We start from the raw sequence: 144,179 nt of genomic DNA, 5'->3' as shown, positions 1-144,179 counted from the left end.
TCTGCATTCCTTTAATGGCTAAGGCTATTGACTACTTCTTCAAGCATTTACAAGTCATTTGTATTCCTTCAAGAGCTGATTTTTAAGTTGAGTTGTTTATTTTGATGATTGTAGTTATTCTTTTTTGGGGGAGGTCAGGGTTTCTTTGTAGCTTTGGAGCCTGTCTTGGAACTAGCTCTTGTAGACCAGGCTGGCCTCGAACTCACAGATACCCACATGTCTCTGCCTCCTGAGTGCTGGGATTAAAGACATCTGCCTGGCGATTGTAGTTATTCCTAGCTCTGTGTATATTAGAGACAGAATTCCTCATGTAATATGACCAGTTCTCTGCCACTGTGACTTCCCTTACACCATAGACTGACAGCTCAGCTGTGAGACAGAATAAAACCTTTCTTTCTGTAAAAAAATAAAAAAAGTGCACACATGGGTGTGCATTGGACTGTCTGTTGTCTGTCTGTCTTTATGACTAGCAACTTCAAAAGATCTACTATCATTTCCTAAATATTTGTGTTTGTGTTGGGCATGGTAACACATGCCTTTAATTCCAGCACTTGAGAAGATAGACAGAGGCAGGCAAATTTCTGAGTTCAAGGCTAGACTGGTCTGCAGAGAGAGTTCCAGGACAGCCAAGGTTACACAGAGAAACCCTATCTTGGGGAAAAAAAGTGTATATATTTGTGTTTGTAGTAATTTCTGTTCCAAAACCACATACACTTAATAAAATCATGTCCCCTGATATGAAAAACTCTCTTATATTTGGTCTCCAGCACTGGAGCAACAACAAAAAATAAAAAGCAATGAAGATCATGGCACATTAGAGCCAGAGAGTCCGAGCCTGTCTTCCTATTTCTCAGATGGCCAAGCTGAAGTGAGATGTTTAAAATGCAATCATTAGGACCAATGTTCTGCTCACACAGTAAAAGTGCACACTGCAAAAGCTCGGCAACCTAAGTGTGATCCTGGAAACACACACAAGGGTAGAATGAGAGAACCAACCCCACAACGTTGTCTTCTGGCCTCCACACCTGTGGCATGCATGCCCACACAAATCATGCATGCCCACACACCTACAAAATAATAACAACAATAAATTAAAACTACGAAGTTCAGCTATAACTATTACAGCTGGAGCTAGAACCCTGAACTCAGTAATTGCTCTACGCATGAAAATCCCATCGGTACAATCATGTCTCTCTCCCTAACCTATGCTTGCCTCCATTTCTTATCAGTGATTTCTAAACATTCAGGCCAGTGATTTTCACTAAAATAAACAGTAATGTGTCTACAATTCCTTTAGCACTTGACCTATATTAAAACACAGAGCATAGCAAACCTTTCTCCCAGATGCCTCTTTTATTGGATGTAAGGTAGAGGGAGCTGGTGAAGCTCATCTACCTTAGGGCATTCACTTGAAATGTCCCAAATCCCAGAAAGCTACCGGGGATATTTCCTCTCCATTGTTGGGCAGCTAGGAAGGATACTGTGTTGACATGAAATTTCTATTCAGAATTTTAATTAAATTGTGGCCTGTGGCAAAATAGAAAGACATTAAAATCAAATGCTGGTGTCTCTTTGTTTATTTTATGGGTTCTCATCTCTGACTAGTTCTTGCTGAAATAATTAAATGTCTTTTCAGCAAATGGACTGTTCAGGCTGTTTAGTTTAATGTTTCCTATATCCTGGCAAGTATGAGCTTTATAATTCAGTTAATTTCTGCTTCCCTACCCCCACCCCCATCACACAATTTTCCCCTTTCCTGGCACACTCTGGCCTGAAGGATTCTTCAGATCAGAATCATATAAAGGCATCTGAAGGCCAAAGACTTTTTACAAAAACTAGTGGGGACTGTTGGAAGCTGAATATATTGCATGTGACGTTAATGGGTCAGACACTCATCTTAGTTGAAATTGGTGAAAGTGGAGTGGACTTACAATTTAGTCAATGAGCGCTCTTGGTCTCAGAATGAAGCATCAAATGTCTTCACTTGTTTACTGTAGTGTGTGTGTGTGTGTGTGTGTAAAATTCACATGGAGTAAAGTGCAGCAGAACATACCTAAAGGATATAAGAAATGTGCTACTTTTCTGTCTATTATAAGCATTATAGATCTCTTCATAAAAAACAAACAAAGGCCCAGAATAGAGTCGGCAATGGGGAGATTTAGTCAAAGGGATCCAATTTCCTGCAAAATAAAGCAAAGAAAAAAAAAGCACAGGTCTATCCAGGTATAAGTAGACTTTTGTTATGCAAAATTATTTCTACTTTCTCTAAACAGAGTTCAAACACAGGATTCAAGAAGAGATACTGAAGATGATGAAAGAAAATTGTAATTACAGTTACTAATTTGTATTGCATGTTTTATGTCATCTAGTCACGAGGCAAAGTATCAACTATGATTTTAGTGACCACTCCAAAATTCATGTTTTAAATGTGTCACCGTGGAGAAGACTAGGCTGCCTGCCCACAGACCTCCACTTTCTCTAATCCCCAAACCCTTCAGGCTCATCCCTAGGGCTGTAACAGAGCACCAGCTGCAGCCTCCCATTCCACAGTCCTCCTCTCCTGTGGATCCCACAGGTCATCCCCTCTTGTCCTCCCTCCACACACGTGTCCCTGTATTCCAACCTCCATCCAACACACACAGGTATTCCCTGTGAACACACCAGCCCAGCAGGCCAGTAAAACAGGCAACACACAATCATTACACTCTGAAAATCCAGAGAGGAAACAGAAAGGAACGAAACACAAACCCAATGAAAACAAACCAGGAAATCAGGGAAAGAACATAATCAATAACATTCAGGAAAATATACCTCCACTAGAGAACAGCTATTTTGCGCAGCAGCCCCTCAAATATTCCAAAGTAGCTGAAGCACAAGAAAAATACCTTAAAACCAACCATATAAAGATTATAGAAGTACTTAAAGTGGGAATGAATAAATTCCTTAATGAAATCTAGGAAAACTCAATTAGAAGACCTGAATAAATTCCTTAAAGAAAGCCAAGCGAAAACAAACAGTTGAAGAAAATGAGCAAAACTGTCTGATACCTGAAAATGGATATTAGAAGCAATAAAGAAAATAGGAACTAAAGAAATCTTAGAAATAAAAAATTTAGGAATTTGAACAGGAACTAGAGGCAACCTTCATCAACAGAATACAAGTGATGGAAGAAGAATCTCAGGCATTGAAGATATGACAGAAGATATTGATACAATGGTCAAAGAAAATGTAAAATCTAAAAAACCCTGGACACAAAACATCCAGAAAATATGGGACATTGTGAAAAGACAAAACTTAACAGTATTAGGAACAGAGAAAAAGGAAGAATCCTAACTCAAAGGCCCAGAAATTATTGTCAACAAAATCACAAGAAAAATTTTCTAATCTAAATTAAAGAAGGGCATGTTTATCAAGGTACAAGAGGCATAAAGAACACCAAATAGATTGAACCAAGAAAGAAAAGGATTAAAAATGAATATTGACAACAAGAAACACAATAGAAAGTGTAGTACACCACGCCCGTCTGTGCTCATGTGCTACCATACAGTTTGTGAACCAGGCAAGGGGCTGGAGATTGAAACACATAAAGACTCACAGACAGAGACACAGGTCATCCTTGATGCCAGAATGCCCCCTTTATTATATCCAGGGGCAGCTTATATAGGGATCCTTAACTGATAACCACATCCCAGCCAAACCCACCAGAAACCATCCCCTGCTATCAGGAACTCCTGAGGGTCTCGTGCTCAGAGCAGCTGCAAGCATTACAAGTTGTTTACCAGAAATTCGGGATCTGGGGGGTTCATAGCTCCCAACAGGAAAGCTGACAAATACATGAAAACTGAATAACTCTTTACTGAATAGAAAACATGTCAAGACAGAAATGAGAAATAAATTTAAAGACTTTCTAGAGTTCAATGAAAACAAATACATTGCATACCCAAACATATGGGATACAATGAAAGTGATGCTAAGAGGGAAGCTCATAGCAGTAAGTGATTACAAAAAAAAAAAAAATTCGAGAGTTCTCATACTAGCAACTTAGCAACATATCTGAAAGCTCTAAAACAAAAAGAAGTAAGCATATCCAAGAGGAGTTGAAAACAAGAAATAATCAAACTGAGGGCTGGCTGAAATCAATAAAATGGAGAAAATTAACATAATAGACAAACACTTATGCAAAGTAACTAGAAGATGAGAGATAATATCCAAATTAACAAAATCAGAAACAAAAAGGGGGACATAAAAGACACTGAGGAAATCCAGAGAATCATAAGGACATACTTTAAAAACCTGTACACCACCAAATTGCAAAATCTAAAAGAAATGGACAATTTTCCTGATAGGTACCAATTACAAAAGCTAAATCAAGACCAGATAAACAATTTAAACAGACCTATAACCTCTAGTGAAATAGAAGCAGCCATGAGAAGTCTCCCAACCAAATAATTCCAGGACCAGTCAGTTTTAGAGTAGAATTCTACCAGACTTTTAAGGAAGATGTAATGCTGAGACTCCTCAAATTATTCCACAAAATAAAAAAAGAAGGAACATTTCCCAATTCATTTTAGGAGGCAACAGATATCCTGATACCCAAACCACATAAATACTCAACAAAGAAAGAGAATTACAAACCAATTTCCTTTATGAACATAGATTAAAAATACTCAATAAACACTTTCAGTAATATAGCAGAATACAAGATTAACTCAAAAAAATCAGTAGCCATCCTATATATAACTGAGAAAGAAGTCAGGGAAACAATGTCTTTTACAAATAATATAAAAATATTCTTGGGGGTAAACCAAACAAGCAAGTGAAAGACTTGTACAACAAAAACTTCAAGTCTTTTTTTATTTTTTTATATATTTTTTTAAATTTTAATTTTTATTCTTTTTTAATTAAAATTTCCACCTGCTCCCCGTTTCCCATTTCCCTCCCCTCCTCCCAAATATTTCCCCCTCCCCCCACTCCCCTCCTCCTATCCCCACTCCTCTTCTCCTCCCCCCACACCATTCCCCCTCCCTCTTGATACTGAAGAGCAGTCCAAATTCCCTGCCCTGAGGGAAGACGAAGGTCTTCTATCTATGTCCAGGAAAGTGAGCGTCTAAACAGGCTAAGCTCCCACAAAGCCAGTTCATGTATTAGGATCAAAACCTAGTGCCACTGTCCTTGGCTTCTCATCAGCCTTCATTGTCCACCATGTTCAGAGAGTCCAGTTTCAACCCATGCTTATTCAGTCCCAGACCAGCTGGCCTTGGTGGGCTCCCAATAAATCAGTTCCACTGTCACAGTGGGTGGGTGCACCCCTCGTGGTCCTGATTTCCTTGCTCATGTTCTCCCTCCTTCTGCTCCTCATTTGGACCTTAAGAGCTCAGACCGTTGCTCCAAATTGAGTCTCTGTCTCTACCTCGATCCATCGCCAGATGAAGGTTCTAAGGTGATATGTAAGATATTCATCAGTATAGGATAGGGTCATTTCAGGTTCCCTCTCCTCAGTTGCCCAAGGTGCCAGCTGGGGACATCTCCCTGGACACCTGCGAACCCCTCTAGAGTCAAGTCTCTTGCCAACCCTAAGATGGTTCCCTTAGTTAGGATATATACTTCGCTGCTCCCGTATCCACCCTTCCTATATCCCAACCATCCCAATCCCCCAAACTCCTCCCATCCTCCCCTTCTCACGTTTCTCATCCCATTTCCCCTTTGCCCCATGCCACCTCACCCGCAAGTTCCCAGTTTTTGCCCTACAATCTTGTCTACTTCCCCTATCCAAGCGGCTGACTATATGATTTTCTTTGGGTTCACTTTCTTATTTAGCTTCTCTAGGATCACAAATTATATGGTCAATGTCCTTTATTTAAAAGCTTCAAGTCTTTGAAGAAAGAAATTGAAGAAGATACCAGAAGTTGGAAAGATCTCCCACGCTTTGGTAGTATTAACATGGTAAAAGTGGCCATCTTAACAAAAGCAATCTACAGATTCAATGCAATCCCCATCAAAATTCCAACACAACGATTTACAGATCTTGAAAGGATAATTCGCAATGTCATATGGAAAAACAAAAATCCAGGACAGCTAAAACAATCCTGAACCATAAGAGAATGACTGGAGGTATCACCAGCTGTGATTTCAAGTTGTACAAGAGAGCTGTAGTAATAAAAATAGCATGATATTCTCATTAAAAACAAACTCATTAATAAGTAGAATAAAAAGAGAACATAGAATAAATACACAAAAATAAAACTAAATACAGAATAAAAATAGATTAGCATTAAATTGAAGATCCATACGTAAATTCACATAAGTATGAGAACCTGAGTCTTTTATAATGAAGCCAGAAATACACACTGGGAAAAAGACAGCATCTTCAACAAATGGTGCTGGTCAAACTGGCTTCAAACTATCTGTATGAAGAAGAATGGAAATAGATCCATATTTATCACCCTGCCAAAAATTCAAATCCAAGTGGATCAAAGATTTCAGCATAAACAGATACATAGAACCTGATAAAAGAGAAAGTGGGGAGTAGCCTCCAATGCATGGGCACAGGAGACCACTTCCTGAATAGAACACCAGCAACACAGACATTTAGACCAACAATTAATAAATGGGACCTCATGAAACTAAAAGCAAAGGGCACTGTCAATAGGACAAAGTGGCAGCATACAGAATGGAAAAAGACATTCACCAACCTCATATCTGACAGAGGGCTGATCTCCAAAATATATAAAGAACTCAAGAAACTAGATATCAAAAAACAAATAATACAATTTTAAAAATGGGGTATAGACCTAAACAGAGAATTCTCATTAGAAGAATCTCAAGTGGCAGAGAAAGACTTAAAGAAATGTTCAACGTCCTTAGCTATCAGGGAAATGCAAATCAAAATGACGCTGAGACTCCATCTTACTCCTGTCAGAATGACTCAGCCCAATAATAAAAGTGACAGCTCATGCTGGCAAGGATGTGGAGCAAGGGGAACACTCCTCCATTTCTGGGGGGAGTACAAACTTGTACAGTTACTACAGAAATCAATATGGAGGTTTCTCAGAAATATACCACTCTTGGGCATATACCCAAAGGATGCTGAACCATATAATGAGAACACTTGCTCAACTATGTTCATAGCATGTTTACTCATAATAGGCAGAAACTGAAAACAACCTAGATGTCCCTCAACTAAAAAATGGATACAGGGATACAGAAAATGTGGTACATTTACAAAATGGAGATTACTCAGCTGTTAAAAATAAAAATGTCATCATGACATTTTCAGGCAAATGGATGGAACTAGGAAAAATACTGGGTAAGGTAACCCAGACCCAGAAAGACAAATATGGTATGTACTTGTAGGAGGCTGCTTGTTTCCCGGCTGCCCAGACTCCCGAAATAATCACACAGAAACTATATTTTTTAAATCACTGCTTGGCCAATAGCTTAAGTGTATTGCCAGCTAGCTCTTATATCTAGAGTTGACCCATTTCCATTACTTTCTATTTTACCACAAGGCTTGTGGCCTACCAGCAAAGTTCCAACTGACACCTAGCGTCTTTCCCCTCTGGTGGCTACATCTTGCTGACTCCACCTACTCTCTCTCTTACTCTCTCTCTCTCTCTCTCTCTCTCTCTCTATATATATATATATATATATATATATATATATATATATTCTAACCTGGCTATATGTGTTAAACTATTGGCCGAAAGCAGCGTCTTTATTAACCAATAAAAGCAACACATATACAGAAGGATTTCCCACATCATGTACTCATTCATAAATGGCTATTAGTCATTAAGTAAATGATAACCAAGCTACAATCTATAGGCCTAGAGAGATTAGATAAAGAGGAGGGCTCTTGGGTGAGGTGGGGGGTGTTGAATCTCCCTGGTAAGGGAAAATAGAATAGATTTTGTGGGTGGACTGGGAGCAGATGGGGACAGGTGTGGGAGGGGTCAGGTGGGAGGTAGATGGGATGGGGGCCAAGAGTGCTGGGATCCATGGCTGCAAGTGGGGGACACTGGGAGTGGTGTGGAAACCTAGTGCAGTGGAAATCTCCTGTAATCTCTAAGGATTAACCTAGTGAAGACTACCAGCAGTGGGGAATACAGAGTCTGAACTGGCCATGACCTGCGGACAGGCAGAATTGGATTGTATTTAGTTGAGTTGTTGGTTAAGGGAGTCCTGTGGAGATCCTTAAACAGCCCAGAGGGCAGAGGGTTGCTCTCTGCAAACTGACAGCAGGCACCCACTGTTGAGGACAACATCCTCACAGCTCATTGAAGGCGGACAGGTTGAACTGGTGCTTACAAGAAGCCTTTTACACCTACACTGTAGACTCTTTGGTGCAGGAAGCTACTCTGTAGGCTACAGAAAGAGAAACCTTGACACCAACCCAAGCCACGAAACCTTTGACCTACAATCTGTCCATCCTGCAAGATATGTTGGGTCAATGGTGGTGCCAAATGTGTGGGAATAGCTAGCCAATGTCTGATTTAACTTTAGGCCCACTCCACAAGAGGGAACCTATGCCCGACACTGTTTGAATGGCCAAGAACCAGAGACTGGATAGCCCAGAGACATGGGGAACCAAACAGGACTGGCAAAACCCAAAATCAATGAAATGATTCCTAATGATATTCCGCTATACGCACAGATCAGTCCAGAGAGGCTTCCTCAGACAGCAGATGGGTACTGATGCAGAGATCCACACCCAGACATGGGAATCTTGTATATGAGGAGGTGGAAAAAGTGTAAGAACCAAAAGGATGGAGGACACTAGGAGAATAAGGCCCTCGGAATCAACTAAGCAAGGCACATATGAGCTCACAGAGACTGAAGCAGCAAGCACAGGGCCTACATGGGTCAGCACCAGGTCGACCCTCTGTGTATATGTTATCGTCGTTAGCCTGGTGTTCCTGTGGGACTTCTAGTAGGGAGAACAGTGGGTTTCTGACTCTTGCCTGCGCTTGGAACCCTTTTCCTCCTGTTGGGTTGCCTCGCCCAGTCTTGATATGAGGGCTTTTACTTTGTCTTATTGTATCTTGTTTTGTCCTGTTTGGTTGTTGTCTCTTGGAAGCTTGCTCTTTTCTGAAGGTATATTGAGAGGGAGTGAATCTTGGGGAGAGGAGAAGTGATGGTCGCACTTGGAAGATTGGAAGGAAGGGAAACTGTGGTCAAGGCATATAAGAGGAAAATCAATTTTCAATAAAAAGAAATAATGTCACTGTGATCGTATTAAGAGGTAGGAAATTTTTAGGTATGGTACCTTGCATGTGTACTTCTAACTAGTCAGGGTACCAGGACGGTAAGACCTCTTGAGCCCAGGAATTCAAGGACAGTTTGAAAAATATAGAAACACCCTATACCCATGAAAAATTAGGAGAAAACACTTATTTTGGCTTACTATTAATAAAGTCAGTGATCTCTTGGCTCCATATTTCTGGGCCCACTGCATGGCAGAACAATAGGGCACTGAGAGCATGTGGTGAAGGAGATCTCCTCTTCACTTCTCAGTGGAAAAGAAGCAGAGAAATGGGCACACACACAATAGTTAGGGCTAGGGTCTGGTACAACCCTCAGGACACATCCTCCAGTGACCTCCTGCTCTAACTAGACTACACCTCTTACCTTCACAATCTCCTAATAAGACCATCATAAGAATCCATCAGTGGATTAATCTATTTATTACACCAGAGGCCCCTGGAAATGCCACCATAGATACACCCAAAGACGTAGCTCACTAATCACCCAGACAATTTTAATACACTCAAGTTGACAATCAAAATTAACTCACCAAGACATCGAATGCCATACTTAAGTTCTCATGTCTTCCAAAGAGCAAGATTGGCATTCATGTTTGTCTTCTTTAATCCCTGTTACATGAAAGGAGAAACTAATACAAATGTTTGAAATCTCGGCACAGGAACTCTTCGTCTCTCTTTCTCTAAATAGAAATGATGGTTGTAAAACTGGAAATAAATTCACAGGTACTCAGTGCTCATTATGTGCCTGAAACTGTGTCAACGACTTTCTGGAAGCTAATTCACTTTCATTCTCATAAAATTTTGAGGAAAATCCTTCCATTTATTCTATTTTACAAGTGACAAAAAGGGATCTTTAAGGTCAAACAACTTGTCCAGGTTACATGACTAGAAAATGTTGGGGGCTGGTGAAGTGAAGAGCAGTCCCCTCCAACAAGGTGGAACGTTATGGAATATTATTTTAAGATGTGCTACATTTGTTTATGCTGTGGAGCATTTGTTTAATGATGCAAAGATGTGGTGCATTCTTTTATGCTGCATTTGTTTAACTCTGTGAAGCTGTGTTTTGTTGCCTGTCTAAAACACCTAATGGTCTAATGAATGGTCAATAGTAAGGCAGGAGAAAGGATTGGAGGGGCTGGCAGGCAGAGAGGATAAATAGAAGGAGAAAAAGAGGAATGGGGAAGCAAAAGAGATCAAGAAGAATGAGAAAAGGAGGAGAGGAGAACTCCAGAGGCCAGCCACGCAGCCAGACAGGGAGTAAAAAGAAAAGAAAAGATACACAGAATTAGGGAAAAGTAAAAGCCCAGAGACAAAAGATAGAATGGATAATTCAAAGTTAAGAAAACCTGTCAAGAAACAAGCCAAGCTAAGACCTGGCATTTATAAGAAAGAGTAAGCCTCCATGTGTGATTTATTTGGGAGCTGGGTGGCAGAATCCCCAAAAGAGCCAAAGAGTAAAGGAGGTAAAAACAACCAATAACAGTGGAACACCAAGCTAACAAAGATGGCAAGATCTACTTCTTAGTGGGCTATGGCCCAGAATCTTCTGAAACTCTGATAACCTAAATCAAAATGTATGTTATCCTATTTCCAACAATGATCTATTCTTAAAAAATTAAGACCTAAGGCATTTATGTCTTAAATGGTGGAAACAATAATAGGCAAGAACTATTTGGTGACTATATGAATTGATGAGATTTTCCATTTATTCCTTCTGTAGCCTTAGAAGTTCTATGTCTCTCTATGAGTTGAACCCTTACATATAAATCTTTGAATGCACCAATTTTTTGAATAATGAAAGGTAAAGAATATGAGAAAAGACTTGTTTCGCTTATCCTTAGAAAACTAGGGTGTGAATAAATAGACAAAAGGAAATGGCTCTCCTAGGGTTCACATCTTTTAAAAGGAAAACTGCTGTGTGGGAACCAGGCATCCAAGAAGGAGAGAAAATTCAAATTCAATATAGAGATACAAGAGATAAATGGAAACTAACATTTACTGAGTGCCACTGCCAGTCCCTTTTATGTACCCTTTGCTGTAATCCTTGCACCAATTTCAGGAGACGGGTTATCATATTTGTTTTATAAATAAGAAAAAATTAATGCTTGAGAACTAAATAGCTGAATCAAAGGTTTCTCATGTGGGAAGTTTGTGTGGGAGGTCCTTCTGTCTATGTGTTGCTTTTATTGTTTAATAAAGGAACTACTTTGGGCCTATAGCAGAGCTATAGGGGAACAGAGCTAGGCCTGGAAAATTAAATAAAATGCTGGGAAGAAGAAGGCAGAGTCAGAGAGATGCCATGGAGCCACAGCAGGAGAAACTTTGCTGGTAGGCCACTACCTTGTGGTGATACACAGATTAAGAGAAATGGGTTAAATTAATAGGTAAGAGTTAGCCAATAAGAAGCTAGAGCTAATGGGCCAAGCAGTGATTTAATTAATATGGTTTCTGTGTGGTTATTTTGGTTCTGGGTGGCCAGAACGAACAAGTAGCCCCCTTCCCTGACAGGAAGAGGTTTCCTCTCTGGACCTACTCTGAGTCTGAACACTTTCTCAAAAATTCATTATCGTTTCAAGTAAACTTGAAAACAAATGGACAGTTCAATGAATTAGGGAAAGAATTCCGGCTTAGAAAGGAATTGTATGGCAAAAAACTGTTAGAAAGTTGCAGACCAAGGACAATGGGACCTCAGAAAGCTGGAAGACAGGCCCTAACTATATGAGCTAATCTTGAGGAAAGGCATGAAGTGACTTCTGGTGCCAGTCTTGCCTCACTTGCTAATTGTAACAACTTAATCTGGAGCAGAAGAGAGAAAACCATAGCCAGGAAAACATTAGAGCAGGCAATGATGGGTGATAAAGATAACATTGTCCCCCAAACCATCCTCAATTACACACACGCACACACACACACACACACACACACAGCTTCAGACAGTAGAAGGGAAAGCCAGGGCTTGTTGCCAGCCCACAATATCTACCATGTCCATCTTGACATCATTCCCAGCAACCTGGTCTTGTTAATTATTGTGTCAACTTTGTCTGGAGAAACAAGAAGAAGAAAGGTCTGCTCTTCCCAGATAGGGCATTAAACACTGAAACAAAGAAACGTTCAACCAAAGTGTAGCTTATTAAACCAAAGAGTACAATTGGGATTACTTACAGGCGCATAGGCCATTTATGACTGGCTATAACACTGAAGAAACAAAGAATGCCCCTTCTAGTAGAACCTCCTGAGCCCCTCCTCCTAGCAACCATTAACTGCCTATAAATCCTGGGGGAGGCTCATGAGTCCCTCCTCACTAGCAATGGTTAGCTAAGTAGAAATCCTTGGAGAGGACAGGGCCTTAACTTCAACACTGCCCCACCCCCAACAACCTTTAACAATCTTCAAATCCTAAGGGTAGGGGCGACTCATGAGCCCATTCTCCCTAGCAACCATTAACTGTTTATAAATCCTAGGCAAGACGAAGAGCCTTTCACAAGCCCCCCACCACCTCCCCACCATACAACTACCAGCACCAGCCACAGCACCACCACAACACCAGCACCAGCCCCACCAGCACCAGCACTAGAAGCACCACCAGCAGCAGTACCAGGACCAGCACCACCAGCACCACCAGCACCAGCACACCAGCACACCAGCACCAGTACCAGCACCAGCACCACCAGCACCACCAGTACCAGCACCACCAGCACCAGCAGCACCAGCACCACCAGCACCACCAGCACCACCAGCACCAGCACTAGTACCAGCACCACCAGCACCACCAGCACCAGCAGCACCAGCAGCAGCAACTCTTAACTTCCTGTCTATCTTCGAAGAAGGGAGGGACTTCCTGAACCTCTCCTCCCCATTCCTGTGCAAATCTCCTGTGGATATTCACAGCCGCTTGCCCTTAAAGAGGGCAAAGGCACACGCCATTACAGAAGATAGCATTCCATATCATAAATACAGTTCCTAATAATTAGGGATATTCTGGAGCTTCACAATCTTCTTTATACAAAAGGACATACATTTCCTCACAGTTCTAGAGCCTAAAACTCAAAATCTAAACATGGGCAGATTGCCTTTTCCGGCTGGCTTCCCTCTTTAGCTCGGAGAGGAAGGTCTAGGTCCTGTATCTTTATGTGGTCCACCACTCTATGTCTCCTTCAGTCTTCTTGTCAGTAATACATTAGGTCCTGGAAGCAAGACCTGAACCTAGAAAGGAAATGTTGCTCCTTCCACAGCAAATAGCCACTTCATCTGTGTTCTTAATGAGTAGAACCCAGGTGAAATACTGAAAACTATTAGAGTGGAATATGGCCACATGAAAGACAATGCGGATGGCACTCTGATGGAAGACTGGTCTTGAGACGGGGAGACAAGTTTAAATGGAGGCACCCTGGGCTATCTCACCTTGCAGATCAGAAAGGTTCTGCAAAACTTCCAAAAGTTGAGCCAATTGTATGTTCACAGGATACCCAAGAATGTCTTACTTGACATCCTCAAAATATGCAGTGATGGTAGGGGGCTTCCCATGAGCAATGCTAGAACTCATCAAGTAAGGTTCTCAATAACACTGCTCAGTTAACGGGGGTCTTCCTGGCATTCTAATGGGCCTGACATGACCACTGCCTCCTCAGTCATTCCCTACCTCAACTCTCAGCTCAAGCTCTACTTTCTAAAGGAAATCTTCCCTGATCCCAGCCTTATTATACCTACAGACAGGTAAACTGCATTTTTTTCATACAATCTCATCAAACCCAATTCCTTTTCTTACAGAACTTGCTAGAAGTTATGCCTCTATCTTTAGTGTGATTATTAATGATTATTGTCCCCATTACTAATTTTTCTTTCTTTCTTTTTATCACTGCTAAGTTTTAAACTCCATGAGAATAGGCACCATGGCTGTGTTGATCACTGGTTCTTTTTAATAGCCTATCAAAGTGACTAGCAATAAACACTTAATATTAAATGAATGAATGGTTATAAATAAGTGATTTGTCTTAGCAGCCTATCAAAGTGACTAGGTGTAAGCACCAAATCAATATTAATTTAATAAATGCATATAAATAAATGCCAATGAATGGGAATGAGATAAATAATCCATTATAATTAACCTGGTGGGGGATTATATAAAGCTCAAGACTAGGAGAAAAGATGTAGCTTTAAGAGGTAGAACCACTACCTAGTCTGGCTTCATGTACTTGTTACAAGAAAAGGGGCCAGGGCCCAAAGAACTGGGGGCAAATTGTTGAAGCTTGTGAAAAGATATATTTGATAAAGCAGCAAAACCAATATGGTAGACTAGTATCCTATCCTGAAAAGACCATCTCAAATCATCATAAGAATCAGGCTCCTTTTGTCCTTAGTTTGGCGGTGTGGGGTTTATTTTGGAACCTGATTGATGAGTGAACTCACAAAGACATAAAAAACCAATTTATTAAAAAGTGCAATAAAGGACAAACTCACAGATAGGCTCAGCCTGAAGCTGCCACCAATCCCGTTCCAACTCTGCACACCACACCACCCCCGCTGGGTCTCTGACCATGCCAAAGCCAAGCTAGAGCAAGAGCATTAGTGAGACCCCTCCTCTTCCTTATAAGAGACAGCATTCACAGACAGAAGCCACACCCTAAGGCAGGTAACCCACAACACCTGATAGCTGGGACTTTCTAGCTGCTACTCTGGAACAGGATACTGTCAAACGCGTGATTACAAGGTGATCATGCCACTGTACATTTTGAAAACATCTCTGATGTCCTTATCTTGGGATCTTGAAGGGGAAAAGGAGAGTTTGGGGGAGTTTGAAATACATCAGTCTTAAATTGCCAACTCCAGATAAACATTCCTTAAGCGACTAGCAGCGTATCTACGTGCAGAAGAGAGCACAAACAGTTATCACCTTGTGTTAGATACCCATGGACATCTGGATAGGCCCAGGTAAAAGTCAATGCTTTGGACAGAAGCAACCTTCAAGCCTATGAAAAAAAAAAAAACATAGACAACCCTTATCATTATAACCTACACACCAGAGGTGTTACCTACAGCAAAGCTAGGAGACACTAACGGCATGTTGCTCAGCTGTGTGACCTTAAAAATCAGTTACTTTTAATGTCAACTAAAAGCAAGTGACTAAAAGTCAGTGAAGCTAAAAAGATTTCTTTATGTTTTCCCTGGGTTTCTGTTTCAGGGTAAAAGGGAGACAGAAGATACTGAAACTGACATGGTAAATACAAGCTGTGGCTGGCATCTGCTGGGCCAAAAGGACTGGGAATGATGCCAGAGAAATTAAAGTGAACTAGAAAAAGAGTGGATATGCTTGAAGAGAGACAGATTACAAGATAAACGAAACGAGCAGCCCTTTAGTAGATCATGCAGACTACTCAAGGGAACTTGGGGGTCAGTGCTGCAGCATACACAAAAGGAATCCCACAGCAAGGCAGTCAGCCACTGACATACAGGAACCCAGAGGTATTCTGCCAAGAGAAAGAGGTTGTGCCAACAAGGTCTACAGATCTTGGCGTGATTTTCAGCTTAAGTCTTCTCAGGTAGTCCCCATGCTAGTCTTAAAGGAACCACATTCTCTGCGGATGAGAATTTAGGTTATAGGGTGTAGTAGTTAGCATCTAAGATCAGCAAAGGGCAGCCCCAGGAGTTCCAGGCCGCTTGCAATTGTAATGTTTTCATCTTCAACCTTCTCTCCAAATGGGCCATAAAATATATGAGATTATATTTTATCGTAATCTCATAGGACTAGATATTACAGTGTGATAATCTATAATCACATTATAAAGATTATGATCTTTATAATCTAATATGGCTCCTTGCAAATTCCCCAGATTTTTAAGGTAGAGAAAAGCCTGAACAAAATTATAATAAAACGAAGTGATCCCACTAATCCTGCTTATGAACAAAATGCTTTCAACACCCAATATAACTACAGTTTTACACTGTGCACAGCACTTCTGGGAGAACTTGTTAGCTTCACAGTGCCCTGCATTGATTTACTATTGGCCTGTAGGTCAGAAGACACAGAAAGTCAGGTAGTTCTAACCAGGAGTGGTGATAGATGCCTTTAATTCTAATACAAGAGAGGTTGGAAGCAGGAAGCAAGAGTTCAAGGCCAGCCTGGTCTCTCAAAATAGAAGACAAAATACATAAAGCAATTAAATAAAAAAATCTTAGAAAGGAAGAGAGAAAGTGGGCAGAAGATGCACAAAATAAATTATGTATGAAATACCATGATGAAACCTATTGTTTTGTGCACTAATTAAAAAATAAAAAAGAATTTTGGGTCTCACAGCAAAAGTAACTAACCCAGTTTGAATTAGTAAATTTAGGGGAGAAATCGCTCGTTTTCAAGACCCCAAGTATTTGTGTATCTTGCATTTCTATTAAGTGTGACTTTGGAAGAACATTGCTAGAATTCATTTTCTTCATGAAGCAAAATGTGGGCTTAGTCTACAAACAAATAGAAAGTGGAGAGGGAGACAGAAAGATAACTCAGTGAGTAAAACCATGTACCCTGCAAGCCTGACAACCTGAGTTGGAGGCTTAGAACTCAAGCCCAAGACTGATGTGGAGGTGCACATCTGTAATAGCAGCACTCCTGTGGGAAGAGATGGCAGTCAGTGACTAAAGACTTCCCGGGAGCTAGCCAGCTAGCCACAAGGAGAAGGCACAACGGCGAACAAGAGACCCTGTCTCAAACGAGGTGGAAGGCAAGGACCAAATACTCCAGGCTGCCTTCAGTTCTCTGCATGTATGCCCCCCATAATCATTTACACACACACACACACACACACACACTTTTAAATGTAACAAGAATAAAGTTCATTTCCATCTGGGACTAGAGTATAAACTCATGCATAATTGTGTGGAAAGTTGCACTGCAACAGTAATTAACCAAAGCTGTTGGAAAAACAATAAACAGTTCATCTGCCCCAATTTCTAATTGTAATTGAGTTCTAAACGTCAAGGGTCATGTTCTAGTCTTGTCTGTTTTACTGACTCCTGAGGACATCAACTTATATAACTTTTCTTTCATCATGTATAAATCTGGGCTAGAAATATTTCCCTACATAAAAGTCATTTTCACTTCACCAATATCATTCGGAGTGCAGCACACGATCTCATCAGTTGGAGCAACTCTTTCGCTAAAACACATTAACTCCAAGGATGAACTTTCACAGGCATTGATATTCCTTGGAGCTGGTCCTTGTGGCCTTGCACAGTGGGCACACAAATCAGGATAAAATGCAGCGTTTGTATGAAACGGTGATAGTCACACATTAGCCCACACCTGGGACTGCACCATAAGAATGTTTTCCCAGCACAGAAAATGTTTTACAAAGCACACAAAAAGAGTTTAATGAAAAAATATTTTATGAGTATAAAGATCTGTTTACTATGAATGCATTTCTTTTATTAAATGTTTATTAAGGATACTTCCTCCTTACTTTCCAGGGTACTGAAAGTTCTTCATTTTATTGTGGCCATTGTCTCTTTTTAAACATCTACACATACAAAACATGCAACTCCGCGTGTCTCCCCTTTTCTACTATTTTGTTGGACTCCTAACTCAAAATGTATGAACTCTGCTATAATAGAACTACCTACTTAGGGAATATGATTAATTCAGCTTATAGTTTAGACAATTAAATGGCATTCATTTGTTAATTACAAGTTTCTATTGTGAGAAATGTTTGCATTTATAAACAGAAACTTTTCTCATCTCAAAAAAAGATTTTAAGCTCAAACAAAGCTAAGAAACTAAAAAAAAAACTAACAGAAGTAAGAAAGTCAGCAAGTGACTAGTGCCTGGTACTTATTATGACTCAATAAATACTTGTTGCACAAGAGAACAAATGTACTCAGAATGTAAGCCAAGAGAGACAGATCAACTGTTAAGAATATCTAGAGCTACAGAGATGGCTCTGTGGTTAAGAGCACGTGCTGTTCCTGTAGACCTGGGTTCAATTCACAGCACACACATGCTGGTTCACAACCACTTGCAACTCCAGTTCTAGGGGATCTAACACCCTCTTCTGACCTGAGCAGTACCAGAAATACATATGGTACACATGCACACAAAATAAATTAATAATAATAATAATAAAGAATTGTATCGCTGAGTGTAGCTCCCAGCACTCACATCACAAGGCTCACAGCAACCTCCAACTCCAGCTGCACTGGGACTATCACTCCATAGTAGGCTGTCTTCATTACACAAACACCAGAGTCACACAAGTGTACCGCCATACCCTAGCCTCATTTCAGAGAGATTATGACTTCTTTCATCTTACATGATTATATAGTTTGAATTTGGAACAAAATTCACCAAAAACAGAACAATCCAAAGCAAGGCAGAGCAAAATGAAACAAACAAGACTAAGTTTATATCAAGTTGATGGCAAACCCACATAGGAAAAAAAAAAGCACTATTTCAACTTAGCTTTAACTTTATATGTAAAACTTTGACTTTATATCACTTACTGAATGTGCAGTAAGAATATAGAACATGACCAAAACAATTTACCTGTGTTCAGTAACTTTATTAATGGTAATATTGCTGTGTGTAATCCTGAAGAAATTGCATGTTAATGTTATTAGAGCCAAGATGTTCAAAACAAGCAACAGGAGTTACAAATACAAACTCAAACACATAAACGCCTGGACTGGAAGATGGTTCCAGTAGTTAAGAGCATGTAGTAATCTTACACAGGACCTGACTTTGTTTCTCAAGACCCATGTTAGGTGGCTTACAAACACCTGGAAGTTCAGCTCCAAGCAATGTGCTGCCCCTCTACTTGGTTACACACTTACCTCTACTGACATGCACGTACCACACACATACATATGCATAGTTAAAAATGATACTTTAAAAAAATTAATAGTCCTGTAATCAAATTTGAATCAGAAATATCAATAGAAACTTTCCCTTTTAAAGGAAAAAGAGTGATTACTAACTCTGATCCTTGACAATACTTAGAAGTGATGAGTACTTATTTAATAATAAGCACCTCTGGCACACAAAATTGTAACCTTCAAATAAAACCGAGTTACTGGAACAAATTATTGGCTGGTGTGGGACTATATTAGATGAGCCTATGATCCCTTCTTTTCTAGAAATCAAACAAGCTACCAACGGCTATCATGGTCCTATCAAATGGCTTGGGAACCAATTTGGAAAAGTTTCCCTTGGCCTGACATGGAACAATTTGAATATCAAAATGAAAACTGACTATGATGCACTGAAATATCAAATACATACAGATTCATTCTTTTATAATGAGATGATGCAAAGACATGAGTCACAATTAGGGATTTTTAGTTGTAGAGAAAAATGTTAAATGAAAGGCAGCAACCAAGCATTTTACTCTGCCTCTCCAATAAAAACAACGCTATTTCACAGTAGTCATGGAGCTCATTAACAAACGCTTTTCTTAACAAAAGAATACTAGATAATAAATTCCATAGAAATGACAATACTGGAAAAGCACAAATCTCCAAGCTAAATGAAATCATGAGTGAGGCTAGGTGATAATCGTCAGTGGATACCAAAGTCATTAGGCTAAAGGGGGAAGAGATTTTTTTTTCTTTTATTGAAAATGGTTTTTTTCTCATGTAGTATACATATTGATTATGGTTCTCCTCTCTTTACTAACCCCAGTTCCCCCCCACCTCCCCTTCTATCTGGATTCACTACCCCCTGTCTCTCATTAGAAAACAAAACAAAATAAGGGAATATAATATGAAATAAAAACTAGCTCATTGGATTCAGGAAAAAGAAATAAATAGAAAGAAAAGAGCCCCAAAGGCAGAAGAAATGGAGACCAGCTCATCCACACACTCAGAAATCCCATTAAAACACTAAAATGGAAGCCGTAATATATGAAGTGGACTTGATACAGACCCATGAAGGCCCTGTGCATGCTGCTTCAGTCTCTGTGAGCTCATATGAGCTTTACCCATGTTAATTTAGAGGATCTTGTTCTCCCCATGTCCTCCATGACCTCTGACTCTTACATTCTTTTTGCCTCCTCTTCCACAGGGTCCCCCGAGCCCTGGGTGGAGGGATTTGATGCAGACATCTCAAACAGAGCTGGGTGTTCTAAGGTCTCTTACTCTCTCTGCAGTGTCCGGTTTGGGGTCTCTCTATTTGTTCTCATCTGCTGTGGGAGGAAGTTTCTCTGATGATGCGCGAGCAAGGCACTGATCTATGACTACTAGTCTATGTCATTAGGTGATATAGGAGGGTCTTCTATCTATCTGTTGCTCTCATTGGTTAATTAATAAAGAAAACTGCTTGGCCTGATAGGTCAGAACATAGGTAGGCGGGGAAGACAGAACAGAATTGTAGGAGGAAGAAAGCAGAGTCAGGCAGATGCCATGAAGCTCCAGCCCAAGATGAATGTAGGTTAGAATCTTCCCAGTAAGCCACCACCTCGTGGTGCTACACAGATTATTAGAAATGGGTTAACCAAGATGTGAGAATTAGCCAGTAAAAGGCTAGAGCTAATGGGCCAGGCAGTGTTTAAATGAATACAATTTGTGTGTTGTTATTTTGGGTGTAAAGCAAGTCGTGCGGGAGCCGGGCGGAACGAAAAGCAGGCCTGCTCGCCTCCTCACTACAAGTAGGGGTCATTTTATTCATAACTTTTTGTTTGAACAATAGTATTGGGTGTTACCCTATGTCTCCAGATTATTTAGTCTCAGGTTCATGGTCACCCAAGCAGTGATAGATATGATTTCCATTTCCTGGAGTGGGCCTTAGGACAAATCAGGTATTGGCTGGTCACTCTCACAAGCTTTGTGGTCACAACTGCACTAGCATATTTTGCAGACAGGACATACTGAGGATGAAAGGGTTTGTGGCTATGTTAGTGTTTATGTTTCTCCTTTGGTAGCATGCAGAACACCTTTCTGTACCAAAGATGCTAGAACATAGGTGTGAAGAGTCTATGCAGGCACCAGCTCAATTTCTCCACGTTCAATATATTGTGTGGGTGGTATCTTAAGAAATGGGATCTTGCCATCAATTTGTGGATAGCAATCTACAGCCTTGGCAACAGCCTGGGTTCTTTGAGGATTCCCATGAGTCCCATTTGGCCAAACACTCAATTAGATTTATCCCATTCCCAAGACTGGAAACTTCATTTGGCAAAAAGATGGCCAGTTGGAGCTCTGTCTCCTCCATTATTTGGTAATTTCACTTAGATTGCCTTCATATATATATATATATATATATATATATATATATATATATATATGAAGCTTCTGCCATATTAGGTTTCCACACTACCCCTCAAATGTCCATTCATTTTAGCTGTCTCTCTCTTCCCTCTATTTGATGATCATGTTCCAGACCCCCGCCATTCATCCATAACTATTGATTCTATTTCCCTTTCCTAACTAGATCTAACTGTGCTTCCTAGTCTTGAAGGGGCACTTTTAAATGCAGGTATTGGGTTAATACAAATTGAAACCTCCTCATCAATCTTAGTATTATATAAAAAAAAAAGTGAGGTACTCAGACATTCCAGGCCTCCTGATGAAAGGCAGTCAAAAGAGGTTTCTGACTTTAAAACATGAGTTTGATTATAAAAGCTAGAAAAAAAGATAATCGTAACACAATTACTTGCATTGTTTTATTAGAACTGGGAGTATTTAACTAGCACATCCTGCTCCTAGAGAGACTAGGAACCCAAAACTCTGAGTCCAGAACAAAGTTTGTCACTTCATTAAAGAGAAATGAAGGAGTCTGCTTTCTGTGACTCAGGGGGCTACATGGAATGAACTTGGCTGGTGACCCTGTGATAATACTGTGCCTTTCCCCATATCAAATTACTGGTTGCCTACTTTGGCAACTCTGTTCTGAGTTCCCATTTGATTAATCTGCCTGCTACCTCAGTTGCTCTGAAATCAGTGATTTGTTTTGTTCTGTCCCAAGGACGGCCTTGACCTTGAATCCAACCCTACAGTTAAGTCCCTATTGCTGACTGCCTACTTGTACCTTAATATCCTACTGACTCTCAGGCTGCCTATTTTAACCTCTTGTCATTTTATTGGGTGTTTCTTGACTTGAAATCCTGTGTTGATTTGATTCATAATGTTAAGATTTGGGTTAAACAGCAGACTGCATCTTGCTAATTCATATTTTTTGTTGTTTTTTTTTCAAGACAGGATTTCCCTGTGTAGCTCTGGAGCCTGTCCTGGAACTCACTCTGTAGTGCAGGCTGGCCTCAAAACTCACAGAGTTCCAGTTACCTCTGCCTCCTGAGCGCTGGGATTAAAGGCATGCATCACCCACCACGGCCCGGCAAGTCATAATATTTTAAGGAAGGTTGGTAATATTATTCTTCTTTGGAAAAGGAGCAAAGCATCCCATGAAACACTTGTTTCTAGCACTATAATAACTTCTGGAGCTGTCCCTCCATAAGCATACTCCACACATGCTCCTTTAGCAAGCGATGAGGTTTTCAGCCCTGAATTGTGCTGCAAGATGCTTGGCAAACAACCTTATTCTTTTCAAGCTTTGAATCCCTCCCTGTACTCTTCTGCCATTGCTGTACCTTCCCAGCCATCTGTTCTGATGCCAGTGCTTTTTCCTCTCCGTTCCTTTATCAGTAACCATGTCAGCAGTTGCTTTGTCTCCATGGTTTAACACTTCTTATTATAAAGAAAAACATATAAGGAAAAAAACACACAAATGACTTAATAAATTTTCCTATAAAGCAATGACCATGTAACTATTATCAAGTCAAAAACAGAAATATATTAGGGGCTTTTGATCATCTTAGAAGCTCCATCTACATGTACTTGCCAGTTCAAAACCTCCGCCCTTATCCATACACGATCATTGCCTCAACTACAGTAACTAATTCTTTGCTTTGAAAAATAGTTTAGATTTGTGTGTTTAATTTGGTGTTCTTATAGAATCAAGGAAACCAGAAAGAGACCATTGGTGGAGGAGGGAGGAGGGTAGAACACAGGTGATAAGAAGAGGGAAGGAGGAATAATAGGGAGAGAGGTTTAGGTCGGAACAGAGATGAGGGAAGTCTGGAGCAGAAGAGGTTACGGCAGCGGGGGGGGGGGGGTGGTAACACTAAGGATATGTGAAAAAGTCATAGTATTTAGTATTTCATAAGCGTCATATATGCATATACATTCATTTAAAATGGTTTAATTGGAGTTATCTACCCCACACAGAGCATTGTGCTCATTCCAGAATCCATAGGTCTCCAAATAAAAAGTTTGGATCAGGTGTGGGATACCTCCCCTAGATTTGTTGGCCAGAGGCAACTAGGGACCTCCCCCAAAGAATACAGTCTATTGCCATTGTTACTTTCTAGGGGTCTGATTGGGTTTCTTTTCTTTTTCCAGTTAAAGAATGAAAAGGCAGGAAAGCCTCAAGTGTAACAGGTAGCAAGGAGGAAATATCTCAACCACAGCAAACAGCAAACAAGAGAATCATCAGGTAAAGGCTTTTATTAGGGGCAAGGAAACACATATACAACAAGTACACAGAATAGAACTTCTGCAAAGCAGAGGCAAAACTCAAGGAAGCCAAATCCCAGCCTCTCCTGGACAGCTGGGAATCTTAGGGGCTCTTTGAAGGGAACACCACCCATAATTTAGAGTTGGTCAGTTTGAACCTTATAGACCTTATAACCCCATAAACTATAAGAGTGACCAATCTGAAAAGATAAGTTCATGGATCCAATAGTGACAGAATGCTTGGGGGGTAATCAACCTCTTTCTGACTGAATATAAGACCCACTCCACAGGAGGAAACACATGCTTTGTACTCTAAACTTAACCAAGAACCCATGGCTGAGGTGCTTATAAGTCCCAAGAACAAACCTACTACAATTATTCTGCTAAACGGGCATAGGTCTCAGACCTCATCAGGGAAATTTCTTTGTGCAATGGACAGTCAGTTGTTAATGCAGAAACTCCCAACTAGTCAGAGTGGAGAGAATAAATGTCAGTGAAGTAAATGATGCTCATCACAAATGACACATTAACACACACACACACACACACACACACACACACCACAGCTCAGGGACAATTGGAGAAGAGGAGGCAGAAAGACTGTAAGAATCAGATGTCAGAGAGTACCAGAGTGAAAATGTCCTATGGCCATGATAAGACCACCGTACTCATGATACCCCGACAGCTGTGGTGGCCTGCATAAGACCTGCACAAGGTCAAACCAGTCAAGATTCCAGCACGGAAGAGGAAGAGGTTAATTCGCCTCCAGCAGCAGAGAAGGTCAAGAAAGTTGATGGCTTTCTGGGAGGAGAAGAGTCAGTTTTTCAAGGGTGTGGATCCTGCTAAGTTGACCATGGTTCAGGTGATGGCCCCATACCCAGTAGAATATGGGTAGTAAAAACTGAACTTGTGGCCGGGCGATGGTGGCGCACGCCTTTAATCCCAGCACTCGGGAGGCAGAGACAGGTGGATCTCTGTGAGTTCGAGACCAGCCTGGTCTACAGAGCTAGTTCCAGGACAGGCTCCAAAGCCACAGAGAAACCCTGTCTCGAAAAACCAAAAAAAAAAAAAAAAAAAAAAACTGGACTTGTGGTTATGAGAGAGAGAGAGAGAGAGATAGAGAGAGAGAGAGAGAGCACACAAAGTTGGGGGGACACAGGGAAGTGGGTATGGATCTGGGAGGCATCACAGGGAGTAGTATGATCGTATTACAGTGTATGAAAACTTGAAAGACTCTAAAATGGTTAGAAAAACTTTGTGTGCCTATGTGTATTAACACATCTCTAGAGAATTTTTAAATTTTGTTTTCATTTTCCCACTGTCAAAAATTAGATGTCTTTATATTTTGTGTTGCAAAGTCCAAATCTGTAGGGATAAGTCCCACCCCTTAGGGGGCGTGTTCACCTCAGGCTAATGTTTACCTATAAATCTGGCAAGCCTGCTCACAGCATTTGCTTCTGCTTTCCTGGTCTCCGTGGGAATGGTGGTTCTGTAAGTCTATTTCCCCATTAAAGCTGTATATATTTTTACAATCTGTCTGCATTCATTTACATCGTTACATTTTGGCGCCCACCATGGGGCTCGAACCCACGACCCTGAGATTAAGAGTCTCATGCTCTACCGACTGAGCTAGCCGGGTGACCAGGAGCCAGGGCGGCAGGAACGCAGCCTGCAACTCCCCACAACACAAATCAAGAGCAGAAGGAGAGAGAGCATGAGCAAGGAACCCAGGACCGCGAGGGGTGCACCCACACACTGAGACCAATGGGGATGTTCTATCAGGAACTCACCAAGGCCAGCTGGCCTGGGTCTGAAAAAGCATGGGATAAAACCGGACTCACTGAACATAGCGGACAATGAGGACTACTGAGAACTCAAGAACAATGGCAATGGGTTTTTGATCCTACTGCACGTACTGGCTTTGTGGGAGCCTAGGCAGTTTGGATGCTCACCTTACTAGACCTGGATGGAGGTGGGTGGTCCTTGGACTTCCCACAGGGCAGGGAAGCCTGATTACTCTTTGGGCTGACGAGGGAGGGGGACTTGATCAGGGGAGGGGGAGGGAAATGGGAGGCGGTGGCGGGGAAGCGGCAGAAATCTTTAATAAATAAATAAATAAATATAAAAAAATAGATGTCTTTTAAACCTCTTCCAATCTTTGGATTCCATTTTCCTTCTAATTTTTTTTCTTTTTAAAAACACAAATATCTGCCTAACAGTTCCCCAGCCTGTATTTTGTTGTCTAGTACGCAGATCAATTGGTCTTTGACTGCAGTGGATTTAGCCTTCCCCCTTCCCACTCATCTTGCCAGGGCAATCGCTACAGGAGCTCTGTGGGAGCCCTCACTCCAGTCTTCAGCATGACTGATGAAAAGAGGCCAGTTCCCCTGCTCCCAGCTGCTGCCAGCGAGGTTCCATCTGGTGTTTGAGTGGATCACTGACATCAGGAGCTGATCCATGGGCCTCCAATGTCTGCTCCATTCTCTCTCCTCCTCTTGATGAGAAGTGCATTTTTAACTCATGAGAGTGGAAGAAGGAGAAACTGAAGCCTCCAGAGTGTCGGTGTGACTTGGGATTCAGGGAACTTCCTTCCCTCCCATTGCCAGCCAATTTCAAGGGTAACCTTTGGGAATTAAGCAGTGTACAAAGCCTCAGATGCTTGCTTATATATGAGTCAGGTTGTTTGGGATTCTGAGGGTATGATATATTTTAAAGATGTTCATATGCTTAAATAAACTTTATAAAGAGAAAAAAGGGTTAACATAAAACTGCAACAATATTTCAGTCACATCTGAATTAAACTGGAACTTTTTCAGGTTTACCTCAAGCACTAATCAAATATAATTGTTTCTATGAGAAACCAAATCTCAAAATACAAATATACAATGTACAAAATATGGAAATATACCAAATAAAAAAAAGCTCGAGGGTTGTCCACGAGGAAAGCTCTAGCACTTTAGATTCTTAGGCAAGCTGGAACTTGGTATCATCTTCTGGAGATCTTTTCCTAAAGACTTAATATTTCTTGTTGCCAAGCATCTTCACATGAGTTAAAATATGAATTCATTATTATATGCAGATAACAGAAAGTACTGTCTTTCTGTAACATAAAAAGTTTAAGAGGACTGTTGCTTCTGGAAGCTAAATATCCAAAATCTGATCACCATAAAATAAATCACAATTACTCCCCACACACATCAAAACAACCTCACTAATAGCCAGTGCAGTTAATTTACTGGACAAACTGAGCATTTCTCTAGGAAAAGTAACTGCTCTCTCAAGTCTTCTAAATTTTTATGCTATATATGGAATTATTTAGGACTTAAATATGACTCCGTGGCAGCTGGAAGTTTTTTAGATTTTGAAATGTGATCATCTCCATTTGCTTGCATCCAATGAATAGTTTCTGTTTCACATTAAAAGCATCAAAGATAGGAGCAAAATGCAAAAACTCCGCTGCTTTAAATTGAAACTCTCTTGCACACATCTCAATTTAAAGCAGCGGAGTCTTGGACCACTTTAGCAATAGCACCTGCTACCTTTTTTTAATAAGACCCAGGAGAGAGTCTAGAGGTTTCTATTTTACTAAATTTTCACTTCAGGTTCTAGTCCTGTTTAATATTCTTATAATGTGAGAAGGGAACGAGAGACTTTAGCAAAGGGAGGAAGGAAGATTGAAAATTTGCTATGGGAATACTAGACAGTAAGGAGAATATAAACTTTTCATCTATCTAAGTTGTTATAAAAAACAAAAAAGATGCGAAACTGTGGTACCAGAAAGGCTGTGCATTATGTATATAGTTAGTAATCTAAGGATCGCGTCTGTGCGCTAAAAGGAAGTTACATTGTAACTTCCATGTATTATATACTCTATGACCAACAGAAATGAGACATTTACTATCAAAATATAAGGAAGGTTTCAAAGCTATATTTTTTTTATTTATTAAAAATTTCTGCCTCCTCCCCTCCTCCCATTTGCCTCCCACTTCCCCCAACCCCCTCCCCCTCCCCCTCCCCCTCCAGTCCTAAGAGCAGTCAGGGTTCCCTGCCCTGTGGGAAGTCCAAGGTCCTCCTCCCACCATCCAGGTCTAGGAAGGTGAGCATCCAAACAGACTAGGCTCCCACAAGGCCAGTTCTCAAAGCTACATTTTTGAAAGCTTTAATATATTGATGATTTGAACAAAAAAAAATCACATTTTCTAACTGACTCGCTGGCTAAAAATAGGAAATTAGTCATTGCACAGAATGAAAGTGGAAACCATGTATCAAAACCTGAGGCTAAAGACAGAACTCACTGTCAGAGCATTTGCAGGGCCCCTGTCCCTAGCACCACGACAGCAAAAGGAAAATGGAGGGATTCAGTTGCTTCACCATTTTAAGTAAATTCATTCCACACACAAATCAGAGAAGAATTTAAAGGTGGTAAATAATATGATACAGCTCAGGAAGTTAGAAAAACTAGTAAGACAAAGATTGCGAGAGTAAATGCAGTATATTTTAAAACATAGTAAAGAGGTATAGCAAAACTTAACCTAGACAGATTAATAAATGGAAGAGTCTCAGCAGGAACTTTGGACAGCTCCAGCATGCAGGTGATTTTGCCCTCGGGATGGTTTATGATATCTGTCAAGCCTGTGAAAAGAGGTATAAAGTTCCAGTATATTGAAATTTCCCTGACAGGAATGAGAATATTCGAAAAGAGACATTTGGCTATCAGACTACTGAAACGGTGGTCCCCGCACTTCCCCCAAACACACACACACACACACACAATTGGAATTTCTCCCAGGAATCTCATGCAAGCTGGGAGAAGAAAAAGGCTAAAGACTAGTGCCAGCTAGAAGAGGAACTAGTCTTCAGAAAGAGATTTCCCAGGTCCAAAAGAAACTCAGGGCATGTGGTTATTAGCATGCCAGAATATTTGCTGGCTTGCAGGCTCACTCAGTGCCTGCGGCTCTTCTCAGCATTTTTTCACCCTGTCCCCTACCCTAAACTTCTCCAGCTTATGGGCTTCCCTCTCCCCTGCTTCTCATATAACCTATATAACCTCGGTATTTCTGCCATGTGCTCTCTTGGTTCCCCTCTGGTGCCCCTCCCCCATCTCTCTCATTTTCCTCTCTTCTCTTACTCCAGCCTACTCTCAAGGCCTAGTTTAGTCTGCTGGCCTGTTGAGTCTACGACTTTCCCTGCTCTGTGCTCTTCCAGATGCCTCTGGCTGTACTAGTGCTCATATCTACAGAAGAAACCTTCCCCTCCACCATACCTTGGAGTGCCCGTGTCCTCGCTTTTTTACATTGGCAACTTGCCAGACCAACCATGCAGGAGAGATGGAAGCTCAGACCATAATGGGTCAATGGGGGACAGAACTACACCATGACTGCGACTGTCTAGCTCTGCATACTTCCATCCTTGTACTTAGCATAAATTTCATGTCGAGACCCCAAAGATGCAGCAGGAGGTAGGAAACTACTGGATCTCTTTATTCCTCTTCCCAATGTGGCCACATTGAATAGATAATAATCTCCTCATTCTGCTTTTTCCTATTACCTATTAAATTGACTTGTTGAGGACCACTGGTCTAATCTGGCTTATCAGGACTACTAGGTCTCAGGCTCAGGCTGTAATAACTCTGGAAAGAATAATGAAGATTAGAGTCTGAGACCTGGACAAGAGAGAGAACCCCAGGAATAGCTGTGGTATTTAACAAACTAGAAGGGGAAATGGAGAGAGGTGAGAGCATAAAGAATTTTGCTAGAGAACTGAAACATATATTCACACTTCTAAATAAACACTCTGAAATTGAAAGACATAATCTCTAAAGTTAAACTACATAAGAGTTTGAAAAATAAGCAGTCACATTCAACTCTTATGAATGGATCCATAAAATGAACTAGTAAGTAACTAGTAATGACTACGAGCTAATAGTAACTAGAACTGGCCTGATAGAAATGAGGGGAATCTAAAGAAATAATTGTATCTCTCAATCTAATTAGCAGACTATTGAAAAACTGACCCCATGAGCTAGACTGATGACTCAGCATTTAAGTGCACTGCCTGCTCTTCCAGAGGTTCTGAGTTCAATTCCCAGCACCTACATGGAGGCTCAAAATCATCTACAATGGGATCTGATGCCCTCTTTGTCTGCCACCCTCTTCTGTCATGCAGATATACAAGCAAATAAAGCACTCATATACATAAATAAATAAATCAATTTTTTAAAAAAAAAAACTTTAACCCTAAAGAAATAGGAATTTTCCCTGGAATTTCATGCTGAGAGGAGGACAGGACACCAGCCAGAGAGGGAACTCATTTCCTGGAAAGAGATTGCAAATAGTTCAATTAACCAGGTACCTACTTCAAAGGAGGAGACCGAAACCCAGACAGTGGTAGATCCATAGTTGGCAGGACCCCATCTTGAACAAGACGGCTTAGGTATGCAAAGCATTGGCCCTCTATTTAAACTTTAATCTTGACCAGGAACCTCAAAAATATGGGGTAGGGATTCACTGAATCTCTCTGTCCTCATGCCAATGAGGCCACATTGAATAGCACCACCCTTTTCTGCTTTCTACTACTATGTAACGGGAATCATAAAAACCCAGAGACAGATATTGGGGTTCAAGCTGAAGATAGAAACTCAAAGCAACCAGTCACTGGCTCTTACTTCTACCTCAGACCAAAAATGGGCAAGATTCTGTTTCCACGAATCCTTAGACTTAGACTGAGAGCTGTCTCCTCTTGTCTTATATTCCTCTCTAGTACTGGGATTAAAGGCATGCACCACCACTGCTTGGTCTCCATGGCAAAGTGGTATGGCTGTTGGGATTAAAGGTGTGTGTTACCACCGTCTGGCCTGTATGGCTGACTAGTGTGGCTGCTTTGCATTCTGATCTTCAGACGACCTTTATTTGTTAAAATACAAATAATATACCACTATACTACTAGACTCTTCTAATCGCTTTATTGAAGAAAGATGGCCAAACCTGGTTTGGGGCATAGGGTGTGACCTCCTAGTTTCAATGACATTACTGTAGTGTTGCTTAAAATACCAATAGGGAAATATTGTTGTATTCATTTACATAATCAACAAATTACAATACATGAATGATGGAGGAGGGTCATCTTTCTATCTGTTGCTTTCATTGGTTAATTAATAAAGAAACTGCTTGGCCTCTGATAGGGTAGAATTTAGATAGGCGGAGTAAACAGAACAGAATTCTGGGAGAAAGAAAGCCGAGTCAGTCAGTCGCCATGATTCTCCCACTCCAGACAGATGCAGGTTAAGATCCTCCCTGGTAAGCCACCAGCTCATGGTGCTACACAGAATATTAGAAATGGGTTGGATCAATATGTAAGAGCTAGCCAATAAGAGGCCGGAACTAATGGGCCAGGCAGTGTTTAAAAGAATACAGTTTCCGTGTAATTATTTCGGGTAAAGCTAGCTGGGTGGCTGGAAGCTGAGCGGTGGGATGCAGCCCCGCCACTGCTCTTATTTCAACACATGAATGAAGGAATCTAACAAAATATATACAATCCTGTGGGGGGAAAAATAAAACTTTACTAGAAACAAGGAGAACTTGTACCATATCCTTGAATGAAAAGGATCAGTGTCACAAAGATGACAATACTGCTAATTTAATCCTTAAAATCCTTAAAGGCCATTCAGTGTGGGGGCAGGTGCTACCGATTGAACTCAGTCCTTATAGGCCTTAATCACTTAAATGCTCTATGACTAAAATACACCCCAGCCCTCACTAGTAAATCATAATTACCTAATAAAGATTTTGTGTGTGAGAGAAACTTTATAAATTGATTTTAAAATTTACATGAAATATCAAAGAGTCGGGAAGAGGGACAACAGTGTAAGTATAGGGCATAAAAACGAATGAGAGGAGTTGGTTTTACAGAACTCAGGTATCAATGTACGATAGTGCTGTAGGAATAGAACATGCCCAGGTAACTGTATGTGAGGAGACTCAGTAAGGAAACTGCCGACATCACCACTCCAGAATATGGTTAAGGTTTTTCCTGTAGAAGAGAGAGAGAGAGAGAGAGAGAGAGAGAGAGAGAGAGAGAGAGAGAGAGAGAGAGAGAGAGAGAGAGAGAACAGTCAGAGGCGTCTGGAAGAGTTCAGAGCAGAGACGAAAGAAATAGACTGACATGGTCAGCAAACTGGACATGAGCTATCTCTCTTCCTCTCCACGTGTGAGTGAGAGGGGGTGGGAATAGCGGGGACAGAGAACAGAAAAAGCATAGCAAGAATAGCAAGTGCAAGGCGAGGGAAACCTTACCATGTGTCTCAGCTAGGGTTTCTATTGCTGTGAAGAAACACCATGATCATGGCAACTCTTATAAAGGAAAACATTTAACAGGGGTGGCTCGCTTACAGTTCAGAGGTTCAGTCAATTATCATCATGGTGGGGAGCATGGTCGTGTGCAGGCAGACATGGTGCTGGAGAAGGATCTGCTATGTATTGACATGTAGGCAACAGAAAGTAGACTAAGTATCACACTGAGCAAAGCTCGAGCATATGAGACCTCAATACCCATGTCCACAGTGACACACTTCCTCCAACAAGACCACACCTGCTTCAACAAAGCCACACCTCCTAGTAGTGTCACTCCCTTTGGGCTATTTTCTTTCAAAATACCACACCATTATGAAGAAAACAAAAAGGTATCAACCAGCAGGAAGTCTGGAAAGGTGAGAACAGACAGATTCCTAGCCTGGACTTTGAGATGTATAACAAATACTTGTGATACTGAGGGATCCTGGGGGCCAGAACTGGCTTTGGTATGTTGATAGGTACCACAGGAAGCCATTACTTCTGCCAGAGGTTAAAAAAAAAAGGATTCATTTTAACAAATAGGAACTGGTGTCACACATTTCTGAGGAATGCTGGCTTTTATCTAGCTGCCAAAATCCTCCTATAGGCCAGAAATAGTTATTTCTAGATATATGGACTGCCTTGTGAACTGCCCGAAACCAACCAGGGAAATGCAAAACAGACCTCAAAAGCTGATACACAATATAAGTAGCATTACATATCTGTCGGGACAGAATGAACTACACAGCAATGGTGCCAGTCCATTGTGTGAGGAAAACCCACAAATTCAGCCTAACTGGAAGACTAAAGCCTAAAAGTTTTTGTGAACCTGTCTTTGTGATTTCAGAATAATGATTTATCATGATGCAAACTATGCAAATACATAGAGAAAAAGAACAATACAGTTTATTCCCTAAGATCTAAAATGAAAGTGTAATATAACATTTTAAAAACACTACACATCAGGAGAAAATATTCAAAGCATACGTAGCAAAAGATTTATATAAAATGTGTAATAAGCTCTATAAATCAATAGCTATCCAAGATACAAAAGGGAAACCATAATAGCGAACAAGCACCATGTGCTTATGTCATTGCACAACTAAAATCCCAGCACCAAGGGGGGTTGAGCTAGGAGAATTGCTGTGCACTCAAGGCTCCCCTGGGGTACATACTGAATTCCAGGCCAGTCTGGGATACATACAGATGAGGGACCAGAAGGTAGAGAGATCATTGATAGGAGAGAGACCATAGCTAGGTAGTAAAAGTGGTAAACTTCCAACATGGCAAACTTGAGGCTTCTCCCATACTCTCCTGAGCTGAGACAAAAGCTGAGGGCTTAAACTAAAGACCTGGTGCTAGTGGAAACCCCCTGGACCAGTCTGAGAAACTCAAATCAGACCAGGGCATGTTTACCTCAAAGTTGAGGTCCTATCAACCTTCCTTCCTTTATTCAAACTTAATGAATCCCAAATTTGGAATGTAGGTCCTCAAAGACCCTTGAAAGCCTCAGTCTTAAAGAGCCCAGGCTTTAGGCTCCCACATTTCCCTTACTGTTTGCTGCCAGGCTTCCTCTGTGTGCCTTGCTCTGTGTATATGTTTCTTCGCCTCTCATAAAAGCGTTTCTGATTCTGTCTACTCTATTTGAGATTTTGCCCCCTGCTACCTGTTGCACTTGAGATTTTTTTCCTAACTTTTACCTCTTTAACTGTCTAAGAAAATAAACCCAAAAAATGGACAGTAACAGAGAGGCCCTGTCTCAAGCAAGCAAGTAAGTTAATTAGAATAGAGACAGAATTTCTCTAGGGAATATAGCAGGGTGGCATTGTGCATCATAAATTGAATCAAACATTAATAAATTATACTCCAGAGTAGTTGTAATAATTCAAATTAGCTGCATTAGTGTCTAAACCCACTAGCGAAGCTCCTTTTCATAGCCTTACAAATAATCAATAATTTGAAATTTCAAGCTACTTACCTATGTAGTATAGAGGAAAAATCTTTTAATTTTCATATGTCTAATAAATCCTGTTATTTTAATAACCACTGGCAAATTTGAATATGCTTCCATAAATTAATGACCATTTGATTTTCAGTCTCCCCAGTGCAGGGCTTACAATTGTGTGCAGCAAGGCCTGTGTTCCCTAGAGAAATGCAAAGCACAACATACAACATGCAAGATGCACAATGCAGCAGTAATGAAAAGGGAAGAATAAAGAATCTCAATGCCCATCAAGAGCAAAAAAAAAAAATGATAAACTGTAGCATATCCATATAGTGAAACTCACATTTTACAAAATAATGAATAAAGATTCATGTATGCAGATGAATACATGCAATAAAGCAGTGGTTGATCAGATACAATAAAATAAATTGAACACTAAAATATACAACGCAATGGTAGACACTGAAATCAGAATCCTGCACTGTCCTTGCAAATCCTCAGAGAGTGTAAGTCACACCGTGTCAACAGTCACTCCTTTTGATAGTTTTAATGACAAGTTGTTTGACTTATTCATTCATTCGTTTAATTATGATTGTGCATGCGCACATATGTGCGAGAATACCACTACTCCTGTGCTACAGCGCACATGTGAAGACAACTCTCTGGAGTCGGCTCTCTTTGACCCATAGAATCTGAAGACCTAACTCGACTCTGCCAAAGCTTTTGACCTTTGAGTCACCTCCCACAAAACAGGTTTTCTTGGAAATGTTATTCACAGACCGGAAGGGAGGAAGAAGGATGGGATCTGTAAGAAGTACTCAAGGAAGTACACTGTATCTGCCATATTAATTACTATAAACAACAGTGAGAAAGACAAAGCAAAAATGTTAGTAATGGATAACAGTGTTGCGCTGCTGTGTTCCTGCTGTTTTCTTCTCTGCTCTCCTGAATATTTGCAATATGTCATAATAAAAGATAACAAAAGAAATAGAACCACAACAATTTCCAGTCCTTAATGGCTTTTAATTCGCTACTTTTCATCTTCTTTTTATTAGGGCTTTTATTATTTTAGGAAGAAAAATGCTAAATATAATTACAAACTCTACCTTAAGCTACAGAAATATATGCATTGTATTAAATGATGACCTTTTGGTTGAAAACTAATACCAATAACAGCTTCTTTGTTTTGGGAAGGATTTGTACAGAGTAAGTGTGATGCACAATTTTTTTTTTAAAAAAAAAAAGAAGATAAATGGGTGTGGAGGGGGGCATTAATCCAGCAGCAAAACTAAACTGAGGGCAAACAGAGCCAAAATGAGAGAAAAGAAAGGAAAGAGCAACAAGGAGAGTGGACCACTCCTTGATTGAATTAGTTACTTAAAAGAGACCTTTTCCTTGATTTTTCTTCTTGCTAGCTTCAGTCTTCCTGTACAGATCTCCCCTTATCCCCAACACAACGCAGATGTTTCCATCCTGGGTGTTCCCAAGACCTCCCTCCTTCTGTGCACACCCTTCCCTTCAGTCACTGTGGGGACAGGACCGAGAGACTCCTGTTCCAAGCACTGTAAGTTTCTCGCTCCTTCTCACAGCTAATATTTACGTGCACTTAATTGTGTGTTTGGCATTGTTTCAAACATTTTACAACCATCACCTCATTTAATCCTTGCTGTGGCCTTATAGATAGGTTCCATTTTCCTCCACTTTCAAAATGAGTAATTGAGGCTCAAAAGGTTAATTGGCTTCTACAAAGCTATTCTGCTAGGAAGTAGTGGTTCCCACTTTGCCTAATTCCAGAGTTCTGGGGCTACAAATTTTTGTCTCCACTAAGCAGTTGATCTCAGTCAAATCTTGCCTGATGCGGTTGTCCTTTTCTGTGCCACATACAGATAAAAACATAGAAAGAAGTTCTTTTACAATAAATTGTCCTAAACTTCACTATGAAATGATATCACATGAGGCTTCTGAAAAGAGGTGATTACAATAGCCACATTATTGCAAACAACTTATAATGAAATATTGTGTACTCTACCTGCTTCCCTAGAATCAAAAGTCTAATTGTTCATCGCTGTTTCCAAGTTTCTTATTTTTCCTTTCACTTCTTATGTCACCCCTTCCCCTTTTCTCCCATTTCCCGTCCCTCACTTATACCTTATATCACCATCTTGTAAAGCCATTCTTTAATAGAAAGAGGAATTTTTAATTATTTTGTTTACTCTTTTCAGACCATGCCCAGGGTCATAGTAAGAGATGTGGGATTCGCTATTTCAACTAAGATATTCCAATAAAGACGGTTTCTTAAACACATTGGCCTTTCTCTGCACATGTATGGTGTCTCTTTTCTGGATGTGAGAATATGTGCAATGATTTTAAAATGAAAGGTCATCTTTCTCATCTCACCACACTGATGCCTATGAGATTTATTATCCTTTTTATTTCATATGATTTGCATCACTTGATATTATGAATCTAATCTGAAAGTTTGACATTAAAAAACAGCTTTCTCTAAATAAACTAGACTCCATAAAAACACTTGAACCATCTATTTAACATCTTACAATCTTATATGTACCCCTTAAAATTCGTGTTATCAAATTCCTAACCCTTACCATATGAAAATGTGATCTTATATTCAGAGACAGAATTTTTGACAAAGGTAACTGAGTTAAAATGAGTTCACTAGGTCCAGTAAGACGTCCTAACAGGTAAAAGCACTTGCTGAACAAGCCTGCTGACCTGAATCCAATCCTAGAACCCACATAGTAGGAAAAAATCAACTCTGTAAAGTTGTCCTCTGTTCTCCACAAGCACACCCACCATGACACACACATGTACATGTCTGCACACACACACACACAAGCAAACAAAGCAAAATGTTAATAAATTCATTAGGGCAGACACCACTCAAATATTACCAATGTTCTCTTCTAGAAGAAAAAACATGGACAAAGACATGAACAAAAGGAAGACTATGTGAAATCTCAAAGAGGAAATCACTACCTGCAAAGCAAGGATAAAGCCTAGACTGGTGCTGGTAAGATGGGTAAGGGTGCTTATCACCAGTCTCAAGCACCCGAGTTTGATCTCGAGGATCCACATGGTAAAAGGAAAGAACTGACTCTCAAGTTTTACTCAGATCTACGCGCGGCACGCGCGCATGAACACGCACATGCACACGCACACATTCTGTTTTTTTAAGAAGCCTAGATAAGGGCATTTTTTTTCTCAGACCAAAATCTTAATTTCTAACTGCTAACCTCTACAACTATGAGACAATTCTCTATAAGCTACCCCCAAAACAATACAGCTACAGAAGTCAAATCCTTCAGCTTGGAACTCAGCTAACTCTACTATGCCATCTGTGGTGGTTTAAATAAAAATGGCCTCCATAGATCCATAGGGAGTGGAAAGATTAGGAGGTATGACTTTGTTGGAGTAGATGTGCCCTTGTTAGATGAAGTGTCACTGGGGGTGAGCTTTGAGGTCTCAGATGCTTCTCCCTGCTACCTGTGGGCCCATATGTAGACTCCTCCTCCAGCACCATATCTGCCCACACTGCCATGCTTCCTGCCATGATGATAATGCTCTAAACCTGTGAAACTATAAGCCAGTCCCAATAAAATGTTTCCCTTTATAAGAGTTGCTGTGCTCATGTTGTCTCTTCACAGCAATAAAAGCCTAACTAAGACACCATCTTTCTGGCACAAATTCAGATTAAAAAAAAAAATGAAAATAGAAGGAGAATTTTCTGGGAAGGCAATAGTGACAAGAGAGGGTACTGGAAGAGAGGTGGGTACACTTAAAACACATATTCATGCATTAGCATCTTTTAAATTTTTAATTATTTTTATAATTTATTTTTTAATTTCATTTTGCATTACAATCACGGTTGTCAGTCCCACCCCTCCTAATAATGAACACTAATAATTTTTTTTTTTGGATTTTTCTAGACAAGGTTCTCCGTAGCCTTTGGTTCCTGTCCTGGAACTAGCTCTTGTAGACCAGGATGGCCTCGAACTCACAGAGATCCGCCTGCCTCTGCCTCCTGAGTGCTGGGATTAAAGGCGTGTGCCACCACCGCCCGGCTTTGAACACTAATAATTTATTCAATAAATACACACTATAAATTATTTACTGAATTAAACTCTTGAGTTTTGACATAAACGAACTTAAAAAGCTTATATCCACAATATTCAATATGAAAAGAAGATGCTTGCATCTCTGTGAAGTTCAGAGAAATACTTGCCTGATGGTATTTAGTCTTGTTTCATTTCTGTTGCTCTGATAAATCAATAGCCTGACAAAAAGAAACGTGTGGGAAGAAAGGGTGTGTTCAGTTTACAATCCCACATCTAGCATTTCAGGGACTTCAAGGCAAGAACTCAAGCAGTTAGTCACACCACATCCACAATCAAGAGCAGAGGCAGACAAACGCACCCATGCTTCCTGTTTGCTTGCGTGTGCCTTCAGCTTTCTCCTGTCTCATATCGTTCAGGAACCCCTGCCTAGGAAATAGTCCCTCCCACAATAGGCTGGATCTTTCAGCATGAATTAACAATTAAGATCACCCCCCACAGACCAGCCTGGTCATAGCAATTCCTCAACTAACAATCTCTTCTCAGGCGATTCTAGGTTGTGGCAAGTTGACATTTAAAACTAACCACCATAATATTCATGGGAGATTCGTTGTGGAATTCACTCCCTTGAATATAAAAATTCACAGATGCTCAAGTCCCTTACAGAAACTGCTCAGATGACAAAATCCATGGCTGACGTAATGTATGACTACCTTATATAAAATGATGTATGCTTACATTTGTACATTCTTCTAATACTTTAGTTCAGATCCAGAATATATATAAATGAACTTCAACACACATATGTTTATAATATATGTGTATTGTTTGGGTAACGACATGTTTAATGATATGGATAATATTGTTTGGATAATAACAAGGAAAAACTGTGTGCCCACTCAGTATAGGTGTTGAGAGCAGTGAGACCCCAGATCCTGAATTTCTTGTAAACACCTTGTTTTCCCCTGATCTGAGTGCCTACAGCTGCTCTGAGCACGAGGCCTTCAGGAGTTTCCAATGGCAGGAGAGTGGTTTCTGGTGGGTTTGACTGGGGCGTGGCTATCTCTATATAATCTGCCCCTGAACACAATAAAGGGGGCATTCTTGGAGCTTTTGGTATCAGTGTATAAAGGTCTGCGTGTCGGTCTGTCTCTGTGTCTGTATTCTCAACCTCCAGCCCCCTTTCCCGAAGCTCACGAACTGGGTTCTAGCGCACAGAGTGCAGACACGGGGGCACTGTGTGTGGCATATAGGTACATTATTTCAATAATTTCAAGCTATAGTTGATTAACTCCATGGACATTGAACCCATACATACAAAGCACTGACTGAATGTTTTGCTTGTAGCAAGTTAGCTCCATATGGTAAATAATCAGGCCAGCTTAAGAATAACAATTATATTTTTAATGGTTGTAATGGGAAACTCACACCACAAGAATGGGGAGTCCAACTTTCTCTGTGTCAGGCGGGAATCGTGCAGAAAGAGCACATACCTGGGTCCTCCCAGTTTTTCTGTTTTTGGGCCCCAGGTATCCACGCCTTAACTAGATGTGATTGGTTGACAGAGTTTTCCCATCATTCCCCCCCCCTTTTTCTAAACAAGATCAATTCAAACCCAATACTACTATATACAATAGGAACAGATACCAAATATAAAATTAAAAACAATAAACAATATTAAGCAAGGAACGCATGACAAAAGTTTTACTAAACATTTTATTTTAAGGAGTCTAACTATTGTATTGAAATTAAGCTTGGCTAAGTCATGAGGAAGATAACTACAATTATCTAATCTTTAACTCCATCAAAGATCTGAGAAGGGAAATAATATTACTTGAGTAAATAGAAAGCACAATCAAGAAACTTTAAAAATGTGCAACAAACAATAGAGAAAACTGGCTACCTGGGCAGTCACCCAAAGTCTCATTGCAATGTTGAAGCAACCAACTTTGACTAAGGCCTTACATAATTGACAGACCATTTTTAAAGGCAAGAAACTTTTTTAAACTATCTTACCCTGTCTTGGCAGGATTTGACAGTCCTGTTTTATCCATTTACGGATACAGTGTATCTCTGTCAGAGGTTGAGGCATGGGCATTTCTTTACCCAAAGGCCAGTTCTGCCAAGAAGACAAGCTCCAGGTGGAGTGTCTTTGGTGCTCAACATTCTCTTGGGAATAGATCCGTGTTGCCAGGAGCGATTGTGTCTCACTACCATGGAACTCTTAAGTTAGATTAAATGCCATTTTCTACAGCTCTTTGAAGAGGTTGAAGATTATCTATACTGAATACAATCTCTATGTATCTAAAGAACCTGATTAGTCTAAATATAAATATGACAAACATAGATGACTATTGATCTATAATTCTCAACCTATCTAACTTAAAGACTAAGACAATAAACAACTGTGCAATAAATGAGGACAATGACCTCCAAATGTAAACAATGTATAAATATCTTGATCAGAGGTAGTAATGTACACTGTAATATGGTAAATATATGTATATATATATATATCAATACATAAACTATGTTTTAAACAGAGGTAGAAGAACACATGTTTAAAGTTTAATAGAAGTTACAGTTATCAAGGTTATTTTTACTATTTAAAAACTGTAACAAACCTGGGAAGCATAGACCTTTAATCCCAGCACTCGGGAGGCAGAAGCAGGCAGATCTCTGTGAGTTTGAGTCCAGTCTGCTCTACAAGAGCTAGTTCCAGGACAGGCTCCAAAGCTACAGAGAAACCCTGTCTTGAAAAACAAACAATACAAAACAAATTGCAACAAAGTGTAGGAAAACTGTTTCATTTTCACAAGAATAAAAGGAAAAAATTAAATCTGATATTTTAATAGCTTTTTTCAATGACAATGGTCAGGTCTAGTAACATGAATTAGCCTTCCTTTTTAACACTCCTTTAATTGGTATTATTTTCAAAGCACCTCCTCTTTGATAGAAATTGAAAACAAAAATAATCAGTTTCGGGACTGGAGAGATGGCTCAGTGGTTAAGAGCATTGCCTGCTCTTCCAAAGGTCTTAGTTCAATTCCCGGCAACCACATGGTGGCTCACAACCATCTGTAATGAGGTCTGGTGCCTTCTTCTGGCCTGCAGACATACACACAGACAGAATATTGTATACATAACAAATAAATAAAAGAATTTTTAAAAAAACAATAATCAGTTTCGGGGGGAGGGAGTGTTTGATTGGTTGGTTAGGTATTTTTTCTGTTTGTTTGTTTAAGACACAGAGAAGGAAAGGGTGGGTGAAGAGAATCTGGAAGGAGCTGAGAGAGGGGGAAAGTATGATCAGAATATACTGCATGAAACAATTCTCAATCAAAAATATTGACTGGATTGCTCAGTAGTTAAGAGCATACAAATTAATGAAGTCATTTATAGCTAAATAATCAGGTAATTGATGTTTTCAATGCTTTATTTTACGCTGAAGTTCTTGGTGGATGGTTCCATGGAGGTGTAAAATGTGGTGGAGGGCTGGAGAAATGACTCAGGGTTTAAAAGCACTGTCTGCTCTTCCAAAGGACATGGGCTTCATTCCCAGAACCCACATGGCAGCTCGCGACTGTGTGGAACTCCAGTTCCAAGGTGCATATTGCTCTCTTCTGGTTTCAGTGGACACCAGGCATGCATATGGTACACAAATATACATGCAGGCAACATACCCATACACATCAGGTATTTTTTAATCCATATTATTTTTTAATTTGCATGTCCCTGATACCTAAAGATGTTGATCATTTTTTAAAAATCTCAGCCACTTGTGTTTCTTCTTTCGGGAATTCCTTGTTTTGTTCCACGCCCTAATCTTTAATCATGTGATTTGTTTCCTTGATGTTTGGTTTCTTTCAGTTCTTTGAATATTATACACACAAGTTGATATCAGATGTATGAATAAAAAATTCCCCCATTCGTAGGCTGTCTCTTCCTTGACTTATGGTGCCCTTAGCTCTACAGAAGCTCTTTGGTTGCATGTGGTCCCATTCGTTGTTGTTGGTCTTTATGTCTGTGCCACCAAGTTCCTGTTCAAAAAGTCCTTTCCCATGCCAGTGAGTTCAAACATGTTCCCAACTTTGAGATTTCATCTTATCCCAATGAGAATGTCTAAAATCAAGAAAAACACATGACAGCAAATGCTGGTGTGAATGCAAGGAAAGGGGAAGACTTATACAGTTGGTAGGGGTCAGCTACTGTGGAAGTCACTGTGGAGGTTCCTCAAAAAGCTAGAAATCGGTCTACCATATGACCCAGCTGTATCCCTCTTGGACCCAAAGGACTGTATATTCGCTTCTGAGATACTTGCTCTTCCATGTTCACCGATACTTTATTGACGATAGACAGACAATGGAAACAACCTAGATGTCCATCAAATAACAAGTAGATACTGAAATTTAGCATTGCTCTTGGTTACTCTTAAGAACTTGATGGTAAGACCCTTTCGCTGAAGAAACAACATACTTGAGTTACAGAACATAGCGAACTTAAGCTGGTTCAACCTTGAGACTCCATGCCTACTGGCTAGCTTTTATGATGCCATAAAGTTCTTTCTCTTTATGCTACCAGGGAAGACAAATAGTCACAGTCTAACCCAGATGTGAACCCTGTGAGCTATAATAATGACTGGTCTGAAAAGATATGGCTTCTGGTATAATCATGATATAAATGTTATGGGAGTAACCAGACACTTTCTGATTGAATTTAAAGGGCACTCCATTAGCATGAACTACAGTCTAGTACTACTAACAATGACAAAAGCCCATGACTGGCTAGGTCATAGAACCTTGAGGAGAACCTAATACCATCATTTTGCTAAGTAGAAACAGTATTAAACTTGCCCTTTGATGGCTATCCTTGGTTGCAACTAACTAAAACCCAACTGGCTAAGAGATTTTCTTGACTGAATCATTTAAAGTGAGAAGACCCAGCCTAAATCTAGATCTATTGAGGTAGGAAGCCCCACCTTAAATCTGGGCCATACCTTCTGGTCATAGCCTATATAAAGGACATGGAAGAAGAAATCACTTGCTCTTTGCCCACTTCCTCACTCTCGCTGGCATGTGCACTCCTTACTAGTATTAGAGCCTCCTTCTTTGGGATTCTGGTATGGACTGCAGTTCAACTGAAACATCCAGCCTCATGAACTAAATAATGATTAGATTCTTGGACTTTCCATCAGCAGATAGCCATTGTGGGAATAGTTGGACCATAACCTGTAGGCCACTCTAAATCACACACATACACACACACACACACACACACACAATCAGTTCATTCTGTTTCTCTAGAGAACATTGGCTAACACACCCCTTAAGTTCTTATTTCTATAACAATAGATTAGTGCATCCCCTATTCTATTCCTCATGAGAGATGCTTCATTTTTCTTTCTTTTTAAAGATCTCTTTTTATTTGCTGTGTCTTTCATATCATGCGTCTCGAGCCCATTCATTTCCCATCCCTTCATATACACCCTTTGTCCTTGTAACTCTCCCCCAGTAAAAATAAATAAATAAATTTAATAGGAAAAAAAGAAGAAGAAAAAGACAGGGGGAAAAGGCAAAATATTGCCATGGAAGTTGTAGTGTGATACAGTGAGCCATGATGCCCTCTAACTTTATCCATATAACTTTCTGTACAACTGTTTATTGCAAAGAGTCATGGGTCTAGTTTGAGGCCTCTAGTTTCTGCTACATTGTCGATGGTAGGCCCTCAATGGGACTCCTCTTGGATACCCTGTTGTTACCCTGTGTCATGGAGATCCTGCAGCTTTGGGTTGGAAGGACTGGCTTCTTCACATGCTCCAGCAGAGTCTAGATTCTAGATTCTAGGTGGATGTTGGGACCCTGGTTATGGGACCAGGGTTGGTCAGCCCCCTAGCTCTCCCATATCCCATACCTGCACATTCAGGGTCAGCTCTACTCTGTTGCCCAGATGAGGTCTGGTGGTCACTCTTCTGAGTGTTGCAACTGGTGAGGGGCAAGCACGGGCAGCAAAAGGCAGGGGGGACATCTCTTCCCTAACTACCCCACCATATGGCAGATGAGGGATGGGGCCAGAATTCTCATGCTCACATTCTTGGGGCAGGTTCACCTACACCCCTTCAATAGGATCACCTCTACTGTGCTACCCAGGTGAGGCACAGGGTCTACATTTTGAGTGTAGCAGCTGGTAAAGGTAAGGGTCAGCTCTATCACCAGCTAGAGGCAATAGGGACAAAGGGGGGGCCATCTTTCCCTCACTCTCACTACATCTAGACGAGGGAGGTAGGGAGGCGGTACCCTCTCACACCCTCAGGGCTAGTTCCCCTGCACCTCTGTTGACAGAGTCAGCTGCACTGTGCTGCCCAGGACAAGGGTATGGGCTACAATGTGTCAATGAGGTCCACTGGAATTCCAAATCCCTATGACTTTTTAAAAAGTTGTACTGACTAGAAGTTGATGAAATGAAGAAAGAAGCAACCTTTTCAAAAGACCAGCAGTCTTCCTAGCAAGGCAGAGCTGACACTGCTTTCATTGTCCTGGGGAAAACAGCCCAATGGACCCTTTTCTTATTTGTTAGCGAAGGATTTTTCCTTCTGGAACTCTAGTTCCTCTTTTAGAGGTAATCATCTTAAAGGCAAACCTTTTGGGAGCAGCGTCCAGCTTCTTTTGGGCAATGTATTTTGTGAGAGAATGTGACTCTGGTAGACGAAAAGCATGTTGGTAGAAATCTGCTCTCCAGACACCCACTCTTATCAAGCCTGTAATTGGGAGAGTAGATCTACAGTAAATTGCTACTCTTTCCAGAAGTGAGATCCTGAAATTGTGTCCCAAAGATGAGTTGTTTGATGGAAGAGATGGCAAAATGTGGCCAAGTTGTAGAAAAGACAATTCCTGGATTTTAAAAAAAAAATTTAAGAGATTTTTTTCATTTTACATACCAACCACGGTTCCCCCTCCCTCCACTCCTCTTGCTCCCCTGCCCCACTTTCTCCAGACCCAACCCCCATCCACTCCTCAGAAAGGGTAATGCCTGGCTAAAGCCTCCCATGACGAGTCAACAAAGTTTGGCATACCAGGTTGAGGTAGAACCAATCCCCTTCCCCCAGTATTGAGGCTGAACCAGGGATCCTTCCATAAAAGCCATTTCATGCACTAGAGTAAAACCTGGTCCCACTTCCAGTGGGCCCACAGACTGCCAAAGCCACAGAACTGTTAGCCAGCCACATTCAGGGGGCCTAGTCCGGTCCTATGAAGGTTCCCTCTCTGTCAGTCCAGAGTCAGTGAGCTCTCACTAGCTTGACTCAGCTGTCTCTCTGGGTTTCCCCAACATGAACTTGACCTCACACTTGCTCATATAATTCCTCTTCCCTCTCTTCCACTGGACTCCAGGAGCTCAGCTCAGTGCTTAGCTGTGGGTCTCTGTATCTGTTTCCATCAGTTACTGGATGAAGGTTCTATGACGAGAATTAGAGTGGACACCAATGTGATTACAAGGGAAGGCCGGTTCAGGCACTCTCTCTACTACTGATTATGGTCTTATCTGGGGTCATTCTTGTGGATTCCTGGGAGTTTCCCTAGCCCCAGGTTTCTCCCTAACCCCATAATGGCTCCCTCTATCAAGATATCTCTTTCGTTCAGGCTGTTCTTTAACAAATCTCTTATCCTGTCTCTACCTTCCTATCTTATCCTTGACTTTATCAGTAGACAGCTACTCATCACACAGAACAGAGCTAGGCCTCTAAAGAAGTATCAAAATGAGGTATGTTCTCCCTTTTATGGAGGTTAATAGCCAATGAGAATAATAGGCACCAAATAACTACACCAATGAACAGTTGTAAAAGGTATACTCCTGGAGTTGCCATTATGAATACTTTCCTTTTTATGGAATTAAAATATTGAAAGTTATATTTTGCCCGTATAACCTATGAAGTTACATGCTATTTATATAACCTAGTATTCTGACAGACTACCTGTGTAGTACCTTATGGACCATGCCCATGATATTTGGTGGCAGTGGCTCTCTCACTTTAACTTATTTTTTCAGGGTCTATGGATTGTAGCCTAAATATCCTTTTCTTTGTGTCTACTAACCACTTATGAGTGAGTTCATACCATGTTTGTCTTTCTGGGTCTGTGTTACCTCACTCACCAATCCTGGCTTTTCATCTAATTGCCATTCATTTGCTAATCCATTCAATAAATACTTAACAAAATCCTACTCTGCACAATTTACTATCTTAAATGCTAGAGAGTGTGTTAAACCACCTATTCTAGGTGGTTCTTTTATATACCTTACAATCTAATAGTATATTAAGTATCAATAAATAACAAAGTACTCTAGAATTTAGTGGCTTAAAGAAACAAATATTCATCATCTCCCACCTTCAATGGGTAGGGAATCTGGCTGTGGCTTAGCTGGATATGTCTGGCATCGGTCTCTCCTAAGGCTATAATCAGCTCAGGTCCTCACAGGGAGATATCCCTCCATTCTTATCCATGTGGCTACTGTCAAGACCTCAAACTCCCTGTTGACTGTTAGATGTAGACATTATTTCCCTGCAATTAATCTCTCTACAGGAATACACAAAAGGTTGATTCTCCCAGGGTGAAGACTCCCAGAGGGAAAGAGGCAAGAATCGAAATACAGATACTCTTTTTTTTTTTTTTTGAAACAGCATTTAAAATCTTTAATTGGGACATAGTCATATATATTTTTGAGATACAGGGTGACATTTAGATACATGTATGTAATATGGAATGGTCAGATCAGAGTAACTGACTTATCTATAACCACAAGCATTTATTGTGTTTATTTCTTTTGTTGTTTAGAATCTTCTCTATTAGCTATTTGACAGGTTCCCTTGTAGCCCATGCTGTCCTGAAATGCTTGGATAGCCAAGGATGGCCTTGAATTTTTTATCATTCCGTCTCAACTTCTCAAACATTAGAATTGCAGGAGTGTACTAACTTGCTTGACTGTACCTAGGCTTTTGAGAAACTTCTGTACTGGTTTCCATAGTGACTGTACAAATCTTCATTCCTATCAGTGATGTGTGTGAGTTTTTTTTTTTTATTCTTTTTTAATAAAATTTCCAACTGCTCCCCGTTTCCCATTTCCCTCCCCCTCCTCCCACACAATAAGCATGGGTTGAAACTGGACTCTCTGAACATGGCGGACAATGAAGGCTGATGAGAAGCCAAAGGCAATGGCACTAGGTTTCGATCCTAATACATGAACTTGCTTTGTGGGAGCTTAGCCTGTTTGGATGCTCACCTTCCTGGGCCTGGATGGAAGTGGGAGGACCTTGGTCTTCCCTCAGGGCAGGGAATTTGGACTGCTCTTCAGTATCGAGAGGGAGGGGGAATGGACTGGGGGGAGGAGAAGAGGAGTGGGGATGGGGGAGGGGAGTGGGGGGAGGGGGCAATGTGTACAGATACTCTTTTGTATTCTTTTTTATTTTATTTTATTTTTTTTAAAAAAGAAAGCAAACTATTTTTTTTTCATTTTACATGTCAAATCCAGTTTCCACTCCCTCCCCTCCTCCCATTCCCTCCACTTATCCTCGATCATACCCCTCATCCACTCCTCAGAGAGGGTAAGGCACATTGCTTTGGTGAAGGTCCAAGGCCCTCCCTACTATATCTAGGCTGAGCAAGGTATTTATCCAAAGAGAATAGGTTCCCAAAAAGCCAGTACAAGCAGTAAGGATAAATCCTGGTACCAGTGCCAGTAGCCCTGCAGTGTGCCCCAGCCATTCACATTCAGAATGTCTAGCTTGTCCTATGTTGCTTCATTCCCTGACCAGCTGGAGTGCATGAGCGCCTATTAGCTCAGGTAGACTGTTTTAGTGCGTGTACCCATCATGGTCTTGACCTCTTTGGTCATATTCTTATTCCTCCAACTCTTCAACTGGACTTTGGGAACTCAGTCCAGTGCTCTGATGCTGGTCTCTGCTTTTGCTTCCATCAGTTGCTGGATGAAGGTTCTATGGTGATATTTAAGATATTCATCAATCTGACTACAGGACTTGGCCAGTTCGGGCACCCTCTCCTCTATTGTTTAGGGTCTTAGCTGGGGTTATCCTTATGGATTGCTTGGAATGTCTCTAGTGCCAGGTTTCTTGCTAGCCCCATAATGATTCCCTCAATCAAAAGATCTCTTTCCTTGTTCTCATCTACTTCCCACCATGTTTGTGGTATTCAATTAATTGAAAGTAAGATAATAAGTTGAGCCCCATTATAAGAGTGCGTGATTATATAAGAACACAAATACTAGGAAGTTGAGGTCTTTGGAAGCAATTTTAGATGCTGCATACCACAGATATTAAAGTTAATCTATATTCTGGCATCCCCCCAAATTATTAGTCATTGTGAATGTATCTTTTACTATCATCTTCCAATCTAGTTTTTTGTAGTATATTAAATTAAATCTGCTGTTTGGGAGAAACATTCAGCACTCATATTTATTAAATAAATTTGTTAACAAAACTTTCAGAAACAGGAAGCTATAATCAACTGCTGTAGATTCAGGAAAAGTGTGACTAGCAATTCCAATAATGCTATTTTCTAAAATATCATGAAAACACTTCAATTTAATTTAATTTTATGTGCATGGGTATTCTACTTGCATCTATGTCTGTGTAGCACATGCCTACCTGATGTTTTTAGAGGCCAGAGAGTGTATTGGATACCCTAGAACTGGAGTTACCAGAGGTTATGGACTACTTTGTGGATGCTGAGAATCAAACCCTGCTCCTCTGGAACATCAGCTAGTGGTCTTAACTACTAAGTCATCTCTCCAACTCACCAATACATCTTTAGATCTTTATGTAACCACCAACCAAGAACCTCAACATATTATAAAGCATCTAAAATATCAATTACCTGATTATATTATATGCAAGCACACAAATCAGTGAAGAAATCACTGATTTATTCAAGTGGAATACCCATGCACATAAAATAAAATAAAGTAAAATCACTGATTTGTGTGCTTGCATATAATATAATCAGGTAATTGATATTAAGTAAGGGGCAGGATCAGATACAATTTTCTTCTAAAGTGAAACAAATACGTTCTTTCATTTAAAAAGCAATGAAAAATATGTCAAATATATAGGATATTTACAAACGACATCAAAATAAAATACACCTAGTGATAAAATTTCAATTCTATATGCATATCTGTCTATTTTAATGTCAAAATCAAAACACAACTCTCATCTCAAAGGGGTAAGAGAAAGTTTATCCTAGAGTCAAACATGAGTGGCCATGGCCAAGGAACACAGATTTATGTTACTTCAAATTTCATGTTCCAATATAGTAACAGTTTCATGATGTTTTCATAGTAACGACAAAGAAAGTCACAAATTAATGCACATTTCAAATATATTGGTGGAAATATTAAGTAGGCAGATTAAAGCAGAATGGGGTAATCTGTACTATATGCTCCAGATACTGTCTGACAACATCCTCAGGCTCTTGGTTGGTGGAAGCTAGTAGTCTATTAATACATTTTAAAAAGTTTTATCTCTTAGTCACAGGGATGTCAGGTCAGACACAGAAGTGAGCAAGCAAATTGTTATCAAGTTAAGTAACGGTAGCTCAAAATAAACTGATTACGTTCTAAACCTGCAATATTTCAAACTCTCCCCAATCACTGAAAATTTTTTTATCATTTAATAATCCTTGAAAAAATTTAGTAAAAGTTGCAGTTCTTTTTAGGAAATTTCCTTCCTAAAATTAATTTTCCACTGTGGTGAGGAGGGCTCAGTACTACGTGATGTAGATAAGGCTGAGTAGCATGCCAAAAAACAGTCTTCAAGAGAGAAGACAAAAGCTTCCTGGATTGTGTCATCAAAATCTACTGCCAATTACTATCTGAATCTGACTTTTTATTGAGTATATTGGATATAACTTGAGTCATATAGTGGGAACAATTGTCCTAAAATTAAAATAATCAAGAACATTGTCTAGCTTAAAAGAATCAAGGTAACAGATGAGGGAAGCAGGCATTTTAAACAACCAAAATTTAATTATAAAATTTAAATGGACCATATGTTTCCCCTATATTTACAGTTATTTGTATTCTATGAACTATTTTCATTATATTTGAGATATTCAAACAAATCTATTATCTTTTAATGTTATTTTTCTTTTGATCAGCTTGATCTCACAGCTATGACCAATATATTTTAAAGTCTTTTATAATAGTGAATATCTTTATTTAATAAAGTTGGGTCATACAGCTTTTCCTTAATTTTTTTGTAGGACATCTCAAGTACTTATTTTATGAGGAAATAATGGGTGTTTCCTAAAAGGGATAGATCTTAGAAGAAATTCAAAGCACTGGCAATTTTTTAGTGTCATTTATCTACTAGGCCAAATTTGATAAATTTAAATATTTGTTCATTAAGATAACTTCCATGATCACTGCGTAATTTAGCAGGAGTGCAACAAGCATTAAGGCAGTGGCTACCTCTAAGAAGAGAAGGCTTTGTTCAACAGGAAAACATATGAAACACAAAAGGTAAACCCTCATATATGATGCTGTATCACTCCACTCCCCTGAGGCTGAGGGAGGGCAGAAGACTGTAAAAGGCAGAGAGATAAGGGAGGGATGTTGCACAATGTGTCTTCTGAGAGGAGAGGACCAGAGCAGTCAGGAATACACAGTACATGTGATCGCCTGCCCAAGACCTACACAGATTTAGTTAACATTCTACCATGGAGGAGAAGGCTCATGAGCCCCAGTGCTAGATAAACAATTGACAAATGAAGGCCTCTGGGGGAGAAGAGAGTCAATTTACAAAATACATCGTATGCATGTATGAAATTATCAAAGCGTGAATAAGACAATTTTAAAATATTTTTTACATTTAAATTTAATAGCCCATGTTAATAACCTCAAAGTAGGATCTAGGACCATTAACTATGTTTGTTTCCCCAACATGATCACTTTAAATGTCTTCTCTTCATTCTTCTGTCTCTTTAATTGACATACCGGGTGAATGGTCAAGCTTGCTTAGCTGATTGGGTCAACTAAAGTTGGGGCTATTTTCCTTAAAAATCCAGTTTTACTGTGAACAAAAAGGAATTGGGGCCAATTTAAGAACTTTAAGTTAAAAGACTATAAGTCTATTTGGTACAAAATAATTGATATGAAAAAAAAACATAAACATACATAGTGTATACATCTATAATCTTACATAAAGATTCATTTTTAAATTCTTTTAAATATTTGCTTTTAGTATTTTTAGATGTGTATTTTGGTGGTGGGTGGGTATGTGCACATAGGAGTAGCGCCCTAGGAGGCCCAAGGCCTGAGGCCTAGGCTCCCCTCTAACTGGAATTACAGGCAACTGTGAACAGCTGTGTGGATACTGGGACTCAAACTCAGGTCCTCTGGAAGAGCAGCAAGTGCTCTTAACCATTAAGTCAACCTCCAGCCTGATACAGTTTTAAAACAAGAGTTTATAGCTCTCCTTTATATTTATCATTTTTATATTCATCACTTGTCAGTTTCAAGTTGGACTGGTGATGTGATTATTTCTATCATATCACCAAGCAATTAACAATCTCAAATCTGTACTTTTAAAGACTTAACTCTTAACATAAATGAAGTAGCAGATCCCTGATTATAAATACAGAGTTTAACCTAATTGCTGATAAAGCTTAGCTGAGCAGACACCAATAGCCTAGTTAAAGCTTTAGCAGTAAAACGCGGCTATAATTTTTCAAGGGTCTAAAAACTAGTGGGTGAGAGTAAAAACTCCCTGTATTTATTTAGGTTTTGAAACCACATTTATAAAATGTTCTCAGTACTAATTTACTCTCAGCTCCTTCTCTTATAGGCAAGCTTGACCGCACATGCCTTTACCCACTGAACTACTTCACCATCCAAACCTTTCATTCTAATTATCTGCATATGGGTGGGTAGAAATAGAAATAGAATAATGTAAATGATATTGTAGAGCTATAGGCGTGTTGCAGTGAAATGTTGGCCCAATCAACATACAGGAAGAGATAGATTTAAAATTATTTGAAAAAGAACTAAGGTGAATTGCCAATGTGGAGGCATAAGCATTCACACATACACAACACACATCTCTAAAACATTAAAGCAGAAGCATTCAGTGACCTTCTTCATTTGTGTCTATGATAGTATTACCTGTGGCACTGAGGTTTCTACCTCCGAATATTTGATAAGCAAGCTCCTACCAGCAAAACAAATAGTTACATCAGTTTTCTTTTCACTGAGAACCTCTCCAGTGCATAGTCAAATATTTTTCATTTGCTCCAAGGGGAAAAATTAACTGTGCAAATGGCTAATTTTTGTATTACTTTGAGAAATTGTTTTCACTTTGTGTGGATGAGTATTTGATTACAAGTATGTATTTGTACCATGTGTATGTGTGCTGCTCATGGAGGCAAGATGAGGATGTCAGGTCCCTTGAACTGGAGTTAGGATGTTGTGAGCCACCATGTGGGTGCTGAGAACAAACCCTGGGTCTTCTATAAGAGTAACAGATACTCTTAAACCCCCGAGTCGTCCCTTTAGGCCACATTTGAATTTATTTTGAAGATTTTCATACATGGGTACACTGTACTTGCATCATTCCCCCTTCCCCTCTCCCCACCAACTCTTCTCATGTCCTCCCTCCCACTCCCTCTAGAATGCATGACCTGTTTTTCTAGAATTATTATTGTTACTTACACACACACACAATACAACACACACAACCTACTGAGTCCAATTAGTGTCAGCCATATGGGCGTGTGTTTAGGGATAACCACTTAGGATGGGATTATCCGTTAAGGCAATACATAATTTCTAATTAGTGAACCACTCATGCATGCATCTATGAACATATAGAGGTTTAAACAGACGTTTCTCTTATAATAGCCTCTGTCTATATACATATCTATTTATTAAAACTGCATCTTGCTCAGTGTCTTGGTTACTGTTCTATTGCTGTGAAGGGACACCATGACCAAAGCAACTTATTTTTTAAAAGCATTTAATTGGGGACTTGCTTATAGTTTCAGAGAGTGAATCCATTATCGTCATGGGGGAAGATGGAAGCAGCTAGGCATGGCATTGGAGCAGTAGCTAGAAGCGTACATGCTGAGACAACCATGTGGGAGGGAGGGCAGGAGAAAGAGAGGGAGGGAGGGAGAGAGAGAGAGAGAGAGAGAGAGAGAGAGAGAGAGAGAGAGACTGGCCTTTGGCATGACCTTTATTTTTTATATGTTCTATTCATTTTATTGATTTTATTGAGCTCTACATTTTTCTCTGCTCCCCTACCTGCCTCCCCCCTCCCCTTCTACTCTCTCCCATGGTCCCCATGCTCCCAATTTACTCAGGAGATCTTGTCTTTTTCTACTTCCCATGTAGATTAGATCCATGTATGTCTCTCTTAGAGTCCTTTTTGTTTTCTAGGTTCTTTGGGATTGGGTTTATAGGCTGGTTTTCTTTGCTTTATGCTTAAAAAACACTTATGAGTGAGTCACATATGAAAACTGACTTTCTGGGTCTGGGTTACCTCACTCAATATGATGTTTTCTAGATCCATCCATTTTCCTGAAAATTTCAATGTCATTATTTTTTCTGCTGTGTAGTACTCCAGTGTGTAAATGTACCACATTTTCCTTATCCATTCTTCTGTCAAAAGGCATTTAGGCTGTTTCAAAGTTTTGGCTATGACAAACAAAGCTGCTATGAACATACTTGAGCACATGTCCTTGTGGCACAATTGAGCATCCTTTGGATATATACCCAAAAGTGTTATTACTGGGTCTTGAGGAAGGTTGTTTCCTAATTTTCTGAGAAATCATCATACTGACATCCAAAGGGGTTGTACCAGCTTGTACTCCCACCAGCAATGCAGAAGTGTTCCCTTTACCCCAATCCTCTCCAGCATAAGTTGTCATCAGTGTTTTTGATCTTGGCCATTCTTACAGGTGTAAGATGGAATCTCAGAGTTGTTTTGATTTGCATTTCTCTGATGACTCAGGATGTTGAGTATTTCCTTAAGTGTCTTTCAGTCATTTTAGATTCCTCTGTTGAGAGTTCTCTGTTTAGGTCTGTACTCTATTTTTTTATTGGATTATGTGATCTTTTGATGACCAATTTCTTGAGTTCTTTGTATATTTTGGAGATCAGCCCTCTGTCTGATGTGGGGTTGGTGAAAATCTTTTCCCATTCTGTAGGCTGTCATTTTGTCTTGTTGACTGTGTCCTTTGCTTTACAGAAGCTTTTCAGTCTCAGGAGATCCCATTTATTAATTGTTTCTCTCAGTGTCTGTGCTGCTTGTGTTATATTTAGGAAGTGGTCTCCTGTGCCAATGTGTTCAAGTGTACTTCCCACTTTCTCTTCTAAGAGGTTCAGTGTGGCTGGCTTTATGTTGAGGTCTTTAATCCATTTGGACTTGAGTTTTGTGCATGGTGATAGATATGAATCTATTTTCATTCTTCTACATATTGATATCCAGTTGGCATGAGCTTTTGAAACCTCAAAGTCATCTATCAGTGACATAACTCCTTCAACAAGGCCACACCTCCTAATTCCTTCCAAAAGCAATTCCACCAATTAGGGACCAAGAATTCAAATATCTGAGCCATTCTCATTCAAATCACCATGCTCAGGAAATGACTTAAGGTAGTTAATAAATACATAGCACTTCATACTTCCCAAGAAATTTGTCTCTTGAAAAGCAAGTTCTTTCAGCTTTTATTCCAGGACACATCCCTGTCTGCAAGTAGCAGGAAGGGCATCATCAAGCTGGAAACTTTAGCAGTTAACCTTGTAAAACATGTTCCAGTACATCACTGTACAAAGGATTTTAAAGATGGTCAAACAACCCAAATACTTTGTGCAGTAGCCAATTCATGTAATAAATGCTTGCTGAATTGAACATTACAGTCACTGTAAGCAGGAACTGAACAAATCCCAGTTTCCAAAGCAGGTCTACAATAGGAGTAATCATCCCTTTAAGTGCTTCTGAATTGGGCAAACACAGCCACAACTAAAATCAGAGCCTGCTGGCTCAAACCCGGTCAGACCCCAGCAAAACTTGGCTGCTGCTCAGATTGCCTCAACACATCTCCTCCCTCTCCTATCCCTCTGCTCCTTGCATCTTTTTTCTCCACGAATGCAGTGGAGCCAGAGTGGCCTGTGTCCAAAGGCTGACGCAGAAAGTGACTACTATGTGACCTTAGATGGCTTTCACTTCAACTTCTTCATCTGCAAAGTGGAAGCAATATTACCTGGATCACGGGTTTCCCTGAAGGTTAAGTGCAATGCTCACGGAGCTATTAATGTTAATCATTCTCTTCCTTGTCCTCTGCCTTGAGACATTTTACTTCATTTTTCAAGGCCACTAAAAATATAACTTCTTTGTAACAACTTCCTCCCACCTCTCTCAACACGTAGTTAATCATTCCCTCCTGTGCGCATTTATAACTCTGTGAACAGACTCCTGTTAGAATAGGCATCATATTAGATGCTTTTCCTACCTGTCTCCACAGAATCGAGACTCTGGGAGGCCATGACACACATCCTACAGAAAATTATAAGCCATAATATTTTATAACAGCACCAGTGCTTAAATAGATGCTCAGTACCTATTGATGGCTGTGTTTAGACATAAGAGAAATTAAACCAGTCCAATGTTTTAATTAATTCTGGTGCTCTGACCTATTAAAAATCATACTTTGAAGTTTTAGTTCACTTCCAATCAGCTATAGAATCTTTTAGGAAGGTAGAGACTTGTTGGCAAAGGAAAGGGTAGCATATTTATTTAGATTTACAAAAGGCCTTGAGCAGCTAAAATAGAATTCCGAGAAAACATTTGCATCCAGGCAGAGGACTCTGGAGATTCACCAACTCCGCATGCTAAAAGCCAGTCTCCCCACTTCCTCCAATCTTATGGGGCTTCTTTCTTTGAAGGGCAGGGGCACTTGGACTCTTGTTTCTTGTGGGCACATAGGATAATTGCTTTTCCATACACACAGCTTCTTGAATATGTGTCTAATCCCCCTATCAGGCAAAGAGCAAGAGACAGGAATTGGATCTTATCTCTGGTGTTCCCGTGGTGCCTGGAAGAGGACTGTATGTGTAAGTGGTACACACGCAATCGGTGCAGTGCACATATAAACACGTGCCTTGCTGAGTGCAGGAGGCAGCATGCAAAGAAATCCTCGGCTATTTTGGTCAAAGGTGATTCTCTCTGGAATGTAGACAGAAGAAAAGGGAAAGAAGGAAGGCAGCCATATTTTATCTACCATCTGCTGTTTAAGCCAGCTCATATTCAGGATGAAGAGAAAGGATTTGAGTGTCTACTATATGCCAGGCACAGCACTATGCTTTTTGATATATGCTCTCTCATTTGTTGCCAACAGCCCTGAGCAGAAGTCTTATTCCACCATTTTTTTCCTTTCAACAAATACACATATTCAGCACTTTCTATTATTATTTTCCACCTACAGCCAAGGAAAAGGCACAGCCCCAGACCACAAGAAGTTCACAAGTAGGAAGAAAGACTCATGCAAACCAATGATGAAAATATTGAACAACAAAGAATATTTTATAAAAGACCTTTGAGAGATTCTATACCTAAAAATGTTTTGAAGCTTATTGTGCTTGTTATAAAAATAATGTTTTAAAGTCTGGTCTCTGAAACCTAATCTGTCCTACATTTCCTTTATTCTCAGCTACTAACCCAGTTTCATCACTACAATGATGCAGACTATCCCACATAACAATGCAGATACCTATTGCCCCCTTTAAAAGCACACTCCTAAGCCCACACTGGCTAAGCAAAGGTGGTTACGGCTGGTTGTGAGTGCCTGCGCATCCATAGTATGAGGAATGGGTTTTGAGTGGATTGAAGCTTTGTGTATAAAGGGAGTGCTCAGCTGACTTATGTCAAATACAAAAGCAATTGCATTGCCAGAGCTTTTGAATTTCCAAGAGAAATCAGACATCTGGATATTTTGAGTAGTCGGAATTAAACTCAGGGCCTTACATATGATAAGTTCGACCACTAAGCAATACCCAAACCCTGTTCTAACTTTTATATTCCTGCCTCAGCCTCCCAAGTAACTGGAATTATAAACCTACACCATAAGGATTGTGATTTTTTTTTTAAAAAAAAATGCCAACAAACACTATTTTGTGCCCTTTAATATAAGCAAAGAAACTCAAAAAGCTAATTGTCATGGTTTGGATCTCAACATTCTGCACCTTACTGTAGCTCTCCTAGACTCAGAATAGGAAAGACCATCACTATCACTTTATCTGTAGTCCTGGCAACCAACAAGTCCTTTGAAACATCTCCTTTTTCCAGTTCTAATATCAATGCCTTGCTCTCTGTGACACTTGGCCAATGCTTCCCTGCTACCCACATTACTGTTTGGTCCAAGCAAGTGGAACCAGGTTGAACCTTTATTCTGCCTTGAAACTGACATCTATCCATTTACCTTGCTATCTCCTAAATGGAAGTTTTTGTCTGTTTCTTGATCATACTCGATAGATTTGCTTGAGTGTATGAAATCCTCTTAGAATACTTTTCTCTTTAAACAACAGATATGACCATGCCAGCTTCCTACTTAAAACTCTTCACTAGTTTGATCACTCTTTTTTAAAAAAATTGATTTATATATATTTTTAATGTATGTGGATGTTTTGCCTGAAAGCATATCTGTGTATCACATGCATGCCCCTTCCTGCAGAAGCTGGAAGAGGGCACTGGATTCTCTGGAACTGGAGCCACAGTTGCTAGCTGCCATGTGGGTGCTGGAAATTGAACCTGGGTCCTCTGGAAGAGTAGCCAGTGGTCTTAACCACTGAATTATCTCTCCAGGCCCAAATTTGCCCACTCCTGCAGTTTGATGGGTAAAATTCTTCTTGATAAAGCCCCCACTGATCTCTCTTGATTCGTCTCTCAACTCTTTTCCCTGAAATCTCTATCCTGAATCACCAAGTTAAAACAACTCCCTATGTGCAGAGGGCCGCGGCCCCAGTGCTAGAACCCAGTTCGTGAGCTTCAGGAAAGGGGCTGGAGGTTGAGAATACTCATGCAGAGACAGACTGACACACAGACCTTTAAACACTGATACCAAAGCCCCTCTTTATTAGCACCATGTAGGCTTAAATACACTGCAGTCAATGGCCAACAGGTGAAAATCTCATCCTCCAATCCTCTAAGCTAGGCACAGCTTCTAGTAACTTTAATTAGAAGGTTCTAGGAGGGGAAAGCAGCTGAAGACCAGGACTCATTAATCCCAACATCCAGCTGAAGGCCAGGACTCATTAGTCCCAACACCTATGGCTACTGTGTTTCCCAGTGCTGCAACACCTTGTCACACTTCTGCCTGGAAAATACTTCTCCCAGTTCCTTCCTAAATGGAAGTCCCAACTGTTCCTTTGGCTCCCAGTTTAGACAGCAACCTCCCTGGAACTAGCACCATCCATACCTCCAACCAAGCTGGGCTCTCTCTCTCTCTCTCTCTCTCTCTCTCTCTCTCTCTCTCTCTCTCTCTCTCTCTCTCTCTCTCTGTGTGTGTGTGTACATGTGTATGAAGATAACTGAGTACATATGTTCATGTGCATGAGTGTAGAGGTCAGATATCTTCAGATACCATACACCTTTTTTAAAGAGACAAGGTCTCTCACTGACCTAGAATTCACCAAGTTGGCTAAGATAACTAGCTGGGGCCAGGCAGTGGTGGCACACACCTTTAATCCCAGCACTCTGGGGGGCAGAGGCAGGCGGATCTCTGTGAGTTTGTGGCCAGCCTGGTCTATCTACAGAGTGAGTTCCAGGACAAGCAGAGCTGTTTCACAGAGAAATCCTGCCTTGAAAAAACAAACAAACAAACAAACAAACAGATAAAGATAACTAGCTGGATTTCCCTGGAGATCATCTTTCTTTCTCTGCCTCCCCAGTGATAGGATTGCAGGCCCCTGCCACAATAGCTGGCTTAAAAAAAATAGCTGGGTTGTAGGGAGTGCACTAAGGTCTCTGTGAGTGTGAGTACAAGGCAAATGCTTTACCAACTGAACCAACACCCGTGCCTCTCTTCTCTCCTGGCACTTCCTTTTTTTGTTCCTCTCTCATATATTACATCACAAGCACTTTTCCCCTCCTCTTCTCCCCCAAGATTCACCCCCCAGTCTCCCCTCAAAAAAGTACAGTCCTCCCAGGGACATTCACCAAACAGCTCTCTGATCTCTATGAGCCCCCATGAGATCCAGTCAGTTGATTCTGTGGGAGGTGCTCTTATGGTGTCCCTGACCCCTCTGATTCCTCCCATCTTTCTTCCCTACCCTTTTCCGCAGAACTCCCTAAGTTCCACCTAGTGGTTGTCTGCGGGAATCTGCATCTTCTCCATCAGCTGCGGGATGAAGTCTGATCTCTTTGATGAGGATTCTGCTAGACTCCAGTCCCAGAATACTGTAGGCAGGATGAAGTGTAGGTGAAGGTTTGGTGGCTTCCACTTGAGGCCTTGCCTGGTTTCAGGCTCCATGTCCTCCATTACTAGGAGACTTTTCTGGGGTTTCTCTCGTAGAGCCCATAGTTTTCATTGCACTAGGTTTCCACTTTGCTCCTCAAATACCCCCCAATTCCAATCATTTCTCCTAATATTTTCTCCCTCCTCCTCTACCACCTGATCCCTCCTTTTTCCCAACCCCACCCAATCCGCACCCAAAATCTATTCTATCTCTCCTTCCCAGGTAGACCCTTGCATTTCCCCTACTTAAGCCCTCCTTGTGATTTAGCCTCTCTGGGTCTGTGGACTGTAGCATGATTAATTTTTACTTTAGAGCTAACATCCACTTATAAATGAGTACATACTATACCTTTCTAGGTCTAGATTACCTCACTCAGGATCATATTTTCTAGTTCCATCCATTTCCCTACAAATTTCGTGATGTTTTTAACAGTTGTGTGATACTCTATTGTGTAAATGTACCACGATTTCTTTAGCCATTCTTCGATTGAGGGGCATCTAGGTCATTTCCAGTTTCTGGCTATTACGAATAAAGCTGCTCTGAACATAGTTGAGCAAGTGTCCTTGTAGGATGGAGCATCCTTTGGGTATACGCCTAGCTCCTGGAGCTTCCATGAGAAAATTAGAGCAGTTATGTCAGTGCTGTAACTGTCTGGTTTCTGTAACACTAAGTTACCACAGGATAGAAATACTACTTTAATGTCTATTTCTCTGACTCACTGCATGGTACAGATAAAACAGTGAGTGTTTGATGGGTGGCCATGAATTTCATGAATTTATTGACAAGCACCTTGAAAACCTTTTCTCCAGGCAGTGATGACACGCGCCTTTAATCCCAGCACTCGGGAGGCAGAGGCAGGCAGATTTCTGTGAGTTACAACTTTACATGAAATAGCAATGACTTGGGGCAAACAGAAAAGGATCGGTGGGATTTAGATAAGGAACAAAGGATAGAACTGAAGAATGCATGAGAACAGTTACAAGTTCTTAACCACCAAAGCTAAAGGTCTTCTCCAATTACATAATGAAGAAGAAGCTGAGAATTAACATTATAACCTGAAAAGAGATGGGGTTGGGGTTCAGTGGCGAGACACTTGCCTAACATTAGAACCTGAAGACCCAGGCTCTGTACTCTGTTATATTTCAGCTTAAATCACACCTTGGAGTCATTTTCACCCAAGTCTTCTTGTTTTATTCAAGTACAGAGGGTCCTTGACTTACAAAACCCAGGAGGTTAGATATCTCAAAAGTCTGTATTTCCATTTACATTTAAATAAATCCATGGGAAACTGAAATTATCATTGAGTTAAAAGTGCACTTACTGGCCTAGCTACAGAGTGTCATAGTTTAGTCAAGCAGGGCACTGTCAAATATCTATTGTTTACCCTTGGGCTGTATGTTTGACTGGGAGCTATGGCTCATTTCCAATTTTCTGCATTTCCAAAAAAAAAAAAAATATTGTGCTCCATAATTCTAACCCAGAAAAAAGATTAAAATTCACAATTCCAAGCACAACTCCTACAGAATGCGTCTCTGTATTGTAAAGAAAAGAATTACCACTGTAAGGCAGGCACAAGATCTGCTATTAGGCAGGCACCAGGGACCCCACCCAGAAAATGCAGGTAAGGGCTAACAGCGGAAAGATGAGGGAGAGGGATATTTTCCCAAATGCACCCTGGGGTTGATGGTTCTGCTTGGTAGGACCTTAAGTCCCTCATTCCCAGGCAATGTCCCATTTGTCCTTCAGAGCTGCCCTGGGCACTAAGTCATGGAAGGAGGTGTAATTCCCTGCTTCTAAAATGAGGAAACAAAATCTTCCAGATCAAATGACTTCGTTTTAGTTTTGCTGCTCGCCACCCTCTCCAAACATAGCAGCAGCTTCGGCAGTTCGCTCTGCACCTGCTGTGTCCTAGACCCTCTTGGTAATCCCCACATTTTGGAGTAAGCATTTGGCTCAAACTGCTTTGTTTCACACAGAACTCATATTTCCAATGCTCCCACCTGCCTGAGGGATGAAGACCAAAGGAACTGGCTACACACCAGCTCCTTCAAGCCCTCCATTTCCCCAGTGGGGACCCAGGGCCATCCGGTGCCCTCCGCAGTTGTTGGTACCTATCCGCTCCACTCCTGACCTCCCTTCATCTCTGTGCTTGCAGGCCCCTAGCCTCCAGTGTGTCTAGAGGACAGAAACTGAGCTCCAAAACTGGGATGTGACTAGATCTATGAGTTCATGAAGGGGAGGGGCAGACCTCGGAGTTGACACTGGCGTTTGGACTGCCAGTGCGAGTCTCTGTGTGCTACACACTGCTGTCCCCCACAAAAGAGAAGCGGCCGGGGCACAGTGGATAGTATCATATCACACTGAGAGCTTTGTTACAGCTGTGGCTGCTGCTTTAAATAGCAAATACTATGGGCATCTTTTATCAACGCTCTAATTAGAATCTCCATATCCTTAAGAGAATGGAGAAAAGTTTAAGTTTAAAAAAAGACTCGGGGAGTGCGGAGTAACAAAAAGACTGCTCAAAGAGAAAATTCAAAACATTCCAGTACCCCAAAAGGAAAATTAGAAGCAATCTGATACTATGGAAAGAAGGTGTTAGACAAACCACAAAAATGCATCCGCAAAACCACTTCTTTTAATTCAAGTTCCGCAGACTTTGTGACAGAAACAATATCCATGCTACTTGCCATAGCCAAGCCAAGGGTGCAGTCAAACCAGTTCACTGAAAGAGCAAGCTGAAAAGTCACAAGCTGTGAATTTGAAGAGAACTGAGAACTATAGTTGTAAGCAGGAAGTGACTAGGCCCTTAGTCAATCTGGAGAGATTAACTGTTCTCATGAATTTCTCTTTGCTATAGTCCAGTAAGCATGGTTAAGTGTTTGAGACCAAGAAAGTGGTTTTTGGGCCTGCAGTGCTGCTACACAGATAAGCTGTCTGGGCACTGTTTCAGTACAGAAGTGAGCTCCCAAACACTTCACGACTATGTGTATTGTGGTGTGTGTGTGTGTGTGTGTGTGTGTGTGTGTGTGTTCAATCATCTACAAGTCTTTCATCTATTTAAAAAAAAAGTCTAACAACTATCCCTGATCACCGGAACAAGCTCCCAAGGTCCCAATGAGGAGCAGAAGGAGGGAGAACATGAGCAAGGAAGTCAGGACCGTGAGGGGCGCACCCACCCACTGTGACAGTGGGGTTGATCTATTGGGAGCTCACCAAGGCCAGCTGGACTGTGACTGAAAAAGCATGTGATAAAACTGGACTCTCTGAACATGGCGGACAATGAGGGCTGATGAGAAGCCAAGGACAATGGCACTGGGTTTTGCTCCTACTTCATGTTCTGACTTTGTGGGAGCCTAGCCAGTTTAGATGCTCACCTTCCTAGACCTGGATGGAGGGGGGAGGACCTTGGACTTTCCACAGGGCAGGGAACCCTGATTGCTGTTTGGACTGGAGAGGGAGGGGGAGAGGAGTGGGGAGAGGGAGAGAGGAGGGGGAGGAGGGGGGAGGGAAATGGGAGGCTGGGAGGCGGCAGAAATTTTTTTTCAATAAAAAAGAAAAAAAAAAAACAACTATCCCTGAAAGGTCCAACTTACTGTATCCATTGAATTATACTGAAGGGTATTGAAGTAGCCAGTATTTCATGAGAATGCTCCATGTATCGTCTTCTTTAATCCTCCCATGTTCCAGAGAAGTATGTATGATCACTCTACCCTTTTACTACTTCCCCAAAAGAATGAAGTGACTTGTCTGATGTCATATAGCTAGCAAGTATCTGAGCTGAATAGTCACCAACTGGTTCCAAAGAAGATGTTAAACTATACAATAGGTGACCACAAGGCCTGCCTATATCTGAGTTCTCTCCCTGACTAAATGTGTACCTTTCTGTCATAAAGGAGGCCCAACAACAAATATAGTTTTCTCTACTTTTAATTATATTGCTTTTTGAAAGATATGCTATGTGTCATGCACTGATCTGAATACTGTGTTACTTCATTTGACACTTAGGACAACCCCCTAAAATATGTACCAAGTTAAAAGAGAGAAGACTGAGGCTTAGAGTAGCAAAAAAAAAAAACCCTAATTGTTAAAAGTCATGCAGTTAAGAAGTATTTGGTCTGTGGGGTTCACCAACTGAGATAATGTGCCTGAGCTAATGGGAGCTCACCAACTCAAGTGGACTGAGAATGAACAAGCATAGGATTAAACAATTCCCTCTGAATGTGGTTGACAGTTGGGGCAGACTGAAGGGCCAATGGCAATGGCTTTTGGGGATCCTATTCTCTTTGTATGTATACCTTGCTCAACCTGGATGTAGTGGGGAGGGCCTTAGACTTTCCACGGTGCAGGGTGCCTTGCCCTCTCTTAAGATTGTAGGGGCGTGGGGGGAGGGAGTGGGGAGAGTGGGAGGGAAGTGGGAGGAGGGGAGGAAGTGAGAATTTGGATTGGTATTTTTTAAAGTAATAAAATAAAATAAAATAAAAGCATTTGGTCTGTGTGAAATAATATCACATAAGGAGTCTCCTTGCTAACAGTTTCACTGGCTAAAATCAGCCAACAGTTCACTAGTAAATGTTTAACAACTGAATCTCTAGTGAAAAGAAAAGGTTGTCAACCCCAGGCAAGATGGAATAAGCCTACTCTACTGTTTTTCTTATTGGATGCAGTTATAAAAGCAGGAGTGAATTCATGGAGGAGCTAGTCAACGATGTAGAAAAGTAAACAGTAGCTGGTAGATTGAGAAATAAAACCAGAATTAAGTATTACCAAGTAAATGGCAAGTTTACCATTCATATTTCTCCTCCCTGAAATCCCTGAAAGTCACAGATTAAAACCCAAGAGTGCAAACATCAATGTGACCAGATAAACCTCCAGGAGAATCTCTGGTTCTAGCCTAAGGACTAGAAGAAATCCCTAAAGCATGCACATGTTCGAGAGGGTTTTATCATTGCTTAGTTTTGTTTCTTTGATTGCCTGCTTACTTGCTTAATTTGCTCTTTCCATTGTTTCATGGCTTAGAACTCTAGCAACTCAGTGACAACGGTACAAGAGGAGATCAAAATCTACTGTGCTGTTTGCTTGAGATGTGACACAAAGGGTGACAAACCCCAGTCTCAGACTAAGGGACTGCAAAGGAACTATAAACCATCGGAAGACTGCAGAGCAGTCAGAAGAGTTCAGTAAGTGATCCTATAAAATTGTACAGCAACTCTGGCGTCCATGGCCAAACATGGATTTGGTTGCAATCAGCCTGCTTCTAGTGACTCATGCCAAAACCTTCAAGAACTGAACTACCAGCTAGGTCCGGATGCAAAGACCAAGCTGATGACTGGATGGCACATGTTGGAGAGATCTCAAGAGCGATGCAAAGGTTTGTGAACTTGGACGAAAGGTAGAACTGAAGCCAGCCCACAAAAGGGGACTTGGAAACCGCAGCCAAATGCACCAGGTAGATTGCCTAATGAAATAGCCACATTTCCAAAGACTTCAAGGAAGGCCTAGAGCAGAGCTTCTCAACCTGGGCGTCACAGACCCTTTGGGGGATAGAACACCCCTTTCACAGGGGGCACCTAAGACCATCAGAAAGCACAGGTATTTACATTATGATTCATACCAGTAGAGAAACTACAGTTATGAAGTAAAAATGGAAATAATTGTGTGAATGTGGGGTCACCAAAGCATGAGGAACTGTATTAAAGGGTCGCAGAATTAGGAAGGTTGTGAAGCCACCATTGTACATACTAAAAAATGGGAACAAAGAAAATTAATAAGACAACAAAGGAAACATTCAATCTTAGTATTGCTAACCACCAAGTACTAAAGGTAGTGATGCCAAAGATATTTCTCTTTTTATTTTAAATTAGGGATACGTGGATACTATCTGCCTTATTCCCATGTGATCAATGGGCTTAAGCAACAGATTTTAATTAGCAGGAGGAAGTGTTTGTTAATTAAACTAGAGTATTTGCCTGCCGTTTTTCAGGTATTTTGCTAATGATATCCAGTGAGGAAAGTTGACTATGGAAGAAATTTGGTAGAAGTTAAACCTGGGAAAAGACTAGTCCAAAGGTCACCAGGTCACAACATGAGGAACTATACTGAAGGATCACAGCATTACAAAGGTTGAAGACCATTGCCCTGACATCTTATAACATTAAAAATGTCCAAGATATAATCCTTTAGCATCAAAATATGTAAGAAAACATCCATTTTCATGATAAGAGACTATCAAAAATGTCAGTGTCCAAATGTCACAGATATAATTACTTAATAATTAGTATCTTTTTAAAAGTTATTATGAAAATGATCCTGCAAGAAATCATGAACTTTCTTAAAACAATTAGAAAAAGAACAGATGTAAAGAACCAAATAGAAAGTTTTGAATTGATAAATATGATTAGCAGAATTAAAACTTCACTCTCAGGGGTCAAGAGAAGGTTGGAAATGGCAAAAGAAAGATCTAATGACCCTAAAGATCAATTAACAGAGATTATACACTCTGAACAAGACAAAGAAAAAAGATTTTTTAAAAGATCAATAATCCCTCATGTGTGATATATGTTGACTCCCAGAGTGAAATATTTCTACCATGGTAAATGTCAAGGTGCAAACAACGTCTTTGAATGCATAGCTGGGAATTGAGGCACACATCTGATAGCAGAGGTATTAGGCTCAGAACCTGAGTCCTGGCCCTAACAAGCCAGACCCATTCACCTAGCCTCGGTATGCTGATTATACAAATGAATACTAAATAGCAAAAGCAGAGAAAGGATATTATTCATTGCAGACACTCTGGGAAAAGGGCAGAGACTGGTGACAAGTCTGGACTGAGGTCCTAACATGAGGGCAAGGCTTAAATAGAAAGCAAGAGGTGTGTGTAACTAAGCAGTCCTTGTCTCCTGCCCGTCACCATGGTTTCAGCTCCACTCTCTCCTACAACATCATCTGGCAAATAGTAAACCTTTCTCCAGGAGACAAGTTCCTCTTCCAGCTACTCCCCGGGTCTAAATCTTTCCTTATTCCAGTATGAGATTCCAGGGAATTCACTTTTTCTATAGTCTGATATCCAAAGGGAGAGACACAAGTTGTCTGTTTAGCACATTTTCATGACTGATAAGATTTTTTTTTTTTTTGCTTCCAAATGTGTCTCACTCCCTCAGGTGAAATTAGCAGTATTGGGGTCTACTAAACCTTTTTGACAATATATACCTAGAACCTACTGGTTTCCTTTTCAATCACCCCAAATCTGAACTCTCTCTGGGGTTCCTCTCAACTTGTTTTCAAATGGATAAACATACTCAGACGGCAAAGGTGAGACAGACAAGGACCTGCCCTCCCTCCCTAACCTGGGGGAAGCCCATAGGTAGAGAATAGATATTTCTTCACAAAGGAAATGAGGTAATAAACCTGCATAAAGCCAGCAGTGTTTCTCAAAGTAGTAGTCTGATGGCTCACACAGATAAAATGTGAAAAACATACCCTAGCTAAGAAAGCCCAGCATGAGAGTATACCATAGGTGAAATAGCAAAGTTGGCCTTTAAGTTCATGCCTGGCTCCCAACTTATTAATGAACTTTTCACTAAAAACCACTTTAACCTTCTGAATACAATTCCCGTACAAGATTATACACAAGCCTCAAAAAAATCTGGTAAAGCACTGAAGACTGGAAATTTCAATAGCAGGTATCCTATTCTGCATGAGGTCTTTATTTGGCAAAGGCACAATGTCTCCAGGTAGGGACGGTTCAAACACCCTTACTCATGGCTCAACTGCATACAGCAGAAGCTAAGACAAAAGTCCCTGAGGATCAGATACTCAATGTTGAAGACTACCCCAAAAGTTCCTCTCTAACCTAACCATCTTGCTTATATATAAAATTCAAGGTTCCCAAAGAAGGAGCTCCCCTTATTCCTAGTCCAGTGCTTTACCCCTGACATCACATTTCCTCTGTGCATCCTTCTCTAAGATATGGCTGGCCAGTGCTAACAGAGATAAAGACAATCTATGTGTGGGTTTAGAGGAGAATTTTTTTAAATACCCTACTATCTGCTGGCACTGCCGTACAAGTTAGAAAACAAAAACACGTTACAAAATGAAAGAATTCTAGTAGTCCCCTCCAAGCAGCAAGCAGATCCACTAATCTGAGAAAGGCTCAGGGAACAGCTGCGGTGCTCTCAGGGTGCTGTTAGGAAAGCCCAAGGTGAGGAACGTATCCTGGATGCTGTCTGTTATCACCCTGCCTCTGTAGCATCCACTGCCAAGCCTGGCCAATTGTTTGACAAGGCAGCTGTGAGTGTGCCTGTTAATTACACCGCGGGGGCACCAAAGTGCAGTGTCCGGCAGCTGCCTAGAATATCAAATGGCTACTGGGTGGAACGGGCCAGCTATAAGGGCTCTCTTCGGAGAAGTCCATACAGCAGCTGACTGCTTCTATATTTTCAGCATAGTTAAGTTCAAATCCATAATGTAGTCTATACAGCTAATATGTCTGACATGTCAGAATGGGATGGATATGAACGCTCTTACATTTCTGTCTATCAAAACAGCAATGTTTCCTTGAAAACCCACATATTCTTTGACTTGATATATTTAGCTCATCTGATGAGAAACAGTGGGAACTATTAAGACCATTTCCAAAATAATCACAGCTAATGATTACAGGTTCCCATATGTGCCAGATACTTTATCAAAGGTAATTTGTTTACTCTTTGTGACAGTATAAGGCAGGTGCTATTATTATGTCCATTTTGTTGATAATGACGCTGATATTTAAAAGACAAATAATCTGTGTTATTAATACATAATCTCTAAACTGCCTTTCTATTGCAGTATCAGAACGCCTTAGCAATGCAACTTATAAAAAGAAGTGTTTGGTCGGTCCTACGGTTTGAGAAGGATGGGGTCTATAATGGCAGAGGAAAGGGATGATGGCAGGAAGAACTGAGAGTTCACATTTTTGACCCACAAGCAGGAGGCAGAGAGTGTATCATGGGGATGGAAGGAGACTTTTGAAACCTTAAGCACAGTGATACATCTCTTCCACCAACAGGACAGTACTTACTAATCCTTCCCAAACAGACATTAGCTGAACCCCAAATATTCAAATGCCCAAGATTTACAGGGGAAATTTTGTTCAAACCATCACATACAGCTAGTATGAAACAGAGGTAGTATTCAAACTAACAAAACACGGCACCTCCATGTTGTTAACCAGCAGATACTTTCTCAAACAAAGGAGGCATAGCATCCAATATATACTGAGCATCTGAAATGTATGTATATGTGTGTGTGTATATATATACTTGCTCGTCTGTCACTGCCTTTAAAAAACAAGTCAATTTTCTGCGTCTCTGCTCAGTTAAAGAAGGGAAATTTGCCAGGTAGTGGTGGCACACACCTTTAATCCCAGCACTTGAGAAGCAGAGGCAGGTGGATCTCTGTGGGTTTGAGGCCAGCCTGGTCTATAAGAGCTAGTTCCAAGACAGGCTCCAAAGCTACAGAGAAACACTGTCTCAAAAAAAAAAAAAAAAGAAAGAAAGAAAGAAATAAAATAGAGAAAATTCACTTTTGAATAGTGTACAAAGACCTCATGGAGGAGGCAGTTTTTGAGTTGAACCTGAAAAGTTTATGTTCAATTATGCCTATCAGAGCGTAGAAGATTCCAAACAGGTAGGGCATACAAAGCAAAGGACTCAAGGAGAGCACAGCCACACACGTTCCTACCTATTCACAGGAGATATGGATGAGGCCGGCGTGCTGCCAGTGTGCTTAGGTCACGGACGTGCTTTATTTCAATGTGAAGGGTCAGCTGAGATTGATGCTGAAGTGAGGAAATGGAAGAAGTAGAAGGGCCTCGTCTTGGAGAGAAACAGATGGATACAAAGACAGACAGAGACAGAGAGACACAGAGACAGCGAAGGAGCCGTCATCTGCTTTCTCCCTGCTCATCCTGATGCCAGTGGCTCTCTCTGTTCAGCTCAGGGGTGAACCACTGCCAAGCAAAGGCATAATAATGCAGCATTAACATTCTCTGCGAGTTCAAATGCAAGTCATTACAAGACTGTTTCTCCCTAAAACTTGAATAAGCTTCTGAAGGAGTTCTAATAACTCATCGAATGTTTTAGCTTACTAAAAGTCTCCTGCAATGCAGCCCCAGCGACACAGTCTCCTTGCGTTAACCCCAACCGTTCCCCTTTTTCTTCTGCAGAAAAACAGAGTTACAGTTTCTACACAGCAAGAATTCATCTTATGCCCTGTTAGTTTTGTAAGTATTGACAAGTTACCATCAAAATCAAGATACAGACAACTCCCTAACCCCATAAATTTCCTTCATGCTGGTTTTTTAGTCTTCCCCTGTCCCTACTCTGCAAGTCCTGGTAATATCTGAAATGCTTTTGCCTAAATTATACAATCATTTGGCATTTTTAATGCTGGCTTCCTTCACTTAGGTATAAAGAATTTGAGTTTCATCCATATTGTTAGGAACCAATATCTGTTCATGTACAAAATAAGGTCACTGACTGGAGTTGGGATCTGACCACCTCTCCTGATGTTTCTCCTACAGGATAAAGTCCGTGGTCTTTGGACATGTTATTTTGACCTCAAAAAGGCCTTCTATTTTTCCTCTCAGGTTCTGGTCATAGTTCAGAGATGCCAGTTAAGATTGCTGGAAATCTAAAGTCCAGATAAAAGGATGATACCACAGTTTACATCTCTCTAATCTGTGGAACTCTTTGCACTATCTCTGTGCTAAGTGGAACAAGTAATCCTTATAATCTAGGTGAAGTAAGAGGTAGGTTTACATAAACTTAGCACAGTCAGCGGCAGAACAATGGTGATTGAACCATTAACTCAAGGCGCAAAGGCAATGTCTGTGAGAACAAGAAAAAGAGTAGAAATAAGAATGCACTCCAAGTTTCGCCTCCTGCACTCGTCAAACTATGTCTCATCGGAATAACTGTATTTGGGGAGTGCTAAGTACATTTTTTTAAAAAGTGTGCATGTTCCATCTTTACCCATGCTAAATGGAAAGTCATTTGGCACAAGCACAGCCTCTTGCCACAGTGTGCACTTGACCTCCTAGATTTCAATGACCTCACAGGAGGGCTGCATTACCACTACAATTTAGCAGGAGAAAACAGCTCTTCTACTAGGTGCCTTTTTGCTCACCCATGGTGTTATAGAAAAGTAAGTCTTCAGGGAATAAATAAACCATTTACTTTCTAAATCTATGTTCTCCCAGAAACATTCAGACCTTTTACTATTTTTTTTTAATTCAGTATGTTTGGGACAAAGTAGTCTAGAAAAGGAAATCAAAATTGTTCTTTGCTTTGTACCAAATATACTTACTGTCTTAAATTTCCATTCCAAAGAAGGGTTTAGTCACTTGCTGAATAAAATAATTTTCCGCAGAACAGGAAATGAGGAGATTGTATATTCTATCAGATGGGCAACTGAACAAGCGGGGCTCCAGGTGGCTAATGTCACAGGAGCGAGGACACCCTGGAGAATAATGAGGCTCTGGCTTTCAATGTCCTTCTCTTCATCAATATCCAACACCGTATAACTGCATCTCTAGCAGGATAGCAGGACATTTCCAACAACGCCAGATAACAATCTATTCTAATATAATTCCGTTTCTTCAGAGGATGTAATTTATTGCAATGTCGAGCTGTTTATTTCCTTCCTCTCCTTTCATTAGCTCTCTTTAACCTCAGTCTTTTTATAAATCTCTTTCTTGGGCAGTTCCAGCAAAAGGTGCCAAAAACTGAAGGAAACAAATCCCTTATTATTTGTTTTGAAAGACTTTAAAAGGTTGAGAGATTTATTTTCTCTGTTTTTATTTTAATGAAAATTGACTATGCCACTTTTCCTTCTAAGAAACCTTTCCAAGCTCAGCTTCTGAGGTAAGAGCATGCATCAACATTTTAAAAATGACTGGAGCAGCCACACACACTACATGTGTCAGTAAAAAAAAATCGTTTATATACAGTGTTCATGTTTAGGTTGCTCTTTTATAGACAACATCAATATGACACGGGACCGAATGTAATTTGACAAGTAGAGACAGGGCTGGAAAGGGCAAGGCATTTCTGGGAGAGGGAAGTAGATGCGTTAAAATCCAGAAGTGCGGATATGCCAGGTACATTCAATGGATTATCAGTACTCCAGTTTGGTTAGTCTGTGGGTTGCATGAGTGGGCGAAGACATGGTCCATTAAATAGCGCAGTTTACAGGCACATATTGTGTCTATTAAATGTTGCTTGTGTGTACGTGTTTAGGACCGAGCACTTGGGATTGGATGACACATAGAAAGAACTTAGAGGGATCAAACTGGAATTGACTTCTTGGAACCTCCTCCCCGGCTTTCGTAGTCTCCGAAGGTGCTGTGCAAGCTGCCAAGGGGGAAAAGCAATCAATAGTCCTATTCATATTTTACATAAGTCTATGAAGCATAAGAATGACTGGCCTGAAATGATGTCCCCAATGGTACAACGGTGACACTAATTTTGAAGGTAACCAAAGACCATCTAAAAAATGTTTTATATTTAGAGGAATAAACATTCTTGGGGAGGGGGGGTGGCTAAGCACTATACTGGTCATGGCACCTCTTTAAAAACTTTGAAGTATATTAACAAAATAATGTCAGCTCTTTTGAGTATGATCATGATAGTGCGGTTGTGCTGTGTAAAAATTTTACAACGAAACATGCATGCTTCAGAGATGCATGTATAAAACAATACAATATTGAGTGTCTCCTTCAAATTAACACTGGGGACATGGGACAGGGTTGAGTAAAACCACAGTGACCCTAAGATAAAACTGCTGCATCAGGGCAATGGCTACGTGAGGAGTTGTCGCACTATTGTTTACTTTTGTGCAAGCTTAACATTTTCCATAGGGAAAAAGTTAACCTTTAGTCTCTCTAGGGCCTAGAGAAGGATCAACTCCCTAATCTGTTTTCCAAGGCCGTATTTAAGGTTTGTATTTGGAAAGCTAATTTTTAAACCTCATGCAACCCACAGAACAACCAAAGTAGCCGACCGACAACCCACGGAATGTACCTGGTAAATCCGCACTTTTGGACTTTCAAACATCTGCTTCCCTCGACCAGAAATCGCTTGCCCTTCCCAGCATAGTGCTTAACTCTATCTCTACTTGTCAAATTCCATCCAGTCCCAAATATCGAATGTGACTTGTTTCAGGGAAACTTAACATTGCACCCTCAACAGAAATCAAATATCTTTCCAGCATAACCCTGTTTATTGCCTGTTTGGATGGATATTAAGTATCTCATTAAGTGAAATATATAAAGTAATATATAATAGTAAAATATTCCCACAAAATAATGACTTTATGGGCCTCAGTGTCAAAATATTATTAGATAAAACTTTTATTGACTCTTTAACTGAGATATAATACTGTGATTAAATTTTACAACACTATATTAAAGTAGAATATGGTCCCAAATTATATAAATCTCTACCTTTCTGTATATTGTGTAGTGCATGTATGTGCATGTGTGTGTGGCACATGTGATCATATGCTTGTAGTATATGATCATATCTGTGTGCAAGTGTGTAATCCCATTCACAGAGACCAGAGGAGGATTCAGATTCCTGCTCTACCACTCTCTACCTTGTTTCTTTGAAACAAAAGTTCCAACTCACCCTAAAGCTAGGATGACAACCATTAAGCCCCTATTCTTGCTCTCCAGAGACAGGGGATGACAGGCACACATGAACCCGTGATTGGATTTTTATATGAGTGCTGGGGATTAGAACTCAGATCCTCATGCTTGTACACCAAGTACTTTTACTCACTGATCCATCACCTCAGTCTCCCTGCTTACCTTTTAATTAAGAATTTGAATGGTTCAAGGAAGATGACATCAACAAGCACTTCCTAGGTACCCAGCAAAAAGTGAGATTGCTCAAACATTAGTCGTGAACAATTTGCAAATAATTTTTGGATTTTAAGGATTTTAAGCTAAGACTCAGAATAGAGAAAAAACAGGACAGTCTCTAACAATAAAAATACTCATACTTCAATGTCAAGCCATTTGATATTAGAATTTTTCTTAAAATACAATATGTAGTTAAAAAAACAGAGCAAGATACTCAAATATATATATGATCCCAATTATGTGAGACAAAAAGGTCATTTGTATATGCATACTAAAATACTAAAGAAGGAAGGAGTTAAGAGCACTTGCTGCCCTTCCAGAGGACCCAAGAGTTTAGTTCCCAGCACCCATGGTGGGTCATTCACAACCATCTGTAACTCTAGTCCCAGTGAGCTGACATCTTCTGGACTCTGCAGGCACTGCACTCGTGCACACAAACCCACATTCAGAAACACACACAAAGATACTCATAATTAAAAACAATTGTTATTTATTTGTATAGTTTTGAGATTGTGTTTTAATTACAACATTTTTACCTTACTTCCTCCTTCTTTCAAGCCTTCCCATATACCCCTCCCTACTCTCCGTCAAACTAGTGGTCTCTTTTTTCATCAGTTGTTACAGGACACACACATGGATTTGTATATACATATATATTCTCTCTATATTTTTTCGAGACAGGGTTTCTCTGTGTATCTTTGGCTGTCCTGGAACTCACTCTGTAGACCTGGAACTCACAGAGATACACCTGCCTCTGCCTCCCAAGTGTTGGGATTAAAGGCGTGCACCACCACACCTGGCCATATATATTCTCAAATACAATCTGTTGAGTCTATATAATGTTACTTGTATGCATGTTTTGAGGGATGACTATTTGACACTGGACAACCAGTGGGTGTGTTATTCCCTGGGGATGCCATCTCTTCAGTTTCCAGCTTTACTAAGTTGCCTATGGTTCTTTATAGGCTTGAGGCCTCATGGGTTTTTCCTCATTCAGTTTGGCATCCTTATTAGTGTCACTGTTTAGTTCACTTTTGGATGGACATGTTGGTAAGACTTTATGGGCATCAATCTTTTAAAAAACAATAAAGGAAATACTTTAAAAGTTAACAGTGGTTTTCTGTATCTAATAAAATGAAAGGTAATTTTTCTTATTTCTTTTCAGTGTCTCAGACATTTCTAAAGTAGCAATATTTATATAATCAGTGGGAAATGATCTAAAAGTATATTTAGAAAATTAAATCAATACCTCATGCCTTATATCAAATAGATTGAACATTAAAACCTAAAATTACATAACAACAAATAGAATATGGACAAACTTTAAAATAATTTTGAAGTGGGAAAGACCTAAGATTCTGTATGATTCACAATCCAAAGATGCAAAGTTGGAGAAATGTGATTACATGGTTCAAAAACCTGAATCACAAAATATAGTTATCAAGAAATCGAAGCCACTATAAGATTCTGCCTTAGAATCTCAGAGCTTGAAGGCCAAGAAAGTAGGATCACCATAAATTCAAGGCTAGTCTGAACTACACAGTGAATTTCAAGCCAGCTTGGGCTATATAATGAGACCCTATCTCAAAAAATAATAAATAATACAAAAATATCTAGAAAGAAATTAAGACAAACTCAAAAAATGACAACATAGTTTATGTGTTATAAAAAGTGTTATATGCAGTGTTATCAACAGGGCTGAGGGCAACAATCCAATTAAACTCTGAGCAGTGACTTTTAGATAGTTGAAAATATGCATTTATTTATTTTAAATATATGAAAAATGCTCAGTTTCACTAATAAGAAAATGAAACCTGCATCTTGAATATGTAGATCTACATTACATATCAGAAAATCAAATAAAAAATTGGAAACTGGATATCCTCTGACCTTAATGAAGATAATGTAATTTCTTTCAAAGCCTAAAATGTATCTCCCCCTTGATTCAGAAACTTTCTTTAGGAATTTAACCTACAAAGACATTCCCACATGAACAAAATATTTTCACAAGCTCAGACATTATAGCCTTGTCTATAATAAGAAGGGATAGGGCTGGAGAGGTGGTTCAGAGGTTAAGAGCACTACCTGCTATTGCAGAGGTCCTGAGTTCAATTTCCAGCAACCACATGGTGGCTCAAAACCATCTGTAATGAGATCTGGTGCCTTCTTCTGGCCTGCAGGCATAAATGCAGGCAGAACACTGTATACATAATAATTAAATATATTTTTTTAAAAAGAAGGGATTAGAAACAATCTAGACATTCATCATGGAGTTATGTATGATTCATCTAGGCAATCAAGTACTTCCACATACACTAATATTAGCTAGCACCAAAATAATATTAAATTAAAAGGGAGTATTGAGGAATATAACAAGTGTATTATTGTCTATTATATAAATACTTAGATTATCTTTAGAGGTGTGTGAGAAATTGATATTTTTTGAGCCTAGCCTTTAATGGCTGAGTCACCTTTCCAGGCTGGAGAGGAGGCTCGCGGTTGGGAGCACTGCCTACTCTTCCAAAGGTCCTGAGTTCAATTCCCAGCAACCATGTGTTGGCTCAAGGCCATCTGTGGTGAGATCTGGTACCCTCTTGAGAAAGAGACCTGGTCAGTCATCCTCATCAACTTAGACTGTGAAACCCAATATGGACAAGTTCAACAGACCTGTCATATGCGGGCTGCCCGTGCATGCTTCAGGATTACCAGGGCATAAATTTCATTTCATTCAAGAAACTGATAATAAGTCATTGCTCTAAGGCGGGAACATTAAAAAGCTTGGTTTAGAAAGGAGGAGTTTTTCTGAAATTCATTTATTTTACAACACAAGGTTTGTATTAAGTGCATATATTTCTTTATGTGAAGATTAATTAGTATATGAAAGCGATCAAACTCACCTATCAGGAAAAATAAATAGAATAGAATAGAATACTCAAAATACCCATGCCCTAACAGCCTTTGTATCAGAGTGGGAAAACACAAGTCTGATCCAAAAAGATCTATAGATTGTGGACAGTAGAAAATCTAGATATCTTATGAGTACAAGGTAAGAAATAGGCTGGGCGTAGGATACACATCTGCAATCTCAGACTTCAGAGGCAGAAGCAGAAGGATCAAAATTTGAGGCCAGTTTAGGACACATAGCAAGGCTTTCACAAAAAAAAAAAAGAAAAAAAAAGAAAAATTGTTAAGACATGCAGCAAGATTCATGAACAGAAAAAGAAAACAAACCTCAAAAGAAAACAAACCTTGAAAGTTTTACTGCACCTTAAGGGACAAAAAATATAGATAATGTTAATGCAGTTCAAATGAAAATGAAGGAATTGAAGAGCAACATTATTACAGTAAGTGAAGCAACCCAGAAACACAAGGACTATATACTGATGCTAGATTTTAGTTATTACACAAGTGTATATGCTATAAAACTACAAAGATCACCATGGGAAGGGGACGTCAAGAATAGACGAGACAAGGAAGCATAATGGACATTATTGGTGGCAGGAAGGAGACCAGCAGGAGGTGAACAGGGGGCAAACAGGAAGTACATAGGGGATGAAAACTTACAGGAGCAATTATGAAAATGCCATAACGAATTCTACTACTTTGTATGTTTATTTTAAAACTGTTTTTTTAATTTAGCTGTCAGGGCTGGAGAGATGGTTCAGGGGTTTAAAAACACTTGCTGCTCTTGTAGAGGACCAGGGTCCATTTTCCAGGACCCACCCATCTGTAACCCAATTCTAGGGAATCTGATGTGCTCTTCTGACCTCTGGAGGCACCAGGCACGCACATGATACACATGCATACATACGTGCAAGCGAAACAGTCATACACACAAATGAAAATAACTAAATCTAGAAATGTTTTCAAAAGCATTGTTACTTATAAAAAATCTTATAAAGAATTTAGCTTTCAACTGTGTTAGACATAAGCATAATCTTATGAAAAACCCTGGTTCAATTTTTTTTTATCCTAGGCTCTTTGTCTGCAAATAATAGGCACTCTTTGGAACTGTATAGTCAGTCATCCCAGGAAGAATCTTTGACTACGTTCTCCTGAAACAGACGGGGACACACACACACACACACACGGTTCACAGCAAGGTTCAGCAAGGAGAGCTTTCCTTTTTGTTGTTTTTGTTTCTTGTTGCTTTTCTGCTCTTTTGACCCCAATGGCGTGAGGATGAATCATCTGGCAGCAATACTAACTTCCACCTTTGTTATTTATGATCTCTATTTCCCTACCAGACCCACCCATTCTGCTCCAGAAGCAAAGCAAAAGCAAACTGAAGTCAATCGGAACTATGTCTGTCAAGTCGAAAACAGAGCTCAGATAGGATCTAGAGGGAAATTACTTAAAACTTCTAAATAAGCAAACTGAACATTACTCAAGATACAATGGCTACTCTGACACGAACAGCAAGAAAGCAGCTAGAAATAAGTATTAAGAAGAGCGACCAAATAAATGACCAACTTACATAAAGCCAATAAAGCAAATACCCTTGTAGTAGGCTGCTGAAAGGCTTTCCAGGCAGAGGGTTGTCTGAAGGTACAAAAATGTACAAGTGAAGCCACAAGTCACAGGTCAACCCTCTGTGGACCATTCTAAACTATTTAAAAAGAGCTGGCACGATTTCACATGTACAAAGTTAGTGTATACATTGACATCCATACTCCAAAAGGAAATAATTTGGAATATTTATTGCACTCTGTCCCGTCTTACATACCAATTATTTTATGCTTTCCACAATTGTTTGCTTTTCCTGTCATTCACAAAAAGGTTGAAGTGGTCAGTTAGGAGCCTTGATATTGCCTCTCCTGACACCTAGTGGATGCATACCTGATATTACAATAGCTATACTATTTTCAAAGCATTGGTTCTCTCTCTCTCTCTTTCTCTCTCTCTCTCCCTCCCTCCCTCCCTGTCTCCCTCCCTCCCTCCCTGTCTCCCTCCCTCCCTCCCTGTCTCCCTCCCTCCCTCCCTGCCTCCCTCCCTTCCTTCCTCCCTCTTTTCCTTCCCTTATCTCTCCTCCTTTCATCCCCCCAATGTTTTTCAAAAATTAACAAATACCTTTATATTTCAAGACAGAAAGTAATACTGAATAGCCTCCACTACATTACACATGCCAAGCTTATCCCTAACCAACACACAGCTATCCTTTACTGTTTTGGATACCCCTACAATTCCATAAGATTTGGTGGTGGTGGTGGTGGTGGTGGTGGTGGTGGTGGTGGTGGTGGTGGTGGTGGTGCTGGTGCTGGTGGTGGTGGTGGTGGTGGTGGTGGTGGTGTAGTATAGGTATCCGTGACTCCAAGTCCTGGAATCAAAAGCACAGGTCCACTGCGTTATGCTGTAACAAACCAACACAAGCTCAGAAACTTAAAAACAACAACTTTTATACTATTTTCATTTTTGAGATAAGGTCCTATTCTATGGCTCAGGGTGGCCCAAAACACACTACCTACCCCAGGATAATTTCAAAATCCTGGTAATCTTCCTCACTTAACCTCTTAAGTGCTGGAATCACAGGCCTGGGTAACATAAAGTTTCCATCTTGAACTTCTGGGTGTCAAATAGTCTTTAAAATCAAGGTGTTAGCAGAAATGTATTTCTTTTAGTGTGGGAGCATATGCATGCAGTGTATATATATACATGCACTTATGCATGTGTGCATACTCACCAGTGTGCATGAGATGTGAAGGCCAGAGGTTGACCTCACTCTCCATCTTATATGTTTTTGATACACAGTGATTCCTCACTGAGACTGGAACTGACTGTTTCTGCTAAACAGACTGGCCACTCAGTTCTGAGGATCCTCCCATCTTTGCTCCCACTCACCCGCGGCCTCCACTGTGCTGAAGTTAGAGATGAGCAATGCTATGCCCAGATCTTCTGAAGGTGCTAGGATCCAAACTAAGGCTCTCATGCTTGTACAGCAAACACTTTAGACAGTAAGTATCATATAAAGCCTGGTGGTGAAGTCTACACTCCTATATACTCAGGAAACTCCACAGGAAGATTCTGAGTTCAAAGCCAACCTGGGATACAGAGTGAGTTCTAGGCCAAACTGAAAATCTTAGCAAGACCTTGACTGAAAACAAATCGTTTAAGGACTTCAACTGTAGCTTAGCGAATGAGCCTCTACTTTGCATACAAGAGACCCTAGGATGAATCTCTATGACAAGAAAAAAAAAATGTCACAATGGCTTCAAAAGCAATATTACCTCCTCAAAACCTAAGTAAGAGGTCACCATTTATAAAACATCAAGAGAACTTAACCAACTACAAGCGAGACGTTGTAATTGTGTGCACAGTCTGAAAGATTTTGAGATTCTATGCAGGGCTGAGTTCTAGAATAATTTAAATCAGAGAAATTATGGTTCGGCCCAATCGAATTTCTTTTTAGGCCAGCAGTCACATCCATTATTAGCATGAGAAGCCAATCAGCATCAAGCTAGCAGGACAGATTGCATTTCTGACATTCCCTATCATGACATTCATTATTGAATAAGCGTCACTAAATCCACACTCCAGAAATGGAAGCAAGTCTCTAGCTAGATAAAGGTAAACAAATTCCTGGGAGAGCAGATCCATGTTCACGGAAGAACAGGTAGCCACAGCTGTACTAAAAAGGAGTCAGGGCTACAGAAACCTTCTGAAGGAGGTTGCTATACAACATCAGATAAAGCGGATCCTGTTTCTGCCTCAGGTAGCTACTCTCCATGACCAGTGTTCATGCTCTTTCATTATTTCACTTACTACAGAGGCTGTGGCTCTGGCCCAGCCCCGCTGTCTAAACCACTCTGCCACAGACACCCACTTAAGAGTGTTCACTTCAGTACCCTTCAGTCTGACCCTCCCGCTGACTGTGAACCGTCAGTTTCTCTGGCTCTCAAGCTAGTCAGAACTCTCCAGTCTCTTTCCTGACACTTGAAATCAACGGTTGTAGCGATGACAATTTGGTATGTTAGTGTGGTGGAGGAACTCGCCACCTGACAGTCCCCTTTAACAGGAACTTGGTCTACATCACTCAAACTTTTTATAACTGAAAGTTGATAACGAAAGAGTTCAAATTTAAAGAAGAAATAGCAGCTGCTCCCTTAAAAAGATAGAGAGAGAAAGATAGGGAAATTCTTGCTCCACTCTAGACATAGAAGCCTTTTTAAAAAAATACTGAATAAAGATAAAAATACCCTTCTGCTATTTGGGATACCCAAGCTAAGAATAACAGTTGAAGCACAACATTGCTATAAAAATAGACACGCAGACCAATGGAACAGACCAGAAAGAAACAGAAATAAACCCACAGATCTATACGCGACCAATTTTTGGCATGGGCAAGAAAATCTACATTGGAAAAAGAGAGACTTCTTTAATAAATGATGCTAGAAAACTGAGATATGCGCATACATACACAAGACTGAAGCGAACCCAACTGTCTGTTTACAAAACTCAGCTCAAATTGGTTAAAGAGCTAAATGCAGAATCTGAAAATGAGAAACTACGAGAAGAAACAGAGGGATATTGAGGTGGCCAAAGATTTTACATTCAAGACACTGTTTAAGTCATTCAGTTTTTTCAGGGAAACTGCAAAAGCACAAGAAACAGAAGCAAAAGTGATTGGATTTCATCAAACTAAAAGTTCTCTGTTCGTCTGAGAAATGATCCATTCATCTGAGAGGCGGTCTCCAGAATAAGAAGAAATATTTGTCAACATTCACCTGACAAACAATTAATACTTAGAATTTGCTCAAAAACAAGTATCCCCAAATTTAAATGAGCAAATGGGGGCTGGGGATGTATTTCCACTGTAAAATATGTGACAGTATATGCAAAGCCCTGCCTGGCTTCAATCTCCAACACCAACAAGGGAGGTGGTTACCTGAATGGATACTTTCAAAAGAAATAATAAAAAGAGGCAATAAAAGCTCAAACTGTTCAACATCATAAGCTACGAGGGAAATGCAAATCAAAACTATGATATGATAGCCAAACATGGCAGTACACACCTGTAATTCTAGCACTCAGGAAGCTGAGGAAGGAAGATCAAGAGACGAAGGCCAGCCTGAACTACACAGTGAGACACTATAAAGAGGAGGGAGGGAGCAACCGAGGGAGGGGGAGAGAAGGGGAAACATTTCTGTCAAAATCAGGAAGAAGCCAAGAATATCCGTTTGTGCACTCCCTTCCTGTTCAACATAGTATTTGAAGTCGCAACTAGTGCAAAAAGAAAAGTGAAAGCGATAAAGGTGCATCTAGGAAAGAAAGAAGCCAAAGCGTCCCTTTGTAAATGGAGTTGTTCTGCACATAAAAGATGCTGAAGGCTTCACTAGAAAACTGCAGCTGTTAAAATTCAGCAAAGAAGTAGTATGCAAAATCAATATGCAAAAATCAATAACCTTCCTATATACAGATGATAAACCCATCAAGAAAGACCACAAGGAAATAATACCATTCAAACTACTCTCAAAAAATAGCATAGAATAAATCTAAATAAGAACATGAATGACGTATACAATGAAAACTTTAAGGCACTGAGAACAGAATTGAAGAAAATACCAGAAGATAGAAATACCTCCCATGCTCATAGATTGGTAGGATTAATATTGTGAAGATGGCTATCCCACCAAAAGCGATTGAGAGAGTCAGTGCAATCCCCAAAAATCCAATGCAGCTATTTGAAGAAATTGAAAATATATTCCTAAATTTCTTATAAAAATACCCAAGATCCAGGATAGCAAAAGAAGAAAAAAATAATAACAATAAAACAAAACAAAGCAAACAAAAAATAACAAGTTTTTGAAATAAAACTAACAAAAATATCCACTACTGGAGGTATTACCATCCCAGATTTCAAATTATACTACTGAGCTATAGTAATAAAAACAGCATGGTATTAAAATAAAAATAGACTCATTAACAAATGGAATAAAATTAAGGACCCACATATAAACCTACATTCCTACAGCCACCTGATTTCTAACAAAGAAGCCAACAATGAATACTTGTTTTACTTAAAATCTGTGGTGGTATTTTCTTAATTATTGATTGATGGGGGAAGGTCTTGCCCATTAGAAGCGGAACCTTCCTTGGGCTGGTGTTCCTGGGTGCTATAAGAAAACAGGTTAAGCAAGCCATGAGGACCAAGCCAGTGAGCAGCTCTCCCCTGCAGCATCTGCATTGGCTCCTGCCTCCAGGTTCCTGCCTTCACTTCCCTGGGTACTGGACTACAAGTTGTAAGACGAAATAAATCCTTTCAGACCCTAACTGCTTTTGGCTATGGTGTTTTATCACAGCAACAGAAAGTCTAAGCCAATATTGTAGAAAAGACAACATTTTCAACCAACAGATAGTTACATATAGTTGTCCGTCACCTGAAAAACAAATATGGGAAATGTGCATTTACACAATTAACTATTATTCAACTGTAAAGGAAAATGAAACTATGAAATATGCAGGTGAATGAGTGGAGCTGAAGACAGATGCCAATGACTCCTAATGACTTTTTGTTATACTTTTAGATTAATGCAGCACTCCGCTCTTATTGGAGAAGCTTCTATTTGTAGTGGGTGGTGATTAAGACAGAGACTTACAACTGTCCATGGTTCAGAGAATAAGAAATTGCAGAAAGCTCATCCCAAAACTGGGACATACAGCACACTGTCTTCCTCTGAATCTAGGCTTCATTGTAGAAGAGGGGGATGAAAGAGTGTGAAAGCCAGAGGTGTTCAACAACTACAAGAAACATAGTGTCTTCAGGACACAGAAGGCCAACTGCACATGTGAACTCACAAAGGCCGTGAGAGAATGCACAGACCTGTGCAAGACCAAGCCAGACCAAACCCCAGCATAAAGAGGAGATCTGGGCATGAAGTTCCATCGCTAGCCAAGAAGTCATTGGCAATTGTTTGCAACTGGGAGAAGGATGCTTGTTTGTTTGTTTCTTTGTTTTAAGGACATAAAGTTGGGTGGTTGGGGAAGGGGATGAACTGATATGAGCTGTGGGTGTGATGAATATGTTCAAAACATTTTGTATGGAAGTCTCAAAGAGCTAATTAAATATGGGGTTTTTTTTTGTTTTTTTTTTTTTTTTTTTTGGTTTTTTGAGACAGGGTTTCTCTGTAGCTTTTGGTGCCTGTGCCGGAACTAGCTCTTGTAGACCAGGCTGGCCTCGAACTCACAGAGATCAGCCTGCCTCTGCCTCCCGAGTGCTGGGATTAAAGGCGTGTGCCACCACCGCCTGGCTTTCAATGTGGGCAAGTGAGATAGCTCATTAGGTAAATGTCCTTGCCACCAAGTGCCTGATGATCTGAGTTTGATCCCTAGGACACACATGATGGAAGAAGAAAATTGACTCTGACTCACACCTAACCCCTCCCCCGACAGAGACGTAAATAAATGTGATGGTTTTAAACCTACAGTATATCATCTTATCCCACTTAGAATGAATGGGCTATAAATATACAAAAATAAATAAGTAAACAAAATGTTTCAAAAATGAAGAAGAAAAGAAACTCTCATACTGTGGTGATAGGACTGTAAACTATTACACAGCATCATGTGCTTCCTCGAGAAAGTTAAATACTATATAATTCAGTCACATGCTTATGGGTATATAGACAAAGGAAATAAAATCAATATACACCAAAGAAATACCTGGGTGTTCATGTTTTGAGGCACTATTCACAATAAATCAAAATAGCTTCCCATCAATAGATTAAAGAGAATGTGTCACATATGCCCTATGGAATTTCATTCAGCCATAAGGAATAATAAAACCCTGTCATTTGCAGCAATGTGAATGGAACTTAAGACATTGTGGTGATGTGGGATTCCTCTCTGTATGCTGTAAATACCATTGTTTAATAAAAACTGTCTTGTCTTGAGTCTGTGATAGAGTAGAATAGAGCTAGGTGGGGAAAACTAAACTGAATGCTGGGAGAAAGGAGGCAGAGTCAGGGAGAAGTCATCCTCTGGAGACAGACACGCTGAAACTTTGCTGGTAGGCCACGACCTCGTGATACACAGATTAAGGGAGATGGGTTAAATTAAGATGCAAGAGTTAGCCAATATAAGGGAGATGGGTTAAATTAAGATATAAGAGTTAGCAAATATAGTTTCCATGTGATTATTTTGGGAGTCTGAGCAGCTGGGAAACGAACAAGCAGCTTCCTACAACATTGTTTTAATCAAAATAATGCAAACATTAAAAAGACAAATGCCAATAAATCAGTTCCACTGTCACAGTGGGTGGGTGCATCCCTCGTGGTCCTGATTTTTTGCTCATGTTCTCCCTCCTTCTGCTCCTCATTTGGACCTTAAGAGCTCAGACCGTTGCTCCAAATTGAGACTCTGTCTCTACCTCGATCCATCGCCAGATGAAGGTTCTAAGGTGATATGCAAGATATTCATCAGTATAGGATAGGGTCATTTCAGGTTCCCTCTCCTTAGTTGCCCAAGGTACCAGCTGGGGACATATTCCTGGACACCTGCGAACCCCTCAAGAGTCAAGTCTCTTGCCAACCCTAAGATGGCTCCCTTAGATAGGATATATACTTCGCTGCTCCCGTATCCATCCTTCCTATATCCCAACCATCCCAATCCTCCGAGCTCCTCCCATCCTCCCCTTCTCATATTTCTCATCCCATTATTGGGAGCCCACCAAGGCCAGCTGGTCTGGGACTGAATAAGCATGGGTTGATTCCGGACTCTCTGAGCATGGCGGTCAATGAAGACTGATGAGAAGCCAAGGACAATGGCACTAGGTTTCGATCCTAATACATGAACTGGCTTTGTGGGAGCTTAGCCTGTTTGGACGCTCACCTTTCTGGACGTAGATAGAAGGACCTTGGTCTTCCCGCAGGGCAGGGAATTTGGACTGCTCTTCAGTAATGAGAGGGAGGGGGAATGGAGTGGGGGGAGGAGAAGAGGAGTGGGGATAGGGGGAGGGAAGTGGGGGGAGGGCAATATTTGGGAGGAGGGGAGGGAAATGGGAAATGGGGAGCAGGTGGAAATTTTAATTAAAAAAGAATAAAAATAAATAAATAAGTAAAAAATAAATAAATAAATAAATAAAAAGAAACAAAAAAAAAAAAAAAGACAAATGCCACATGTTTTCTCTCACTCCTATGTGGAACCTTAAAGAGTTGGTCCCATAAAAGTTTAAACGCAGTCTCTGTGAGCTGGGCTAATGTTGTTAGGGAGGTGGAAGGGTGAAACAGTTGGGTTAATGGGTATGAAGTTTCCTCTATACAAGAGAAATAAGTCCTGGTGTGATATTGCCTAGGGGAGTAAATAAAGGTAATAAACTCATATATTTCACTAAAGCTAGAAGAAAGGATTGTAGGATGTTTTCACCAAAGAAAAATGATAAATGTTGAAGAGATTAATCTCATTTAAAAATTACTAGAAGTTAAAAAGAGAAATAGAGAAAGCTTCATGGGAGGTTGGATTTGATCAGTCATATTGCATGTATAAATATGAAGAGAAGCAGTTAATATTGGGAAATAAAAATCATTGAGTCTCAGTTTTAGTCATAAATATTGGCTTCTGTGCTTAGTTTCTTATGTGCAGCCACACAAGTTTTAGGGGGCAGTGAACTCATCAATTTCTACTTTTAAAAAGACAGTTGGAAAGGAGTTTGTACTGAATCTGTATATCAGCTTGTGAGGTATTATAATATTAACAATATTAAATACTTTTATCCTTGCACATTTGATACATATCAATTTCTTCAGTCCATTTTTTCTTTTAGAGGCTTTTAAATCAGTGTAAGACCTTGTACTTCTTTTATTAAACTTAGTTTAAAATTTTACTTTTATTCCATTATTAATGAAATGGTTTTTCTTCCATTTGTGTTGTCAGTTTCTTTCATATATAGATATATATATGTTCAATTTAATTTTGTATGCCTATCTTTTATCTTGCGATGTTGATAAGCTTGTTTATTAGTTTTAGTGGTATCCTGTTGAATGTAATACATTTTTATATCAAAGTCTATGTCATCTGAACAAAAAGACAGCTCTCATTTGAAAGGAAAAGAGTAACAGCTTGGCCATGTGTCAAATATATGTGATATATGCTTAAGTGAGCATTGCTTAAGCCTACACAAGGTCTACTTTGTTTATCCATCTATTTAAATATGTACTTTAATATGTTTAGTTATTATTCATTCTCTACTTGCCTCCAAAAGGTTTTAGTAGAATTTATAGTTTACAAAAAGCATGGGTACAGGTAACGAGGGTGGTAAATATAAACACACAGAATGTTTCAAAAACTGAAATCGGGTCGTAGTGGCTCGTACCTGAAATCCCAAGATCGAGGATGTGAAAGCAGGAGGATTGCAAGTTCACAGCCAGCCTGGGATACATGGTGAGACCTTGTCTCAACATCACCCTTGCCCACTCACAAAGAAAACCACTGGAATGGATTTAGGAAAGAAAACACTAAAAAGAGCTACAAGTAAACATTCTTTTTCTTTCTGTGGTTTTTTTATGTTGTTTTGTTATTGTTTCTTTGTTTAGGAGAATCTGGGACTTCCCAAAGCAGGGTGTGTGCCCTTATGAGTGTCCTGGCCTTTTCTATCTGTCCTTCCTATCAGGTGTTGCCCATTCTCTCTGTCAGTGAAATTTTATTTATTAATTATTATCCTATAAAATAGGTTTGGATTCTAATAAGATTTAAATATACAGCTCTAAATCAGTATCCACATCAGAGTTTCCATTGTGTTGTAAAAGGTAAAGTTCAGCATGCAAGTATTTTATTGAGAATTTGTTTTGTCTATGTTTGTCAGGGAGACTGGCCTATGGTCTTCCTTTTAGTTGTTGTTGTTGTTAGGTCTTTGTCTTCCTTCAAAGAAAGAATTTGGATATGTTCTTTCACTTCCTGTTTACAGAATAGTTTGAGGAGTATGGTTTTAGTTCTTCTTTGAAGGTCTGACAGAGTTCTATGTTAAGTCCATCTGATCCTGGGCTTTTTTAAACTGCTTCAATTTCATTAGTTGTTTAAGGTTTGTTTAAATTATTTATTTCATCTTGATTTATCTTTAGTAGGGCATGTAACTTTTCAGTTTGGTAGAATATAGATTTTTAAAGTATGACCTTATGATTCTCTAATTTCCTCAGTATCTATTGCAATGTCTCCCTATTTGTCTCTAATTTTATTAAGTTGGATCCTCTCTTTCTTTTATTCAGTTTGGCTAATGGTTTGTCAATGTTGTTAATGTTTTCCATGAACCAACTTTTCAATTCAATGATTCTTTGTATTGGTTTTGTTGTTGTTTATACTTCATTAATTTCAACCCTTATATTTTAAGCTCAAAGACAATTAGAGTTTAAAAAGACAACACCAGACCAGGAAAATGATAAATCTCCTAACTTCCCAGAGGAGGAAAATGGCGAAGATAGTCAAAGACGCCTGCATCATGTGTATTGGAGGAAGGGTAAGTAAGTAAGTAAGGCCTAAGCATACTTTCTGAGGAAGGAAGGCAAACTCAGCCAAACTTCATGGTGGCTCATAGGGACTACATTGGCCCTGATTTTGATTATCTCTTCCCATCTACTCTTTTTGAGTGCTGTTTGTTCTTGTTTTTCCAAAGACTTGAGGTCCATCATTAAATTCACTTGAGATCTCTCAATCTTTTGACACAGGAGCTTTTAAAAAAGCAAAAGTATAATCACCATCCTAACATGTTTTAGAGCCAGCGTTCTCTGCCTTAATAATATATAACCAGACTGACCTTGCAAACTTACTAGACTACCAGGCCTCTCATGGAGCGGTAGTTCTTACCAGTGGAGACAGAAAGATGCTGTAACTAGCCTGTCAGAAATACTCGTATCTCTCAATCTATCTCACTAGTAAAACAATGAATCCCAAAGAAATGGGTTTGTCCCCAGGAATTTCAGGCTGAGCAAAACCAGGATTTCCTATGTGCAGGTGCTTACAGAGACTAGAGTTGTTAGGTCCCCTGGAGCTGGAGTTTGGATCCTCTGGAAGAGCAGCAAGTGTTTGTAGCCATGAAATCATCTGCAGTCCCCTATTTCATTCTTTAATCTGACACATGCGATTGTATATGTTATGGGTAACGCTGTGACATTTCAATACATGCATATAATGTATAGTGATCAAATAATCAGTGCTATTGGCACCTCTCACTTCAGATAGTTCTCGGTTTTGTTTTGTAAACATTTAAAATTCTTTCTATTGGGTATTTTGAAATATTCAAGTAACTGTTGTCAATTGTAGCTATGCTGTTGGGCAATAGAATGGTATTAATTCTATCCAACTTCACTCCTGTAGCAATGAACCCTTCCTTTCTCCATACATCCTTATGCTTTCCTCATATTCTAGCAACTACTAGTTTACTCTCTACTTCTGTTAGAGCAGCTATTTTAGACTGTACATATAAGTAAGAACACACAGTATTTGTCTTGCTATTCTTGACTCAATGTAATGTCCTCTAGCTCTATCCATATTGTTGCAAATAACAGAATCTCGTTATTTTTAATAGCCATATTCTTATATAGATACCATTATATGTGTGTACAGCATACACGTATACTATAAAATACAAGTAAATCACAAGTAGAGGCCAACTCTAATTCTGTACCATCTCGTTTTTGTTTTTAGTTGCAGTTAGAAAACAGAGCAGACAGACAAGGTGGCTCTGTGTGTAAAGGCACCTGGACCCACGTGGTAGAAGGCGCTTGCCTTCTCTGACTGCAACATGTGTCATGGAGCACATTCATGTGCCTGTGTACACACAAAATAAATAAACAACAACATAATTTACCTTTTTAAACTATATTTTATGTATATGGGTAGTTTGCCTACACATATTTCTCTGTATCACATGTGTGCCTGATGCCCATGGAAGCCAGAAGGCACAGGGCCCTCTGGATCTGGAGTTACAGACAGTTGTAAGTGATAATGTGGGTGCTGAGAGTAGAACCTGAGCCCTCTGAAAGAGTAGCCAGTGCTCTTAACCACTGAAATGTCTTTCCAGCCCCATAAAGTGTAATTAAACTTTAAAAACATATTTTTAAATAAAAGAAAAAAGAAAAAATTAAGAACATATACGTAAAATGTGTCTGTGGGATTGTAAATCAGTACAACCATCATGAAATAAGAATAAACTACTATATGATCCACCAATGCCTCTCCTAGGTATATAGTCAGAGCAAATCAACTCAGCATCTCACAAAGCTATCTGGACAGTGACTGCAGTCTTTTCACAATGGCCAACTTATAGAGACAACCTATACATTTGTCAAGAAATAAGCGGCAAAGGAAATTGTGTTACACATATTGCAGTATTTAGATTACCAGATCTTTTAAAAGAGGACATTCTGCTTTCCAACAACAGGGATGAACATCGAAACACATTATGCTAAGTCAAGTAAACCAAACATGGGAAGAAAAATGGTACATTATCTTGTTTACATGTGGATACTTATAAAGAAGATAAAAGATGAGAATATAGTAAGTGATGAAGCACTAACTTAACTTGACGTATGCAAGACTCGGGTTCACTCTCCAACTCTACAAAAAAATAGAATATGTAGAAATATACAAAAATAAAAATAGAACAGCAGTTACCAAGGGCAGTGAGGAATCAAGGTTAGAGGGGGGAATATGTAAATAAAAGAGAATAAAATTACAGTTATAAAGGATGAATAAATCTAGATCTCTACCAGCATAATATGATGACTGAAGTTAATAATATTGTATTATTACAGGAAGTTTACTAATTGTAGCAAAAAAGAATATGTTGCTCTTATAACATTAATAGTAACTAAGTAGAAGATACTTTAATGTGTTTGATTGTAGTGATTACTTCACTGTGATATAAAAAGTTTCAGTACATCATAGTACATATATTATGAAACATACATCACAATAACTAGGAGAGCAAGCCCTGCACCTTGCCGGGCAGCAGAGTGGAGCTTACCCTGTTTACAGGGTTGCTAGGGAGCCGGCCCCAGGAATGTGAACATGGGCCATCTGGTCCTGCCCCTCATCTGCCTCGTAGCGGCATGGGAGGGAAAGAAGCCCTTTTCTCCCCTTGCCCCTCACTGTGTGTGACAGGCGGGAGAGCTGGCCTTGCTCCTCACCAACTGCGGCACTCAGGAGAGCCAGCCCTGCACCTCACCTGGGTGGCATAGTAGAGCTGACTCTGTCGGCAGGGCTGTGGTTTAGCCTGTCCTGAGGTCCTGAGAGTGGGAGAGCTGGTTCTACTCCCTCATTTGCCATGTGGTGGCAAGGACAAAGAAAAGATGCCCTCTCCACACCCCCCCATCACCTTCAACAGACAAGAGAACAGACCTTGGCCTTCATTAGTTGAAGCACTCGGGAAAGCAGGCCCCACACCCTGTCTGGGCAGCACAATAGAACTGACCCTGTTGACAGGGGCACAGGTGACCCAGTGCATAGAACATGATTGTGAGAGATCTGGCCCCTTCCCTCATCTGCCATATGATGGCATGGGTGAGGGAGAGAAGCCCTCCTACCCACTTGAAGCCTGTGGTAAGTGGAAGAACTAGTCCAGAGGTCGTGAGAGGAAAAGAACTGGCCATGTCTCTCCCCAGCTGCAATACTCAGGAGAGTGGCCCCTGCACCTCACCTGAGCAACACAGAAGAGCTGGCCCTGGTGGCATAGATGGGGGAGGGGGGGCGCGGATAAGCATTCCTGAGGGCATGAGAGGAGGAAAACTAGCCCTACTTATTGCACTGGGTGAGCTAGCAGGGGCAGTGCTGGAGAGCCCACATTGGAGGTGATGACGAGGGAGAGCTGGTGGGCCAACCAACCCAGCAACCATCCAGGCCCAGAACCAGGGTTATGAGTTGGCCCGCCCCAATATCTACTCCATCTATGATCTGTTGGAGCATGTGAAGAACTGATCCTGCAGACCCAAACCTGCAGGATCTCCATGACACAGGGTCTCCATGAGGAGTCACAGTGAGAGCCCAATATCAATAATGTAACAGAAACCAGAGGCCTCGAACCAGACCAATGACTCTTTGCAATAGACACTTGCAAGTAAAGATGTATGGACCCAAGGGTAAGCTGTGTGACTCACTGTGTCACACTACAGCTTCCACGATGAGATTTCTTTTTCTTTCTTTTAAGTTTTTTTTTTATTTTCTTGGGGAGGTTGCAAGGGCAGAGGGAGATATGAAGGAATAGGGAGATGAATGGGGTTGAGATGTATGATGTGAAATCCACAAAGAATCAATAAAATGTTAAATTAGGAAAAAATAAATCATAAGCAATGTGCCTTACCCTCTCTTAGGATTAGAGGGGGATGGGGTGGGAGGGTGTGTGGAGGGAATGGGAGGAGGGGAGGGAATAAGAATTTGAATTGGTTTTTTTAAAAAAAAAAAAATCTAATAAATAAAAAATATATTTTCTGCATGTGTCTGTGTGCGGTGTGTATGTATAGTGTATATGCTTCTGTGTGAAAGTACATGTTTACACATGCACAGGCATATGTGTGTGCGTGGGGCGGGCAGAGGTTGGCATTAGGCATTTTCCTTGATTTCATTTTGCTTTCTTCACTAAGGCAGAGTTTCCCAAAGATCCAGGAGCTCACTGATTCTACCACTGTAGACAGCAGGCTTAGGCTGGGATTCCTCTCTCTCTGCATCCTGAGCACTGGAATTACAGATGGACCACCATGCCCACTTGCATTTGTATTGGGTACTAAGGATCTGAACTCTGGTCCTCACACTTGCATGACAAGTACTTTAGTCACTGAGCCACCCAACCTTAACATTTAGGCACACGTTTCAGCAGTACTAGCTTATATTCATAGTGCTGGGCCACATATCGCTAGAATTTTCATCTCCTAACACTAAAACTCTATACCCATTCACCCTTCCCAGTGGTCGCTGACAACTGCCATTCTGCTCTCTGCTTCTACGGGTTTGACGCCTTTCCATAGCTGAGGTGAGTGGAACCATACAGCATTGGTATTTTTTAATAGGCTTATTCCACTTGGCTTAATGTCTTCAAAGTTCGTCTATGTTGCACTGTGTGACATGATTCCTTTCCCTTTTAAGGCTTTGACTAGTATTTCCCTGTGTTATAAATAACCACTTTTTCTTTGTCCAATCATCTGTTAATGGGTATTTCTACCTATTGGTTACTGTAAATCATGCACCCGTGAAAACATCAGGGTTAACATCTCAGCAATACTGTGCTCTGAATTATTTTTCTTTTACACATTTTAATATTTCAATAAAAGTAGAAAGAATGAAAAGAAACAGAAAAAAGGAGTATAATTTGAGATGGAATATGTGAATAACATAACCAAATTATATTAGAAATGATATTTTCAAAAATATAAGGTGGGAATGAGGATTAATGATGATGAACACCTTTAATCCCAGCACTTGGGAGGCAGAGGACAGAACTCTGAGTCCAAGGCCAGCCTAGTAACAGTCTAGTCATGGCTACATAGTGAGTATGTATCTCTCCTCCCATTCCCTCCGTCTCCTTCCTTCTCTCTCAAGCGTCCTCTGTGTACCTCACCACGTGTCCTCCATCCACAAAGATAAATAAATGTTAAACATTTAAATATATATATTATTTAAACTCAATGTTTGATTTTTATAAAGAGATAGTCTATCTGTCCAACAAATACAGGTATTATCTAGGAATAGAAGCCAAATGACATTTTTCTAAGTGAACATTGCTTCTTACAAAATAAATATAACTGATATACATATATCAAATAGCAATTCTTCACTCCAGCACATAATCTGATAAGAGTAAAATACAATTTCTCTCATAACCATTTTCAAGCGCATATGATCACATTCTCTATTATGTGTGCACGAACGAAGACCTGAACTCCTTGATTGTGAACACTGAATCATAATTAAGATGCACGCACTTAGCTCTAATATTTGTGCTGTCTCAGTATTTGTGAGGATCCAAAGTCAGACAATTTGTTTCAAAGCAATTGTGATTATTAGAAATGAGGTGGCCCCTTTAGTCTGGTTTTATGTCAGTATAAATCAGCATAAAATAGGCACTAAATGGGATAGCATTGAAGTGCGACTGTTCTTTTCATCTACTGCATTACAATGGAGGAAAATAAAACAGTCATCAGCGGATGAATGAGAAATCAGATGGAAGAGACTTACCTGACTTTTGTGTTTCCATAGCTTGACAACTTGATGTGTGCTTCAGAAGTATGACTGCCCTTTGTTTCTACAACTCGGCTCCACATTGGTCCATTTTCTACAAACTGCAGGTAGCAACGTGACTCTGGGAACTAGGCTGGCTTGTTATTCTTGGTCTCACATCCTCTGAAAGTCTATGCATGCCAATCACATGTAGACCCAGGGAACTCATGGAGCTGGTATCAAAATTCATGCCTTCAGCAAAGTTTTCTCCCCTTCAACAGGATTGTAATTTGGTCCACATTCCAGTGGTAAACTATTAGGATGTTATGCTACTAAATGGCTGCAGATATGTAGATAGAAGCTTAATAGGCTGCATGGGCAAATACCATAGTACCAGAGCATATAAGGAACGAGCATATGGATATAGTGTCTGCCCCAATAACACAGCCAGGGGACCAGACCCAAAGTAGCATGTGCAGAAAGTGCTCTCTAGGCCACTGTAAGTACAGAGCAAGCTGATAGGAAACAGATTGTACGCCTTGTCTGTCTTGGCCTATTGGCTTACCCTAAACACTCAAGGGCATTACTTTCTACTACACAGATAACGGTGGAACTATGATTTAAAACTTGGGGGTGAAAGTTATGTTGCCCAGATGATCCTCAAAAAAGGGACACAGGATCAGTCAACAGTCAGAAGTTACAGAGAAAAGTGAGGCCCTTGCGAGTCTGGCCCAGAGCACAGCAGCGTAGATTTTTTTTCTGGGTACTGTATGGTTGAAGGTAGCTGTAATTCTTCACCCGGGGCACAAACTTGCCACCTGTGCGCTCCTCTAATTATCTTTGATCAGGCTTATGTGGTAGGAAGTAATTCTTCGGCAGCTGTGACTGCATAGCTAAGTCTATAATTACTAGCTGGTTAGAGCAGAACTCTTTCAGAACTTAGCGGCTATTTGAGTCAACTGCTTTATTTTTGGACGACAACTTGTCCTTTTGTGTCTCTCTGAGAGCTCAGAAGTGAGTCAGGAATCGTTAAGGAAAGGCAAGTGTGCCGGCGATCATGGAGGAAACGAGAGGAGAGCCTGACACAGGAAGGAAAAGGAAGTATTCATTGCAGAGAGAAATCAAACACTTCCTCAACAACCAGTCCCAGAGTGTAAGTCTGGCATTGGGCAGCTATCAGAAAACCTAGATTTAGGTCCTAACACTGTGTGATGAAATCTTAGGAAATCCTTTAACAAACTCCATGATACTCGGGTATATCATATAAATTAAAAACAAAAACATAACCAAAATACAGCCCAGGGATATTGTGGCGATCAAATAACACAGAAAGAGCATTGGGCAGCAACCTAGGCACCTACTAAATGCTCGGTAGGCATAACCATAATTCCTAATATTAGTGCATATAAATTTATCTGACACTGCAGGAGAGAAGTGATTCCTTTGCCTGTGTCTGCTAATCAGAGCTGTATGAAAGAAATGAGGAGAAGGAGCTATATTCCCCTTTAAGATTAAGAACAACTATCTCCAAATAATGTTTCCCCCTCCTTCTAGAATGCCTCTGAAACAGTACAGTTGAGGTGAAAGAAAATGGTACATAGACAAATTAATTACTTCTAAAGGAGGCAACTACTCATAATTTAATGTAGGTGACGCTTAATAAATCCTCCCTTAACTATGTAAACAACAAAGGGAACTATGGATGGTTTCGAGGCACCTAAGGGAAACTGTTCGTAGTACCTTCTGGTGTATGACTTTCGACTAGATCTGCTTTACTGATCGCTTCAGATGTATGCCATTGAAAAAACCCAGTGACGCAAACCCATGAAAACGGCCTTACCCAAATGCATGTGTACATCTTCCATCTCTAAAGAGGGAGGGCAAAAAGAATGAGAGTCACTTGTATATGTTCTAGGGCAGCTGTGACGTTGGATCAATGCCACTCAGATTCCCCACTGAAACAAAGGAAGTGAACTCCTTTTTGAAAAAAATAATGATTAACACTTGAGCCCAGAAGTCATATCCAAATGCTATCCTCCTCAAAGAACACTGTGATAATTACGAGTATATGATTAAATGACATTTGGGAAGACTGTGTGGGGGAGTTCTTTTTTTAATTTTTCTCATCTTAAGCCACCAGTACTGTGGTCATTTCCTTTGGCTCTAAAGGGCAACACCTGACATTTGGTATTTGATGGATTTAACAGGCTGCTTGGAAGCTTAAAGGTTTTGCTTGGTTAAATTAGGTTTTATCTCAGAGGCTATTTGCAACTTTATGCTCTTGCTTACAGAAATGTCAGCATTTGATTTTGCTCTGAAATGGGCATAGGAACTCAAGGTTTGTCCCTGGGTAGCTCAAAAAGCAGAAGGTCCTCAGGTTTAGGCCCATGTTCTGAACCTCCCACAAGCATCTGTAAGAAGCGTTCCTTTCCAGGGCTATTGTAAGGCTTCTGGATGACTGAGCAACAGCAGGTTCTGGGGGGAGATGATGCATTTGCTTGCCTTTACTCGCTTCCTGATGGAAGAAAAACATTCTGATGTTCAGCTTGAGAAGCACATTTTCTATGGATTCTGTGGAAATAACTATCTCATTCTGCATGGGAAGTTAAACCTCAGCTGGGCTCGCACTGCAGCTTGGCAGGCCTCTTGTGGACTCCCTCGGGAGTCTCTTAGAACAGTTGTTCTAAATCCAAACTGTTACCACTGTTCTCAAGCCCCTGGTCCTGCCCCAGCTGTCCTTCTCACAGATGACCTCACCGCCTACTTCACCACAGAGACTCTGGGCATGCAGCACCCCTCCCTGCGCTCCCTCCCCCATTTCCCTTCTTTCCTCAAATAATGCTTTTTTGCCTGTTTTCTACCACAACCCTTTCGATCTCAAAGAAAGCAAGCCACATTACCTTGCCAAGGCTACCTCCTCTACTTGGATGCTTGCTACTCCTCCACCTCACCCCTCCCCTTGAGAGAAACTGTTCCGTCAGTTGTTTTTAGTAAACTCTCTGTAGTCGGCATTAAGGATTCTCTGGCTTTGATCCAAATCATCACCAAATTTCTTACCTGCATTCCACCAACCAAATTCCTCCCTGTCTCGCTTCTTTGCCTTAAGTTACCCACTAACCCCTTGCAAGTTAGCTTATACCCTCCAGCCTATTGAATAAAGCTGCCATCATGACAGGCAGCAATGATCTTGGTTTTTTTTAATATTTATTTATTATGTATACAATATTTTGTCTACATGTATTCCTGCAGGCCAGAAGAGGGCACCAGACATCATTACAGATGGTTGTGAGCCACCATGTGGTTGCTGGGAATTGAACTCAGGACCTTTGGAAGAGCAGGCAATGCTCTTAATCTCCGAGCCATCTCTCCAGCCCCAGCAATGATCTTGTAATGAGCAGATTCACCAACTTTGTCTCGGAATTCATCGTTTGTGGCCCCACTATAGCATTGCCTACTGCTGCCCACTTTGTCTCTTACACTTTCCTGGATTCCATGTTGGGTTTCTCTCTTTCTTCGGTGACTGCTTTGGATCCATCTTCCCGACTAGTTCTTCCTCCGTTCCTGAACTGCACGTAGGGCCCATAGTTTGTGTTCTTTTACTCCTCTATTTTGGTGAACACATTCACCTTTTCTTTTGAGAAATTAACAAAATTTTGTTTTTCTGAGCTGAAAATGAAATTTGAGGGAGTAGCGTGGGTGCTAATTTCATATACCTGATGGTATTCTCTACATCAACAGCTACTTAATCCCTCTCACTCATCCATCTACCCATCCATAGACCACTGATTTGAGTGCATGCCACATAAACAGAGGAACTATATAACCCAATCATTCGAACTCTACATTTCATATTTTCTTTTCTTTCTATTTTTTCCTATAGTGCTGGGCATCACTCAGAGATCTGTGCATGGTGAGTAAGTATGCTAACATGGAGCTATATCCCAAACAAAGTGGGACATTTTCAGTGTGAATGACAGCAGTGTCAGAATAACAGGTAGAAAGCCAAGTCATCATTGGTAAACTGCAATATGCGGAAACTCTCTAACACTTAGAATTGTAAAAGTTAAAAAGAAGCACTACAAATTTACCCAGCCTTTAAAAGTATTTTGTCCAATATTGCGACACTATATCCACATTCATAAACATTATTAGAAATACATAAATACCCTTAGAGAGTTTTTTTTATTTACTTATTTATTTATTATGTATACAATATTCTGTCTGTGTGTATGCCTGCAGGCCAGAAGAGGGCACCAGACCCCATTACAGATGGTTGTGAGCCACCATGTTGTTGCTGGGAATTGAACTCAGGACCTTTAGAAGAGCAGGCAATGCTCTTAACCTCTGAGCCATCTCTCCAGCCCCCCTTAGAGAGTTTTCAGTCAATTATCCTGCATTTTGAAGATTAGAAGAAATGTATTTTCACCTTCCAGAGTCAGGAAAAGCTTTACAAAATGGTATTCAAGTATCCATTGAATATATGAAGATGATGACGAATAGGAGCTGCATGTCAGAAAAAATGGAGGGACACCTTTTTCTACTTTTCACTAAGTATCCATATTGGTTGTTGGTGAACCTAAACATGCAAATGAAGAAAGAGAAAATAGTGGGGCACAATTAGAACTGAGAGAGCTTATCGGCCTAAGTAAAGCAGATTGTATGAAAAGTCACAATGTACAAAATTGGAAAAGTAGAATCAAATCAGATTCTTGATTATCAGCATACATGAATCTAATTCTGGCCAGTTAAGCATAAACCCCCAGTCTCTAGGGTCGCCTATAGAAGGCCTGCACAAGATCAGGACAGTCGGCATTTCAACACGGACTAAAGAGGGACTCCTGGGCACCCATCCATGGATGAAGAGCTATTGGCAGTTCATGGCTTCCAGGGAAGGGAGGGTCAGTTCTCTTTAGGACTGTGGACCCTCATAGGTTGATCACAACTCTGTGAGTGTATGGGCAGCACAAATTGGACTCAATGTGTTATAAAAATAAAAGATGACATAAAGTTTTGAGAGGGGATGGGAGGGAGTGAATCTGGGAGGAGTGAGGAGTGAACTGTGATTAAAATAGATCAAATGCATTATGAAATTCTCAAAGAAGAAAAAAAGACTTTGAAAAAATTATATATTGAAGTTAAAAATTAGAATGCTATGAAATATTTCAAAAAGCAAGGACTAAAATTAGCAATACTAATATGAAAGTTCTTGGTCTTTGAGTATTGGGTAATATTTCAAAAGTGAGCTCAGTGGGGCCATGTCTATTTTGTCTGGGTTTTATATATACTGGACTTCAATGGAGTGAGTAGAAGCGGACAAAGCTACCTATCGGAATTCAGTCCTACCACCTCTCTGGATAACAGAATCATCTACATTTGTCTGAGTGACAGGCAGGTGCTTTATATCCATATGCCCAAATCAAACTCATCATTTATCCCTTCAAAACTCTTTTCTATCTAGTTTCCTACTCCTAGGCTAACTAAGCCTGGTTACACCTTCTTGTAATGTCTGATACTCAGGAAACTTAGGCAGGAATATCAAGAGGTGAAAGTCTACCTGTGGCTAGTGACCAGCACTTCCCTTCTACCTCAAAAAAAAGAACCCAAGTTTATACCATGAAGCAGGACAGAAAGTGAATTTCGGTCTATATCGTCAACACATCCAATTTTGATCTGCATAAGTCAAGTATTCAAAACAGATTATTTCCACTCCACAGTAGAACTTTCTATTTGGACATACCAAACACCCCAAAACATACCCAAAATATGCAGCTGGATTTTCAGTAGCCAAGACCAAAAGGGATGAGGGTTATCTTTAAAACAGACCTTCTCTGTTCTGGATTTTATTGGTAGCTATATGAAGAAAGGACAATATGCAGGAAGAAACAGAGAGAGAATAGAAAAGGAGGGTTTACATTTTATTCAGGGTTGGCTTTGAGGGTTTTTTTCCAAAATACTGACTTAAATAATATCTTAATGATCCACACTAAGACTTACAGTTCTTCTGACCCCATTTAACCTTTCTGTGTCTCATCTGTTAAGCGTCTTGGCCAACATCACATACCAAATCAGTGACATAGTCATCATGAGGCCCCAAGTGCTTGCTTCCCAGTTTCATGTTTTAAGTAAGCCAAGTGACAGAACATAGGGGAAAACTGGGTCAGAGAAACAAAGTTGGCCTAAAAAGTCTCTGTTTCAAAACAAAGCCAATTACACAACATGACATTTCTCATCTATAAACGGAAAAGTAAGCAGAGGTCCCAGCAGCTCTCTTTTCCAAAGGATCCAAAGAGGCACTCTCATGAGAAGGGCAAAAGAATGAATCTATCATCATTCTCCACTCTTTTGTCAGATGAAGATCCAATTCTTATCACGTTTAGAGGAGCTGGAGAACAAAGAAAGTGGCTAATGTAACAGAACTATAAAGTTAGTTTCGTTTGTGAGGGATAGGATCTCCTTGGCTGTCTTGGAACTCACTGGGTAAACCAGGCTAGCCTAAACTCACAGAGATCCTCCTGCCTCTGTCTCTCTAGTGTTTTCCATAAGACACTTCAGGAATATATATATATATATATATATATATATATATATATATATATAGAGAGAGAGAGAGAGAGAGAGAGAGAGAGAGAGAGAGAGAGTCTCATTTGTCTTGCTGTTGGGACTAATGCACTGTAAGAATGGTTCTCAACCTTACTAATCCTGTGACTCTTTAATACAGTTCCTCATGTTGTGCTGACCCTCAACCGTACAATTATCTTCAGTGCTACTTCATAACTGTAATTTTGCTACTATTATGAATCATAATGCAAATACCTGAGTTTTCCGGTGGTCTTAGGTGAACCCTTGAAAGAAATCATTTGACCCCCCCACAAAGGGGTCGCCACCCAGATGATGCCCTCTTCCACCTCAGTTTCTTTGAGGAGTCCTGAGAAACAGCACTCTTACACGCTGGAACCTCTTATAACCCCTACAATTTTATGTAGCCCAATAGACCAGCGGTTCAGAACTTCACTCGTGACCAGAGTAAACATATCTGGACTTCTTTTTCTCACTGTATGCTAGCCACAAGGTGAATAAGTGGTCCCATAATGCCCATCAGACCTATAGCCATCTTAGACAACTGGACCCGACCTGTGCTTTCAACATCTGACCTGAAAAACCTTCTCAATCCACATCGATTGAGATCTCAGGCATCGATTTTAGGCCTTAAAGGGGTTTTTGCAAAAGTGTGTGTGTGTGTGTGTGTGTGTGTGTGTGTGTGTGTGTGTATACAAACACAGTAGGTATTCATATGTAATCAACTTATTTTATATTTTATAATATTTTTTTAAATCCTAATGTTTCTGATTTAAATCTAAAATCTTCAATTTGGTATGTTATTTTTTTAGAAGAAATTGTATACTTAAAAGTATTTCTAGTTAGATCCTTTTACAGCTTTATTCTCTTGAAAATGGTACTATCTTAGTGTACGAAGAAGCAATCGATTTTAAGTTCCTTTCACTGCTCTACCTACCTCGTTAAAAAGCAAGCCTGACCCCCTTGTGATTCTAGTGTAAGGAAAGAGCTCCACCTGGTGGTAAAGTTTTGAAGTGCACCGAAGGAAACACCACCACTCTCAGAATCCTCTCTCCCTTTCTTCCTCTCCCTTCCTCCCTACAGCCACAAAATTTTTTAAAAGAGTATCTTAAAGGCTTACCTAGAAAAGTATTTTTAGGATAGAGATAATATCCTCCAACATACTATAAATCCTCTTCCACAATATGCTAACACTGGCAAAAGGAGAAAGTTTAGCTAAGACTGTACAAAACCTCTCGTTTGGCTATAGGCCTGACACGATAAAAAGGTACATATATCTGGGAATGGTGGTTCATGCCTTTCATCCCAGCTTGGAAAGAGGTAGACTGATTTCTGTGAGTTCAAGGTCAGCGTGGTCTACACAGTGTGTTCCAAGCCAGACAATGAACCCCTGTCACAAAAAAGAAACAAAAAGAACAAAGGAAGAAAGAAAGGAAGGAAGAAAAGAAGGAAGGAAGAAAAAGAAAAGGCACATAATAATATAGCAAATAACCAGAATATTTTTTACTTGGTACCTAACATCATATTGCTAACACTAACTGAATATTTAGTTACACAAGTCCATTCCATATGAGGTATAAAGATATATGACCACAAACTAATTTAATACATACCATATGCATTAGGTACTGTTACCAATTCCATTTTGCAGATGGAAAAGCGATGCCTAGAGGAAACTAATTGTTTAAGGCCGCACAGTTAATAAACATCATTCAGGGTTTGAAGCTTACTAGCCCAGACTACACACCACTCCAGCCTATCATCTCTCTAAAGCGAAATTTTATATGGTCTCTCGGTCTCTCTCAAAATAAACAATCCAAAGCCAGAATCTTGTCTATATTCTTTCCCCAACTAGCACAGACAATAAAAGACCAATGTTTATAAATAAATAAATTTTATTTATAAATTTTGTGCCTTTCATGAATTTCCGGTTTACCTCCCAAGCTCCTCCCTATTCTGATAACAATTCTGAGTTTCAGTAGAAAGTTTTTTATCTTAGAATCTAAGGTTTGTGACTATCTTTGTCTTATTCTCCTCCAGCATCTACAGAATCTCAGCCCCTCCACAGTTCATACACTTAAAACCACGAAGATAACACTTTTATAAATATCCTCCAATATTAACACAGATCTGAATTTTTCATAAAATGCTGATTTCCAAAATATTTAGTCTCAGACTATGATATGTGCGTTTGAGTCTGTGTGTGTGTGTGTGTGTGTGTGTGTGTGTGAAATGTTCTACCTTCAAACTAACGTTGGCAGTGTGCATACTAACCAGCAAAAGCACAAAAAGAAAACTGGCAATCTTTGTAACTCTAACAAAACAAGAGTGTATTCTACATTCACAAAATACCAAATTAATATTTTTCTCAGACTTTTAAAAAAGAGTAAATAGGTCTAGTGCGGTGGTTCTCAGCCTTCCTAATGCTGCGACCTTTAATACAGCTTAATGTAGTGATGAGCCCTAATTATAGCATTATTTTTGTTCATACTTCAGAACGATAATTTTGTTACTGTTATGAATCATAATGTAAATATCTGTGTCTTCCAGTGGTTTTAGGCGACCCCTATGAAAGGGTTATTTGCCTCCCCAAAAGGGATTGCAGCCCACAAGTTGATAACAGCTGGTCTAGGGATACTCTGGGATCCATCTGAAATGGTATCTTGCCTTTTGCAATTTTAATTCCTTGCTAAAATAGATGTGGAAGTAGCTCATCCTGACCCAAATGGGAACCTCGGGTAAATTCCGCCTTCCCCTTTTGTGTCAGTGCTCCTTGGCCAGCACCCAAACTGCAAACTGGCTAGACAGCAACAATCCAGCCATCTTCTCCACGCCATGCTTCTTCAACTCCCTTCTCTCCCCAATGTTTCTCTCCCCAATGTCTTGCTGCTCCTCCACTCCCAACAGTTCTACTACACTGTCTGGAACTCATTCCGTGCTGGGAAATCACTGCCCCTTCTTTCTTCCGCCTCTTCCTTCCATGCTCAACTCCATCTGCTACTTGTGACCGGAAGCTGGCTCTCTATACCACAGCCCCGCATCTTATGGAGCCATCTTAAGGCGCTTCTTTCTTGTGCAACCGGCTTTCTAGGTTGGCGTGGAGTTAGAGAAAGCTATGTTATTATTCGGCTTATCACCACTACCACCCTCCAGCGGGAGACAGGTTATTTTTCTTTAAGGGAACAGATGATACACATTGCAGGCTTTGTGAAATAAGGTTCAAGGTGGTCATACACCAGATGTAAACAAAAAGGCAAGGCTGCGCTCCAGTAGAGTTGTATTGACAGAAACACGCAAGGAGACCAGATTTTATTTTTGCCTGTCTCTACTCTAAACTCCCAATCTTTCACTTCCAAAAAAAAAGTCCTCTGAGTCCAACTAGTGCTGCACCCACATGGGACCCGTACCAGTAGACAGACTCCTGAAGGACAATCTCCGCTCCACCCCAAGCAGCCCCCAACTGCTGGGAGCACCTCAGCTAAGGGTGGAGCCTTGGGAGCCCTCATCCTTCCATGAAGTAATTTTTAACTGCTTGATCTTGTACAGTAACCCCTACAACTGTGCTAATGAGATTCATTGATTTAAAAATAAGTAAATAAACAAACAAACACGCACACTTATGAATGGAGCACACAAAGTTGAGAAGTAGATGGAACGAGGCATCCTCTGGGGGAGCTGGAAGGGGGTACAGAGAGGTGGATATGATCAAGACACATTGTATATGTGTATGAAATGCTCTTAGAATAAAATAATCCTCATGGGTTTTGAAACTCAAGCTAACTATATGTCATATTTGACCTGTCTTTTTTCCCATCTTATAAGCAACCCCTGGTCCATTCATGTTTATTGAGGACTTCATTATTACAATGGTAGTTAACATTGATGACCAACTTCACAAGATGCAGACTCGCTTAGGAAACAAACCTCTGGGTGTGTTTGGAAGGAAGTTTCTAGATTACATGCATCGAGGCTGGGGATGTCTTCTTTAATTTTGGATGGCAGTATTCCATGAGCTAGGGTTGCCAACAAAACAGAAGGGTGTGAACTGAGCGCCATCATTCATAGCTCTGCTTCCTGAGTGTGGAGACAATGTGACCAGCTGCCTCCTGATCCTACTACCAATTCTTCCACTTGAAATTAAGATTCACCCCTCTAAAGGTAACTCACACTTTTCATTCTTTAAATTAGGTCTTTCTGCATCTCATCCCAGCAAGAATAAAAGTAACTAATACAAACATATAGATTACAGTCAATCTCTACTTTCACCATAATTCTAGATAATTGTCAAATCCCTAAGAATTACTGATGTACAGCCATGTGTCCACAGAATCTTGACATCTTCAGTTCCAATGACTTTAATCTCCGCTCCACTTCAACAACCAATCCACCGCTGTAGGGAACACTCCTCTCTCTTAGGTCTCTTCAGACAAACAGCGCACTAGAGCTTCAACGTCAATAGGAAGGACTGTCCAACTTTTACTTTCCAATAAATCTGCTCTTTGATTTTGAATCCCCTGTTCGTTAACTAGTAGTTAGTTTCCACCAGGAGCCCCACTATCCTGCCACAGTCTGAGCATCCTAATCAGTCACTCTTACTAGTACCTTCAATCCCCTTTCTAGTTTTCGTTCTATTCCCTTAGCTACCTACCAATATCACATCTTAACACTGAATCAGTCGGCCACAGGCCCTCTCTGACCTCACAGTCAAGTGGATAAATAAGGTGGCAAAGACTTCACTACTGTGCAAACTTGAGTTACTATGAGCCAATGACTTTTTGATTTTGGAATAGAGCCTTACTATGTAGCCCAGGATGTCCTACAACTCACTAAATGGTCCAGACTGGCCTTGAACTCATAGTGATCATCTTACCTCTACCCACCAAGTGTTGGGATTACAGGCATGTACTGCCCTATAACCAGAAAATTGATGAGTTATTAACCTTAACTTGGCCTTCACTACGTGCAGTCAATCATTTTAATATTCCTTGTTTAACTTATTATTCTTCTTAGGCAAGACCACATGGTGCTATACATAGGCTTAGAAAGCAGACAGATCTGGGTTTGAAATTTGGTCTCAGATGTTTGTTCGCTGCCATCCCAAGAAAATTATGTGCCCCCCTTTATGTTCCTTTCCTCACGAGCAAAAGGGAAGTATGTGCATGATATGATTTGTAAATGTATATGTAAAAAACAACACATTCCATTACACCTATCTGAGGTTCAATAAGTGATAACTATTAACAAGCTCTCAGATTCAGCAGATTGCTATATTCCTTACTCTGATAAGACAATTAAATGCTTCTTTATCATTAGTTCCCCAGAGAAAAGAGAAACAGGTTACATGCTACTATTTTGTTGACTCACGTAAAAGCACTTGAGTTCAAATGCTTGGCATACATATGGAAGGCATATGGTTCAATCTAAAATATTATTGAGTATGCAATCCCAAGGAAGCAGGAAGAAAGCAAGGGAAATGTGAAGGAATGAGAGTCACTATAAAGGCGTGTAACTAACACTCTTGCACTCTTGGGGCTATTTTCAGAGAGATGATATGAGCGTGACTTGCATCTCAGAATCATTAGTAAAGAAGATTGAAAAAGATTCAGCTATCAGCTCATGTCTTTATTGATCAAAGGTTTGGCACTACTGAGTCCTATAAAGTCCCCTATGTCTCTAGGCCACACCACACACAGCTCCCTAGCCAACACAATATTAACCAATTTCGCTACTGTACAAAAATGTCTGGGCTGAGGCTACCACTGGCCTCCACGGAACAATGTCCAAAAGGCACATTTCTGTCTGAATCCCTCTTGCTTTCCTGGAATTATTTGGTCCTGACATTTACCCAATCCTACTAAAACTCTCAGTTCCATTACCAGGCTGTTTCTCATAATTTTCTGATTGTCTCTTTTCTCTCAGAGTTTCCCACAGTGATTTTGCTACCCCTTTCTCATTTGACACAGCTTCCCAGGATTTTAAGAATTAGTATGTACTAACAACTTCCAAACTTGTATCTATAGCCAGAACTCTCCCAGGGCATCCATCTTGAAACATATACATCAGTAGTTTGGTGCCTATTTCCTAGTGACACTTCAAAACCTCACCATATTCAAATAGAAATCATTGCAACTATGGAAAAGAAAGAAAGCGACGGCACTGTCCATTCATTCTTGGAGATATCTGGATGATTCTACATAAGTAAAAATGTTCTGTAACTTTTTTATTTTTGAGATTATAATTTAATTACATTTTCCATTCCCTTTCCTCTCTCTAAATCCTCCCACATATCCACCCCTCCCTGCTCTTCTTCACATTCATGATATTTTTCATCAGTTGTTATTGCATGTATACGAGTATTTGCATACACATATATATTCTTAAATATAATCTTTTGAGTCCATATTATATTGTTTGTATGTATGTTTTCAGAGCAGACTGTTTGGTACTGGGCAATTTATTGGTGCATTTTGTTTCCTGGGGTAGAGCACCTTTCCCGCTCCCAGTTCTGCACCTTGTGTAGGGCTGAGACCTCCTGGGCTTTTCCCAGTGCATCCCAGCATGGCCATCAGTATCATCCTAAGCACATGTTTAGGGAGTCATGTTAGTGATATTTATGGGTGCAACTTCTGGTGTTACTAGGAGACACAGTCAACTCCCTGCTCCTCTGGTTCTTAGAATCTTCCTTCTCCCTCTTCCTCAGTGATCCTGGAGCCTTAAGAGCAGGAGTGTTTTATAGATGTACCCATTAAGACTGGGCTCCACAACTCTGCATTTTGGTTGGTTTTGATTTTCTGTAGTGGTCTCCATCTGTTGTAAAGAGAACTTTTCTTTTTCTTTTTCTTTTTTTTTTGTTTTTTTTTTTTGTTTTTTTTTTTTTGTTTTGTTTTGTTTTTGTTTTTCGAGACAGGGTTTCTCTGTGGCTTTGGAGCCTGTCCTGGAACTAGCTCTGTAGACCAGGCTGGTCTCGAACTCACAGAGATCCGCCTGCCTCTGCCTCCCGAGTGCTGGGATTAAAAGCGTGTGCCACCACCGCCCGGCCAAGAGAACTTTTCTTGATCAGGGATGAAGACTACACTTATCTGTGGGTATAAGGACAAATGTTTATAGGTTATTATTAGGGATTGTGCTGGTTTAGTAAATTAGTGGTTGTATATTGTTCTCCAATAACCATGATTTCAATAGCTCTAAGTAGTCAGGTAAGTTTCCAATGCCAGACATAGTATCCCTCTTGTTAACCAGGTCTTAAGTTCAATTAGAGAGCTGTTGGTTACTGCCAAGGTATGTGTGGGTTATCATGCAATGCTGATCATTGATGTGATTCATAGCTGTTGGTTGTCTTCCTCCTTTGGAAACTTGCATGACATCTTTTAGTACTATGAAAGCTAGTTCTGAGAAAGGGAGCACCCATGACCTGAAATTTATACTTAGGCACCTCTTCCAATCCATCTTCAGCTAATTGAATATTGTTATAGTAGCCTCATCCAAAGTAGGGATGTAATTTTCTAATTTATTTGCAGATGTTATAAACTCACTTCAGTTTTGGAGTTAGCCTGTAGATTCCAGGTCCCTTTGCTGATTGTTTTTATTTTTAAGGCATAATTTTTGCTTCATATTTAAATCCCCTTTATTGGCAAATGATTAAAGTTCAGCATCATTTGACCCATTTGCCATTATAGAAGTATAAACATTTACCTGTATATTAAATAAAACTAAATAGAAAAGTCTTGAAAGAAAATTATGCCTAAATTCACTATCTTCTTCATAGCTTCCACCACTTCATTCCCCATAAAACTTATCTACAGATAATGCCTGTTCTAATCCATGATACTTTATATCAGCAGTCTTAATTTTTTAATAATTTATTTGTATTTTATATACATTGGTGTTTTGCCTGCATGTATGTCTGTGTGAGGGTGTCACATCCCCTGGAACAGAAGTTGCAGACAGTTGTGAGCTGTCATGTGGGTGCTGGGAATTGAACCCAGGTTTTCTGGAAGAGTAGCCAGTGCTCTTAACCGCTGAGCCACCCCTCTAGCTCCACATCAGCAGCTTTCAACCTCTCTGGGGAGCTCAAACAACCCTTTCACAGGGGTTGCATATCAGATAGCCTGCATGTCAGATTTTTTTACATTATGATTCATAACAGTAGCAAAATTGCAGTTATGAAGTAACAGCAAAAATAACTTTATGTTTGGGGGTCACATGAGAACTGTCTGAAAGCGTTATGAAGGTGGAGAACAACTGTTTAACATTCTACGCTATAATTAACAGCTAAGTAACTGTCCTGTAGCATACAGAGTTTTAGTACTTAACCTCTGTGTCTATCTTCCCACATTACTTCTGGGTTTGATGTTTGCTTCTGGTTCCTTCCACTTTAGCTATACTTCGCCCTACCAGGGCAAGATTTGAGTTCTGGAGACCAGGAATATTCATACAATAACCTTGAACTCCCCTTGACACCATAAAGATTCACTGGCATCTGGGCCATGGTAGGGCTATGTACAGAGAAGCATCTCTGCCTTCCAATTGCCCAACACACAACAGGGTGATGTGTAGCGAAGGGAAAACAATGAAAATGAGTAGTGGCCTGTCTATTGTGGCTCCTTTAACGGCTTTTTTAGCTACTATTTTATTGCTGTGAAGAGACACCATGACCAAGGCAACTCTTAGAAAATGAAGCATCTTATTGGCGCTGTCTTACTGCTTCAGAGAAGCTTCCTTACAGTTGCAGAGGTTAGTTCATTGTCAGTGTGGTAGGTAACATGGTGGCAGGAAGGCGTGGTGCAGGAGAAGCAGCTGGGAGCTGCATACTGATCCACAAGCAGAGAGAGAAAAAGACAGACGGACAGACAGAGACAGATACAGACAGGCAGAGAGACTGACTGACTGACTGACTGACTGACTGACTGACTGACTGACTGGGTCTGGTATGGGTTTTGGCAATATCAAAGCCCACCCTGAGTGACACTCTTCCTCCAACAAGGCCACACCTCCTAATCCTTCTCAAATAGTGCCATTTCCTGGTCACTAAGCATTCAAATATATGAACCGATGGAGGCCATTCTTATTAATTCAAACAACCACACAAGCTATATATGTTTCTACCAGTATATATTAAGTATTATGTAAAATGAGAAGCCAATAAAACGTAGCATATTTAGTCCAAAGGCTAAGTTCTGAACTTCTCCACCCAACATACACTATCAACTTCATTCTGCCTTTCTTATGTCTCCCACACAAACTAAATAGTCTTTCATCACATCATGTCCTGGAACGAAATATAGATAGTTAAATCCCAGATCATGGTTTTGGCTTTTTCTCCTTAAAAATCTGCTTCTGGTTCTATCTTTGATATGACCTAGCTTCCCTTGCCTAAGTGTTACTGACTCAAAAACAAAGGAAAGAAATCATTGTTAGGTAAAATTCTGAAGGGCCTTGAATACCAAATTCAGAAACATAGGTTAAAAAAATTTATACGAAGCCTGAGCCATTTCTAAACAGGAAAGCAAGAAAATGGGAGCATACACTAGTTTCAGAGTTCGGTGAAGCAGTACAGTAAATGTAGTCAAGACTGACTATGAAGGAGGCTTGGAAGCAGGTTCCTATTTCAGGAACCTAGAAGTGAAGCAATTAGCCCAGCTCAGTCAGACACACCTGCCTCATCTCTTCAAGCTTAATCCCTTATCAAATAGACCAGAGAGTCTAAATGGGGAAAGCATTCGGCAACAGAAGACAGATGGCCATATTTGAAACAAATTGAGAATAGCACAATGACCAGTAAGTGAAACTGATATTGCTGTGGCTCACTCTTTGGATAGCTTGAATTTTTAAAGAGCAGTCATGTGCTACTTCAACATAAACCTCTTAAGTGTCTCCTTTGCTTAAACACTAAAATAGGGGGCTATTTAGGAGAGCACTACCAGTAATAGAGGGTGACTGTCCTAGCCTCTGCAGGCCTTACTTTACAAATTGCCTACCATTAAGTTCTCATTTTAGAATTTTATTATAGATTTCTGAAAATCTCTATTATGGGTCACGTGGAAGTCATAGGTGCAGGCCTAAAATGTACCATTTAATTAAGTATACCTCTAGATCTAAAAATAGCAAAATATAAAATATAACAATATTCATAATGACGTCTATCCAATCAACTCCAGTTTTATCTATTCATAAACTATTTACTTGTTTATCCTTACATATAGCTGATCTCATTTGAATCCTATTGCCAACTATCTGTAGCTACTATAATCAAGATGCAAAATGCAAAGGTAGAAAAAAACTGATGCATAATCTCATAGCCTAAGGTTATAGGAATATAGGTATATAGGAAATTGAAAAGATAAGCTAAGAAATTAGATACTAATTATAATTCAGAAAAATACCTATAATTTGCCAAAACTTTATACCCTATACTCTTGAGAAAACTTTATTAAAATAATATTATTAGAATATTTTAGCTATAATATATATACTGTACATTAAAACAAAAAGTCTCAGAGATATTTTACTTACTGAATTATTATGAGATTTAGTTTTATAACCCTGTACAGATAAAGATAGAAATAATTTAATTTACATTTTAAAAAAATAAGCTGTGTTTTTTTTCCCTTTGGTTTTCTGAGACAAGATTTCTCTATATAACAGTCCTGGCTGTCCTATAACTCTCTTTGTATACCAGGCTGACCTCAAACTCATAGAGATCTGCCTGCTTCTGCCTTCCAAGTGCTGGGATTGAAGACATGTACCACCACAGCCCAGAAAGCTGGCATGCTTTTTAAATCATTACCCTTCAAAGCAGAACAAGACTGTGTTCAATCCAACGACATAGATTTATTTAAAATAGATAAGGATATTGAATATTTTATTGCTCAATACTAAATTTTGAGTCATCACAAAATCTTTAAATCACTGTGAAATTAAACAGCTAATGAAAATTCAAAGCATGGACTACGATTTTCCTCTCTATACTAATGCATACTCTTAATTATCTTGATTTTATTACTTCTAAATTCATGGGAAGACTTATCTCTGAACACTGAATCATAGTGAATGTGCTTGTTTCCTACCAGTTTTATGGAATACCTTGAAAGCTAGATCAATGTAAATCTATCCTGTTAAGATGAAGAAAAAAGCAAGATGCTTCCCTTAGTATTTCCTTTCAACATCATTCTGGAAGCCCTAGCTACTCAATAAAACATGAAAAAGACACACAAAATGGGAAAGTAAGAAATAAAATTTTCTTCACAGATGACATGGTATACCATGTCATCCAAAGAAGTATCCACAAAGTAACATGAAACTAATAAGCAATTATAAAGAAGTTGCAGGATACAGAGCTAATGAAAAAATAAATCACTTCCCCATATACGGACAATTAGCAAGTGGAACTTAAACTTTAAAACACAGTGGCATTTATGTAACACTTTGCAAACTGAAATACTTAGGTGCAAATATAACAAAAATCATTCAACATATATGGAGTAAATGACTGAAGAAATTAAAGAACTAAATAAATAAATACTCCATCTTCACAGAAAGGGAGACTCAATATTATCAATACATGAGGTCTTCCAAACTTTATCTATAGATTCAAAGCAATACCAATCACAGCTCTAGAATTTTGTAGATACTGATAACTGATTGCAAAGTTTATGTGGAAAGGCAAAAGACCCAGAGTAGCCAACATAATACAGAATGGAAAAAACAAAATCAAATACTTCTACTTGACTCTAGCAATTAAGTTAAAATGGTGGTAATCAAGATTGTGTGGTATTTTGAGAATAGGCAACTATATCAATGAAACAGAATAGAGGGGCTAGAAATGTAGTTCAGTATAGAGCACTTGCTTAGCATATATGAGGCCTTAGGTTCAATCCCAAGAACACTGCCACTACCTAAAGAAAAACAACAAAAGCAAAAAAAAAAAAAATCCCAGAACATAGATCCAGAAACAGATCCTCATATGAAGTCAAGTGCCAAATTAATACAAGGTGTCAGGCATCGTGGTATATGTCTTTGATCCCCAAACTTTGAAGGTAAAGGTAGGCAGATCTCTTTGAGTTCAAGCTAAACCTAATCTACATAGCGACATTTGGGCAGCCAGGGCTACAAAGTGAGACCCTGTCTCAAAAAGAAAAAAGTAATGCAAAGTGAAAGAATTTCTTTTCACTTAGTTTTCTGTTCTTGTTATCAAACCCAGGACCCCATATATGCTGGACAACCATTCTACCACTGATCTATATGCCTCAGTTGCAAGGCTAATCTTTTCTATAAGTAATACTAGAACAAATGGCCATCTCCATGTACACAAAAGGAATCTAAACATAGCCCTATATTCTTCTTGAAAATTAATTTAAAATATGCAATGGACCTAACTATAAAACTCTTAGAAGATAACATAAGAGAAACTCTAGATGACTGTGGGTATGGCAATGACCTTTTAGGTACAAGACCAAAGCCACACTCCTGAAAGAAATAACTAATATTCTGTGTTTCACTAAATAAGAACAAAAATAAAACTTTTCACTGTAATGATTGTTCTGTCTCTTTAAGAGACAAGCCATGTCCACTCCCTCCCCCATCTGCTGAGATAGGTTGATCTTCAGCTTCCAGCCTGAGTTCTCTCTTTTCCGGCTCCATCTCGGAGAGGCAGCTTCCATCTCTCCCTTTTCCCCCATCCTCCCTCTTTCTCCCTCTCTGCTCTTTCCCCTTCTCCCCTCCTTTCCATAACCACTAAATAAATATCCAACCTCACTCTGCATGGCATGCCTATCCATCTGTCTCTTGCCTGCCGCCGACACATGGCTCACCGCTGGGGACCAACCACCTTTGGAGACCTGATGTGTGGTCTCATGGGCCATCCCTGCCTGGGACTGGCTGCTCTCGGGACCCACTGCCCCCTTCCTGCCACCCCATGGCCTGCTGCTTGCCACCACTTGGGGACCTGCAGTGTTTCTGCTGCCTGCTGCCGCTGGGGATCCTACAGCATTTTTAATGATCCATTACAATCATTCTGCCAAAAATTCTGTCAAAAGAATGCGAAGATAAGTCATAGATTTCTGGGAAAAGATGTTTACAAAAGGCATGTTTAACAAAGAACTACTATTCAAAATTTACAAAGAACTTTTAAGACTGAACAAACAACAAGAATATAATCCAGTTAAAAATCATCAAAAGTGGGCTAGAGAAATGGCTCACTGATTAAAGCAGTTGCCATGCAAGATTGGGGACTGAGCTCAGGTCCCAGGAGCCCTCAGAAAGCCAGGCTTGGCAGAGCATACCCTCACATCCAATGCTCCTAAAGTAAGATGAGAGGCAGAGACAGGACAATCTGAGGATGCTCTCAAGCCATCCAGCCTAGCATATGCAGCATCCAACAACAAGAGGCCATATTCCAAACAAAGTAGAACTGGCTGCCAGGTGTAGTGATGCATGGGAGGCAGAGGCAGGCGGCTCTGTGAGTTGGAGGCCAGGTTGGTCTACAGAGGAAGTTCCAGGTTAGCCAGGACTGTTACACAGAGAAACCTGTATAAAAAAAATAAAACAAAAACAAAAAATCAAAGTAAAAGATAAGGGCATCTGAGGCTGTTCTCTGACTTCCACGACTGTGTTCACACAATGGGAGCATGTTGTACACACACAAAGTTTTTATTTTTGTTTTAATGAGCAAAAGACATAAGGAGATACTTCACCAAATGTGATACTAGACAAACTTTTCAGTGAAGCAGGAAATTTGAAAAAAAAAGACCTAGTACACATTTTTTTAAATGGCTAAAATGCAAATCCCTGGAAAATCCAACATGTATAAGGACATGGAGCAATGGGAACTCCCATTCAACACTGGTGTGAAACAAATAATATATCCTGCAATAGGTGAGGGAATATTAATTTGTGATAGATCTACACAATGACCTATCAAGCATTATTTATCCATACACTATCAAAAACTACAAACTCTTATCAAGCCGTGAGAAGACATGGAGAAAGCATAAATGCATATGCCTAAGAGAAAAGCCCATTTGAAAAGGCTCTGAACATATAACAGGATTCCTACATTCAAAACAACAAAAAACTATAGAGCTATTGAAAGTTCAGTAGCAGGAATGGATGGAAGAATAAGCATTTCACATAGGATTTTGAGAGCAGGGAAACTATTCTCTATGATACTATAATAGAGGATACATGCCATTTTATATCTGTCAATAGTCATAGAATGTATGGGACTCATCCCTCATTTAAACTGTGGACCAAGTGGTGGTGATGCGTAAATGAAGAATAATTAAATTACAATAATTATAGCACTCTACTATAGGATATTAACAGTGAGAGGGAGTGTGCAAATATGGCAAAGGGGATGACGAATAAAGCCCATATGACAGTAAGCACAAGCACAGAGCCACCAGACAACTTGTGGCCTTTCTATGAAAAAGATATTTTTAACTATCCTAAAATGTTAATGGAAATCATAAAAAAATAAAATATGCCAATTCTAAACTAGCAGAAAATATGAAGATGATGGAAAACCATACTAGTACAACACAAAGCTGGGAAGGCAGTAGAGCAGGGAAGAAGAAAAACAAAGTAAGCAAGTGGTAAACAGAACACAAACTGTATGAAAAACACAAGTTGTAAAATTACATGTATATAATGGCACAACTTATATACAGATTTGAAGACCTGGTAGATACTTAAAGCCCACACTACTGTTTGCTGCTGATGGATACATGGGTAATAACCACAAAATTGTAATAATACTTCTCTTGGGAAAGAAATGAGAATGAGATTAAAGAAAGCTGTATGAGAATCTAAACTGTAGACATTTTTATGTCTATTTTCAAACTTTTGAAAAAATAAAACCTGCTGTTAATATTTTGTTAAGACAAGTAGTGAGTGCCCAAATATTATTTATATTATTTTTATTTTTGTCTTTGAAACAATTACTACTTTTAAAGTGAATTGAGGGCTAGAAAGATTGTTCAGTAGTTCAGAATTAATACTGGGCAGCTGAGCAGTAGTGGTGCAAGTCTTTAATCCCAGCACTCAGGAGGCAGAGGCAGGTGGATCTCTATGATTTCAAGGCCAGCCTGGTCGACATAGGCTATGTGTACAGAGAAATACTTTCTCGGGAATAAAAAAGGAAGAAGAAAAGAAAAGAAAAAAGTTAAAAAGTTAATAGTTCACTTGCAGGGGGCCTGAGTTTGGTTCCCAGAACCTATGTTATGTTGCTCACAGCTGGTTGCTACTCCAGCTTCAAGAAGATCTGAAGCCTGTGACCTCCAAAGGTAGCTGCACTCATGTGTATATATGATTGGAACGACCTTTGGAAGAGCAGCCGTGCTCTTAACAACTGAGCCATCTCTCCAGCCCATGATCTTAATTTTGACTGGTGATTACCCCAGGAGCACAGGATTACAACAAAGTCTATTGTTGTTTATTTTGTTTTGTCTAACAATGGCTTTGCACTATTGTACTCAGCAGTAAAAACAACAAAGTCCTGACAGTGAAGAAAATGAAAAAGAACACAAGGCAGTCTTTAGTGTTCATTAGTAAAACTAGGAAAATCAAAGTAGGCCTGGTTAAAATAACATACCTGAAAGTCCCATTTTAAGAATGCTCTCTCTCTCTAAATTTAGTGCCATGCTCCATTATGTCAAAATGCTTGAAGCAGCTATTAACAAGTCAATGCAAAGTGTGGATATGAATCTATTTTATTAAATTCCTGCTACGCTTCTACATTATTGCAGTGGGCAAAAGTGAAAGAATGAGATGCTATGGTATAATTTTGATTAATGTGAGGCTGATGCCAGCTGTTTGTGAAGATTAGGTCATCTTACCCAATAATTAGATAATGCTGGCTTTGTTGATTTGAAGTAGAAGGCTAACCCGTGGAGTTATAGCAACATCAGGTAGCTGGCATGGTAACAGGAAAAGAAGAAACAGGATGCACCAATATCCCAGAACAGTTCTCTTGCCTGTGTCTCTTGCCTGCTTCATTTATTGTACTAAACTACAACTGTATTTACACATAATAGAATAATTGTATATTCACAAATATAAATACCATAGCATGGCTTATGAATGAATATGCAATAGAATACATGTTGTATGTGAAGGACTAATTCCAAAACAAAAATCACAGTTCCAAGATAGAATCTTTAGGTTATGTGAACTTATATTGTTCATAACAGAGATACAGAATAACTACATTGTTTCAATATTCTATGGCAATATCATTATGTGCAGATTTTACAAAATGTATTTAGGCTCACTATTTTTAATAGAAAAGGAGAAATTCCACAGCATAATTAATAATCCTATTAGAGTGACAGAAATGAATCATATGCTAGCCATTAGTAGAGACAACCCAGAAAAAAAGAGGGGAATATTTGCATCAAACATTGCGAGAGTGTGTGTGTGTGTGTGTGTGTGTGTGTGTGTGTGTGTGTGTGTGTGTTTCTGGGTTTCCAACATGAACAGTGTATTCTAATTAAGTTTTTAAAAGCCTAACGGCTGGCATGGCACGGTGGCACACATCTATGATCTGACACGAAGAAGGTTGAGTGAGGCACAAGGATCACAAGTTCCAAGCCAGTCTAGGTTACAGAGCAAGACTCTATCGCAAAGAAACAAAATAAAAAAAAAATGAGAAATTAAAAATATAGTAAAATAATAGTGGTCAGTTTTACTGACCAAAAAATACTAGTGGTCAAAGGCTGAGAGATAACTTTAGATCAGTATTTCTCAAAAGTGAATTATAAAAACTACACAAAATGGACCCCTATCGAAGACAGGACAGAATTGGGTCCACTATGGACTATTAGAGAACTTCTTGATTAAGCCCTAAGGAAAATGGTGTTTCCAATCCCAGAGAACTTAGACAACAATGAGGACCCTAAGAGAGACATATATGGATATAATCTACATGGGAAGTAGAAAAAGGCAAGATTTTCTGAGTAAATTGAGAGCATGGGAACCATGGGAGAGGGTTGAAGGGGAGGAGAGAAGAAGGGAGGGGAGCAGATTAAAATATATAGCTCAATAAAATCAATAAAAATTTAAATTGATAATTTTTTAAAAAAAAATAGAGAAAAATAGTGTTTCTCAGCATTCCATTTTCCCCCTGGAGGAACAACTACCACATTTTTAAATGCTGTGAAATCTGGCAGTATTTAAAATTTGAAATGTTTGTAACACTTGAGATAGCTTTTCAACTTCCAGGAAACATTTCACCAAAATCCCACAATAGTATAAATATAAATGTACAAAGATATTGTTGCAGTATAATTCAGGATTTTCAATACCTAAAGACTAATAGCAATTAAAATACTAATCAATAGAGAAATATTTAAATAAATCAGGGCACAGTCCATAAACAAAGTAGACATATTCACAGGAACCAATATGGAAAATATGGTATGTTAAGGGAAATAATTATTATACAGTACTGTGTTAAATATGATCTTATTTACATCATAATCTGTATGCAATGAAGAAAATTAGAGGAAATTGGCTATTAATTACTAACCATGCAAGCTGAAAACACTATCTTTTAAGCTTATGTATTTCCAAATCTTCTGCAATTTATGCATATTGACTTTGTAATCTTAAGAAATAATTTAAGGATTAGATTTGCAAGGTTGGTAGTGCTAAGATTTCCTCTTTCTAAAAGATTTCTTTTACGTGTATGAGTGTTTTGTTTGCATGCATGTATGTATACTACATGCATTCATGGTGCGCACTGAGTTCAGAAGAGGTCTTCAGATCTCCTGAAATTGTATGGTTGCATATAATTGTGAGCCATTATGTGGGTTTAGAAACTACGCCTGGGTCCTCTGCAAGAGCAGCAAGAGCTCTTAACCACTGAGATCACTCTCCAACCCTAGTACTAAAATTTTACACACACACATACACACAAATGTGCTCACACACACACAGAGACATAAACTAATTTGAGTATTTTTTTATTTGAGTATTTTGACTGACTTAGGTCACACTGATCAGAGATATATGTATAAGCAGAAAGAGTCACACAGGTTTGATTTTTCCCCCTTTGAAGTAATGTTATATGCTGAATTGCAACACCAAACATTCATATGATGAAGTCATTACCCATACTACTTGGTAATATGACTCCATGGTGAGTTGGAGCCTTTAAAAAAGTCCTGAAGTGAAAATGGGCCATTAGGGTAGTCCCTAATCCAATTTGGCTGTCATTCTTACAAAAAGAGGAAGAGATTAAGACAGAGATGCAGAGAGAGGAACCATCAAGTGAGGACCCAGCCAGAAGACAACCATCTGGAAGCCAAAAAAAGAGGCTTCAGAAAAAGGCAAACTTGCTGACACCTTCACTTAGACTTCTAGCCTCAAAAACAAGAGCTAAATTTATGTTGTTTATTAAACCTTTTGTTATGTGAGTCCTAGAAAAGTAATACAGGTGGCAAATTGATAAGAGATGTGAAAAACACTGTAGAGAAAAATTGCTTTCAAATACCTATGTAAGTGATAAAAACAAAAATATGATATCTATGAATAAATAAGTAAAACTGATTTCTAACAAAATAATGAACCTTAATACATTTTCTGAGTCCTATAAAAATACAAAACTGAAACAACAATATAAATGCAGAGGACCTGGCAAAGATTCATGGAAGCCCTGCGCTTGACAGCTTCAGTCCCGGTGAGTTTATATGAGCCTTGCTCAGCTGAGTCAGAGAGCCTTGTTCTCCTGGTGTCCTCCATCCCCTCTGGGTCTTACATTCTTTCCACCTCCTCTTCTGCAGGGTGCCCTGAGCTCTGAGGGGACGGATTTGATGGAGACTTTGAGTTTAGGGCTGAGTGTTCCAAGTTCTTTCACTCTTTGTATAATGTCTGGCTCTGGGTCTCTGTATTCGATCCCACCTACTGCAGAAGGAAACTTCTCTGATGAAGGCTGAGCAAGGCACGTCTTTTGGTTGGAGTTTTCCTTCTAGCACCTTCTGCAGGGCTGGATTTGTAGACCGATGCTTCTTAAATTTGGTTTTACCATGGAATGTCTTGCTTTCTCCATCTAGAGTGACTTAAACGTTTTACTGGGTATAGTAGCCTGGGCTAGCATTTGTGGTCTCTTACAGTCTGTAGCAATCTGTTCAGGCCCTTCTGGATATTTGAGTCTCCATTGAGAAATCAGGTATAATTTTAATAGCTCTGCCTTTATATGGTACCTTTTTCCACTACAGTCTTTAACATTCTTTATTCTCTATGCTTAGTGTTTTGGTTATTATGTGCCAAACGGACTTCCTTTTCTGGTCCAGTCTATTTGATATTTTCTATGTTTCCATTTTTGTTTTTTGGTTTTTGTTGTTGTTTTCATTTGGTTTTGGTTTTTAGAGACAGTATTGCTTTCTCCGTGGGACAGCCCTGGCTGTCCTGAAGCTTGCTTTGTAGACCAGGCTGACCTCGAACTCATTGAGATTCACCTGCCTCTGCCTTCCAAGTGCTGGGATTAAAGGTGTGTGTCACCACATCCTGATTTTTCTATGTTTTTTTTTTTTGTTTTGTTTTGTTTTTCGAGACAGGGTTTCTCTGTGGTTTTGGAGCCTGTCCTGGAACTAGCTCTTGTAGACCAGGCTGGTCTCGAACTCACAGAGATCCGCCTGCCTCTGCCTCCCAAGTGCTCTATGTTTCTTTTACCTAGATCGGCATCTCATTCTGTAGGTTAGGGATATCTTCTTCTGTGATTTTGTTAAATATATTTTCTGTGTCTTTACCTGTGTTTTCCTTCTCTATTCCTATTCTTTGTTTTGGTTTTTTCATAGTGGCCTGGATTTCCTGGGTGTTTTGTGCCATGAGTTTTTTAGGTTTAACATTTTCTCTGACCAAGGTATTCATTTCTTCTATCATGTCTTCAGTGCCTGACATTCTCTTCTATTTCCCGTATTCTGTTGGTGAGGCTTGTCGCTGGGGTTCCTGTTCTAGTTCTGAAGCTTTTCGTTTCCAGATTTCCCTCAGTTGGGGTTTTCTTTATTGATTTGATTTCTGCTCTCAAGCCTTGGACTGTTTTATTCATTTCCTCCCACTGTTTGTTTGTGTTTTCATAGATTTCTTGAAGGGATCTGGTAACTTGCTCCTTAAGGAACTCTATCATATCCATATCCATAAATGCTAAGTGAAGGCTTCAGCTAGTGGCAGTGTTCTGGGCCCACTGTGATAGGGTTGCTAGTCCTGGCTGGGATTGATCATGTTTTTACACTGGTGTCTAGGCACCTGGGTTTTGAGAGATTATAATTTTAGATGCTGATATCTGGTCTTGTCTTTGTTGGGTAGGTGTTTAGTTCCTTGGTGTCTGTTGCCCTCTATGGATCTTAGGAGAGTGTAGTGGCTGTGTGTTGCCTGATAGGAAATTCTTCTGGGATCCTGATAGGTGTGCTTCTAGGTGTTGGAAGCTGACAGGTAGGTATAGGGATGGACTAGAGGGATACTTATGGGGTCCAGAGGAGGGAGAAAATCAGGGTGTTCCCACCAGGATCTGCTTAATCCCCTGGGAATGGGGAATGAGTGAGGAGAGGCCACAACAGAAGGTCTGCTCCAAAGCTGGGCATGAGACTGGGGGACTGAACCTGGAGGCATCAAGGAAGAGGTGCCGGTCAGCAGTTAGCCTATCTGCTTCCCCGGCTGGGGTGGCCTGCGGCTTCCGAGGGAAGTCTTCGGGGGGTTGGGAGTCTGAGCTAAAACAATGAGTGAATGAAACAAATTTTGCTGAGGAAATCTGTCTAGGTCAGTGAGAAAGGGGCAGGTCAAAGGGAGGCCACAGCAGGGGGTCCGCTGAAGAGCTGGGGCTGACACTGGGCATTGATTTGGGAAGAACGCAAAGAGATGTGAAGATTTGCAGGTAGCCTAGCCTTTTCCTTGCCTGCAGTGGTCTGGGGTTCCCACGGAATGCCCTCTGTGGGTGGAGGCTGGGATAAACGAGTTGAGGGGGAAATCTGTGTGATTCACCTGAGAAGCAGGCAATGGAGGAAGGCAGGCTACAGCAGGTGTTCTGCTACAGAGCTAGAGATGAGACTGGGGGATTGCATTTGGAGAGCAGAGGGAAAGGAGACGATCTGCAGTTAGCTGCCTGCTTCCCTGACCAGCTCATATATATATATATATATATTAAAAAAAAGAACTGTGGAAGTTTGAGTTTAATTCATACAAAGGACTGCAAAGCCCGCGTCAGTGTTGCTAGAATGACTGTCACATTTGTTTATTTCTAAAATAAAAGTGTGTAGATGAAATCTGTAAAAGGTTTTATTGCATTTAGTGTGTGTGTGCATGTGTGTGTGTGTGTGTGTGTGTAAAGGCACACTGCACAAAAGAAGGTTAGAAGACAACTTTCAGGAATTGGATCTCTCATGTGAGTTGTAAACACCGAATTAATGATTGAACTTGGGTAGTCAGGCTTGGCAGCAAAAACCCTCTGACCTGTTTCTCTGGTTAAATTGTATATTTTAAATAGGTCAATAATATAGTATCTGAAGTATGTCTCAATATGGCTGCTTTTAAAACTCAATTCCTGTGCTAGAGACAGCTCAGGGATGTATTGCTCTTGCAGAGGACTAAGGTTCTGTTCCCAGCACTTGAAGGGCTGTAACTCCAGTTCTAGGGATCCAACACCCTCTTCTCTACTCTGTGGGCACCTCAACTCACAAGTGCACAGTCTGGCATACATATATCTGTAATTAAGAAAAAATTAAAAGCTAACTTTAAGAGTAGAATAAAGCCTGAGTGTTGAAAAAAGCAGTGAAAACCTACATGGAAAGGGCAGTATAATTTCCTACAGAATTTGAAACTTCAAATTAATCCAAGGAGGGATGGCAAATAAAAGAACAATTACTAACATTTGAAAAGCTGAGAAAGAATCACAAATTCAAGTCCTGGATATAGAGTAAGAGCTTGTCTCAAAATAATTACCATGAATAATAATGAAAAATACTACTAGAGTATAAAATGCATGATACTCAGACTAAATGTGACTCAGATAAATCAATTATTGAAGTGTTGAATAACTATCACTTCTTCACCTATCCCATAATACAGAGAAAATCCAAGTTATTACTTCAGTTATAGATTCAATCTCACTTATTAATATCAGTGCAAATCTCCTAAGCAAACTATTAACAGACAGAATAAAGACCAACATATCAGTAACCAGTTTGAAAAGCAAATTTATTTTAATGTTAGGAAACCCACTCTATATTAATAGAGCAAGATAGTAGTTGACAAAATTCAACAGTTAAACCACTCACACCAGTAATCCCAGCACTCAAGAGAGAGAGAGACAACAAATTCAAGGTCAGTTGAGTTCAAGGCTAGACTGAGCTAGCTACCTCAAAAAAAAAAAAAACTTGGTGTGCAGGCACATTTGATCTCAGTATTTGGGAGGCAGAAGCAGTTGGATCTCTGACTCCAAAGCCAGACTGCTCTACACAGCGAATTCCAGGCTAGTTAAGACTACATAATACAGAGTGCTTGCCTAGCAAGTGCAAGAGCCTAGGTTCAGTTCTCAACATCACAAAAAATTCAACAATGGTTTCTGGCTTAAATAATAAACTGAAAATATATGTAAGATATGTCCTAGGATTATGATACTTAAGAGTTTGACATTGATGCACAATGGACAGATAGATATAACTTAGATATAAAATACAGATCAGTGATATGGGACCATGGTCTGTATTCTGTCAATTATATTTTAAATAAATGCTGATTGGCCAGTAGCTAGGCAGGAAGTATAGGTGGGACAACCAGACAGGAAGTAGAGGTGGGTCAATGAGAACAGGAGAATTCTGGGAAGGAGGAAGCCCATCCCTCTGCAGCAGTTGTGACCCCGCCACAGATGAAGCAAGATGTATCTGCCTTGCTGAAAAAGGTACTGAGCCATGTGACTAACAAAGATAAGAATAATGGACTAATATAAGTTGTAAGAGTTAATAAGAAGCCTGAGATACTAGGCCAATCAGTTTATAGTTAATATAGACCTCTGTCTGATTTCTCTGGGACTAAACGGCTGGGAAACCAGGTGGACAGAAAACTCAGACAACAGATCAAGAACACAGTAAGATATTTAAAGGCCTTTACCATTGAAATAACAACCATATTTCACATCAGTGAGAGGAGAGGCTGCCTTCTGAAAATGTTATAATGACAACTGCTAGACTCTGGATAGCTGTCTATCACATTCCTTGCCTCAAAAAAAATTCCAGGAGGGATTAAAGAATTTTTAAGAAAGTAAAATATAATTAGAAAAGACAGATATGTTTATGACTTTGGGATAAGGAAAGTTCATTTAAATGTAATATGAAAATCACAAAAAAATTGAAATACTTGACTAGATTAAAATTAAAATCTTCTGCAAGGAACCACCTCTTTGTCTCAAAATAATTCCAAATGCATCAAAAATGTAAATATGTTCAAATCATTAAGAATATGATTACAAAAAATAATGAGAAAGTCCTTTCCAAACAGGACATAAAATCCAGGACTGATAAAGAAAATACTGTCATATCCTGATTCATAAAAACTTAAGTTGTTTGACTAGGAAACTTAGGGACTATGGAATTCATGTTTGGAAAGGATTTTTGCTTCATTGGATAAATTTTTTATTCTCTTTAGGTTTTTCAGTATATTCATAGTTTGTCATTTTTATTACTTTATGTATTTAACAAACACATAGTATTTAGTTTGTGTCAAGCACTAACAACTCTACTCTAATATGTTACTTGGAAATAAATATTGTTATTTCACAGATGATGACACCAATGCTCACAGGACCATCAGTGTGATTTGACCTCAGCAGAACACTTCATCCATTAAAAAGTATTTTTGACAACTGTTTCAATAAGTAAAGACAAATCCAACCCAGGCATGCTTCATTATCACATATTCATTATTTTAAAACTTTCTGATCTTTTTTAAAAAAACTACTATACTTTCAGGCCAAGTGTGGTGGAACATGTTTATTATCTCAGCTATACAGGATGCTGAGGTGGGAGGATAATAAGTCTGAAACCACTTTAGGCACATAACAAGACTTTGTCTCAAGTAAATAAATAAATTCATTCATTCATTAATAAAACAACTTCATCGGCTTTTTTCTACCACTAGGTCTTGTTATATAGTCCAAGCTGGAACTCATAGCACTTTTTCTGTTTCTGTCTCCTGTCTCCAAAGAGTTGGAATTACAGGCATGTGCTACCACGGTGGTGTGGGAAGTCCTTCTGTATATGTGTTGATTTTATCGGTTAATAAATAAAGTTGTTTTGGCCAGTGGCTTAGTAGAATAGAGCAAGGCAGGAAAAACCAAACTGAATGCTGGGAGAAAGAAGATAGAGTCAGAAAAAAGCCATATAGCCCCGTCAGAGACAGACGCCGGACAGAACCTTGCCAGTAAGCCACAGCCACATGATGATACACAGATTAATAGAAATGGGTTAAATTGAGATGTAAGAGCTAGTCAATAAGAAGTTAGAGCTAATAGGCCAAGCAATCATTATAATTAATATAATTTCTGAGTGGTTATTTTGGGAGTCTGGGCAGCAGGAAACGAACAGTGGCCTCCTACAACATACAGGGCTTCAGAGATTCTTTAATTATTTGTGGGCTCCTTAAAGTATACAACAGTCCCTAAGTGCCTCTTTTACTGTGTCTAATGGTTATGTCAGTATTGCAGACTTAGAGATGTTTGCACAAGGTCACAAAACCAGCCAAGCACCAAAGCTGAGATTTGAATGGAAGAAATATGGTTACTGAATCTATTCTTTTAACCTCTCTACTAGACAAAGTCATAGGAGGGAAGTAGTGCTTTTTCAAAAAGGAGGTTCCTATACGCTTAAGAAGCCTGTCCTAAGCCTGGGAGAATACATACACACAAATTTTGGAAACTGAATGTTATGGCTGATGTCTGTGATTCCAGTACTCAGGAGGTAAAGACAGTAGGATCATCTCTATGAGTTCCAGAGCAGTTTGGTCTACATAGTGAGCTCTAGGCCAGCCAGAGCTACATACCAAGCACTTGGTGTCACAATAAAACAAAAGAAAAATGTGTCTGGAGCAGAGGGTTGGGGAAAAGACTTGAGAGTCGGGGTAACTTATTCTATTAGTGCATTATTGCCCTTTGCACTGCTGGGCTTTTGTTTTTACCATAAGTAATTATTTGTGAAAGAGGAAAGTGGGATATAAAGAGGGTTATATAACCTGTCCAAGGCTACACATATAACAAACCAAGTTACACAAGTTACACATGTAGCACACAGGTACAAACAAGTATCAGCCAATCAACAAACCACCCTCATTCCTGAGCATAGACTTTATTATTACATCCCTGTCCAGGTTCATCATGCATCCAAAAGAAAATCAATCAGCTATGCTATTCTTATATGATGATCTTGGATCCAATGCTTCCATCTTTATGGCTTTCTTAAATCTGGCAACCATTCTTTCCGTATTCCATCAAAGTTACTAATGAGAGTGTTTAACACATGACGGTGCTGAAGCAGAATACTGATGGCAGCACTAGGGATGCCTTAGGGATTCATAGCAATCTACCTTGTTGGGTAATCAGTTATCCACCCAATTAATTGTACCATTTATCATTTCACACACATTCCTGTACTTTCCCTTGACCATATGATAGCCAGGAATCAAAATATCTTACTGAACATTTATCCAGGGCATTCCTTCCCCTGTGATGTTTCTCTAAAGCCTCTTTTACAACCAGTGTTTAAAAATGAATAAAGAACTACCCTTTTTTACTATAATTCTGCAAACTTCTACATTTTACAACTTGGCCAATTACCTAGAACTCAGTTTCTGTAACACTATACTTTCCCCTCAAATCTTTTGTAACACATTTGCACCAGGTCTTTCAAAATACAAAGATATACAACTGTTCCCCCTCTTAAATCAACCCACTGCCACCCAAAATAACCCAGACAACTGAACACAGCAGCTGGCAAAAGGACAAAAGTCTCCAACCACGGGAGAAGGGGGATAAATGCATGCTACAGAGAATTACCAAAGAAATAACCCTGTAACAACCTCAACCCTTTGCTCTATATCTGACTTTAATATACAAGTAAAAATGTCGAGAGAACTGTGTCTTTCCTTTTGAGTAATACTGAATGATTCTTTTGAGTAATGCTGAATGATTAACACTGAATGATTCTAAGGTACCCCTAACAATATAATTACTATTTTTCTCAAGTTTGGAGTCCAATGAACAAGGAGTTTATTTTCTTTTTTGCTTGTCCTATTAATTGGACTCTCATTTACCTGGAAAGAATTTTTTGCCTATTTATTATAAATTAAATTTATAGATACAACAGAATGTTCAATGGCAGACTAGCTGGGGGTGAGGATCATGAATAACATGAAAATAATAAATAATGTGTTTTACAAAAATGTCACAGAAAAGAGTGAGTAAAGGCCAAACTAGAGTGGAATGTCAGCAAGCCTGACAAGAGAATTACTGAGCTAACCCTGCCTCCTCACACTTGTTCTTGCAGGCGAGCTCGGCTTCGTGGCGTCTCTACATTTCCCCATTTAGACTTAGCACCTGTCTACTGTTCAGGTCTCTTCAACAGAGTCTGGATGCTTTCGCTGAAGGATCTGTTGCAACAGAAGACAATGTGTGATGCACTCCTGTTGGGCTGTGCGCTTGGCTGGCAGATGGCTGATTTTCAAAATTGATTGCTATATTCAACTGTTGTTTTTCACTCCTAATCTCGTGGTTTAAATTCTGGTGCTTCTCTCAGTATGGTATACTACTATACCAAACTAGCGTTGGCTCTAATTGACAAAATGCTGGTCACAGTTAGATATGAACCACATACTGTCACTTTTTACTCCAGGAAAAAGTAGTAACGATAAGGAACTTTTATTGAGTACTCACTAGGTAGCAGACACTCAGAAGTGTTTTAGATGTGTCATCATACCAATTTCTAATAACAATTCTATGAAAGAGGGCTTATTCTCATTTAATAGGAGAAACAGGCACCATGAGACTAAGTAATATGATCAAAACCACATTCACATAAATGATAGGCTCTGCTATAAGGCAAACTTGCTCCAGAGCCTCACTTCAGTCTCTACACCAAGAAAGCAATTGGCCATTTCTTTTGATGTCTGGGGGAGGAAATGCAATAGCAGCAACTTGTAGTATCTTGTTTCTGCCTTACCTACTAAAATTCCTTGATTTCATAAGGTTTCGAGATCAATCATTGACAAATGACAGACACCCAGTTAGTCAGGTTTTACTCTTCAAATCTAGTTTTTCTCTTCTCTGCTCTCTGACCTGCCCTTTTTCATAAACTAGCTCTTCCCCCACCATTCTCTTTCCTCCTCCCCCTCATTCTTTCATGTTTCTATTTTGAGATAGGATGTTACCATATACACTTATATTTCGAATTCTCCTGCCTCAGCTTCCTGGGATTACAGAAATGTGCCACCACACCCAGAATCTATAAAAATCCTCTCTATGTCTATAAATGATTTATAATTAGATTAAAATTGAACCCTCCTCCAATACAGTAACTTTGGTGGCTTTGGAAATAGCTCAATGGCGCAATGATACAGAGAAGGACTAGGAAGATAAATGACAAAGGTGGTTTGACTGACATTCTGAAACATTATAAAATGCAAAGTAATATAGATGTTCTATGAAGCTTGACTACCGGATATATCAAGAAAGGTTAGGAGGTACACTAGAGCACCTTAGGCTAAAAAGATGAAAATTCAGTTCTCTTTTACATATGTCATTACAATTTTTTGCATACCTAGAAACACTCCTCATTCAATAGAACACAGTCCCACAAAACATGATATTATAGCTAATAGTCAAATTTTTAGACTGTCTTAGTCAGGGTTTCTATTGTTGCAATGAAACACCATGACCTAAAAGCAAGTTGGAGAAGAAAGCATTTAGTGGGCTTATATTTCAATGTTGTAGTTCATTACTGAAGGAAGTCAGAACAAGAACTCACACAGGAAAAGAACCTGGAGGCAGGAGCTGATGCAGAGGCCATGGAGGGGTGCTGCTTACTGATTTACTTCCCCTGGCTTACTCAGTCTACTTTCTTATAGAACCCAGGACCGCCAGCCCAGGCATGGCACCACCCACAATGGGCTGAACCCTTCCCTATCAATCACTAGTTAAGAAAATGTCTTACAGCTGGATCTTATGGAGGAATTTTCTCAACTAAGGTTCCCTACTTTCAGATAGTTCTAATTTGTGTCAAGTTGATGTACGTCTAGCCAGCAATGTCTTATAGTTTGAAAAGCCTTATTTGAAAATAGAGATTCTAAAATACTAACCCTCACTAATTTTTACCATGCTAATAAATATTAGCAAATCGAGCAGCAACCTTACCTCTTCTAAATTATACAAAGTCCATGTCCTTTGTTCATTTCCCCTGGTTTTCAATATGATCTGTCTTCTACATATGGCTTTCTCATAGTCCCTCTCAAATAACAAGAGACTAATCACAAAATCTGGCCTACATCCTTGCCTAAGTATATGCAAATTACTTGACATTTTTATTCTCACTCCAAGAGAAATGAATTTGGCTTCTATGTCCCAAGTAAGTTACCACTTTTATGCTGTTTCCCTTGATTTAGGGTTAGCAACAATTATTATTATTTCTAGTATTAGTCATGGTCTTCCAGAGAATAGCAAGGCTATAATTCATGCTTTACCACAATTGGTAAATCAGGCAAGTGTGAAACAGCAGAAGCCCATAATTTAAGACCTCTCTGGGTTCTTAATCTAAGACTCTGACATTTGAATTAGAATTGGTTTTATATGGTTAAAATTAAACCATGAAGAAAGCTTACATAAATTACTATAAATTCTAACCTGATCATCTAGAAACTCGTGAATTAAGAATCAAGATCAAGATTATTCTTTCAATCTAACATGACATACTTAATCCTATATTATCTAGCATGCTAAGTAGTTGTGTGTTTTGTTTTTACTAATATTGGTTATGAACATAGATTTAGTTCTTTGATCTAAAGTAAAAGCCAGTAATTTTGAGCTGGCAAGTCATTCCTCTAAACACATACTTTTTTAGTGAATGAAATCCCAGAAACTCTTTGAAGTCATCAAATCTTGACTCCATTTATTTTAAACAGTGGGAATTATGGCCTATTTTCTGAGTTGCAATTTAGGTTTAGATTCTTTTTTTCCCCTACTTCTTTTCCACCTTTGATAGATACTTTCTAAAAAACATGCATAAACTGAAATTATATACGACTGAAATATTGTCCAACATGAGTGAGGCTGTCAGTCTGATCTTCAGTACCACACACATGCACACATGGTTGAAATATTTGCTACTAAACACAGAGATTCTCAGCTCATTTTAGATGAAACAACTGGAAAGTGGTCCTTGATTACATATACCAATTTTCACCTACATGGCTGCCCCATTTCCCTCTTAAAGAGAAAGAAAGGAACTAAAGTTCTTCCTTTAAAGATTTTTTTAAAATTTTCTTCTGTTTTGTTTTGCAACTATGGGGGTAAAAAACAATCTTGTGCAAATAATCAAGCATGCTACCGTAAGCTACCTCCCTATCCTCATCATTTTTTTTTGTGCTAGGTACTGTGCAAAGGGAACAAAGGCAAGAGAAAACATGAAAAGAAGACACACTTTTGTTTGTAATATCTTCACCACAGGGCCCAACTTTATGGGATTATGGTTGACGGTTGCCTATTCAGCCAAATATTTACTATTATTATTGTGCCTTTTATAATTTTGTATTAAGTGTAATTTTTCAATGTTATTTACGAACACATTGGTGGGGTAGGGATAATCCCAGCACACAGAAGACTATGGCCAGAAAGATCAAGAATTCAAACCCAACAGCTTGGGTAATGCAATTAGATTTTGTCTAAAATAATGCTACTTATTGTCAAGTTGGGAGCATAGGCCCCAGCCCCTCGCATCTATCCCAGCCCCCAGGCCTGGTTTGGACTCCAAATCCCAGCAGGCCAGGTCCTAATCCCTCCCTGTGGGGGTCAGGACCACTCCCCAGGGTATTTAAATGAGCCCCCAAAAGAGGAGCACGTGGATTCCTGGTTCCCCCTCGGGGCCACCCAAAAGCGCAGAACTCCCGTTAAACCTGGATATTTCTTAATTTGGCTTGTTTTGATTTGGCTTGATTGGGAAATTTGCGTTGGCAGGGAGCTCGCGTTAGGAAATATTCCTAACATTTATAATTATATGCTTTCTCATATGTAGAATCTAGGTATAAGCATACACACACACACACACACACACACACAAACCAAGAAAGTAGAAGGGCAACTATGAAGGGAGAGAAAAATGTCTAAATGGGCAAGAAAGGGGAATGAAGGAAAAAGAACAAAATATGTTTTCTCTTATATGCGAAATCTAGCTTTGATTATATACATGCATATTTATGTCATGAAAGCAGAGGGAGGTTATCTGGTGGAGAGAGGGAGGGTCCAGCATAGGAAAGGGGTGTGAGGAAGAAACAGCAGAGGGCGATAAAGGAGCAAAGCAGAACAATGTTATACATATGCACAGGCCACAATGGAACCCATTGCTTCCTGCACTAACTAAAAGTTAATAGATTAAATTTGAAAATGTTATTAGCAATACACACAACCTCAAAGAGAAAAGAAAAAATTACAAGACTTCTATGAATGTGGAACACTAGCTCCCCTGGAAAATCTTCTGCTACAAAAGAAAGAAAAGTCATGTTGGTTTATTTTTAATGTTTTAAAAAATTAATTATATGTGTCTTGCCTGCATGAGTTTACGTGCACGGTTGTGCATTCGGGTGTTCCCAGAGGCCAGAGGCCATCAGATCTCCTGGAACTGGAGTTCCAGGCAGTTAGGAGCCACCTGACATGGGTGCTAGAAACCTGAACCCAGGTCCTCTGCAAGAGCAGCAAGTGCTGTTAACCAATGAGCCATCACTTAGCCTTATTCTTAATTTTTTGATGTGTGCCATAACTCAACCAGAAAGAAAAGAAAATCTCCAAAAATCAAAAAAATGAGAAAAGACGGCAGCAAAGCCCTAATGGATACTTGTGTTTCAACAGCCCAAAGTGCTTCTGGATTTGTCAGTAGCGAATATTCAAAGACATTAGCAGAGGATTTTCCAGAACTGTGAAAGTTGTACATTATAAAACCTAGAAGACACAGTATCCAAACACCATGTCTTTAAACATGAAAACAAATCTTAAAGAATCCAGAGAGAAATGAGAATAAATTAGAAAAATTAAAAGACAGTATCTAGCAACAAGGAGAAGGTAAGTATAATAAAAATGATATAATCAGAATGATGAGAAAATTGTTAGATTAGAAGTGTCAAGATAACATCAAAGAGTCTGTTAGGTCGCTATTCAAGCTTCTTGGAGGCCACTGAGAATAGAATGCCCCTCATAATCAACTTTGGAACTCACCACCTGTTTTCCTGGGAACATTAGAAAGAGGCAAATCACAATTTGTCTTTGCTTTAAGATTTAAATACTCTGCGAAAAGTAGAAATACCTGGCCTTTTTGAGGCCCTTTGAGGGAAAGCTACTCCCCCCCCCGCCCCCCGCTGGTCAAAAGAACAGAATCCAGCCCTGGGTGCAGTGTAAACACTGTAAGCTGCCCCAAACATTACACACCATTGTCTCAAGAGTTAATCCTACTGTGCCTGAAAATGGAGTGGCTAGCAGATTACTCGGCAGGAAGGCTGATTCACCAGCTGAAGTAGTTTGGATAAGAATGCACCCCCCAAGCCACACCATTGTCACCTGCATTCAGGAGACCTCGTTCGGCCATAATTCAAACATAATTAGACATAAATTCTACCGCAGTAGGGTGACTAGGGATAGCCATACTATTTCACTCATTTATTTATATATATATATATATATATATATATATATATTATTAATTTATTTATTTATTAAAGATTTCTGTCTCTTCCCCGCCTCCCATATCCCTCCCCCAATCAACTCCCCCTCTCTCATCAGCCCTAAGAGCAGTCAGGGTTCCCTGCCCTGTGGGGAGTCCAAGGACCTCCCACCTCCTTCCAGGTCTATTAAGGTGAACATCCAAACAGCCTAGGCTCCCACAAAGCCAGTATGTGCAGTAGCTTCAACAGTATGTGGGGTCCCTGGCAGTGGGACCAGGATCTAACTCTGACTTTATGGAACCCATTCTCTATGGAGAGATACCTTGCTTAGCATAGGGGCGGGGTTGGTGGGGGGGGGGTTGGGGGGAGGGCCTTGGTCCTGCCTCAATGAGGTGATGGGACAGACTTAGTTGACTCCCAAGGGGAGGCTTCACCCTCTCTGAGGAGCTGAGGGGTGCATGAAGGGTGGGGTGGGGGAAGGGGAGAGTGGGAGGAGAGGAGGGAGGGTGAACTGGGATTGGTATGTAAAACAGAATAAAAAACTAAGAAGAATTTAAAAAAAAAAAAAGAATGCACCCCCCAGAGGCTAATGTCTCTTAGTACCTAGGAGTTGCTGCGGCTTGGGAACAGTGTGGGACAGGGAGTCTTGTTGGAGAAGTGCACCACTTGGGTCAGGTTTTGAGAAGCCATAGTCTGGCCCTACCTCCAGTTCACTCTCTGTGCTTTTGCATGTGTTTGGAGTTATGATTTCTCATGGTTTTGTTGTTGTTTTGGGTTTGGTTTGGGTTTAGGTTTTGGGTTTTTTGAGACAGGGTTTCTCCGTGTAGCCCTGGCTGTCCGGAAACTTGCTCTGTAGACCAGGCTGGCCTCGAACTCACAGAGATCCACCTGCTCTGCTCACGAGAGCTGGGATTAAAAGATCCACCATCAGTACCAGCAGAGAAATGATTTCTCAACTTCCCGCCCCTGCTACTTGCTGACAGGACTCCCCATCATAGTGGAGTCTTATCCCTAGTCTAAAACCTTAAACCAAAATAAATTTTCTTCTCTAAATTGCTTTTCGTAGTGATATTTTGTCACAGCAACAGAAAAGTAACTGACAAACCTGAAGACATACTAAGAAGGTAGGATGAAAACTTATCTCGTTAATGAAGTGATGTACTCATACTTCCCAGAAGCCCCTCCCCTGATACAGCTGCTCCCAGAGCTTCCAGCATGAAGGACTGCTAAGCCTACCTGCTATTCTGAGTTGGAATTTAAAAAGGACAATTTTTGGATACTGGCCAGAATCCTCAGCAAGCCTGCTCTGACATTCCGGACATTGTCACCGTTTCTCTGAAGACACCCTGATACACCATGCAGCAGCTGCTGGCTTCCACTGCCGACTCTGCCAACTCTCTTGTATTCTAACTCAAAAGACATGGCTATCCCTCTTCTTCTCCATCTCCCTCCGCCCAGTTAAGAGTTACAGCTTGCCTGGCCTCTTAGTTTTCTTTCAAACAATAATAAAATGGGTCCTGGACTTCCTTCTGAGTCCATTTTAAATCTAGCAACAAGACAAAGAATTCACAAAAGGCAACTGTGATGCTCAGCTAGCATGATGACATTTTCAAATAAGGAAACTTAACTTTCACCAACAAACCTCTACTAAGAGACACTCTGATGAATGTACTGAGTAGCAATGTACTCCGAAGGGAAGGTAGACTTAAGAAGGGATGACTTGTAAGGAAATTAGAAAAAATGGTTAGTGGCACCAAACACTAGTTATGTGTTGTAATTTGGATAAGGAGGAAGCCTATGGTAGGTCATATGTTACTCACATAAATATTGATCTGATAAATGGCCTACAAAATAAATAAAATGACCAAGAAAGAGTAGACAAAAGTGACCATAGCATCCTGATTGAAGGAGTAATGCATGGTTATTATTCTGGTTGGGTCCAGGAGGCATTCAAAGCAGATGTAAGACACTAATTGGCTCAGCTCACTACACACACACACACACACACTGACCAAGCTCAATAAACATTATCTCAGTCTCCATCCAATCCCTGCCATCAGAACCTAAAAGGCCACTGTGCCGGACAACACAGTAACCTTTCTTTCTTGGAGGCCTTGCCATTCTCAGGAGTGCTTCTCAATTATCCTTAATAAATCTGGATTTGTTCTGCTCACTCCTTGTCTATATCTCCTTATTTTTCCTGGTCATGAGACAATGAAATTATTGCATTCGTAACTGTTGATCATGTGGCACCCTAGCTCCCTGAATTAAGTTCACCAAGAGCAGAGAAAGACTCTGCCACTCTCAAAAACTTACATCAGGAAACAATAATAGAAAACAGTACCAAGCAAAGTGGCTTACTGAGTAGGTATACATGAATGTTACAGTTTTTACTCTTTTTTAGAAGAGAATGCAGATATTTATTACTACAGACATTTTGGGTCAATAATGCATGTTAAAAACATAACAGCGAGTGAAGGGAGATAGTGGGGCACAGGAGCTATGGAAGGGGAAATAGGAAAAACAGGACCAGAGGGCTAACTGGAAAGTGGGGAGGAAGGGGAATACAGAGGGAGAGACAACAAGTGAAAAAGGTAAGTGAAAAAGCCATAGGAAAATATTTTATGTTCACTTAAAAATACATATATATTTCAGGAAGCTTCTAAAGTAGTAGTAAGGTTCCATGTGGCTTTTCAAAAGATATTTATTGTTGTCTTCCCCCACTTTCCCTCCTTTACCCAGCCTTCCCATCTCCCTCCCCATTTAACCTCCTATTCTAGTTCACCCTTTATCTTTTTATAACAGTAGAGAAGTCCCCCCCCCCTCTCTTCTGGCCCCTTACTAGCTACCTAGCCTTTTGGATTGAAATACACATATCTACAGTTTAAGAGCTACAGTCCTCACGTAAGTGAAAACATTCCATATTTGTCGTTTTAGATCGGGGTTATCTCAGTCAGGATGATTATTTCTCTAGCCATTCAACTTCAAATTTCATCATTTAATTTTTTCTAAACACCTGAATAACATTCCACTGTGTAAATGTACCACATTTTCATTATCCACTTCTCAGTTGACAGACATCTAGGCTGTTTCCAGTTTCTGCCTGCCATGAATAGAGGTAGAGGACTCCAGGAAAACAGCACACAACAGGACTGAAATGCACAGGAATTCACAGAGACTGTGGCAGCATGCAAAAGACCTGAACAAGTTCAAACCAGACAAAATCCCAACTCTGAGAATGGGACCTGAACACAAAGTCCCATCCTAACCAAGGAGCAATTTGCAATTGATAACTGCTAGGAATGGAGAAATTAGGTTTTCCAATGGCGCATCACTGGATATACTAATCATACTCCAGGAAAGAACCCTCACTCAGAAGCAATTGGTTAGCACAAAATGAACTCTATGTTCGTGTGTGTGTGGTGCACATGCGTGCACACATGTGCTTGGTATTTGTTTTTTGCCTTGTTGGTTCAGGGAATATCACTGGAGAGTACACAGAAAGATTCTAAGAGCCAAAAGACTAAAACATTTGCTATAAAATTTTACCTTCTACATATGATAGGAAAAATATACCTATGAAATCTCAACAGCATGACTGCCTAAGCAAGACCTACACAATGACCATACAAGTTGATATTCAAACATTAATGGAGATATTTTCACAAGGTCCCATCCCTAGTTGAAAGACACAGGAACCCAATGGCTACGGAGAGGGACAACCAGTCTTCACCAGGCATGAGCCCTCTGATAGATTATCCAATTCCAGGTAGTCAGTCCTACACACACACACACACACACACACACACAAGCAGCACTAAATGGACTTAGTAGATTGTGTTTTTATGTAGCAATAATACATTAAAAAGAAGAGCTCATGAATTTGAAAGGGAGTTGGGGAAGTTGGAGCAAGTGGGACTTACATAAGTATAGTACTCATTAAATAAAATTGTCAAAAAATAAATGTAAAAGAGAATATAGGGGATGCATTTGAAGTTACAAGTATAAGCAAGAACTTTCTGCATAGGACTCCTCTAACAGCACAGGAAATTGTCCCAAGAATCAACAAAGGGGACTACATGAAATTAAAATCTTCTACACAACAAACAAATTAAACCATCAATAGAGCAAACAGATAACCCATAGAATGGGAGGAAAATCTTTGGAATCTGTGTCTCAGATGAGGTGTTCACATCTAGAATATATGAAGAACTCGAGAACTTAAACACTGAATCCACAATGCTGCCAATCAATAAAGGGGCTAATGAAGTGAATGCACAATCCTCAAAAGAAGAAACACAAATGAACGATAAATATTTTTCACATGCTCAACATCCTTAGCCATCAGGAAAATTCAAGTTAAAATGAGTTTGAGATTCCATATAACCCCATCAGCTATTACCAAGAAATAAATATTGGTCAGGAACCCTTATCCAGTATTGGTGGGAATATAAAATGATACAATCAGTAGAGAAATCCTTGTGGTGTTTCCTCGGAGAATTAAAAATAGAACTGCTGCATGACCTATGAGTACCACTCCTGAGCAGCTACACCGCAGACACTGGCATACCCACTCCATGTTTATTGCACTATTCACAACAGCCAGAAATGGAATCAGTTTAGATTTCCAACAACAGAAGAATAGATAATTAAAATGTGGCATATACACAAAGGAATTTTACTCAGCTGTCAGTATTGGATTTACTGAGGTAACCTACTCTCAAAAAAAACAAAAAACAGAAAACAAAATGGGATGTTCTCTTTCATATGTTGATCCTAACTTACACTGTTTGTATGTGTAAGTAAGTGATAGTGAGTATGGTTGTAAACACTGGATAGGATGTTAGGAGAGGGGAACGAGATGTCCGTGAGGGGAAGATGACTTGAAAGTTGGAAAGAAAGAAACAGGGTAGAGGACTGAAGGAAATGGAAGCAGGGTAGAAAGGGAGCAGAAAAGATACCTTGTCTGCAAAGTTTCATAATGAAACCAAATTCTTTAGATGTTAATAAAAGCAAAGTTTCTGTAACACAATGGAAGCAAAAGAAAGAAGGGTTATAAACTACAAAATGTGTTAGTTACTTTTCTGTTACTGTGATAAGACACCACAACCAAGGCAACTTACAGAAGGAAGAATTCATTTGTAGCCTACGGTTTAACACCTCCTCCAAGTGCATGTCTTGATCCTCCCCCAAAAGCTCTCCCAACTGGGGATCAAGTATTCAAATACATGAAGTTACCAGGAACATTATCAGTCAAATCACCACAATCTATTATCTGGTCCCGTAGGCCCTTGACCATATTGTAATACAAAATATATTTAGTCCAACTTCAAAAATCCCCATAGTCTTTCAGTCTCAACACAGTTCAAAAATCCAGAGTTTCTTCGGAGGTTCAAGGCAATCTCTTCACTATAATCCCTTGTAAAATCAAAAGGCAAATTGCATATTTCTAACATACAATGGCATAGAATATACATTAACATTCCAAAAGGGAGGAATTGAGGCATCGTGGGGAATTATTCAACCAAGAGAAGATCAAAACCCAGCAGGACAAACCCTAACTCCTGTAGCACCATGTCTGATGTCAAAGACATAACTCCCCCTTTGCAGTTTTAATTATCACAAAAGACTTCTCTCTTTGTCTGGTTCTTCTCTCTGTCTGTAGCTCTCTTTGGCAGATATCTCATGTCTCTGGCCTTTCCAATGTGTTGGGATCTCCAAAACAATCCAACCTTTACTTTCAATGCTTCATATAATGGCCTCTCAGGGATTCCACGGAGGGAATCATTCCCTGCCACATCTGACGTCAGCAGCTCTATGAAACTGTGGCAGAAGACTCCACAAGCCATTGACGAGTGTATCCTTCATGATCCTTGAGCCAACACCACATGGGTGATACTGCCAAGTTTGACTACAACTCCGGTGAACCCTACCTTGACTCACGTTTGTATAAGCTTCACCTTGTTGTCGGTGCACCTTTTTACAAGTTGGAAGCTTAGCTGGGTGGGGTCATGCCCTAGGGACACCATCCATTTATTCCATTTTTGGAACAGGTGTTTCTTTAATCTTCTTAGCTCTTTCAGTACAAGTGTTAGCTCCAACATTAAATTTTCTTACATCTTCTTTAACTTTATTTCACCACCTTTTGCTCTTCCTCTGAGTTAACTTTAAGGGGAGAAAGTCCTCCTGGTGTCTCATAAAAGCACAGGAAGGAATCCATGCCTTCCTAAGTGCTGCATTGCCAACATCTTACTCCAGAATGTGGCTTTTCCATGATTTTCTTCTTCAAACACTCTGCTGCATTGTAAGTATTTTCCCCAACAAAGTTTTCCTTGAAAAGAACTCACTGTGCTGAGTGCTATAAGAAACCAGACTGAAACAGAGACTAGAGAAAGGAAGCAGGAGAGAAAATAATTAGCTGTTGACGGCGTGCTATTATGCTCAAGATGATCCAGTGAAAAACTCTTACAATCTAAATATTTCAATATTCATATTAAAATTAAGTAGTATAAATGACGCAAAAAATACAGAGACTAGTAGAATAGATTGAAAGTCACACGACTTTTTGCTGTCTATGAGACACTTGAAATATAACAGTATAAAGCAGGCATGATAGATCACAACTATAATCCCAGTATTTGGGAGGTGGAGGCAGGGAGACCACCATAAGTTCCAGGACAGTCTGGGGTTTAATAGTGAATTCCAAGACAGCCTGGGCTACAAACTGGGACCTGTTCTCAAAAATGAATCAGTTACACACACACACACACACACACACGTGCACACGCGATGGAGGTGGAGCTAGAGGCTGGAGATATAATTCAGTGGAAGAATGTCATATTTCTAGCACCTCACAAAAATTTATATGCAATAGTATAATCAGAGTGTAGAAGAGCGAAAAAAGCAAGAGGGTGCCCAGGCAGCACAAGAAAACCAACCCTGTTGGCGGAGGTGTGGGTAAGCCAACCCCAAAGTTGTGAGCATGGGAGAGCTATCCCCATTACTTGTCTGCCTTGAGGCAGCATGGGTTGGGGAGGGATGTCTTGTCCCCCCACCCCGCCCCTGCCCATCACTGCCTGAGGCAAGTGGGAGAGCTGTCCCTTCTCCTCAACAGCTGCAGCACTGGGAAGAGTGGCCCCTACACCTTGCCCGGGTAACACAGTAGAGCTGGCCTTGAAGGTGCAGATGTGGCAGACTTTGAGGAATTGAGAGCCAGAGAACTAGCCCCACCCCTTGCTCATTGCTGCAAGGGGTGGATTAACCAAGGCAATGCTGGAGAACCCATCCTGGTGGTGAATGCTGGGAAGAGCTGGTGAGCTGACCAACGATGCAACTATCCACCCAGTCCCAGAACCACTACATCTGCGATCTGCTGGAGCACTAGGCGGAGGGCTGTGTGTGTGCGGGTTCCAGTTTGAAGGCTGCAGGATCTCCATGACACAGCACAGGGAAGCAATGGGATGTTCAGGAAGAGTCCCAATGAAGGCCCAGCATTGATGGTGCAGCAGAGACCAGGGGCCTCAGACCACACCAATGATTCTTTTTGATAAATGTCTGCATGTAAAGATGTATGAATAAAGGGGCTTACTGTGTGACTCACTGTGTCACACTACAGCTTCCGTGACGAAATTTTCCCCTTCTTCCTTTTTTTCTTTGTTTTATTCCCTCTTTTTCGCTCAAAATTGATTTATCTTGGAGTGAGACAGAAGATGGGTGTAATCGGAAGGCATGATGCAAAAGACACAAAGGATGGATGAATGGATGGACGGACGGACGGACGGACGGACGGACAGACAGACAGACAGATAGATAGATAGATGAAAGCAAGAAGAGAAATGTTATGTGAAAGTATATACTGAAAGATTATATTCATACATATTAGTAATATGCTTAATATAATAATAGACTATACTACTATTGATACCATATATTAAAACAATTTATACATAAATAATAATAAACATATAGACCAAATAATATGTAAGCTTGGTTTATACTAGGCAGAAATATATCAATAACATAATGAAAAGTATTTTTAATATTTTATTATTAATTTTTATGTGTATGAGTGCCTTAGTTATATTCTATTTCTGTGAAGATACACATAACCAAGGAAACTTGTAAAAGAAAGCATTTAATTGGGGACTTTTTGCAGTTTTAGAGGCTGAGTCCATGACCAGCATGGTGGGGAGCATGGCAGCAGGCAGGCAGGCATGGTGCTGGAGCAGTAGCTGAGGGACTACATATTATCTTCAAGTTGGATGGACACACACACACACACACACAGAGAAGGAGGGAGGGAGGGAGAGAGAGAGAAACCCACTCTCAGTGACACTCCTTCCCCAACAAAGCCAAGCTTCCTAATTCTTCCCCAAACCATTCCACCAACTAGGGACCAGGCATTCAAATATATGAGTCTATAGGGGCCAATCTCTTTCAAACCACCACAGCTTGCATCTATGTCTGTGTACCACACACATGCCTGGTGCTCACAAAGGCCAAAAGAGGAAATCATATCCCCTAAAACTGGAGTTACAGATTTTGCAAGACACTATGTGGTTGTAGGGAATCAAAATAAGAGATTATAATACTAAATATGCATTATAAAATAATATAGTTGCAAAAGTGTCTAGAAGGAAAAATTGATATAACTAACATGCAGCTATAGCTGGAGTTTTTAATACCTCTTTTAATAATTTATAAAAATACCACATAGAAAACAGTCCGGATATAGAGCTCAATATCATCAACCAATAGAATCTAATCAACATTTACATAGTACCTTACCAAACATGAATAGAATATACATTTTCTTTTCAAATGACCACAGAACTTATATCAAGATAGGCTATATCCCAGTGTAACAAATAAACTGTAACTAATTCAAAAACACTTAAATCATGCAGATTTTGTTCTTGGACTACAAGAGAACCAAGCCAGAAATAAGTAATAGAAATATATACCAAAAAAAAAAAAACCCAAGTACTTTGGAAACTAAGCAACAAATGCCTAAATAATTCATGGATCAAATAGGAATCATCACGGGGAATTTTTAAAAACACAATATATTAAAGTGATGAAAAATGAATTAAAATTAAAATGCAATATAGAAAAATTTGTGAGACCCAGGTAAATGGTGCCGGGAGGGAAAATTATAGAACTAAATAGATATAGTAGAAAAGAGGAAAAGTGTAAAATGAGCAATGTAAGAACACAACGCAAACATTTAACAAGAGAAAAAGAGCAAGTAAGAATAGAAGAACTACTGCAGAGCAGAAGTCAGCAAGCACTTTTGATCCCAGCACTCAGGAGGCAGAGGTAGACAGACATCTAGGAGTTCAAGGCCAGCTTTGTCTGCACAGGAAGCTCCAGACCAGCCAAAGATATCTAGTAAGATCTTGCCCTAACAAAACAAAACAAAACAAACAAAAAAAAACAGCAATAAATAAGGAGCAGAAGTCTATTAAATTGAAAACAGAAAAGTAGAAGAACTATCAATGAAACAAATAGTCAATTATTTCAATGATGTATATTAACTTTCATGGTACTAGGTTCTATGCGAATATTTTCATATACATATAAAGTATACTTCATATGCCTTCCATACCAATTCTGCTCCCCTTCCTCACTCCTCCTCCTCCCATTAGTCTGCTTTGCTCCCTAGACAGTCTTGCTTTTAAGTTTCTGCCATGTGTGTGAGTATATGTGTGTGTGATTTTTGTATTTCTATATAAAATATAAGAACCACAAATGAAAGAAAACATTATACTGGTCTTTATGAGACTGATGTAATTTGCTTAATATAAGTATCTCCTGCTGTAGTCATTTTTCTGCTAATGACATAATTTCCATCTTCTATATGGCTGGGGGAAATCCATATGTATATGTTTTCCTTATCTATGTCTCTGTTGTTAGGCAATAAAGTTGATTCCATACTGCTTTAACAAGCATTAATGTGCAAGCCTCAACGTAATATGTTGACTTGTTTTCCTTTGCATGCTATAGCTGTGTCATATGTAGATCTGTATTTAGCTTTTGGAGAAACCACCATTCTGACTTCCATAGTAATTACACCAGCCATGCTTAAGGGTTCCTTGTTACGAGCATCATCACCAGCATTTCTTTCTGTTTCCCAATGCCTGCCATTCGAACTGAGTGAGACAATCTCATTGGGATCTTCATTTGCACATCTCTAAGGATGTTGAACATTTCTTCATGTTTGTTAGCCATCTGTACTTTAGCTTTTGAAACATATTTGGTCAATGTATTCTCCGATTTACTGATCGGGGTGTTGGAATGTTTTTATTTTTGTGCATGCGGGTGTGAGGGCATGCACGTGCCATAGCTGGCATGTGGAGGTGAGAGGACAATCCTAAGAGGCAGTTCCCTTCTTCACTATGTCAATTCTAGGGCTCAAACCCAGTTGCCAGGCTTGGCTGCAAGCACTCATATCTGCTCTGCCAGCTTGCCAACCCTGAGTTTCGGCAACTTGGCATTTCTTTTTTAGTTTTTTGTATCTTTTAGATATAATTCTTCTGTCAGACCAGTATTTTTCTCCCATTTTATATGCTGTCTCCTCACTCAATTCATTCTCGTCTTTGTTATGCAAAAGCTTTTTTTTTTTTTTTTTTTTAAATTTCAAGAAGCGCCGGGCGATGGTGACGCACGCCTTTAATCCCAGCACTCGGGAGGCAGAGGCAGGCGGATCTCTGTGAGTTCGAGACCAGCCTGGTCTACAAGAGCTAGTTCCAGGATAGGCTCCAAAACCACAGAGAAACCCTGTCTCGAAAAACCAAAAAAAAAAAAAAAAAAAAAAAATTTCAAGAAGCCCCACTCGTCAGTCATTGGAATCGTTTCCTGAACGACTGGAGTTCTAGTCATAGTCTTTGCCTGTTTCTAAATCTGAAAGTGTTTTCATTTTTTTTTCCTCTACCAATTTTAGCTTCAAGTCTTAAATTAAGGCCTTTGATCTATTTGGAGTTGGTTTTTGTGCAGAGTGAGAGATAGGGATCTAGTTTCATCTTCTACATGGAGATGTCTAATTTTCCCAGTATCTTTTTTTTTTTAATGGCTATCTTTTCTCATGTGTATTTTTAGTATCTTTATTTTTAAAAATAGGGTAGCTGTAGCTATGTGGGTTTATACTTGGGTCATTTATTCTATTCCACGGATCTATGTGTCTGATTTTGTGCCAGTACCATGCTATTTTAGTTGCTATAAAAAGTCAGTTTTTTAAAGTGGCCAAGAAAATTGACAAATGTTTAGGAATACTGACAAAAATAAAAAGAAGAAATTCACATTACCAGTACTACCAGTATCAGGAATGAAACGGAAGACATCATTCTTCCTAACAGCATCACAGAGTTAATAAGCAAATGCTACAACGTTACACATATATTTGACTGTGTGGAGTAAATGAACTGGTTCCTTGAAAACCATAAATGAACACTACTTATTCAATAGAAAATAGTTCATGTGAACAGCAGCAACAATGCAGAAAATTAAATTTGTAGTTTAGGAAATTCCCCCAAGCAGAAATCACTGGACTATTCTGTCAAACACTTAAAAACTAAACCAACAGAAGAGACTTGGACATTTCCTAAATCCTTTTATTTCACAGATATAAAACTAAATGTAGTATAAAAAGTGGAAGTATATGCCTTTTGACTACACATATACAAAGTCCTAATAAATGTTATTAGATAGAATCCAGCCATACATAAGAGAACGTTATAAAGCATGAGCAAGCAGAATTCATTACAGAAATACAAGGCTGTTTCAATCTTCAAAATTCAAGTAATACCATGTTAACATGATAAAGAAAAACTCATCAGGCCTTTAATCCCAGCCCTCAGGAGGCAGAGGCAGGCATATCTCTGACTTCAAGGCCAGCCTGGTCTACACAGCGAATTCCAGAACAGCCAGAGCTACTCAGAGGAAACCTGCCTTGGAATTGACAGACAGACAGACAGACAGACAGACAGACAGACAGATTGTGTGATGTATTGGCTTTTGGGGCGCCCACCACCCAGCTTCCAAATAAATCATGCATAGAGGCTTATTGGTTTA

The sequence above is a fragment of the Chionomys nivalis genome, chromosome X, assembly GCF_950005125.1.
Source record: "Chionomys nivalis chromosome X, mChiNiv1.1, whole genome shotgun sequence".
Taxonomy (NCBI): domain Eukaryota; kingdom Metazoa; phylum Chordata; class Mammalia; order Rodentia; family Cricetidae; genus Chionomys; species Chionomys nivalis.
The sequence above is the reverse complement of the archived record's forward strand: the minus strand, read 5'-3'. Positions refer to the sequence as shown.